Source organism: Vulpes lagopus, chromosome 7 (assembly GCF_018345385.1).
Source record: "Vulpes lagopus strain Blue_001 chromosome 7, ASM1834538v1, whole genome shotgun sequence".
NCBI lineage: Eukaryota > Metazoa > Chordata > Mammalia > Carnivora > Canidae > Vulpes > Vulpes lagopus.
Window position 1 is genome coordinate 88,453,104 of NC_054830.1, and position 144,179 is coordinate 88,597,282.

Genomic DNA, 144,179 nt, shown 5'->3' on the forward strand with positions numbered 1-144,179 from the left:
TTAACTATCTGTTTATATAAATTCTTTTTTCTTTTTTTATTGTTTTATTTTATTCATATATAATTTTACTTTTTAAAGTATATTGCAGCCATCGTAACACTTTCCTCCTAAATACTTCAGTGTATATCACCTAGGAACAACCTGAAAGGAGGCATCTCTTCTTGAAAGCTTGGTATTCTGGAAAGAGGAGAAAGAAAGAGTGTAAATTCAAGGGCCTATAGAAATGAATGAGAATCATAACAGAATGAATATCAAGCAAAATCCAAGGAAATTTCCTAGAACTAAGAGTGGAATCTAGATACTGAAATTGACAAAATGTCATATACTAGGGAAAACTGACATAGAAGTAACACCTCTGAGACATATCATAGTTAAACAATTACTATTATATTACAATTATATTTTTTAAAAATATTTATTTATTTTAGAGAGAGAGTGAGAGTGTGTTAGTTGGGGATGGGGCAGAGGAAAAAGGAAATAATCTCAAGCTGACTCTGTGCTAAGTTTGGAGCGCACTGTGGGGCTCAGTGTCACAACCCTGAGATCATGACCTGAGGCAAAATCAAATTCAGTTGCTTAGCCAACTGAGCCACTCAGGTGCTCCTACAATTTCACTTTAAAGATAAGGAAGAAAGCTTCAGGACTCCTGGTCAAAAGTACTAAATGCTTTCCAAAGTAAAGAAAATCTTGTCACTACCAGATTTTTCAACATCAGCTATGAGCAAATCAGTAGAACAATGTTTTGTTAATCAGAAAAAGAAAGTGGAGAAGAAGAATTTTTTTTTCTATCCATCAGGTATCAAAAATATAATGAAAAACCATTAGAAACATGCATACATTTGGAGTTCTATTAGTCATTTACTTTTAAATTTTCATGTTCTCTTATGGAGGAGGTTTTAAAAGCCTTGGATAGGAGGGGAAAAACAATAATATTTTTTGCTACTTATTATGACCTAGATATACATAACAACTTTGACTTAGGTCTAATAACCTTTATTTTATAATGGAGAAACTGATATAGACATCGTTTGATCAATGTGACTCAGTGAGTATTTGTCAAAGCCAGGACCCAAATCCTGTTTTCTTTCACTCTGAAATATTGATCTTCTGTATAATGCTCACTGTGGATTCTCCATACTCATCACCTACTCTATTAGTGCAACTATAGTTTTGTGTTATTGGTGGTGTTTTAATTAACAGAGAAAAATGATCTTCCTTACTATTTTATTTAATACTTTTTTTGTAACTGGCAAAGCTATTCATAATCCTCCTTAGCTGACAAGTAGTTTTACTATTTTTGCAGTAACTCGAGCTCAGAACACAATAAAAAGCATAGTGATTTAATTAAAGGCTTGAAAACAATCAATTCAAAAATATGATGGTTTTACATGCTCAAATTTCCTCTCTCAGAACTAATCATATCTGATAATAAAGACAAGAGCTGAAAATCCTAAAACTTAGCTTTAAAACATTCATTGAGTCTGTTTTTGAATACATGTAAAATAAGCAACACTTTCAATATAAGTACTATCCCCAATAGGAAATTAGCAGAGCATATTAGATTACAAATTTTAATAAACTGGTATTAGCATTATCACTTTCAAGCAGAGGACAAAGAGATCATTTGGTGCTATTTCTGAGTCTATAGTGTCTTATCAGCTTCTGTGACAAACCACTCTCAAGTATCTAGTGCCCATGCTAATTAGTTTATAGCCTACCAGCCATGTGTCTACACAAAAGACAACAGAACCATTCAAAAATGTTCCCTCTTTCTCATAAAAGTCAAATACAAGCAATTCTTATTCAGCATAGATACTAATGCAGGGGAATATAATGGTGTCTAGCTTCCAGAAGACAAGAGAAATATATCCTCTAATTAAAGCCCCTGCATTGTTTAAAAGTTGGCATGAGTCTTTGTGTCTGACTTCAGAGTTTCTAAAACACAGACTCACCTTACTAATCAAATAAACTGGGTAAAAAATCCCAAAGAAACAGAATTAGAATGCTGTAGCCTTTGTACCAGTGATGCCATAGTAGGACTTAGCATGGTCAATATATATTCTTAGCTGAACTGCCATTTCTATTATTGTAACAATTTTTTAAGCAATTTATAACTAGGACATATTAATTTTCACCATCCTGAAACTTGACAAATTGTTAGACCAAATGTACTTTGAAGAATACAATGGATCTACTTTGGTTCATATATAATTTTAAAATATAACAGTTTCTAGGTCTCTCACTAGATCTCTCTTCCTAAATAGAGTACAGGATTTTAGATGATTTGGATAATTCTTTTATTCTTTTAATCTTAATAATACTCTATTTTATCACCTTTTCCTTTGATTTTGATTACAACATCAAACCCTCCTTAAGATGGGAGAATTTGAAGGGGTTATGAGGTCAGCTTCATAATTTTGTTGTAAGAACTAGGGGGATGACACCTCAGGGCAGTACCCAGAACAGGGTCTGTGAATTGCAGGCACTGCATTTAGATGAGTTTTTATCTTTGCCTTTGAAAAAATTGGAATGTCATTGCTTAGGGTTTTAAAATAAGACTGAAAAAAGGCAATACAGCAAAGTAATATTTCAAAGGAATCTAAACTTAACTTGAAGTTTAGTGCCTGGTGAAATTACTGTCACATAGTTAAACCAGAAAAAAATAGAGATGCAATGAGGAGAAAAGGCAAATTCTAAGAGAGTGGACACTGACTTTTAGCCATTCCTTTAATAAAATTTCTAGTTTTATTTATTAATAAGTAATAAAATTACTAAAATTACTCAGTTTAGTTTGCTTCATATGAAATAGCAGCCACAAGTTCATGGATAGCTAACAAAAGCAATGACATGTAAAAAACAAGTACAATAATAAAAGAGCCATCATCTCCTAGGATGTAAATTTCTAGGCTAGTTTAGGAAAGTTGGACTAATTCTTTCACCTTGTTATCATCTAATTCCACTTGATACAGTAGCAAAATAATAGCATTCTGCATAGTCATGGTATATGCACCTCTGCCGACATGCCATCCTATAAGCAGTAATTAGCATAAGCTCTGGGAGACCCTGGTCCAGTGTTCTTAGGTTAATTCACAGAATGATTGATACTCATATTCATTTCCTTACTAGATAAAGAAGGGGTGATAGATTATTTTCTTGAGGCCTCTAACACCGAAGAAAGGTGAGGACAATATGACCTTCCTAGATTTGACAGCTACTGCTTAAATTCTGTCCCATAAGGGCAAAAGGCAAATTTACTTATTTTTTTTCTTTAGTGGAAAATCAGAAATGTAATAGTCTGCAATGAGTTACCCCATTACTAATGCAGAATTAGCCAGAGTTGACTCTATTCTCAGACCCCAAAGAGTGCCCAGCGTGAGCTCATTTTCAATAACTGTCACTTCATAAAGTGGAAAATTGAGACAACAAGTCATGAATATAAACTCATACATACCTGTTCCTGTCTCAGTTTATTTAGCTATTTTAAACCAGGAGATTGAAGTGTAAACACTGTGTAGTTATTAGTGATTCTTCCCATCTAATTAGAATATTGTAGTGTGCAGTGGGATGAATGAGAATATACCATGCCCCATCCTAATTCCATATAGTTAAAGAGATATTAAAATAATTCCCTAAAGAGTAAAAGTAAACAGATTGATTAATTTGATGTTTGGGGCTTATATGTCACCAAGTAAGTGATATGTTTAGTGATTTAATTGCTAGTTAAGTAGTAATGTTGGTAGCCTATGGCCATAGATCAACAGTGTAAGTATTGTAGAGATCAGAAAAATTAACTAGAAAACCTTTCAAACCTTTTATGTATCAGATCAACTTTATCCCAATCATGGAAGAAAGATCATGTAAAGGTGAAATATACCCAAATAAGTAGATTATGGTTGAGTGACAGAAGAGAAACAGGAGTCTCATAAATATACTTAAAGAATACATATTTCCTCTTTAAATCGCTGTTATGCCCTTGTATTTCAAAGAAAATATTAAGAGACTCTGTTGTACTGCAAACTTCCTGTGAAGATATTTCTATTCAAACATCATGAAATTTTTTAAGATGGTTCTAAATTTAAATAAAACCTACAGATATTGTTCATGAAATTATAGTGATGGTGAAGTTTTATCATTTTCTTTTTAGAAATTTAGATTAGCTATAAGAAGTTCTTAAAAGAGCATTGAAAAGACATTTAGACATTAAATAACTCATTTTGAATCTAGTATCCCTTTTAGCCCAGAAACCAACTTTGCTAGTTGAGAACATGAATTTTTTAATTTTCATGGCCTTGGGTTTGATTATTTTTCTTTGTTTAGTCTGTGAATATTTTAATAAGGATTCACTTTAAAAGTAATCCTGGTCCTTGTTTTTGCTTTGCAATGTTCAAAAAAATGACTAGAGGAGCTTTAATGCTGTCTTGTTCATCAGTGTGAATCAGATAAAAGATTAAAAACAATACCTAGAGCATAGCTCTCAATTTGGGTTTCTGTCTGTTGAATTTTAATTCCATGGTGAGATTCCTGTTCAGACAGAAGGTAAATAAATAAATAAGTTCATAAATTCCACTTATATCAGCAGGCTATGTCACTGGGGATGCATTATTTTTAAACCAAAATATCATCAGTGTTTTACATGATTGTGTTAGAGACTTCAGCCCTCCATGATTACTTTTCAAGACTAGCACCACCTGTTTACCATGTAGAGGCTTTGAACATTAATAAGGGAAGCAAATGAAAAGTTAGTGAGCAGCCTCAGCAGACAATTGGTTGGTAAGGATATGGCACATGACTTAGTACAGATTGCCTTCTCAGGACTTCCAGGCATTTGAGCAAGTACTACTGGTTTCCACTTCCCCCTCTCCTATTTTTGTCTTCTACTTTGAGAGACAAAATTTGGGTGTGGGATTGATATGCAGGCCATGGGGCATGGAAACCTATGCAACTTTTGGTTTGCCAATGCCAGTATTTTGCCTCTACAGTGTGTCAGGGTTCATGAAATAATGGTACTTACTCTTCACCTGGCTGGGAAGCAAAGGAGTATGGCACTAACACTTGTCAAGGCAGTTACAGGTGGAAGCAATCATTGAGTTGAGAGCATTAAAGAGAAACAATTATGCACATTTTCAGTCTAATGTCATGATAACCACAGGTTTCTGGACCCTGCCCAAGCCTATTGCTTGAGTTGTAAAAACTGAGGCACTTGGCTTTTAAAAGTTAAGACACTCTTGTTTTAAGCGTATTGATTGATTCACTGTGAAAGGAGTGCAGAATAAAGAATATGGCTTTTTAAAAAGCATGTTTCATAAATTTTATTACAAAAGCTTAATTTTTTTTAAATAGCACTATGGCAGATTTATAGCCTTTATTCTGGTTTCTGCTGTCAAAATATGTTTATATATTCAAGATTTATTTATTTAAACAGCCTTCAAATATTTCCTGGGTGGTAGATATCACAGAAACCACTATGAATAAGAGAAACAAGACCCCTTCTCTCATAGAGCTTGTGGTCTAGAAAGGTCTGTATCTATACACCAGTGATATATGTATGATAGAAGTCATGAACAGCACCATGGGATTATGCAGTTTGGTACATAATGCGGTTTGGGGGAGATATATCAGAAAAATGTTCCCTAAAGTAGTGGCTTTGAAGATGAAGATTAAGAGAGGAGTTGGTGGCAGCCCCGGTTGGCGCAGCGGTTTAGCGCGGCCTGCAGCCCGGGGTGTGATCCTGGAGACCGCGGATCTAGTCCCACGTCGGGCTCCCTGTGTGGAGCCTGCTTCTCCCTCTGCCAGTGTCTCTGCCTCTCTCTCTCTCTGAACAAATAAGTCTTTTTTAAAAAAAGAGATGAGTTGGCCAGATGAAGAGTAATAAAGAATGTTTTGAACATAGACAATACCATTTACAAAGGTGCTTAGATAAGGAGGAACTTGTCACACAAGGGGAAATGAAGAAAAGTCAGTTTGGAGTAAGTAAAAATGAGTGATGGAGAGGTTGCCTTACCAGGAAGCTAGAGATAAGAGCAGAGTTCAATTTGCCCAGAACTTCGTAATTCCTGGTAAGGAGCTAAGCTTGAATCTAAGATAGTGAGTTGGTACTGAGAGATGTAAGCATGAATGTTTTAAGAGCAGTTTGATGAATTAACAGATCTCAGCACCTACTAGGTATCAGTTACTATGCTGGTAATTGAGGTATAAGATCAAGGTAAGATTGTCCCTGTTTTCCAGGAGCTTACTACCTTAAGTGGGAAATAGGAAAATCTCCCATTGCAATAAATGGATTTAGGTTTGAATGGAGGCATGAACCATGTATTACTGGAGATATGAAGAAAGCAAAGAAAAAGGTCTTGAACTAAGCCTTCGAGTGGGTATCAGGATGTGTCCAGGAAAGATGGTATTTGATTAAGTCTGGAACAATTTAAAGGACTTAGCTACATGAACCAAGAGTCAGGAGAGCCTTCCAGATAGAGGAAAACATGCCCAGAGGCCTGTTTGGCATACTTTGAGAATTGCCTGTAGGTTTAAGAATAGTTAGAAAAAAGGATGTGAGTAGGAGGGAGGCAGGAAATGTGGCTGGAAAGGCTTATGTAGCATACCTTTGCCCTGTTAAGGAGTGAGAGCTATTAAGAGATCTGTATATTTTATCACCTTCTAATTTTTGTGACTATTCACCAAATAAAATTCCAAACTTTGCCTTTGAAAAAAAAAGAAAGAAAGAAAAAGAACCATTAAATGGCCAGTTCTCAGTAATACAGGTTACTCTTCTAACCATTTCTGTCACTTTTCCAAAGTCTATAAGAATTTATATGTATTCAACAAAATGTTAATTTATGCTTCAGGAAAAAGAACAGAGTAATATATACCTTAAGGTGATCTTTTTTGCATTTTGGATCTGAGGTTTGCATCAACCTGAAAAATGGAATACATTTTCAAAAAAGACATCAAATACTCAACAGAGAGGAAGGAAAAGGTCCCTATTTATCATGTTCCTGCAATCACTGCTGAGTGATGTATTGTGATTACAACTTTTTTTTTAATTGGCAGGCTTCTGGGAAGCTACGGGAATTGGTGACAAGATGATGGATCAGTTTCTCCATATTGGCTGGTTGATCCAACAAACCTAAAGCAGTTATTGACATTTGTCATTCAACATTGAAGCCATACAGACTCCTTTGCTGATTAGTCAAATAACTTCACATCCCTTTAATTAATGTTTTAGGAGAAGAGCCTCACAGAGATGCTCAGGGGAGCAAAGTTTTATAATATAATGGAAAGGAAAGGTTACACAGTACCAGTTGAATAAAAAGAAGTGAGCATGGGGGGGAAGGAAGAAATCAATGACAATGTTTGAACAGCTTAACCCTGTTGGCCCTTGCATGTTAATAGATTATTTATGCATCACTTTGCCAGTGAGGAGAAATTAGTATGATTAACATTTTCTGTTTATTGACTGCTCATCACAAATTGGAAAAAAAAGTGTTTACATGTATTTTTGTTTATTACCTTGAAAAATCATTGACTAGAAAGGTCAGGAGAAGAACTCATCTTCTCATCCAAACTCAAAGAATTTTATCCTAAAGAAAAAAATAGCAGTGTAAATGAACAGAAATGTGTTTTTCGTTGCTCTGTGAAGTAAAAGGGAAACTATGTTATTTCCAGAGAAAAGCCTTTTCAAATAGGTGGTTAGAAAAGAGCTTTGAAGTTTGACATGAATCTAATCTCATTCTTAGGTAATAGTCAAGGATTTTCAAACAACCCTTATGATGTCATAAAATTTTCACTCCTTCTATGCCTCCCCGTACCCTGATCATCTCTGTTTCCACCACCATACAACTCCAGTCATCCCCTGTGTTAGAAAAGAGCTGAAACCTAATTCTGTAACAGAGACAGTAAAACAGATACATAGGGAAGAGTCCAGAAACTAATGTGAGTTTGCTCCTTGGTAAATTATAGATAGAAACCACACCAGGTGCAGTTACACACAAAGGAAACTATATTTGCAGCAAATAAGGAGATAATGGAAAATAAATTATAGAGCCATGACTCCCTGAGCAAGGGTGAGTGGGTTTCTTGTATTTAGGATGAATATTTAAGTCTGGAAACAGTATCATATGCCAAAGGCTAGCATAAGGTCCTGCATATGCCTTAAGGAAACATGCCTATGCATATACTGCATGTTATGTAAATAAGATTTGTGCTCCTCCTTGGACAAGGATTTTAGTACTATCATGAGGTAAAGGTAACTTAGTCATTCCGTATTATTATATGGTCCATCTGCTCAGGCATGAGTTGGAGGTCATGCTCCAACTGGTCTGGGAGATCTGGGCTGACTGGAGCTCTTTCTTAGCGCAGTCATTATTAACGGGGAGTAGTTTAGGTTTCTGCCTTAGGATATTATGCCCACTGGGTCCTTTGCCTGAGTTAAGAGATAAACTGGACAGAAGAGCATAAGGAAAACTGTGAAACAAAGGTTGATTGGTATAAGCAGGTGGGCAGTAAATGTCAAGTCTTGGGATCTAGCTGGTGACAGGTTTAGATTTAATTTAAATACCTTTAGAATACTTTAAGTATCTTAAAAACTCACAAACATAGATTAGGTATTATTTAGGGAAAATGAATTTTGGAGTCTAAGTCTTATGAAAGACGAAACCACAGAGATCTCATCTGTATTAATAATCATAGGGACAGGGACCAAATGTATAATCCTAAACCTGGGATGGATTTCCAATTGTCCTGTCTTGATTTTTGGCAAACTGAGACAAACATAGACTCTGGATAAAGGCAGATTTAGATATGAATATTGTCTCTTACTTTCCAGTAAGTAACCTTGGGTAAGATTTAGAAAATTAAGGCACCCCAAAGTTTATGAGGTTGAGTAAAATCTCTCCTCTTTTTCTGTTTGTCTATCATCTACCTATCATCTATCTAAACACATATTAACTGTCCTCTTCACCTTACCATCTACCTGACCCTCCTACTGATCTCTGTCTCTATAAAGAAAACTAATTTTCATTTTATCAAAGAAATATACATATTTACATGTATTTCAAAAAGTCAAGTAAGAGTATAACACTTATAATAAAAATTACTACAAATCCCATTTGTGAGGGCATTCTTTTTTATTTTCATTATTTATACCCATATTACTAAATAACAGCCTAATAATGCTATTTCTTGATTTTCAGTTTTAGCCTTTATTTGTTGATTTTTCTATTATTGAGGATTAGAATTTAGATTTTTTTTTGTGTGTGTGCTTATACACATTTAAACACTTTCTGTTTCCCTATTCTGTCAAAACAAATGTATCACTATTCTGGGTGAATCGGTATTTAGTGTTAACCTTATTATAACTAGGGAAGTCTTACACGTGGAGGAGCTACATGATATATTATGATTACATAGTTTTTCTTGTACATTTTATTTTCCTTGAAATTAACTATTGTCTACACATACACACCACACACTTTTCTTTATCCTGGCTATTGATTCTGGTAACTCCACTTCTCACCTGTCTTTCAAGACCCATATTACATAGATTAAATAGCTCTTTATTGTATGAGACTTAGCAGGTGCAAATTTTTAAAAATATAAGGAAGGTTAGCTTAAAGACTATCTTAAAATATATTCTTAATTTAATCTCGTATTTCATAGTGGTGTCATCAAATTCAGAGTTGGGATAAGGTGAAGGCTTTCCCTAATCCTAATTCCTCCCTTCTTTAATATGGAAAACTAGTGTTGTTGTTATTTAATTCTTTTAGTATTGATGTAGAATCTTCAACACTGCAGTAATTCACCCTCTTAAACCAGATGACCACTCTTAAATCTCTACTATGTAGAAATTCTAGAACTCTCACGGATGCTTCATGGTTTGAATATAGACTATTTCCTTTTGTGATTCCTTTTGAAATTTAGACTTGAGAGTAAGATAGTGATTTTTGGTAGCAATTTAAAGACAAGTGAATGGAACAGGATCAGGATGTGACTTAGGGGAACTCAGAACTTTAGCAACAGTTGATGCAGAAGGAGTCAAAAGTAAGAGAAGAAAAGTCCAGGTTTTTTTGCTCAGAGATTTGGATCTCTTGTCTGTGTCTTCACTTTGCATGCAACCCATCACCTGGAAGTTTATGCAGTCTGGACCTACTGAATTAGACCTACCGAAATTTGAAAAGCACTGCTCCAGGGGGATAGTTGATGTTGAATTGATAGACAGCTAAATCTATTCAATTATGTCTCCTTATCCAGATTAGTCACAAAAAGTTTGAGACTTGGCATTAAGAAAAAGAAAGGAAAGCTATTAAAACAAAACTGGAAGTATCAGGCAAAGGGAAAGTAGATGTGTATTAAACCAGCATAGTTTTGGAAGGGCATGAAGCTCATTATGACTTAAGAGTAAAGTAGGGTAAGGCTTAAGGTATAAGCAAGGCAGAAATGATGGAAGATCTCAAATGCTTTACTAAGGACTTCTAATTTTATCTTGTAGGAAATTGGGTATCTGTTGTTGAGAGGCAAAATTATATAATTCATGTTTAATTTTAGGTAGATTAATCCATTTATACTGCAGAAGATATTTTGGATTTGGGATAGAGAATGGAGAAAGAGAGTAGTTGAGCAATGTTACCATTTTCCCAGACAGTTGATGAAGATTTGAATTAAAACAACAATAGGAATTGAGAAAATGTACATTGGGGCCAAATTTAAGGATATAAAATGTTGGACTTGTGTGGCTTAATGACAGAAGTAATTGGGCAATACATTTAATCTTAGGAAAAGTGAGTCATAGGATTCTAGTTTATTTCTTTGGTTAGTAGAGTAAGCTAATTTATTTTGTAGTATTATGGGCTTGATTGTATTCACCAAAAATATACATTCTGTAAGCATATTATAAAAATTGCCTGAACCATCAGGACCATTACAGAGATAAAGAAATGGCATAAAATGACATGGTTATGTAGGGAGCTATGTCAACTGGCTATCCAGTGACATATAAAAATAAGGTTTTTTTTCCTTCCTAAATAAAAATCTCAAAGAAGTTCTAACCAACTATTAAGCCTTCCTCTGTATAGCCCTGGTGACTCAGAGGGTGCTTATCCCCTACCAACCCTGGGTGTAAATTCTGATTAATTCAGTGAGTTCATGGCATTTCTCTGGTGATTCTTATTAGTCATGGTGTGGACATGTGGCCTAAATTGGCCAAATCAAATTAAATGGAAGAAATTAGACTCCACATTTGAGGGAGCTCTTTTGCCTTCCCTCCTTCATTCATCCATTAGCCTCTTTTTCTTCTAATGTGAAAGCAAAGCATAGGTTTTCCCATTTTCTTTTGGCAGCCATCTATTACTAGGAGGGGAACTAGTCTGAAGATGAAACAATGTATAAATGGTATATCACATATATGAACACAACCTTGCTCCTTATTGTTATTTCTGAGCTACTGAGTAAAGCAACTCTGAAGTTGGCCTTCATTATGTTCTTACTGTCCTAGAAGATGATAAATGTTTTGTTTGTTTAAGCCAAAGAGAAAAAAGAAAAAAAAGATCCGTTCAAGTCCTCACCACGGGTACCTGTGACCTTATTTGGAAATGGGGTTTTTTTTGAATGCAATTAGATGAAAGGAAGTCATACTAGATTAGGATAGGCCCTGATGCAATGACTGTGGCCCTCAAGAAAAGAGAACAGAAAGAATCAAAAGGAAAAGGCCATATAAAGACAGGGGCAGAAAATAGTTACATGGGTGTGAGGCAAGGAATAGCTGGAGCCACCAGAATTGGAAGATGGAAGAAAAAAAAAAAAAAGATCCTCCCTTTGAGCATTCAGAGGGCACATGGCTCTGCAACACCTTGATTTCAGACTTCTAGCCACCAGACCTGTGAGAATAAATTTCTGTTATGTTAAGCCACCTAACTTGTGGTAACTTTTTGTGGAAGCCCTAGAAACTACTACCCATAATTTTGAAAACATCTTTTTTTATAAATTTGTCTCATTAATGTAAGAATAAATTATCGAGAGCTTTTAATTCTTATCCCTTCTTTTCCCTCCTTTTGCCTAAAAAGGAGTAAGATGAGGATTTTCTATTTTCAATTATTGAACCTCTCATTGTGAGTGAGGAGGTATGTGAGTAATCTTAGTTTTCTACACTCAGGATAGAATGGTGGTATGTTTGGAGACCAAAACAACATGGTATTTTGAGGTACAGGGTCTAAACCAATAGGAAACATTTTGCTTTACCAAATATAACTTCCAGAAAGGTTAACAAAGAGAAAATAAATTAAAAAATAACCTCCTGCAATATGATAAGGTAAATAAGAGCTTTATCTTTAAGTTTAATTAAATAACTAGAAATATTAAAAGTTAGAAGATTAGCATTTTATAGTTTGCTTGATCTCTTAAACCTGTCAAAGAAATGAATTGTTCTTATTACCTTTTATAATCAGTTACTTCATACACAGTCTGCATTTATTCTTTTAAGATTGATTGATTGATTGATTGATTGATTGATTTTAGAGAGAGGGTACCAGCACCCAGAGGGGAGAGGGAGAGGGAGAGAAGCAGACTCCATGCTGAGCATGGAGCCAGACATGGGATTCAATCTCATGACCCTGAGATCATGACCTGAAGTGAAACCAAGAGGCAGATGCCTAACCACTGTACCACCCTGGTGTGCCTATTTGATTCTTCAAATTAAATATACCATGTCAATGAAGAGTGACCTCTAGAATATCTTTAAATTGCTGGAATTTGCTTAGGCTTATACTTTTACTCTCTGTTTGAAAGCCCCTATGGATTTCTTTTTTATCTCATCCTGTTTTTATTCATTGCTATCTCACATTTCTTTATTTGTTTACAATATGCAAACAGCCATTTTCTTGTCATTTTTATACAGAGGGGGAGTTGTGCCTCTTGAATACTCTTATTGATTTCTCTGTGAATCTGTACAACTCTATCTAGATGTAATTGTTTATTATTAAATTGGGGTTTGATTTTCTTGCTTTTGGGAAAAAAAGCCTAGAAGTGCTCCCTGGTTAGTGAAAATGCTTATATTGAAAGAATGAGATACTAGTACAAATGCATTGAATTTAGCATACTTTATATATGTATCTATAGGCATATAGACATTTGGATTTAGAGGTATATTTATGTGATAATGTAGGCTAAGTGTGAACAAATGCACATTTTCAGGTTAATGTAGTGATGTTAAATGTAGAGTTAGTATATACAAATTTTGATTTTTGCCAGGAGTATTAACTAGCAGGGATTGCTGACTATTGCTACTTATCCCATGAAAATAAACTTGGAAAAATTATAGATATGAACGCAAAACATGGATTGTAGGAACCAACTCCAAAACAGAAAACCATAGGGTTGGCTGAAGACCATCTTGAGTTGGTGTATGTTGGCGAGAGGTAGGTAAGCCTAGGAGGAAGGCAATATTTGGAACAGGTAGAAGGAAGAGGTTTAGAATTCTCTTCTTACCTTTCTTCTTTCAGGCACTGGAAAAATTATTGCCTGCCCCTTCACAGCAGAAAGCAGGAGCAACATTTGTAGCACTCATGCCCTTCTGGAGAGAAGCTTTGATGGAAATAGTACTAATGATGGGTTGTTCTCAGGCATTCACTCCTCTATCCTTACCTCTTCTGAGCTCCCCAGGGCTTCTGGATTATAATCTAGACAGTTTGCTGCTAAACTCCTAACACTGCTTCTTCTTAAGTGGTTAAAAGTAAATACTGTTTGGGTGAACTGCCAGATGTTGTGGTAATAGAATCTTTGGTCAGTAGTGGCTCTGTGCTACATTGGATACATGGCCTACAGATTTTCACTTCTCCTGTTCTTAAACTCATTAGGACAGGCAAGAGCAGGGGGCATCACAACAGGACACAGGTCCTTTCCCAACACAAAGTACTAAATAGGGTGTTATACTTCACAGAGAACAGGAGCTTACCAGCTAAAGCTAAAACCTGAACACTTTGAAAGAACAGTGTTCTCAAAAGATAATAAACTGAACAATATGTACAAATTTTAATGAAACTAATAATCATTTAAACTAAGGCAAATGAATATTATAAGGAGATGGAGAAGATATTAGGATTATAAAAGGATAAGGCCTATAAGAAAGCAAGTGTAATTATTAGAATGAAGATATAATAGTTGAATTAAAGGATACAACAGGGGCTGTGAAAGAATGGAATTAGCTGAAGAGTGAATTAATGAACTGGAAGATTATGTTAAAGAATTTATCCAGATGTAGCAAGAAAAGCTGGAATATATAAATGGGAGCTATGAAATATGGAAGACATAAGTGCCAAAGTTCAGAAAAATACAAAAGAAGAGAAGGAATATTTAAAGCAATGAAGATAAATTATCCAGAATTAAAGATGAAAGATCTCATACTGAAAATGCACATTGAATTACTTTAAAAAAGAAACAAAAAGCTGCAACTGGAAACATTATAGGGAATTCAAGAATATCAAAGATGAGCAAAAAATTCCAAAAGATTTTCACAGAGAAAAATCAGCCTTCCAAAGAGGAAAAAAAAGACAAAAGACAAAAATTATCTGCCTCCCAGCCCCCAAAAAGAAGATTAACATCAGTTTTCTTAAGAGCACTACTAGATACAAGAAGGCAACAGAGTACATTTTTTATTGTGGTAAATAAACACAGCATAACATTTATCAATTTAATCATTTTTTTTTTAATTTTTTTATTTATTTATGATAGTCACAGAGAGAGAGAGAGAGAGAGAGAGAGGCGCAGAGACACAGGCAGAGGGAGAAGCAGGCTCCATGCACCGGGAGCCCAACGTGGGACTCGATCCCGGGTCTCCAGGATCGCGCCCCGGGCCAAAGGCAGGCGCCAAACCGCTGCGCCACCCAGGGATCCCAATTTAATCATTTTTAAGTGTACAGTTCTAGGACATTGACTACATTCTCATGGCTGCTCAACACAAATAGAGAGTTCTGAAAATATGAAAGGAGAAAAGATTTTTAACCTAGAGTTTTATATCCTACCATACTTTCACTTAAATGTGAGGATGTAATAAAAATTATCCAACACTTCAGAAGTTTTACTGAAAAAGCAACTACATTAAAAAGTTTGTAAATAAATTTTCAAATAATTATAGAAACTAAGAAATGAGGTAAAGTTATAAAAAAATAAAGGTGGCCAAATACATGTAAATTGCTGAAGGTTATTGTGGTCTTTACATTATAAAACCAAACAATTAGTGAAAGAAAAACATGCTATTAAATCACCTCTTTATTTTTCATGAATCTTTCATTGTCTTAGCCCATGGTTTCCCTTACTTAGTCATTATTTTTTTCTTAAAAGGCTAAAACACCTAAACCTGTTTACTCTTCTCTCCATTTCCCTTCATCCACCAGTTTATATTGTACCCCCTTTCTTGTCCATTTCTCTCTATTAGATGGTAACATTTTTGGTAGAACTATACTTTTGCAGAGAATGTAAGAAAGATAGAAATCAATTGTTAAGTGTGTCCTTATTTTGGTTTGCTAGGGCTGCCATAACACAATATGATGGATGGGTAGTTTAAACAACAGAAATTTATTTTCTTGTGATAAAATAGCCTTCTGGAGGATATGAAGTCAATATTAAAGTATGAGCAGGTGCAGTTTCTCTTTAGATCTCTTTTGTCTTGCAGATGGCTGCCTTCCTGCCTCACATGGCCTTTTCTCTCTCTTCTTAGAAGGACACCAGTCATATTGGATTAGGGCCCCACCCTCATGAATTTATTTAACCTTGATTAACTTCTTAAAGACCTTATCTTCCATTGTGGTCACGTTCTGAATAATGGGGGATCAGTACTTCAACATATGAAATTTGAAGAAACATAAGCTGATAATAGTCCCTGTTTTATAAATCTTTGTATGAAGGAGTTAAATGCCAATGCTAGATAGCAATCCTGAGAGCCAACAGTCATTGAGTACCAGATAATGTTCTAAAGGCTTCACATATTAACTAATTTGATCCCTACAACAAGCCTAGGAAATTGGTAGTAGGTCTTTTAATTTTTTTTAATTTAAATTTTTGTTAACATACAGTGTAATTTAGGTTCTGCAGTAGAATTCAGTGATTCATCACTTACATGAATATTCATCACTTGTGGCCTTTTTCACACCAATATTCATCACAAGTGGCCTTTTTATTTTATTTTAATTTTTTAAAAAAAATTTCATCTATTTATTCATGAGAGATACAGAGAGAGAGGCAGAGACATAGACAGAGGGAGAAGCAGGCTCCTGACGGGAAGCCCAATATGGAACTCCATCCCAGCATCCCAGAATGGTGCCCTGAGCTGAAGGCAGACGCTCAACCACTGAGCCACTCAGGCCTCCTGACAAGTGCCCTTTTTAATACGCATCACCCAACCACTTTCTTCCCCACTCCCTCCATCTACTCTGTTTGTTTTCTATCATTAAGAGTCTCATAGTTTATTTCCCTCTCTCCTTTTTCCCCCTTCCCATATGTTTATCTTTTTTATTTCTTAAATTCCACATGAGTGAAATCTTATGGTATATTTCTTTTGCTGAATGACTTATTTTGCTTAGCATAATACACTCTATTTCTATCCATGTCATTGCAAATGGCAAGATTTCATTCTTTTTGATGGCTGAGTAATATTCCATTGTGCGTGTGTGTGTGTGTGTGTGTGTGTGTGTGTGTGTGTGTGTGCATCAGTCAATACACATTTGGGCTCTCTCCACAGTTTGGCTATTGTTGATAATGCTGCTATAAACATCAGGGTGCCTGTACCCTTCAAATCTGTATCTTCTATCCTTTGGGTAAATACCTAGTACTACAATTGCTAGATTGTAAAGTAGTTGCTTAGCATAATACACTCATAATACACATTTACCCTTTGGGTAAATACCTAGTACTACAATTGCTAGATTGTAAAGTAGTTGTATTTTAACTTTTTGAAGAACCTCCTTTTTTTTTTTTCTCCAGAGTGGGCTGCTCCCATTTGCACTCCCACCAACAGTGCAAGAGGGTTCTCCTTTCTCTGCATCCTTGCCTATACCTATTATTTCTTGTGTTGTCAATTTTAGTCATTCTGACAGGAGTTGGGTAGTATCTTATTGTAGTTTTGATTTGAAATGTTCTGAAAAAAAAATGTTCTGAAAATATCTTTTGAGTCCATCAGTCCAGTGTGTCTTTCAAAGCCTTTGTTTCCTTATTGATTTTCTGCTTAGATACTCTGTCCATTGCTGTAAGTGGGGTGTTAAAGTCCCCAACTATTATTGTAGTATTATCTATGAGTTTTCTTATGTTTGTTATTAATTGATTTATATAGTTGGGTACTACCAAATTGAGGCATAAATATTTACAACAAAAGGCATATCATAGTCAAATTCACAAAATACACATATATGGAAAGAATCCTAAAAGTAGCAAGGTAAAAAATCCTTAACCTACAAAGGAAGAGAGATCCGGTTTGCAACAGATCGGTCCATATAAACTTGGAGAGCCAGGAGAAAGTGGCAGGATATATTCTATGTGCTTAATGGGAAAATTATGCAGCCTAGAATACTTTATCCAGTAAGACTGTAATTGAAAATAGAAGGAGAGATAAAGATTTTCCCAGACAAACAAAAACTAAAGGAGTTCATGACCACTAAACCATTCCTGCAATAAATTCTAAAGCAGACTCTTTTGGAGAGAAAAAAAGACCAAAAGTAACAAAGACTAGAAAGGGCCAGAGAACATCACCAGAAAAACCAACTCTACAGGTAACACAATGGCACTAAATTCATATCTTTAGGTAATCACTCTGAATATGAATGAAATTAATGCTCGAATCAAAAGACAGAAGGTATGAGAATGGTTAAAAAAAACCAAGGTCTATCTATATGCTGGCTATAAGAGACTCATTTTAGATCTAAAGATACCTGCAGAATGAAAATGAGGGGATGGAGAACCATTTATTGTGCTAAAGGACGTCAAAAGAAAGCTTGAGTAGCCATACTTACATCAGATAAACTAGATCTTAACACACAGACTGTAACAAGAGTCATAGAAGGTCATTTTATCATAAGGCCTATACATCAAGAAGATCTAACAGTTGCAAATATTTATGCCTCCAACTTGGGAGCACCCAAATATATACATCAATTAATAACAACAACGCATAGCTTCCATCAGATCCCTGCCCTCTCCTTACCTGAGTCCAAGCTGTTTTATCACAGGTGTACTACTGGATTTCAAATGTCCAAAATTTAGAGACTGTCAGAGCAGGAACCTGTGCTGATCCTCTCAGGGAGGGTCTCACCTTTCTTTTGCCAGTTGCTAGCCTGTGCCAGGAACATATCACACAACTGCATGGTGGTTCACAGTTCATGGCAAGGTGGCACTCAGGCGTGCTGCCCTCATCTGGAGTCTCTGCCCTGCTCCTATGCCTGTGAATGGTGTAGCATGTTCACCCCACCCTTTCTTGCAACCCAGGAGATCCTTAGTCCATGCCGTCTACTCCTGGGTCTCTGCTAGTCATGGCCCCGGTGGTGGAGGCCTTCTAAAATTTCAGACTTTGCATTCCATTGCCTATAATACTTTGCAGTAGTCTTTGTAAGAATGGCTACCTTCCCCCTGTTGTTCCCACAGTTAATCTCACCCAAATCAACTCTTCATACCTCCTACCTTCCAGAAAGTGGTCACTTTTCTGCTTGTACACTTACAGCTTTGTTCTCTCAGACCTCAAACTGATTTCTTAGGTGTTCAGAAAGATTTGATAATTGTCTAATTGTATTCAAGTGACGGGGCAAGTTTAGAGTCCCCCTACTCCTCCACCATCTTAAATTAAGTCTGACTCTCAGTACTAGTTTTGTAATCCTAATTTTATACTTGAAAAAACACTGTATAGGCAAGATCAAAAGGTGGAAAACAAGAAAACCAGAATTCGAAAACAGATAGCTTGACTATAGTCCCTTTCCTCTAACTAACCCCTTGATCTTGCTATACTCCCTTTTGTAAGCTGAGGAACCAGACACATGTTTATTTGACTTCACACGCTATTTTGTTATGGATGTTCACTCTGAGAGTCAAGATGCTAGTTCAAAGAGCACTGACTGCAGGTTCTTTCTTCACCTGAGCCAAGGAGTTGTTTTTGAGAGACCTTAAAGATGAGCTTAATTGAGGAGCACAGCACTCTGTGCAAGATATTTTATACCAAGCAAAATAAACTTTCTTTGGAGTGTCAGTGGGAGAAGAACTGAGAGCAAGTTGCTTTTGTTGTGTTTTTTTTTTTCTTTTTTGTTCATTAAAGAAAATGGAACCTGTGCATCAGAACACCGGCTCAGAAGAAGATCAAGGATGAGTACTTTGAGAAACACAGGTAACTAGTTACTTCCTTACTCCTGCAGCTCCATTTGGTCTGTGAATTCAATATATATATATTTTGTAATATATAAAAACCACGAAGAATTCAACAAAGTGCAATGTTGTGGTATGTGTCTTGGGAGAAAAGATCTAAGATAATTAATTTGTTGTTTAGAAGTAAAGAGCAGTTCCTGTAGGATAGCTGTTCTATTTGGGGGCTTGGAAGGAGAAGTGATTAACATTTCTTTCTGTCCTAGCAGGCTGTGGAATAAGACTCAGTATAAACAGAAGGAACTATCACACTTCTTACGGGCAGAAATAAAAATCAAATGGAAGCTAACCAAAGTTCAGTAAAGACAATCTAGACATTATTTTGACCAGTTCAATAAAAAGATGTTGGGGTTTAATTCAGTTTAAATAGAGAAAACATATTTTGGGAAATGCTACTTCAGTTTTGAATTACTTAGCAAGAATTATCTAAATTGTTTAATGTAGGGACTCCTGGGTGTCTCAGTGGTTCAGTGTCTGCCTTTGGCTCAGGGCATGATCCTGGCGTACTGGGATCGAGTCCCACATTGAGCTTCTTGCATGGAGCCTGCTTCTCCCTCTGTGTCTCTGCCTCTCTCTCTCTGTGTTTTTCATGAATAAATAAATAAAACCTTAAAAAAATAAATTTTAATGTATTATATGAGGTATCTGAATTAGAATGCCAATAAGTATTTTCTCCTTGAAGTTAATCTCAAACTCCAAAATTAGGCCTTTGTAAATGTATGCGGTGTTCTATTCTCTAAATTTTTCAACTATTCTGTGCAAACAAAAGATAACTCCACTGAATTATCATCTTGCCTCATTTCTAAAGAAAGACCTCAATGAAATGATAGTATAAATGTCTTTAAATATATTTTTATCATCATAGTTTATTTATGAATGTATTTTATCTTAAACAGTTAACACGAGAGCAGCATATAATGGAAAATGTGGAATGTTCATTTCTTCTCTCTCCTATAATCCCACTCTTCTCCATAGGTATTTGTAATTACTAATTTCATGATTAATTTTCTATTTTTCCTATGCTTTTATATGTGTACACATATATCTACTTTTTTTGGATCAACTATATTAAGGAATAATTGGCTTGCAAAAACTGCATGTAAGTAATGTATACAATTTGTTGGGTTTGAACATAGACATACATCAGTGTTACTATCACCACAGTCAAGGTAATAAGCATATCCATCAACTCCAAAATCTGGTTTGTTTTTGTTTGTTTGTTTTGTGGTAAGAATGCTTGACAGGAGATCTCACCTCTTAAATTTTTAATGCATAATATCTTATGTTAACTACAGGCACTCTACTGTAATTGTAGCTTTATATCCATTGAATAGCAACTCTCCTTATTCTCCTTCTCCACCCACTGGCAACAACCTTTCTGTTATCTGCTTCTGGAAGTTTGACTTTGAGATATAAGAGTAATTAAGCAGTATTTATCCTTCTGTGATTGACTTATTTTACTTAGCATCTGGAAAATACTATCTTCCAGGCCCATCCATGCTGTTGTAAATGGTATGATTTCTTTTTTTTTTCCATAAGACTTATCAATGTTCAATTGTGTACATATACTACCCAAATTAATTTACAGATTTAATGTTGTTTCTGTTAAAATGCCCTATTTTACAAAAATAAAAAAAAAGTTATAACATTCACTTGGAATCACAAAGCACTCAAAATAGGCAAAGTTATCTTGAGATAAAAACACAAGTCTGGGGCCATATTTCCTGATTTCAAAAGATGTTACAAAGGTACAGTAATTAAAATGGTGTATAACTGGCATAAAGACAGGCAAATAGACCAATGGAACAGAATAGAGAGCCCAAAAGTAAATTCATGCGTAAACACTCAACTGATCTTCGATAAGGCTGCCAAGAACACACATAGGAAAAAGACAGTCTCTTCAACAAATGTTATAGGGCAAACTGGTCATCCAAATGGGGAAGAATTGGAACTGTTGGACCTCTTTCTTACAACATAAATAAAAATCAACTGAAAATTGATTAAAAACTAAAACATAGACCTGAAATTATTAAAACCTTAGAAGAAAACATGGGGGAAAAGCTTCATGACAATAGTTCTGGCAATGATGTCATAGATAGGAAGGCAAAAGCAAAAGTCAAGTAGAGAAGTGAGACTACATCAAACAAAACAGCTTTGCAGCAAAGGAAACAATCTGCAATGTAAAAAAACAACCTGTGGAATGGGAGAATATATTTGCAAAATATAAATATATAAAAGAGTCTTATCAGACTCTTTATGATGGGTTAATATCCAAAATAATACAAAGAATTCCTACAACTCAGTAGGAAAAACCAAAACAAAATGAAACAAAAATTTGATTAAAAATGGTCTTAGGACTTGAATAGCTGGTTCTCCAAAGAAAACATATAAATGCTTAGTAAGTGAATGGGAAGGAGTTCAAAATCACTAATTATCAGGAAAATGCACATCAAAACTACAATGAGATGTCACCCCATATCTCTTAGGATGGCCATCATTAAAAAAAAAAGAGTATTGGTAAAGCTGTGGAAATATTAGAGCTCTGCATACTGCTAGTAGAAATGTAAAAGGCTATTCAGTAGGTATGAGATCTTGGGAAGTTATTTAACCTCTCTGTGGTTTGATCTTATCATGTGCAAAATGGGGCTAGAAAAGAGTACTCACAAATCTGTTAAGAATATATATGTGTAGCCACTTTTATGTGAATATAAAAGCACATATATATCTAATATATATATATATATATATACACGTAGTACTTCCAAAGTGATTACCATGTACCAGATAATGCTGTGTGTGTGTATATTTATATTTCAACTATTTTATGCATAAATGCATTTATACACAAACACACAAACATTGCCTGGTATATAACAATCACTTTGGAAGTATTGTCTTTTAATGTTACTACTATAAAAAAAGGTGCTTTTTTTCTACATCTTGACCCAAACTAGATCAAGTTTTTTAACTTAAAAATTAAAAAAAATAATATGCTAACACATGGAAAATAAGATTTTATTTATTCATGAGAGACACAGAGAGGCAGAGACACAGGCAGAGGGAGAAGTAGGTTCCCCGCAGGGAGCCGAATGAAACTCGATTGCTGCATCAGGGATCACGACGGGAGCATAAGGCAGACACCAACTGCTGAGCCACCCAGGCGTCCCAGGGAGTAACTTTGTATCTATACTGGCTATCTATAGTTCTATAAATTATTTGCTTTTATTCTTACCTGTTTTTATTTTTGTTGTTTTATTTACATATTGTTATGTAAGAGTTTTTAAATATATACTTGACCTTAAACCTTTTTGTGCCATACATATTGCAGCAAGTTTCTTCTGTTACATATATTATCTTTTAAATTTACTTGCAATTTTTGTAGTCATATAGAAGTCTTCAGTTTTTATAAAACAAACTTGTCATCTTTTCCTCTTATGGTTCTGGAAGATGTGACTTGCCTGGGAAGGTCTTCCATAATCTCATATAAAGGTACATTGTATTTTCTTATAATGCTTTTTATTACTTTTATTATTAAAATAATAACTTTTTAATCCACATGGAACTTAATTTTATGTATGTAATAAATTTGGAATGTAACCATTTTTCCTTCAAATGGTTAGTAAATTGTTGTCAATCTGTTTACTGAATTTCAGTTTTCCTTATTGATATGAATACACACACACACACACACACACACACACACACACGAGCACATTTCTGGACTTGCTTGTCTTCCATGAAGCCATTTGTCTATTCTTAATATCATACTGTTCTAATTTTAGTGATTTTTGTTATGTTTTATAGAAAAAGCCTCCCATCTCATTTCTTCTTTAGATATTTGAAGTTTTTTTTTATTGGAACTACACTATTTTTGTTCACTTTAAATACAAGGACTTTTGTAACAAAGCACCTGAACTCCGGTTTCATAATCTTAGGGTGTTGTTGTTATTGTTACTGTTCTTGATGATTGTAGAAGGTTAGGAGCCAATATGGTAAGGGAAAGATTACATACTCCTACACACACATTCATATATACATACACATGCATGCATATACACATACATATATACATATACATAGAGACATGTATATACACATAAACACATACATATACATGTACACACACACTATTTTGGTACTATTGGAAGGTAATTAACTGACTGTCTTATGAAACAATAAAGTATATTTCCTGAACACATTACCAATCAGGCACTCTAAATACGTTATTTCATTTAATCCTCCTGACAGTGCTATGAACATTTCTACTTCTGTATTCTGGAAGAGAAAATGGGTACTTGCAAGTTAAGTAATTTACCCCAAATCTCAGAGCTCACAAACACTAGACTTCTGGATTCAAACTCAAAACTCTGTGAGTCCAGAGTTTTTTAATGCGATTATTGTCTACTTTTCATTTTTTTGTTGTTGTTCACCTCTGATCCCACCACCCCTTTGCTATGCCTATTTTCTAAAGACACATGAGTTTTATATTACAAGCCAGGCTAAAATTGGCATTGCTGGGCAGGTTTATACATGAAAAATTGTGGCTATTCTCTTAATTTCATAGTTCAGGCATACTCATTTGCTTGCTTTTCACTTTATAATGCTTTAGACATACTGTATTTCTTTTTTTTAACGAATGGAAGGTTTGTGGCAATCCTACACCGATAAAAGCCTATTGGTGCCATTTTTCCAATAGCATTTGCTTCCTTTGTCGCATTTTGGCAATTGTCACAATATTTCAAACTTTTTCATTATTATGAAAATATTTATATTTGTTATGGTGATCTATGAGCAGTGATTACTTCTCACTGAAAGCTCAGATGATGGTTAGCATTTTTTAGCAATACAGTGTTTTTTAATTAAGGTATGTACATTGCTTTTTAGAAAGAATACTATTACACTCTTAATATAGAGTATAGTAATATGATTATATATAATCATATATATAATAATATTGATGATATATATGATTATATAATCATATAATAACTTATTTGCATTGGGAAATAAAAAAATTCGTTTGCTCACTGTATTGCAACATTTGCTTTATTGCAATGGTGTGGTTTAAACCTGCAATGTCTCCGAACTTTACCTGTATAAGTTAATTTATAGGGCAGAAGTTGGCCCTATAAGGACTAGACAGTATTTTACTTAAAGGACCAGATAGTAAAGAACTGGCTAATAAATATTTTAGACTTCAGGCCACAGGGTAGTATTGAAACAGGCTTCGATCATATATGAATATGCATGACTATGTTCCAATAAAACTTTATTTACCAAAGGAATTGACAGGAGTTATCTGTAGACCCGTCATATAAAGGATCTACAGTGACTTGTGGGGTTGCTTACCTTTCTTCTGTGATTTCCAGTTTTGTTCAACAAACAGTTCAGTCCAATCAGCATTTATTGAACTTCTACTATGTGCCTTGCTGAACTTAGAATGGATATGAAGAAAATGCAATCTCTGCTCTCAAGGAGCTCAAAATTATTTTCTTTTCCTCTTTTTTCCACCTTAAGCTTGTTGCTCACATTCTTTTCCTTTGTAATTTGGATGCAAGGCTTTTGTTTAGTTGCATTAGTTTTTTTTTAATTAGTAATGAAGAAACATATCATGTTTCTAAGATAATAGTTATAGCTTTTATTTATTTGTATATAGTGCCTTTTATACAACATTTCAAATATTGCATTATCATGGAACATAAATGTATTTTAAATGAAGAAAATAACATTTTAATGAAGACAAAATAATTAACTGCTGAGATTACTTACCTTTGCTCTAGTTTTAATCTTGTGAATGATGATAAAAAAAAGACAGAATTCTTTCTATGCACGAATTCATCTACAGTTCCACCTGGTGGTTTGCTATTATCAAAATCTTTTAAAAAGTCTTAGTTAATACATATGTATGATCTCTCCAAGGACAATTTGATTTATCCTCCAGCCAGTTCCTATTGCATATGTAACTTCAATAAGCATCAGAGGATAATGAGGTGGTGTGGTCCAGTGTGTGGAGCAATTACTGGGCTTTATCAGGTTTCTAATCCTTTCTGAGGTTCCAGGAAAACTCTTCTTGGGTCCCTGGGCATGGGTGACAGTCTGTGCCACCTTCAAAGTAATCTAGAGGTTGGAATTCCACTGTGGTTCTCAACTATTAGCAAAAGCCTGGCTCAAAGCCTTAGCTGAATTCCAAAGGTAGTCTACTCAAATAGTCCTCAAAAGTCTTTGTTTTTAATGTGTCTCTCAAACTATTTCTGCAAGCAGAGACAAATAAAATGACATGCATTCTCATTTAGTATTTCAGTATTTGCTTTGCTTGTATGTTTGTCTTTTGATAAAACATAAAAACAACAAAGAATATTTTTTCCAAGAAGTGTACCTCTTACAGGATTCACAACAAAATACATCATCCAAATTATCTTCAGTCTCATAAATGATAGGGCTTTTGCCATGCGACAGGAAGTTTGTACTACTGACCAATGTCAAGGTGAATAATCTGCATTACTTTCGTCCATCCATGTAAAAGAGGCTTTTGAGAGGGGGGATTGGTAAAATTGCTCTGCACTTGATTTTTCAAGCATGCAATATTTAAACTGCCCAAATAGAAGAAAATTAAAGAAAATGGTTGGAAAAGAAAGACAGTGGAGTCAGTATTTATTGGATACCTTCTATGATGCAGGCACTGTAAAAATTTGGATTCTGTGAACAGAGAGATCTAAATTCAAATCTTTGCTTCAACACTAACTAGCTACATATTTTATGTAATTCCTTACTTCTCTGGCCCTCAGTGCTATCATCCATAAAATGGGAATAATAATAATAATAATAATAATGTCTTATAGAGAAGATGCATGGACTGTCTTTAAAACACACCTCATTCAGACGAAGGGTTAAATTCTTATAATCTTTTAGCATTAGCTATTGCTGTTCAGTTAATTTTGTTGTTAATAAAAGTCATCATAAACATACATATTCTTCATTCTATGCATATTGATAATTAATACTATTTGCTGAGAATCTGTGCAATAGTTTTCTTGCTACAATTGTTCCTGTCCTATAGAATTTTAAAGTCTACTGAGAGATATAGACAAATATGATATAGTAAACCTGCAAAAATGTCAATATATGAGTTTATACAGGTATTTATTTGTTATACAGGGTTTTAAATGTAGTACACAGGAATCATGTTTAATGTAGAAGTGGATAGGAGTTAGGAGAGAGTTGAAAAGAGTGGTGACACCTAAATTGAGAATAAAGTAAAAAGTATGTAGGTGATGGAGTAAGGGAAGAAGTATCTTGTAGGCAAGAAGAACTTTATATGTTGAGTGAACTTTGCTTATTCTGGAGACGCAAATATTTCAGCTTGACCAAGTTGTAGAGTAGGAGGAAGGGGCTGACACCAGTTGTATCCAGAGGGGATGAGGAAGCAGAGAGAAAAACATAAAGGTTCTAGACTCAGGACTATTGAATTTGATACTTATCCTGATAGTAGTGGAGGTTTCAATCAAGGGAGTTAATCCACTATAAGGCAGGTATTATACCCATGTTACAGGTGACATAACTGAAGTTTGGAGATGATATATATTACGAAATTAAGGTTCTGTTCTAGCACTCAAATGGTAATTAAGTTCCCTGTTTTCTGTTTTGAGATAATTTGGGAATAGCAGAATGTAGTTGCAAACTAGAATTGTATTTTTATTTTACAAATGTATATGCCCAGAAGAGTAGGTGGACCTAAAAGAATTATGATGAGGTCCTCTCCTGTCCTAACATCCTGCCTAGTCATTCTGCCTGTCTTAGCCTAGCAATGGTGTAGGTAAAATTAAAGGCTCAAATACCCTTGTGATACAACTCACTCACCCCAGCCCAAGAGTTACTGTTATGAAGAGCTGTTTGCGAGATTTTGGCATACTACTTCCACATTCTTAGAATATATTCTGAGGATGTTTTGTTTTTCTTTCATTTTGAGGAAGATAAAAAATGTAAAAATGTCTTAGATTTAATTAAAGTTTCTAATGAATAGAAAAAGAATCTGATCAACCAAACTATATACAATGGTTCTTCCTGACTTTATGGATAGAAAAGAAAAATAAATAATTCATGGAGGAAAACGATTTAGTGGCTACCATCTTTTTGGTTCTGTACTACGTATGTTATTCTCTAATTTAAACCTACCATTCACTTTACCATTTAAAAAGTGTTTACCAAAAAGTAAAAGAAAAAGCACACTCTTGTAGGAGTACCTCCTGGTGTGGCTTAGCAGACCAGGGAGATGGTATCTCAGCCTTCTGACAGGAAAATGGAGAAAGGAAGGTTGATTGATGGAGGTTTGCTGGCACACAGAGAGTAGTGCAGCTATCCTTTAAACTCACATTATAGAATTGAGTGACTGCAAATGATCTAGCTTCATTGGCATCAACATCAAGGATAATTCAACAAAGAATGGCTTTGGTACTTAGACATTTAGACATTAATTTTCATCCATAAATACAGCATATTACCCCTCTACCATATGGAAGATGAAATGAAAAGTGTTAGGGCATCGGACCCTCAAGTGTATACTCATAGGGATCCAAGAGAGTATATAAGAATACAAAAACCCATTTATGGTAACTTGGGGGATTTTATTGTTCATGTTTTCTCAAACTCACCTTCATATTACACTTATGGAGATTATAGAAATCTTATTGTGTTGAGGTGTCATTTTACAGGCTATCTCTTTGGTGACTTTTAAAATTTCCTTGTTTTTGATGTTCTCCAGTTCCAATCTGATATGTCTACATGTATTTATTTGCATTTATTCCACTTGGAATTTGCTATGCTAGTTGAGTCTGGAATTTCAGATCTGTTTCATCAGTTACAGAAAATTATTGGCTGCTATCTTTTCTCTCAGCTTTCCATTCTTTAATTCAAATTAGATATATGTTAGCCTCCTTATTCTTCCTTCATGTCTCTTTCATATTTTCCACCTCCTTGTCCCTTCAAAATACAGTTTTTGAACAACCTCTGTGTATATTGCAATCAGAATTTATTTCTTTAATTCTAATATAAATTCATTCCATTTTAATTGCATTTATATTTTATCCCTAAAATATCTAATTTTTCCCACATCAGCCAGATTTTCATTTTTAATATTTTATTCCTTTTGCCAATTTTGGTACCTTATGCTTACCCATACACCTTAAATACATGTTATGCTGTATCTGATGGTTATTTTATCTGGATTTCTGTGAAATTTAGTTGTGTGCTTTATTTTTCTCCTGACTCTACTTGGGATGGCTTGTTTCCTCGTGTGTTTGTTATATTGTGAGTTCATATCTGCTAAAGATTTATCTGTGGGATAAATGAGGCCTGAAATGAGGATAGGGTCTCCCCTAATCATTTGTTTCTTTCAGCTGCCTCCAAGATACTGCCAGCCAACAACTAATCCATGTTACTTTTTAATGTTGAGATTTAGAGAAATATTTAAGCCAAAGCTGCATGAGAGAAGTCCTCAAATATAAAATTATTGGGGTATACTTTACTATTTTAAGCAGATTGTGGCTAAGATAGATATGTTTTCTTGTCAACAAACCCTTTCCCTCCTGAACATTTCCTGGTCTACCTTTGAAGGCATAGCTGCTTAGTTCCCACCCTTTTGAAGCAAGCTCTTTGCTCACACATCAGTTTACTTGGGCTCAAGGTCATTTCTACTGTTTAGGGTACAGCCATTAAAACCTAAAATTCTTGGTTACTGAGATTGACAAGCTCCCCTAGGGCATCCATGGCTTTAACATCAGCTTGCCATTCTGATTGCTATCTCTCTTTTGAATTCTGGCCTCTGGAGACTATCCTTACTTTCTAGTGAGTTCAGTTATGCATTTAGAAGGGTATTTGTTGTATTTTATCTAGCATTTCTAGGTGCTTTGCATTGGGAAGACTTTAAGAATTTAGTTCCAAAACACTGCCAGAACCAAACTGGGTAGAGCTAGCATTTCTCTTTTTAATATTTCAGTTGATACAATTTTCACAGATCAGAGGAGCCACGGCAAAAATTTTGGGCATCAGCGAGGCTTGTTTTTTCACAATTACCTAGTTAACCAAAGTTAACCAAGCATAGTGAAATAAAGTCTAAAGGCAAAAGGTTGAGCATTTAAATTTTTTAGCCTTAACATAATTATTTCCTTAGAAAGAATAGGGGAGGGGGAGCACCTGGGTGACCCAGTCAGTTAAGCATCTGCCTTCAGCTTAAGTCTTTATTCCAGGGTCCTGGGATGGAGCCCTGTGGCCTCTCTGCTCAGCAGGGAGCCTGTTCCTCTCTCTCTCTCTCTCTGTCTCCCACTCCCACTCCCCTGCTTGTGCTCTCTAGCTCTCTTACTCTCAAATAAATAAATAAATAAAAATCTTTAAGGAAAAAAAAAAGAATGGGGAAGAATTTCTGCTTGTCTGCACCCCTTATCACATTCTATTTTAATATTAATTTGTAGATTAATGTTTATTAATACTGGAAATATTGATGGGTACTTTTGCATATGTAGAGAGGAAGGGAAGAGGAAGACGGGAAAACATTGCAGGGTATCAATGCATTAGAAGTTAGGGTTCTCACTCAGTGCCTCCTTTCAGTCATCGCTCACTAGCTGGAGTAGGGGTGTTGAGAATATAGCAGAATCAGCATGTTTTCCCTTAAATCAGAATACTAAACATTTTGGTAGTGACATAATATAAATAAACAACAAATGAAATGTTTTAAAATGAACGTGAAGATTGATAGCTAATGTAAATATGGGTTTTCATGTGGTTTAGTCAATAAACTAATATTGCATCCACAGCTACCTTACTGTTCACACTGACACCAAGCACAGTGCAAGTACAAGAAAGTCCAAGTAGACTGGACTATTCTTTGGAATTTCCCCTTCATCACAGTGAATACCTACAATTACGTTATACAATTCACTGAGTCTCTCCTTTGGTTCACCATTATAGGTCATATGGCTAGAAGTCAGGACTCCCTCTTTTCTTAGTTGACATACAATAAGGTAGAGATTCATTTAGGCAAATAGTAAATTTGGCTGACTCAAATTATATGAATCCCTATCAATGTGATTATAGGATACTCAAGGTTTTCTTTTTCTGCATCTAGATAAGATCAGTAAGATCAGCTTTGCCAATCTGGAATTGGCCTGGTATTGCACATTTGGAGGAGGGACATTTACATTTGCAACATCTGCACAATTGTCTTTTGATAGCCCTATCTGGACAAAAAGATAAGGTGATGTTTCTTATTCACACTTTGGTCACTACAGGAAAATCATTTTATCTGTCCCAGAATTTTTCCTCCCATTATTACCCCCAAAGCATCTGCCCCTTTCTTGCATCTGTCTCTTTTCTTTCTCTTCCTTCCTTCTTCTTCTTCTTCTTCTTCTTTTTTGTTTTTTTTTTTTTTTCCTGCTCAAGTCAGCCTGGACTGAATGCTTGTCCAGATGTTGTTAAACTCAAGCTTGCACACTGAAGACCAAAAGACTCCACCACCTCCACCTGAATGCTGATTATATGCTATCAGGATGGGGTGCTGCAGCCGAAGCATGAAGCAATTGCAGCCCAGAACCTCAGCAGCATGGCTGGCACCGTGATGCAATATAGCTCTTGCCCTCTTACTGCTGATTCTCCATAGCCTGGTCATGCAAACAGGCAAATCTTTGTTGCCCCTTCTGCCTTGTTCTGGGACTCAGGTGCCTCTTCTGAAATACAGGGATCCTTATATCACTCTGATCTGACATGTTTAAAGGACAGTCCTTTGCCAGTGCCTTATAGAGAGACACTGCGCAGCTGCTGCCACTGCTTTTAATTTAGTATTTGTACAATGTAATGCTGTTATTTTTTTCCTGCAGTAATTATCAGGGCACAATAAGATTGCTGTTCAATATCCAGCAGAGAAGCAAGAGAGGATCTTTCTTTCCATGTTATTATAGCTACTGTTGTCTCTTACCTTCATTAGAGGGGGATTCTATAAATGCATCTTTTCTTCTACACTCATGTGTATGGTCATTATTCCCAGAGCACTCCCATGGTGCTAGTGAGCATTGGTCAAAAGCAAAGTCTCATTTCTGCCACATTTTGAAATAAAAATGTATGTCCTCACTGTTCTCCCGATGAGTACCTTCATGAAGATACCTTTCCTTAGACATTATCTTTTTTCTTCAGAGATACTCTCACTACAAAAGAGAAGATGGACCTTTTTCCCCTTCCTTAAGGTAATCAGTACAACATAATGAACTTGTACCAATACCTTAATAAAAGTTAAAATAATGGCTCCCTTATATTTTTACTCAGAATATTAATAATTGCATTATAGTTTCATAAGAGACCACTTAAAATTCTCAAAAAAACAAAAACAAAAACAAAACAGAGGAAATCTGCACCAAAATGACTTGTAGACAGAACCACTTGGCATAGATGTGGCTGACTACATTTGAATAGCACATTCTCTGGGAAAGAAAAGAGAAAGACAGCAAAAACAGGAGGGGAAAAAAGAGACTTGCGCCTTACTAAATTTCTGTGGGAGGAAGCTGTTACAGCAGCTCTCCTGCTGTTTATCCATTCATTTTACCAGAGAGAAAGAACAGAGCAGGTGATTTGGTCTAATCTCACCAACTGGACCTCTGGGTAAATAAATGGATACCATTTGCTATGAAGACGGCTTCTTATCTGCAGAATGCCCTTAGCTGATGCTCATGGTTAAGGAATTACTTATAGTAAACAAGCCTCTAATCTATGAGTCATGGTTCCCTTGAGAATATCACTTACACTGTATAATTCTCTGGGTATAAAATAGAAATTTTTCATAACTTAAATGTTCCCTGCTGTAGGAGAAATCTCACAAAACCTTAGTAGAACTCAGCTATTATTCTGTGCCAGAAAGCATGTGCCAATATAGAAAGGAAGGGCCTGGAGAGCCATCCTCAAAATCCCCAGAACTCTCTCTGTTTTGTCTGTTCCTTTTGTTTGCCCATATCCTTGAATTCATTACTGAAGTTCATATTTGGTAAGATCTCTGGTTAACATGAACCTGGTTGGACAATGTGGATATTCCTTGTGTATGCAAGCTAGGCTATATCAAAATGTTAGAGTGACACTGTTTCCTTTTATATATTTGTATGCCCTGGTGTAATCTTTTATTATTCCAAACTTATACCATGCTACATGATCTGGAATTCAGGATAATTTGGTCATACATAAAAGAAATCAAACTTTGGAATTCTTATTTAAATTGACATTCACCTATGTGATGTTATTATTTTTTAATGACTAAAAGAAAATATAGCATTAACCTTGGTTAAAAAAAAAGACAGTAGAATGTATAAATATCTTGGGCAAAAATATATATATTTTTTTGGGCAAAAATATTTTGAATTAATTTGTAATGCTGTTCCAGTAGAACACAGAATATGCTAATACATGATGTAGAGTAGCTCAAAAACTTATTTTAGCACTTAGTTTTGATTAAGCTTCATGTGATGATTCTGAGAAAACATTTAATTAAAGGTAAGAAAGCTAGAGGAATGGAAACAACCTTCCATTAGTCAGACCCTTCACTGTGTGACTTCAAAAAGTTCATTCCGATTTCCATTCCGGGAATGGGTTCAAGATCTATGTAAATTTGGTTAAAAAGAAGAAATGAGCAGTACTTAAAAACAAGACTTTGGAGTTGAGCATCCTTGGATTCAAGTCCCAACTCTGGAGCTTATTAATTGGGCCCCTTTTGGAAAACAATTATTAAGCTCTCTTTATAGAATTTTCTACTTTGTAAAGTTGGAGAGGATAAAACCACCTTCTTAAAAAGAGGATTGAGTGAGATAATACAGGAAAATAATTTCCATGTGGCCTCTAAATTAATTTTAAAATTAAGAGCAAGAGAACATGTTTGATCTTAACTCACTGAAAACCTTTATAGTAACTGGATGGACACTTCTAACAACAAAAACAATGACAAAAGCCTATTGCTGGGTTGAATATAACCATTCATCTTCCCCCATCATCACCTCTTGGTCTCAGCATAGGATGTTTTCTCATTGCAGCACTCTTTCTAAGGTTAGATAAATCTTGCAATTGGGATGATATAATTTTCTAAAAGATTTTATTTTTATTTATTTGAGAGAGAAAGAGAGCACAAGCAGGGGGAGGGGCAGTTGGAAAGGGAGAAAAAGACTCCTCACTAAGCAAGGAGCCTGATGTGGGGTTTGATTGTAGGGCTCTGGGATTTCAACCTGAGCTGAAGGCAGATGAGACACCTAACCAAATGAGACTCCCGGGTACCCCCCGATGATGTCATTGACCTACCTGTGCAGTGAGATTCCTGGCAGTATCATTGGTTAACACTGTGTAGGTCAGGCATAACTCTAGGTTATGATATGAATGGAGCTCCTTAGGGTTAGCCACTGCATAATCTGTAGAACATTTATGGTAGCCTTGTTGCTAGTTCCCAAACCTAGTTTCCAAGGGAAGCCAAGACACCGAGTCACTTCTAAAGACATTTTCTTAACAAACAGGACTTCAGCACTACAGTGCCCCCCTATGAAGATGTCTTCTAGCACTTTTCCCCTCTATTCCTATCACTAGACAATAGATCTAATCCTTTCTAGCCAGCAAGGTTATACACCAGAAGCTTGAAAGTGGTATAATTGACTCATTTTCTCCCCTAGACACACTCATTAGATCTGGGGATCTATTTTTATTGGCTCCAATAATTGAGGATGCAAAGTTTTGTCAAACTAGAACTAAAACAGTTTTGTTTTCAATGTCTATTAATTAGGTTGTTACTTTTGCCTTCTTATAGTTCTTAGGGTTAGTGAACAAACTTGGTATTTATTCTTGTTTACTTATATTTTGAGGTAAAATTATCACAAATGAAACTTTTAGAAACCTTATAGTTCCTGACATGTAGAATGTGCTATCATTCTATTATTAGTATTAGGATGGTCAATGGTATAAAACAGAAATTAGACACACTAGGACAATGCTAAATGATTTGAGTAAGAAAGGATCTTGAGAGATTTCTGAGGAAATTAGGTGTTCTTCTGGGAGTTTGCTGGGGGTCACTGGGGGTATGGGGTGGAGGGAGTTTAAGTACCTTGAGCCAGGTTTGAATATTAGTATTCAGTAGGCATCCTCATCCTGGGTCTTGAAGGAAACCCGATAGCAAGCACATATCAGAAATATTTAAAGGAAAACTTAGCAGAATTCTAAAGTCTCTGAATACAAAGCTGGATGAATAAAAATACTTGGACTCCACTCGTCCATATTAATTCTTCTAATAACTTGTGAATTATAAGTGTAATGGGACAAGAAATGTTTTCTGATGCTATAAATTAATTATAAAAATATATGATTGATAAGAATAGAAACTGTCCTAATTAGGTGATTATGAGAATTGCATGAAGGATAATGCATGACAAGTGTACCATTCTAAAGTTATATGTCTGTTGAGGGATTTAAGTAATTCACACTTGTTATTTATAAGATATTAAAGAGCCCCAAGGTAGGAATACAGCTGTACATTCATGAATTTCCCCTGAATTATCTTCTATAGTATATTTCATGGAATTTCTAGCTGATTAATATGTATTATGTTGAAGTTAGTAGTGATTTGAATACTACATGATGAATTTTTCCAGATGCTATGACATACAAATAGGGATAACTCTTTCAAATCCTATTTAAAGGCTAACATGCAAAGAATACAAGCACTTTTTAGTAAACATCCCAAACCATTTTCCACTATGTAATGTTTGCCTGAATGCATAATTACATTAGCTAGTTATCCATCATAAGTGCTTTTTTCAAAATGAAGTATAGATTAAATAGATAATAGATAAATGAATATATGATTTATTCTTACATAGCACATTGATTTCAATGAAATCATAATGTTATAAATATAGCATTAAAGCATAATGAATAAAATAATGTTACATTTCAGAAAATCTGGGGGGTCTCAGTTGAAAACCATGTTATATTTTATAGGGTTTTAGGTTGTAGAGAATCTTAAATTACTAAAATCTTTATTATGGTGCTTAGTGTGAAATGCTCATGAAAGTCTAATGTTTCTAAAGTTTAATCAGATTCTTTTTTAGCTCAGAAAAGAGAACAATGTTTTTAGTGAGGAATGTCAGCTCACACCATGGGCTCCACATATTATTACTTTCATTCACCAAAGAAGTAAGTTGGAGCAAGATTTCAGGATTAGCCCAAAGATGATGTGTGAATAGTATACAGGACTAGAGATCAGAGCATCTGTACACTAATCCTCCTTGTGCTGCTGCTAAAGAGGGAGAGTTCTCTTCTGTGAAAGAAGGGATCATGGCAAAACTTAGTAGCCTGATTCATCAGTCTAACCCTAGATGGTCTGATGAGTGCAAGACAATGGAGGGAAAATTCCTCAAGGGTTGACATTAGGACAGACTGATCAGATTCTCCCACATTTTATCTTTTCATCATAAAAGGACAAAGGCAAGGTTTTCTCCTTGGTAATAAAAGCCATCAGACTCACCAAGTTATATATTATTAATCATTGATGGATCTGGGCAAGTAAGAACTTTGTAGGCAAAGACCAAATATAAAATAGGGCATTACAGCGACAATATATGAACTAAAGACACATGGTAGGAGTGGCTACTGTGGAATATTTGTCAGTGTAAAAGACATCTTAGGATGCTGTGACCTCTGACAGTCCCCCCCCCAGTTCTGTTATTCTAAGGATTTTATCCTTTCTTCCCATTTTAATACTCTCCTAGGTTTGCTTTTCTTTCCAGTTTATTTTCTTCTGCTTTCTTCATTTTCTTAGATGCATTTTGATCTCTATCTCTACTTTCTTGGGGAAATCAATAGCTTGTTAAAAAAAGGTAGTGACACCTGAATGGGCAGGGCTAATGTTTCTATTCTGAAAATCATTGTGCTGACTGGGTTTATAAACCAAATCTAGCCTCTTCTTTTCAGAAAGGGCCAAGGATCTAAATGAATGATGTTAAAGGAAATTATTATGGCTGGTGGGGAGAACAGGAGAGAAAAGAGAAAATAAGTCATCTTTTTCAACCGTGGAAGATATTTTTTTTTTCTTGGAGCTTAAGAAAAACTGGTCATTACTATTGTTTTTGGTTTTAAGATAAAAAAATAAGACATCTTAAAATATTAGTATTCAATGAAAGATCATAGTCCTTTAAAATAAGGAACATTGCATGGGAAGATGTTACTGAAAATGTCACTTTGGAACCAACGATGTTTCTAAGGAGATGTTGTTTTTGGAAATAGAGATATAAAATTAGATGACTTGAAAATAGTAGTAATAGGTTTTGGATTTATTACTAATAAAAATAGCAGGTTAAGGCTGAAGAAAATAATCAGAATAGCAGAAGCATCTTACTTCTCAGACATGACTGTTAGAATTATCATTTCAACTATTTTCCCTGGAAAAATAGCAAACCAGATAGACAGTTTGTTGACTACCATTACTTCATGGTAAATTTTTATTCTTTATTTAACAAAGACTGAATGTTTTTCCATATGTTAAATGCAAATCTATAGAATGTTGCTAATTGCTTCATAGTCTTACCGGTGTTACACCAACCTTTATTGTACCTATTTCTTCATGATCGCACAAGGGAGACAGAAGTAGGGAAAAAATGAGAGAAGGAGGTTAAATGAAATAGATGACATGGAGCACCTGTGTGGCTCAGTTGGTTAATCAGCACACTACTGATTTCAGCTCAAGTCATGATCTTGGGGATGTAAGATCAAGCCCCAAGTTGGGCTCCATGCTGGGCATGGAGCCTGCTTGGGATTCTCTCTCTCCCTCTGCCCCTCCCACTCTGCTTGCATGTTCTCTCTCTCTTTCTTAAAAAACAGAGAAAAGAAAAAGAAGATGAGGAGGAGATAGGAATAAAGGTAAGTGGATGGTAGAGAGCAGAAGCAGAGAGAATAATAAGGAAGCAAATCCTGTGAACTTGAGGATTGAGTCTTGGCTTATTAGCTCTCCTGATGCAAGCCATATTCTTTTTGTTACCTGATTTCAGAGTGATTGCTGTCTACTTGAACTGTTTGGTGTAGAGATTAAGAGACTTGTAAAATTCTCCAGTTTCGGAACCAAAGAGGAAGCTATTTATTTACTTAGTAACTTTCTGTCTTGTGGTTTGTCACCAAGCTCTTTGATCTTTGGTTTCCTCTCTGTAGAATGGAGATCTATCTTATGGGGTGCTTGCAAGTCTTAAATTAAATTAGATAGTATATCTAGAGTCTTACCCAGAACTGACAGGTCCCAGGTAAGCACTTAGCAAATATTAGATTAAACCATATGAAATTGCTCTTTTTATAGATTAAAAGATCAAATATTGGCAATTTTGTGTGGTTCAATCTAAAATTAATTTTCTCCTTTTCCTTTAAACATCTGGGAAGGCATAGGCCCACATCCCAGACACTTAACAGCTCAGACTATGCTCCTGCTCTGTTGCTCATGAGCAAGACCCAGCTTTTCACTGCCTGTTCATGGTGTGAATCCTTCATTGCCTGCTGTTCATTCTGGGCTTACACTTCACCTAGTTATATATTTCTTCCTATGGCCAAATAATTGGGCCTCTCACTGAACTTGGGGACCTGGGTGACATATATAGGACCCATTATGCCACTAATGGAGCTATGGTGATTTTTTTCCGCTTGATGGCTGTCTGTATTTCATTTCACTTGAACTTAAACTATCATGGGTTAGGAGCACTATGCTTTCAGGGAACAAAAAGTCTACCCTCCAAGTGGTAACAACCAGAAACTGACCATTGTTTAAATGGAGCCTGCGCTTATGTCATAACAAACATCTACAACTCAGCATGCTCTTTCTATGTTTTTGCATAGGCTTGCCCGTCTGCTGCCAACACCTTTTTTTCCCCTATTGATTTGACATACTCCTCCTCTTCTTGCTATAAGAGATGGCTCATATGTTATGTAGTCCATAAAGATTTCTCTGAATTCCCTAGGCAGACACACCTGCACTGCCCTCATGTACCCTTGTACCCCTTTTATATAGCAGTCTTTGCAATCTCCCCACTATATTTGAGTCTGTCTCCCTATTTAATCATGAGCTCCTTTGAGCAGAAGCAGTATCTTTACATTGAGGTATTCCTGAAGTTTGGCACAATAACTGAAATACCATAGGCATCCCTAAAATATACTTCCTGACTTTCTTTTCATAGATGAACCAACTACTTCTAAGAACAGATTGATTATTTACTTTGTTTGGTATTAGTTGTCTTTTTCTCCCTCCCCTTTTTATTCTTCCCTCCATTCCCACTATTCCTTTCTTTTCAATTCAGGGTTAAAAATTTGCAGTTTACTTCCTTGTTTAGAGCTTATGGGAATCTTGAAGGTGCTGATTTGTACAGGTACACAGAATGAAAAAATAATCACACACAAAAATAAATAGACTCTCTGGCATCTTTAAACTGACTGCTATATTATCTCCTTTAATAAGATGCCTTAGAGTCTGCACATTTTCCTGATAAGAATAACTGCTGTCATATTTTTTGTTTCAATTTGAACATTTTAAAGGCATTTGCTATTAGCACTAATTAGATGTATAAGAGCCTTCCTGAGCGAAGCAGATAGTCACAGCTAATTCATAAAGAATTAATGATAGTAGCTAAATTGCCACATAGATTTGCACTTTGGGTAGGGTTAAATTACCAAATAATGTGAATACTGTTTAAAATAAATTTAATATTTAATGTAAGTCATAGTTTTATTAAATTCATAATAACTTGAAATTTTCTCAATATTGTTCCAAATGAGCATCTGTATAAAATCTCTTTAAAGTAAATAAGCTAATAATATGATAATGCTAGCAGAGTGAATAATAATATTAGTCATTTATAGAACACATTATTATTTTTACTCTTATTATTATTATTACGTTATTTTATTTTCTGTTATTTGTCACACATGTAGTTCAAACCAACTCCCTCCAGTTTGGATAGGAGATATTTGGAATAATTTAACTTTTTTTGAGTCATTAGAGTATTGAAAGAGCAGAAGCAGTCATTTGTTAAATGATTTCTTAGTAAATTTAAAGTGGTTGGCTTATGTATGTATGTGTGTGCTCCCAAGTTATGCGTCTTTTTCCTCAAATTAGTTTATACACTGAGAATCTGTTTAATTATTACTTATCTCTTATTGAATCGAAATTAAGTTTCAGTCTCATTTACTTAAAGGAAAATCTGAGAGATAATATTAAAGCAGGGGTGACATCCAAAGTTAAGTTGTCAACTGAAACAGAATTCAAAGACAAAAGGACTTTTCTACTGAACTATCAAATTGGGGAATGGAATAGAATGGAATGGAATTCCCATTTTGTCTGCCTTGTGCAAGCCAGTTTTGTTCCACTGCTTTATGTATGTTACTGTGCTTATCTCAGAATTGGGTACCTATTTTGGGAAAAGGTTGGATTTCTAAGAGTATTCATATTTCCTTCTTTCATTTTGACAATTGTAGTAATAGTAGCTCTACATTCTACAGGTTGAAATTCTTAACAAATGGCTTTGGGATCAGATCATGCCCCCAGACAGAAGGACACAGGAAAACTGCTGGAGGGCAGTCCTTCTGGCCTCAGGATCACGTTATCTTCTGTATTCATTTTGCCAAGACACCAGGAAGTTTTGGAACATAATGGATTACACTTAATAATTGTTTATTGAGTGAGGGAGTAAATGAATAAAACGCCTTACAGAAATTTGCTTGCTATCATTGGATTGTACAGTCTGGATTCCTTTTTCTGTTTTTTGTTTGTTTGTTTGTTATATTAAGTTCTTGATACCTTGTCCTCCTTCATTACCTCTTCTTATAAATTTAACCTTTCCTGACAATAAGCAAACTACTTTCTAGTCTTGCTTCCTACACACTTTATTTTGCGTAAGAAAATGGATTCCTCAGCCCATCTAGCTGCCATCTTGGCCTCCTGACTTCTATACCACTGGTTTCCCTTCTTTGAGATCAGAAATACTTAAAGTCCAGCTGTGTCAATCCAAAATGTTATTCCCTCCCTATCCTCTCCCCATATTCCAAAAGACTAATGTGAAGATGTTGTCAAGCATGACCAATAATTTGAGGTTTGGGTTTTGTTTTGTTTTCCAGTTTTCAGCATTCCCAGAATATATTCCATTAGGAAGAATGATTTCAGTCTTCTTTAGCTTGAGTATATGATAGTAGTAGGGGGTAGGGGAAAAGATGAAGGCAAGTATTTATGTCTGTGTCTAAGAAAAATGCTCAGAAAAGACTCTTGCCTTTGCCGCTAATCTGCAATCCCAAACCACACTTCTTTATGACCTCACCACTTATAGCTATAGCTTTCAGCATGATACCTTTCTTTTTTTCTCTTTCCTCCAAAAACTCAGTAAATATTAGCTCTCACTACAATGATAGGCACTCCTTTAATAGAAATTATAAATTTCTAATAAAAAGTAAGCTCTTTTATTTGTTTTTAAATTTTAATAACTATTTCCAAATCTATCTCAGCTTTGAAGAAACTACATAAACTAGGGATAATTTTCCTGGGGAGTGGACACCCCCTTGATTAACCATCCACAAAATAGATAAGCATGGGTTTAAATGGAAAAGAATTGGAATGCATTATTCATTTTTTGCTGTACATCATCTTAAAACATTCACTGTTATTTAGAGTGTTCATTTTTACTACTACTTTATATTAGCTATGATAGAAGTGGGAGAAGAATGGGGGGAAACTGGCTTATTAGAGAATCTAAGACTAGAATTGACAGAAAAAGTAGTTTGATGAATTTCTTTTATGGCTCTCACTCAACCTCTCTTGATAATCACTTGATCACCTACTCTATAGAATGAATACTTTGTCACCCATGTGCATGATCTCCTGAAATTTCAAGAAATTCTAGCAAACCCTAAACCACATTTCCATTTAGAAATAATCATCTGGAAGAGAGTGGTGATTCCTCCAGGCTATCACAGTTTGCACCACTCCCTATTACACTCCCAGTATTGGAATGAAGTGACAATTGTTATATTAGAGCAAAGTAGTATATTTCATATACTAATGTTTCTATCAAAAGTAAATAGATATCTGTTCAGCATTACTGTCACTACTTTCTATGGTTTTCTTTGTATCTGTACTGCATTGATTGCTTGCAGTGACTTCTGTGATCTTGCTCCCCTTGGACCTTCTAATATATAAGATTCTCATTTTTCTGCATTAAAAAATCATTATAATGGAGAGCCATACAATATATTTTAGACCAAATTCTGACTAATATGTATGTATATTTGGAGCAGTTTTGGAGAACTGGAATATCAGATAGAAGAGTTTGAAACTGGTTCAAAAGATGTTAAGATAGTAATGATACGATTGCATTGCTGTTGGAAAAATGATACTCTAGTAGTCAGTAGCATGCAGTTGCAAAACAATTACTTATCTATAGTGCAATGAAGTGTTTGTGAAAGGAAAGACTGTCAAGAGCAACCTTTTTTTTTGCAATAAGATAGAGTGGAATTGATGAAGTGGAACACCTTTTACTAATTGTACTGTAAAGCTTATTGTGTATAGGCCTCAGATAATGACACAGAGAACTGAAGAGCTAACTTTTGACTATTCTAAAATGCATCTTTTTATAAATCTAACTTGGAAGGTTGAGGTTTTTGAGAATCAAATTCTAAATTTGATCTTATAAGTGGCTGAGTTACAATGTAAGTTGAATTCACAGCCTTATCTTTTCTCCTATTAAAAAATCAGGGCATTTATCAGACAAGAATAGAATTCTGGGAACTGGATAACATGTCCAATAAGTTTATATGACTACATAACATTTCTGCCCAGCAACTTTATATGAATATTTTTTATACTTGGTTTATTTGGGTTGGTATGATGTATTACATTCAAGTTCCTCCAACACTCTGGATCCTCTAGTGTGTATAAATGACTGAGGCTTTGTTAATTAAGGGATGTTTGTATGAATGTAGTGAATTTATGGCTTTAACTGAGGCCAGGTTTAAGTAGGTCTCAGGAAAGAACAAGATTTTGCAGTCAGTTCTGGTCGCTGTTAAAGTCTCCCATTTGGACAATATCACATAATAGATCCCATAGTGTTTGGAGTTCCATATACCTGGAACTGGTTTATGGATGGTGTATGGAGCATTTGGTAACTACTAATAAAATTACAGAACAGTGCAGCCCCCTAGAGTTCTGCTTCCTTATATAGAAAAATATTTTCCTATTGATAATTAGTTCCTGGCCTACTGCCAGGGTTACTAGTCCTAAACCCTCATATGGACTAAATTCCTTACAGCAGGATACATGCACCTTGAGCTGCTCATGATTTAGTGGATAGCTCTGAATCATAAAACAGGGCATGCACAGCAGCATTCAGTCATCATCTGGAAGTGACATAAATGAAAATTGACTCAAGTTGGACATGAAAACATAAGTATCATGAATGGCTTAGGCTTCCATGACACATATTCATATCTGCTATATTAACATCTCTCCTTTACCTGTACTGTATGGCCTCATGAGGAGTTCTCTATCACTAGTTGAATGTGAAAGGGAAAAAATTATCTGATTTACAGGTGATTGTAAGTGACATATTGATATAACCCTGAAGTGGATGACTGCATTATTGACGTTTCACTTAGGTGTGGCCCTGAAGAATGGGGGGGTGGAAGGAATTCCATCAAATGGACAGAGTTTTGTACCATACATCATTGATCATATTACATCAAAGCAGACATAGCTAGAAATATATATCTGGGTCAACTTGAGGGCACTGGTAAACACTTGGAAGAAACACCATTGGAAAAACTGGTGACTTACATAAATGGACCTCTGAAAATAGCATTGAATAAAGATCTATGCATTCTATAGAAATATTTACCATAAATATTCACTGATATTTGCCAAAAATTGACAAGCTATATGTATGTTCAATGGGTTTATGAACAATGTAACCATAGTGATTAGGGGTGGAGGTTTATGCATGAGATCAACATAGGTAACATAGGTTACCCCCAATAAGGTTTTTCTGGCTACCACAACAGCTGCATTCATTCCCAGCCTGCCAAGAGCAGGAACCAATGTACCCTTGGTACAACATTATTCCTCAGGGCAGGATAGAACCAGTCATTTGGGGACAAGATAATTATTTGGATTTCTTCAATTCTAGAAATAGCAACAAATGTGTCTTCACTGGAATAGATTCCTATTCTGGGTATATAGTTGCCTTTTCTATCCCAGACATTTCTGCTAGCACTTCCTGAATACTTTGTTTACAATCAGGATATCCCATATGAACACTGCTTTTAACTAGTGTACTCAGTTAACCACAAAACAAGGAAAGCAATGTGCTGATACCCCTGGAATTCACTCGTTGACTCTATCAGACCTAAACAAGTAATCTAGTGGAAATAGGTAAAATGTGTACTGAAAGCTCAGTTATGCCAATTCTTGAGAAATAGATTGAGTAGCTAAAGTGTTATGCTACAAGTGATATACAGTCTTTGATTCTCTGAATAATAAATGGTCCGTTCCTCCAATTATGATAAAAACACAATCTGGGAACAAAGGACGGAAGTAAGGATTGCTTTTCTTTTTTATTGCCCCTAATAATTCAAACAAAATTTTTGTTTTGCATACCCACAACTTTGAGTTTGCTTGTTTGGAAGGTTTAGTAACAGTAGTACTCCTATCAGGAGACACAACAACTATTCCTGTATAAGAAGCTGAGTTTACCACCTGATCATTGGATTTCTTCTAACACTGAACACACGGGCAAAATAGTGGATTACTTTACTGACCTGAATGATTGATCCGCTGAGGGCACGGAAGAGGTGGTCTGGAAGTCAGGGGATTCTTCAGGATACTTTGTGTGAAAAGTTAAACTACAACCAATTATAGGTAGGGCCAATAATACCTCAGATGTTTCACGAATGATTTTGTGTCACCCCAAAAAGTAAAGAATCCCAGTCAACTGGGGTGCAAGCTTAAGACAAAGAAATCACAGAATGGGCAGTGGAGACAGGAATTACAACCATGTGGCTACTTGCAGAAATGGAGATTGTAGAACATATTAATATTTTTCTTGTTTTGTAATTTTATTTTTTATATATTAACCATTTTCCTCCCCCTACTATTATAAGCTGTGTTAATATTAACAGCAATTCATGCTATACATTTAATCTTTAAGTTATGCGGTAACAAAGTGAGATTATGACTATATTGGAAAAATAATATTACCCAAAGATGAATACAGCGACATAATGGAATTTATATCTCAGTTATGGGGAAGAGGTGGGCTGGTATTTGGTTGATCAAGGAAGACTTGCATCACGCTAGATAGAAGAAGGATGTTGATTTTGTTATTTGTAAGTCTAATTATGTTTAAAATGGTAAATGTGGATGCTCAGTTGGCAAAGTGTAATGAGGAAGAGATGCAGCCCACTACATGGAATCCAGATATAATCCCTATTATAATCTCTATATCATCACAGATTCTGATCTGATTCATAGAGGCACCAGTGAGATTGAGAAGATAGAGGGAAGATGCAGAGGGAATAGGAGATAGATGCTTGGATCGGACTATAGGTTTGAGGTTCAGAGCAGCTATATTATACTCAGAATACATAGAATGCCTTCTGTTTTCCTTACTGAGGCCTGACTGGTTCAGGGGGAAAACAAAAATTCCTGTTCTCTGGGTTAAGAGTAAAATGATTATTCCTCATCAACTTTCTTCCAGTGTAAACCCTAGAGGGATTTAAATTTGTGACCCTGGAATACATGATAGTTTATGATGGGTGATAAAAATGGCTCTAAACTAGTTCTTTGCCCTCAAGCACCTTTGAAAACAGAATATATATATTAAGAGAAAATAAAAGTCTAAAGTGCCATGACCTAAGAATGAAATGAAGGTGCAGAAGAAATCTTTCCAAAATTTCAGAGGCAGCACCAAGTTTCTCTCTTGCTACAGAGTCTGTGCATGTGCACTCTCTACTGTCTGAAGACTTCCTTCAAAGGCCAGTCCTTTTGCATTTTTTAGGTCTCAGCTTAAATATCAGTTCTTCTAGGATTGGCCTTACTTATTCTCTTTCAGGGCACCCATTTTTTTTTTTTTTTTTGCCTTCACAGCACTAATTACTCTTTGAAATGATTTATCACCCTATCTATGTGCTTAGCACACATCTCCTCTGTCAGAATGTAAATTCCAAGAGATTTCAGGCCATGTCTGTTTTTTGTAAACTGCTTCCTATCCAGTGCCTGGAAAATAGTGAGTGTTGAATAAATATTTGTTGAATGAAAAAAAATGAATGAATGGATGGTTACTGAAAGCAGAGACAGTGGGTGATGGGTGAAAATCATCTTCTTGTAAAGAAAGACAGTGGTATTTGACTCAGGTATATCAGTCAATAATATGAAATAGTGATAAGGGTTTTGTTCTTTTGCTCCTTGTGTGGTAAGAAGGCAGGATGGTGACATTCCAATATTTACTAAAAAACAGTCTTTCCAGTGAATGAGAAATGAGGAAGTGAAATATCCTTGTCTTTCCCATACACTCTTAAATTTCTATAAAGTCTCAATTCCAATTAATTGGATGCATGGTCCTTCATTTTTATGTGGTATCTATAAAATGTGGAAGTACTTTATATGATATTTATTTTAAAAGTTCTTGGGTGCAATTAAAATAAACATATTTGATGACGATTTACATGGAATTATTTATCAGCAATTACTGTGTTGCGGCAGATTTCCAAAATAGATATTTTTGCTTAATGAACCAAAAAAGCAAGGTGAAACTGACAATGTTTTGATAATTTTGAGATATATTGTAAACACTGTGAAAAGACCTGCATTCTTGTTTGAAGCAGCACTGATCAATGCATTGACCTCTGTCTGGAACTGCATTAACCTCTTTCTACAGTGAAGAAATTTGAGAGCTCTGCTATTTTTCTTCTTTAGAAACTTTCACTAAGATACAAAGCATTTTTTGGCAGGTTGTGTTATTTTCATTCTCAGGGAAGACAGAGCCATGTCTGTATGTGCATGTGATATATAAAATTTCAACTTGTGTGTTCCACAATATAATGTAAAAGACTGAAGCATTTAGACTCAAAACAAATTTGCATAGTTCTCACAAGCAAGGCTTGTGCATGAATTATGTGCATCACTGCATTACTTGTGGTAAACTGCATGCATTTAATATTTAGAGAGAAATTTTACTTACTTTGTTCCCTAATGGACTCTCCCAAGAAAATGAATTTTTATTTTGATTAGATCAAGCTGAAGAATATGAATATTTAAGCAAGGCAGCCCTCTCTAATTACTGTATTGTAGTGGCCCTTTTTATTTAAATCTAGACATTTCTTTTAAAAGTATTGTGATAGTATGTCTATTACCTTAAAAAATGAAATGGTAATACAAATCCGTTAAATGAGCTATTACAGTTTTGGTTAACTTAGTTTTAAGTCTCAAAGAGTTTGTTTGTTTGTTTTAATCATTTTTATTTGCTAGCATACCCTGAGCCATAGGTTATCATTGCTGATGCTATTCTTGCCATATAAGAAGTTTTGATTTTCATGATTTGAATAGACAGCAACACCGACAAGATTATATCAGGAAGAAAATGGAGGTCATTTGAGATACCACCAACCACTTCTCCTTAACTCTCTACTAAAAGGCCATTTCCGGGGTATCAATTAATTACTGACAACATTTTTTTTTTATGTAAAAAGTGACTGTAGAGTATTCAAATCACATAAATAAGCATTCACTTCTCTCATATCTCATGTGCTGGGGCAGCAAGGGGTGGGTGAAAACTAATCTAGGCTGAATTTGGCTGCAGGGCCCTCTCTCTGGCCCTGGGGCTGGCTAGGCATGCTCGACTGGCTCTGCTCCTTGCATGGTTAGCCCATGCCCAAGCTGAAGTGGGAGCAGTCATCCAGAAGAAGCTGCTTTCATGGCAATAACAGGAGGCTGAGAGCAAACTGGGAACTGATGAGGCCTCTGAATGCCTAGCTGAGGAACCAGCACACTGTCACTGATGCCCACCTTGCTTTGGCCCCAACAAGTCTGCCTCTGAACTCAAAGGTCAAGGAAGTACAGTTTTTATTTTTGTGGGAGGAATTGCAAAGTTGCCCAGAAAAGAGGATGTGAGCTGGCAGTAATAGTTCAGTTTATCACTGCCAGCATCCACCAGCTTCATGATCTTCAGGCTGAGATAGGTAGAGTGTCCAAGGTGATTTTCTCTGTAAATATCGTAGCAATCCAAGGTTCTTTGGAGATGGTGGCAGGAATAGCGGCAGTGACGATATAAGACTCATTCTAAAAAAAAATAATAATAATAAAGGGAAGGAAAGAAGGAAGGAACTCAAAAGTTAAAATTCATGATTCAACTGAAAATTTAAAAGTCAGTTAATAAAATGTCTGGCATAGTATTAACTCTTGTGTCTCAATGGGTGTTTTTGTGTTCAATGGAGACAAAAGGTCCCCAAAGAAATAATGCTTATTTTCATTTCCTTGCTCAGCCTGAATTGTCCATTTACCAGCAAAGTCCTCTTACAGAAATATTTACTATTGGGCATTAAATACTGTTTTATTACATAGAAACCTCTAAACCACAAATATGCTTTAGTTATTTTATTTACAGGTATTTTAAAGTTACTTTTACCTGTTTTTTTGTCTTTTATTTACTGCTTCATAGCTATTCAAGTAGATAAAAAATGCTTTTGAAGATATTCCTACTGGTACATTAAATATAGTGAAGGTATTTTTTTTTTTAGGTTATTACTAATGATACAGAACTTTTTAATTGTGTTATTTAAGGAAATGCACCTACTCACTTTCTCAAATGGCTTGTTAATGGTGCTCATTTGCCTGACACTGTGGGTTAACTTTGAAGCTCTCCTCAGTGCCATCCTGGAATCTCCAGTCCTCTGGCATATTCTTCCACTCTTTTCCCTTTTCCCCTGTGGTTGTCAAATGAACACCACGCTACTATTTGGTCATCAGAGAATCATGACAAAAATGGCCAGACATTGGCTAAACCACTAAAGCACTAAAGCAGTAACTAAAATATTTATGCCTGAAGTATGAAACTGACTCTAAAAGTGCCAATTCTATTCATTTTTAAAATTTTCTTCAGTGAGCAGATTGCACACGTTATCTTTCAAAGTACAATATGAGAAACCAGTGAAGAAGATTGACTTATTTATAATTTTCTACTATTAAATGCAGAGGTTTTCAGCTCCAAGGGATCTAGGGTTATGCTGGTAAAACCACTAGGCATCTTAGGTGTATGGTATACTTAGGGCTGCTGTTACAAGTCCCTATGTGAGAGACTAAACATGTATTCTTACCCAATGAACAAACTCTTCTACATTTTTTCAGGTTGGAAGTCTAGAGCAAAACATTCCTTTGTAAGACCCGAGTTTTATCTTGCTATTAATTTGTTCAGCCAATCATTGCTGGTACTTAGCTGGTCTGTATCAGTATTACCACGCCTCCTATTGAAGTATTAAAAGGACTGCGTAACAGTTGGCAAGTAGGAGCTGTCCTGAGCTACTGAGCATCCTGATTCAATCTTCATAGTCCTTCCAGTAAGCTAAATGACCAACATCTCTCTGGCTCTCCAGGGGCCTACAGGATCCTTCCCTGCACTAACTATGTCAGACATCTCAGCTGACTCACCAACTCTCACACCATGCTGGTTATAAATATTTTTAATACTGTTCTTGTGGCCATGGGGAGAAAGGAAATAAGAAGGGAAGGACTCAAGCGCAGGGAGTGGTGAGGTGGCAGTGAGAAGAATCACAGAGGATATGAGTACAACCCCTGATGTCAGACTGACGTGAGTTCCTGTCCAGGTGCTGTCACTTAACAGTTACCTGTCCTTGGTAAGAATGGAACCACACACCAAGCCCTAACTTCTTCATCTTTAAAATGAGCATGATAATATCCATATTTTTGTATAAGATAATGTGTGAAACATACGATAAAACTTAAAAGTGTTTGACCCCATTGTAAGGAATTAAAAAATGATGCCATCTGTAATCATCACTGTGTTCAATATGAAGGGGCAAATAGAATTTGCATCCCCATATTCCTGATCTCTTTCCTTCAGTTGCTGACCTGAAAACAGCTGCTGTAACCAGCCCTGACAGCAGGAGGGGCTTCTACCTGGCCCTAAGGAATGTGGCATCTGAGGTGGGTGGTACACAAAGAAAATCATATTTATTTCTTCTAACTTGCTACAAGGTTATCAGCACTCTGGCTGTCTGTGGATAAACTTAATATCTTGATTAGCTCTCCTGAGAATGCCTCTAGAAACTCGTACATGAAGTGGGAGGTGGAAGAGTGGCTAATACTTAGAGTGGCTTCAAAATAGTCTGCAGAGGTCTGGTTGCTTGGAATTAAGGTGTTAGTTACCTTGACAACCACAGGCAGCACAAGGCTGGATTTTGACTCTAAATTCCTTTGTAATTCCATATGGGGATGAATGATTTGTATATCTAATCAATGAATGGCAAAGACATGTTATTTAATAAGATTAATGAAGCTCGCATAAAGCATTCTATAAACTAGGCCCAGTGGCCTGCCTTCCTTAGAAATGTAGTTAACATTCTAGAATGTTGGTCCCAAGAGAACCAAAACCTTCTTTAATACTACTAGCTAAATTCCAGATTGGGGTCATAACTGTATTTTCAGTTGCCTCTGCTATGTAGTCTCAGAATCTGGACTAGCCCTGAACACCATGAGGAAGACTTTTTTTTTTTTTTCTTTTTTCTTTTCTTCTCCGTAATTGTTGATGATCTGGATAACACTTGGGTGACTCTTATACCTAGTACCTCTCCTTAAGAAATCAGTCCTGACCCTATGCTTTTATAGCAGACTAGAAACAGTAAAAAACAAGTTTTTTGTTATCTTTGCACTGCTTGGGGAAATTCTGGACTATCATTTTCCCTTCCCTAATGTTCCTCATTTTCTACTCTCTTCCTGGCATGATCTTGATCTTATCTTCCCAACTCAGGCTCATGCTTATTCCTTTCAGTCTGATTGTAATGAACACAAATCTCAGTCTGTAAGCATGGAAATATACTCTCTTCATTTGTCTGTAATTGAACTCATTTTCCTGGAGGTTGTATTAGTTATTTATTGCTGTGTAGCAAAATACTCAAAGCAGCCAAACAACTGATGCTGATTATTTCACACAGTTTCTGAGGGTCAAGAGCCTAGGAGTGCCTGAGCTAGTGGTTCTGCCTCAGAGTATCATGAGCTTCTTGGACTTAATGTCTTTAAGACTTGACCAGGACTGCAAGATCCACTCCCAGGGTTATTCATGAGGCTGTTGGCAGGCATCAGTTCCTTGTCACGTAGGCCTGTGCAGAACACTGTTCTCTCATCATGGAAGCTGGGTTCCTCTAGAGTGGGCAGTAAGAGAGATAGCAAAAAAATCTCTTTTGTAACCTGATTTCAGCAATGATGTACCATCACTTATATTGTATTCTCTTGGTCACAGAGACCAACTCTGATACAATGTGGAAGAGGAGGCCACACATGTTTTTATGTGGAAAGTTAATTTCAGTCAAAGAAAGATTCCACCCTCCTCCCCACCCCCTGCATCCTCATTCCTGGAGTTGTGTGTGAATCCTTAAATAGTAACAGATCTAGGGTTATTGAGATTGTCATTGTTGTTTAAGAGGGTGGGCCTAAGCAGGAATATCTGGTCCTTGTTCCTATTATATATCTGCCCTACAAATTGATGACAAACTATACTAGATATTTATAACACATCTCCCACTTAACATCCAGCCACAGTGTGATCTGTTTGTCTCTGAAGATTTGTTGATCTAACTTTCAATATATTAGGACATTCCTAAGCACCCCCTATTCCAGATGGAGGGTGGAGAGGCTCTAGACTTGCTCTGTCCAGTATGGTAGCTTCTAGCAACCTACTGCTATTGAGCACTAAAACTGCAGTAGTCTGAATAGAAATGTGATATATGTGTAAAATACACATCTATTTTGAAGACTTTGGAAAAAAAGAATATAAAATATCCTAAGAGTTCTATGTTGATTACATGTTGAAATAATATTTTAGATATACTAGGTTAAAAATATAGTATTAAAATATCAAGTTTTTACTTAAAGTTACTGGAAAAGTTAAAATTACATATGTGGCTTGTATTTGTGACTCATATTTCTATTGGATAGTGCTATTTTTTTTAAGACTCTATTCATCCATTCATGAGAGAAAGAGTGAGAGAAGCAGAAACGTAGGCAGAGGGAGAAGCAGGCTCCCTGTGGAGAGCCTGATGTGTGTCTATGCCAGGACCCCAGGACCACACCCTGAGCTGAAGGCAGACGCTCAACCACTGAGCCACCCAGGCATCCCAGGATAGTGCTATTCTAGATACTTGGATAGAAGATGACCATAAAAAAGAAATGCCTTCTTGTCCTGTATAACAGCCTGAGGTGTTCCTCCACAGGAGGTATTTGATGAAGGGATAAGGATAAGAATATAAAGATCAGATTCAAGTAAGAAGAATCAGAAATAAACATCACAGAGTCTGGAGATAATGGTGTACATAGCAGATACTGTTAATATTGTGTCCGTGTGCCCTCTGCACTCATGATCCCACATTTACTGCTTCTTCCTGAAAATATTCAGACACTTCCTGAAGAGTATTGTAATAGTAGAGTTGTCCTTAGCAGGACTGTGGAAAGTGAAGGGTCCTGGACATTAGCATCCTTGAGAGCAGCCTTCAACTAAGATGAATGAAAATTGATGGATAAATGTTCCAGTTTATTTGCCCCTAATGGGGAATTACACAGAGATGGGTCTACATCTTCTCCCAGAGGTGTCCCAGTTATGAAGTCCCAGTTGCTTATAGCAATTTTCAGCTGGCTAACATAGCTTGTGCAAGCTTTCTTCTCTTCCTACTTTCCGACTCACAATTCCTGGGATTACTTTCTAGACAAACCTCTTTTATAAATCAGTCAATCTAATACCTAAGACAGCATATGTATATGTTATGTATGGGAATATACAAGCACAAAGACTGAGAGATAGCCCTCTGTATTTCCAGTTAGTGTAAGTGTTCCTGGCTAAACTTGACACAATAATTCTCTGTGACTGTTTTCTTAGTATACTTACTTTCTTGTCCTCTGGTTTTACATTGATGTCTCACCATTCCGTCCTACCTGCTTCCCTCAAAACTTTATCCTCTGGATGGCTCTGTTCACAAAGACTTGCAGTTGCCAAGTTGGGCCAGGTTCTAGAAATATGGGTCATATGTGACAGCCTAAAAGTTTTTCTTTTAACATCTGTTGAAAGGAAAATCAGTTTTCTTCCTCTGAAGATAGCATGAGAATGACACTTAACCTTCCAGCATCCTCATATTGTGACAAGTTGATAAGCGCTCTATTTTCACCCTCCTATTTTCTCCATCATAAATAGGTCTCAATTTGTAACCCATGTGTGCAGTTTCATCTAGAAGCAGGGAAAAAGGAACACTGCCCTATTTTAGCTCAGCAGGGCAAGAGCATTGGAGAAGATGAAAGGTCAGAGTTACCTACCACAAATGCATCAGAATGATGGCACTGACAATATCAGAATGTGTTTTTCTGGGGGAACATTGCCCTTGTGACATACTAGTTATGTTATCTCAGTGTCTGGGTTGCCTTAAAACAAGCACATTGATAATTACAATAGAGAATGACAACAGTAGAGAATTTACCACTTCTCATAGGTAAAGTACTTTCTGGACTGTGAAACACTTTTCCAAATATCTTCTCTTGATTCTCTCAATAGTGTTATGGGGGAAGCAGCAAAGTTATCATGGATGCATTGGTGACTTCTTAAGCACCTCAATGATACCCATTCAGATTTTGGCAATAGCTGTTTTGTAACACCCAGTTTTACGACTGAAAAGACACAGGCAGGTCCAGTGGGATGAATAAAACTGCTACAAGGAATCATCTGATGCTCCAGCACTCAGTATTTACAATATTAATTTCCAACGGGGACTTGACCAATTTAGGTCACTCCCTGATGCATCCCTAACCATTTTCTTATCTTCTTCCCAATAACAAATTATACAGATATATAGATTATACCTCTTGTTTAATTTCTCAATCAATACATTAATCCTTCCCACTAGCCTAGAGCTTGATTTTGAAAGCACTCTGGGTAATAGACTTCTTGGTTTGGAAGTTTTGGAACACAAAACTGCCTCTAGGTATTGCCAGTAATCGGCATACTTTGTGGGTGTGGCATACATTAGCAGTGTAAGCCAAAAACTGATACACAAATCTCTTGTTACCATGTTGTTGTTTCAACTACTACTTTGGAAACACTACAGAGAAATCAGAGGTTTTGGGAAAACAGCACGGTCAGAAGGCTAAGTTGTATTATAAGAAATGCTAAATATGGAGAAAGACAATTATCATATGGTTTCACTCATATGTGGAATATAAGAAATAGTGAAAGGGACCGTAAGGAAGGGGGGGGGGGAACTGAATGGGGAAAAATTGGAGAGGAAGACAAACCATGAGAGACTCCACTCTGGGAAACAACAGAGGGTTGCTGAAGGGGAGGTAGGTGGGAGGATGGAGTAACGGTGACAGGCACTGAGGAGGGCATGGGATGTGCTGAGTACTAGGTGTTATACTCTATGTTGGAAAGTTGAATTTAAATTAAAAAAGAAATGGTAAATGGTCAAAAAATAGAATAAATGCAAAAATGAAAAAATATTTTGATATATTGGGTAAGATGGGAATTAGTGTACCACAAAATGCCATGTTACCAATCAGAATGAGTTCATGACAGTTACCAGAAAATCAAAATATCGGTCAACATTCCTGGTGGAAGTATTTGGCTTACATTTATAGAGAGGACACAGTGTCATACTCCAATGTAAATTGCATAAAGACAGGACTTTGTGGATCTTGTTTCCCACTTTATCACCAGCTCCCATTATAGAGTTTGGCACATAGAGAGCATGCACACATTTTTTTTTTTCCATAAATGAGTACCTAAATGAACTTGGCATCTAGTCCACAGTAGTCATTTTTCCATTCTAAAGCTCTGATATCCTATGGTTCCCTAGAAAGAAAAATATAGGCATGTTTTAAGGAAGAAAGTTGAACAGCCCCTTTAAATTTTCTCAAGCTTCCATTAATGAAGCAAAGGAAAATTCAGTTACATTTTGTATTCCTCAGTCAGGAATGGTCTGGCCACAGGGCTGAATGATATTTTTAAAATGCAGGGAAAATAATCCACCAGTTTAATCTGCACAATGTTTAACACAAATATCCTCTCCATTAACAATATGGTGCAAGAGAGAGTCTGGGGGTCATTAGAGGACCTGAAAACGCCCTGCAATGTGTTTGTGCAAGATTAGCCCTTCATCGAAAAGATGTATTCATTCTCGAGATGGCCTTATGTCAGGGTTGCTGGCCTTAATGTGTGGAACTTTTCCAGTTCATCAAGGCAAGCATGCCCAGAGCTATTTTCTAGGTTTGAAATAAAAGAGCAAGCTGTGGTAAGCCCGAAACCTTTGTTACTATTTCTATTCCTCTCTTCTCTCTCTCTGTTTCCTGCTCTCTTTTTCACCCACCTGTTTTTTTCCTTGCTTAGTAAACAGAGCTGCCCATATGGCAAGTTGTGATAATCTTTCTCTCCCCACTGCTCACCCTTGAATTTGGCTTTGGTTTTAATACCAGAGAGTTTCAAATATTGAAACAGAGGCAGCCATTCTTCTCTGCTCACTACAGGCTCAACTCAGAGCCATTTCCTCAAAGATCTGAATGAATCCAAAATCTGTCTAGTACACCTCTAGTGTGGTTTTTGTACTGTTCCTCTTCTGTCCTGTCTCTGGCTACTCTTGAATGGATTTCCTATCAGTATATATCTTTGATTTGGTGTTTAAAAATCTTGTTTAAATTGAAATTTTTCACAGGTGTTTTGATTTTAATTTGACACTATATATTTTATAATGACATTCAGGATGTCTAGTCAGTATGGGATATGTTGTGCTGCAGAATGTAGCCACAACAGCATCTTAAAATACAAAGATTTAGCTCATGCTGTATGCTTATCACCAGTTGGCAGAGAGCTTTGCCCACTGGAGTTACTCAGAGCTCCAGGCTGACAAATGGGCCACCATTGCTACTCTAGCCAGCATCTCAAATATTGTTGGTCTCTGTGCCAGAAAATGCTACAACTAGAGCAGTGCTTTTCAAACTTGAATTTGCATAAGTTCACCTGGGGATCTTGTGAAACTACCAATTCTGATTCAGTACATCTGGGCAGGGTCTGAGACTGTGTGTCTAAGAAGAGTTCAGATGATGCTGATGGTAGTTTGGTAGTCACCATTTTTCTTTTCTTTTCTTTTCTTTTCTTTTTTCTTTTCTTTTCTTTTTTTTTTTTTTTTTTTCAGTAGTAGACATCTAACTAAACTGGTAATTAAATATTCTGGCCCAGAAGTACAATTTCATTAGGCACATGGCTTCTCCTGGCCACAAGGGAGCTGAGAAGTACAATCCAATCAGATACCCAGAAGAGAGAACTGAAATATTTGGTGAACATCCAGAAACATAATATGGTTATTTATATAGCACAGAAGCAAAGTAAATACTTTTTTGTGGTTTTTAAGCTCAACTGGTCAATGTGTTAAAATGTTAATCAAAAAAATTGGGCAGGGATTCTCAGTGCTTGGCTATATATCAGAATCAGTTATGGGACTTTTTAAAAACATAAACGCCTGATCATACTGTGGCGGGGCTTGGATATTTGTAATTTTTCTTTTTATAAAATGTTCAGGTAATTCTCTAGCCAGGATGGAAAAACATTGAAACAGGGATTCCTAAGCATCTTTTTAAAGGTGTAGAACATAATTTAAAGAATGCTTTTAATTATAGATATCCTCCACCACACATCAATGAAACACACCATAAAAGCTGTTTATTTTAATTACATAAATTTATGCCTGTGATGAAAGAAACATTTTTTCCCAACTAAAAAAAAAAAATCTTACTTTTTTTTCCCCCTTTTTAATTACCGTTAGTACCTAAGGGAAAGCCTCCCATTTAGGGAGGCTCCTAAATTATACATTACATTAATAAATATATAAGATTTAAATTGCTCAAATATGAAAGTCTGTTACCCAAAATGCTGATTTGTTCATTTATAAGAAAGTTGAATGATAGAAAGAAAAGCTGTCAAGGAAGGAAGGAAGGAGGGAAGGAAAGACCAGAGAAGGAAGAGAGGAAAGGAGGAAGAAGAAGCAGCTATGTATGGCCCAGAACCAGAGCAGTAGGAGAAAGCCATTGAGCTCAAACACTGGAATAAGCTAACATGGAATTAAATCTCAGATTCAAGTTTTAATGCTTTATGAATATTATTAAAGTGGATCTCTTTGTGCAAGTTGCTAAGCCTCCCTAAAACTCAATTTCCTAATTCTTAAAATAGAGGAAAGAAGTACCTCATGAGACTATAATTAAGGTCATTGAGAAAAGGTGTAAATCTCTTAGCACAGAAGCTAACATATTGTTATTCATCAAAATGGATAGTTACTGTTTTTGTTGACATGACGGAAAGGAGCTGCCGACAATATGGTTCTGATAGCACTGATACTAGAAAAATGCCAATCTGCCTCATTTACTTTGGAACTAAATAATATATACAAAGGATCTATATTTCCTTTGAATATTTTGTGTCATTGAACTGTGGTAATGGTTGAAATTAAAGGTTGCTACTAAAGGGTAAAAAATTAGTGAAATGTAGACTAGATTTTTCAGGTTTTCCCAACACACAGTGACTTTGATGAAAGCAGCACAATGTTAAACAAAAAGGGTGTAAAGGAGGGAAATGATGTCATGATAAGTTCTACTTCATCTCTGTAGCACAATGGTCAGGAAAATAGCTCCTGAATCTCAAGATAGAAGTTTCTCACTTCTTAGCTATGTGACCAAGGTCAGGTCACTTACCTTACCTAAGTAAGGGTTTCTTCTTCCATAAATTGGGTGTGGAAATAGAACTACCATAGAGATGTTATTATGTTCTTATTTCCATATTGACCAAGGAGTTTTGATATGATGTCATACAGGTTTTGAGTCAGCTTGTGACCAAGTCAGCTTTAAAGTTTTCCTCAGCTTGACTAAACTCTAGATAGGCTTCTTCCACTCTCTAGGCCCCTCACCTCCCTTTTCTTAGAGCATCAATGTTAGAACACTTCCCATTGTAAATTATTTTGTTGGAGTAGATCATGGGAGACCAATTTGACTCTGTCAGTACAATTATAAAAACTATGTATAGTTTTTAAAAATATGATTGGAAAGGTTTGATTGCCACTGAAGCAAATGGGAAAGAAGAGAGCTAAGAGAAGGGAACAGAAGACCCTATTCTCCTCAGGGTATCTAACAATTTTGATCCCTGAATCATGAGAATCTGAGAAAAAGGCAGAGAGCCAGAACTGAGGCAGCTAAGTGGATAAGATTTTCACAGCTGCATAGAACTAGTAAATAATTTTTGTTTGGGGATGGCCAAATAAGACCAGGGCACAAGACCTGGGAGAAGTTAGTACTGCAGCCCAAACATTTTCCCTTTGAGTCATATACTTAATATGGACAAGATAAGAAGCTAAGAAGTGAAAACAGCAGGATGATGCAAAAGAAAGTAGAATTTTCAGCATGCTCAGGTAGCTGAGGAAACAGTCATTCAAGTTCATATCCTGCCAAAAGGAGGGCCCCCATAAACACTTCAGGTTCTCAGTCAAAGATACTAGGGCTCTGTCTTATGAATGGAGAAAAACTAAAGGCATCTGAGCCTGAGGAAAACTGTAAACCAACTTTGAATCAGACTGTACTTGACTGCATTAAAGTGATTTGCCTCCCATTCATTCTACTTCCCAGAAGACAGGTAAATATCTACAGAGGAAAAGAATGTGGCCCAGAGATCACAGTTTTTAATGTTTAATTTCTAATGTCTAATTGAAAATTACCAGACACAGACACATGAAAAAGTGGGAGCAGACAAACAATAGAAACATTAAGGGACTGCATTGTGTCCCAAAATTCATATGTTGAAGTTCCAACCCCCAGTGTGATTGTATTTGGAGATTAAACCTATAAGAGGTTACTTATGATTAATTGAGATCTTAAGGATGGAGCCTTGACCCCATAGAATTAGTGTCCTTCTAGGAAGAGTCACTAAAGAGCTCATACTCTCTCAGCCAACTACAGGCCATGAAGAGAACTCTCACCAATAATCCAGTGGGCACCTTAATGTTCAGCTTTCCAGCCTCCAGAACTTCAAGGAGTACATTTTGTTGTTGTTGTTTAAGCCACCCATCCTGTGGCATTCTGCTATAATAGCTTGAGTAGACTAATATGAAAACATACCCAGAAAAAAAAATCCAGCTCCATTTTTAATGTGCATTTTAGTATCAACAGACTGGAAGGTACCCCTGTTCAGATTTCCAGAGCTCTCTGTCTCTGGTGTAGCATCTTACAAATTCTATCAGCGTTAGCCTAGCCAAACTCTGACATGTGACTCTTCACTTTGGTGTGACTGCTGTTTTTTTCCTTACATTTCTCTTCCTTGTATTGCAGTCTGGAAAGGCCTTCAAGATGAAAACTGGAACCCATAGGGACCACTTGATTTGTTTCCTTTTTCTCAGGAATCACAGCTCCACTTGTCTCAGTGTCTAAAAAACTCATATCATATATGTGACCAGTTTTTTTTTTAAGATTTTATTTATTTATTTATTCATGAGAGACACACAGAGCGAGCAGAGACATAGATAGAGGGAGAAGCAGGCTTCCCGCAGGGAGCCCAATGCAGGACTCAATCCCCGGATCTGGGATCACATCCTAAGCCAAAGGCAGATGCTCAACCACTGAGACACCCAGGCATCCCTATACCTTTTATTTAAATGGTAGTTATATAAAAGTATCCATGGTCCTAAAAATTCATCAACACCTATACTTGTGTTTTTTTATACTTTTCTGTATGTATAATTTCTCTGTGTATATATACTTTAATGAAGTTTATGCAAGCACAGATATTACTCCAAAGATGTTAGAGTAGAAAAGACTTGTATATTGAAACCTATAATATTGAGAAACATATGTCAGCTATTAGAAACAAATAAATGACCATGTTATAGTTCTGAATAGAAGAAAATTAGTTCTGTCTTGGTGAAAGATGAATGGAATTGGAGGCTTTTAGGAGGAGATGAAATTTGAGATGAAACTGAAAAGCAGGTGATTAATAGAAATGAAGAGCAGCAGGTCATCTACCAGGAGAAATAGCATCTCCTTCTCAGAATTAGTTAGGTATGTAAGAAAAATTGACAGCGGTTTTATTTACTTGGATTATAATTAATAACATGAAATTAGGTTGGAAAGGTATTAGGGCTAGCTTGTGAATGACTTCAAATAACAAAGTAAGGAATTTTGGATTTCAGTAGATGCTGAGGACCCATTTAGCATTAATGAATAGAAGAAAGTCCAGATCAAAATTATGCTTCATAAACGTAAATCCTTTGACCTCAATATTATTAGAAGGAGAATTGATGTAGCAAGAAAATATAAATGAATGTTATGAAAATCTAATTCATTTTCATTTATCAAACAGTTATTAAAGGTCCACTGACTTACTTGGGCAAAAATTAGTGAATACCTAAATTAGACCATTCAAATGGGAGTGTGACAAGTGACATACATGACATCTCCATTAAAGAACAATTTGAAAAATTCTTTTTTAAAAAAGATTTTATTTATTTATTTGACAGTAAGAGAGACAAGCTGGGGTAGCAGTAGGAGGAGAGGGAGAAGCAGGGTCTTCATTGAGCAGGGAGCCCAACGTGGAGCTCGATCCCAGGACCCCTGGATCAGGACCTGAGCCAAAAGCAGATGCTTAACTAACTGAGCCATCCAGGTATCCTGAAAAATTCTATGTTGAGTACTACTAAAAATTCATGGAAGTATATGAATTAAGAATATACTCAGGTGCCGTAAACAGAAATTACAATTAATAGTAGCCTAAACATATAGGACTTGATTTTTCTCACATGATATGAAGTCCATAGGTAGATATTGCTAATGTTGGTTCAGCTTCTGAAAAATATTGTCACACCCAGGATTTTTCACTTTCCTTTAATGTTTTGAGGCTATTGACTGCTATTCTTTCCTCTGATACTTCATGATCACAAAATATCTGTCACATTTTCAATCCAGATCTCTGGTCAAAGAAGGTAGGGGGAAGCACAATGGCAGGCAATTCTGTGAGATTTTCATGAGAAAGAAAAAGCTTTCTCAGAAACTCTCCCTCTGCATTTCCATTGGCTGTGACAGGGTCACATATCTAACCATACCTGAAATGGAGACCCTCAAAGTGGAAAATGAGAACAGGATATACAGAATACACTGCCCTGGGCTGGACACACTGCCCCTCACAAAATTCACACCACCAAATTATGATCCTCACAAACAACAAAAGCAAAAATTAATAGGTAAGGCTGTATCATACTGAAAAGCTTCTGCAATAAACATTCAACAAAATGAAAAGGAAAACTATGAGATGAGAGAAAAAATTTACAAGTCATATACCTGATAAAGAGGTAATATCCAAAAAAAAAATATAAAGAACTCCTACAACTCAATAGCAAAAAGACCCCTAACAATCAAATTTTAAAATGGGCTGAGGAACTGAATAGACATTTTTTTTTCCAAAGAATTCATACAAATGGCCAACAGATACATGAAAAGCTTCTCAACATCACTAATCAAGAGGGAAATGCAAATCAAACCACAGTACATTTTAGATTATATTATAAAGCTTTAGTAATTAAAATAGTATGTTATTGGCATAAAAACAAATATGTAGATCAGTAGAACAGAATAGGGATCCAAAAATTAACCCATGAATATATGGTCAATTAATTGATGAGAAAGGATAATAAATAAAAAAATCCATCACTAAATGATGTTGGAAGAACTGGATTATGACATTCAAAATTGGATCTCTGTCTCAGGCCATGCATGCAAATCGAGTCAAAATGGATTAAAGACTTGGTGTAAGAATGGAAAATGTAAAACTCCTAGAAGAAAATATAGGGGGTAAATGGCAATGATTTTCTGGATTTGACACCAAAAGTGAAGGCAGCAAAAGCAAAAAATAAACAAGTGGGACTACATCAGAGTAAAAGCTTTTGCTCAGCAAAGGAAATGATCAACAAAATGGAAAGGCAACCTGTGAATTGGAAGAGAATATTTGTAAACCACATATCTTATAAAGTAGTTAATATCCAAATTATATAAGGAACTAACACAAATCAGTAGCAAACTGCAACAACAAAAAACATACAACCCAATACAACCCAATTTACAAATGAGCAAAAGACCTAAATATTTTTCCAAAAGAGATATGCAAATGGATAACTGGTACATGAAAAGGTGCTCATCATCACTCATCATCAAGAAAATGCAAATCAAAACCACAATGAAATATCACCTCACACCTGTTTTCAGGGCTATTATCAAAAAGATAATAGATAACAACGTGTGGTGGGTGAAGATGTGGAGAGCGGTGCTGAGGGAAATGTTAATTGGTACAGTTACTATGGAAAACTATGGAAGTTCCTCAAAAAATTAAAAATATAATTATCATATGATCCAGCAATCTCATTTCTGGGGGTATATACAAAGGAAATGATAAGAGGATCTCAAAATGTATCTGTACTCTGATATTCACTGTAGCATTACTATTAGCTAAGATATGGCCAAACTAAGTATCTGTCGGTGGATGAATGGATAAAGTAAATGTGGTGTATATATATGCAATGGAATATGACTGAGCCATGAGAAAGAAGGAAATTCTTCCATTTGTTACAGTATGGATGAACCTGCAGAGCATTATGCTAAGTGAAGTAAGCCAAAGAAAAACAAATACTGTATGATATCACTTACATGTGGAATCTAAAAGATCAAAACTCATAGAAACAGAGTAATGTTGATAGTTACCAAGGGGCTGGATGGTGAGGGAAATGGGGAGATTGGTCAAAGGATACAAACCTTGATTATAAGAAGAAAGAATTCTGGGGATAGAGTGTACAACATGGTGATTATAGTTAATAGTTAATAATATTGAATTATATACTTGAAAGTTGCTAAGAGAGTAGACCATTAATGTTCTCATCACAAAATAAAATGGTATTTGTGTGACATGATGGAGATGTTAGCTAATTCTATGGTAATAACCATTTTGCAACATATATGTATATCAAATAAACATATTGTACACCATAGTGTTTTATGTCAATTATATCTCAAAAAAGCTGGAAAAATGTTATTCTGCTATCGAAGAGAAAGTAGAAAACTGATAACAATCCTAAGAGAATTTTTCACAGCCACTCCCACCATACACTCTATATACATATAAAAAAGATGGTGCTTGATCTCAAAGAATATATGTGATAGCTGTGAGAATATTATATATGCCCCTAAGAAATGATTTCTTTTAATATGCAATTGAGAACTTCCATCTAATGTGTGGAATATATTTTCCATTTGTTTGCATATTTTTAATTAAGTTGGCCATTCTTTGCTTCTCCCAAAAATTCTTTGATCACATACAATGAAAAATCTAATATAAGAATGGACAACAAAGTCATTACAGAAAATAGGAAAAAAAAAGAAAGAGATGTGATCCAATGAGATAATTATATGGCACACGTTCTGTATTTCATGGCAACTTAGCCAAAAGTGGAGTTAGTAAAGGATTTCTCATTATTTGACTTTCTTTAAGTAAACAGTTTTATTTTGAGGAATAAGCTTTCTGTCATGGAAAACATGAAGGATTAATATGAACATTTTAGACTTTATATGAAAAATATTAATAGCAGGAAGCTGAGATAAGTTATGACGTTAATAAGAGTGGCTTCCTATAGAGTAAGTTTTCAGGTATAATTGATTTATCATTCTTTCCCTTAGGCTTCACTACCTGAACCTGATCATTTTACCTTTATTTTAATGATCTTAAGGTTTTAGTATGACTACATCTTTAAATGCTATATTTCTGAGATTTCTTAGTGCATTTTTTCCTCAAAATAGGGACTAGATCTCCCTGGTTCCCTATCATATTTCCTTTGTATGTAGAAGGCAGGCAATACATATTTGTTGAATAAATAAGTAGGTGAGATAAAAATAAGAATAAGGGCTATTATGCTTTTTCCTCAGCAGTGATTCTAAAATTTAAATCAATATTCTACATATGGAAGCTTTTGCTATGAACCCTAACAGTTGCAGTCACAACATTCAGTCTTAAATGGCTCCTGCCTCCTTTTCATCTAATATTCCAAGGCATCCCACATGGTATCTGCTACATTGAGTCATTCAGTGGAATAATTAATGTTCTCCTGGACAGAGATATTCCTGATAAGAGTTAAAACAATATTATACTGGTATGTTATTTCTGATTCCTTCAGCATCAGGATAGAGTTTCTTGAACTAAAAAAAATAAAAGGTTAGCATATCCATTACACTACTCTTCCTCAGTATTAGATGCTCTAGGCAGCCTTTAGTAAATGCTGCATCATAGCTAATTCATAGTTCTGTTCTGAAAGTAGTGCCTCAGTACTCTGTCATCCATTCATGTGCTTCAGAAACAAGCTGAACAAGAAGTTAGGTGCATTTTGTTGTCAGTGTTGAGGAGGCTGACTTTCATTCTTGCTCAGACAGATGACATTCACCCTTTTTCACAAAGATAGCCCACAAGGATATTTGCAATCAAGCCAAAAGTTTTTCCACAAAAATTAATTTGAACAGAGTTTGAATCTGCTAAAGCATTTGGAAAAAAAAATCAAAACCCCAGATTTATATACACTAGCACTTTATGGAAAAGGCCATTTGGCATGAACAACTTTAATGGTAGATGGTAACTGCTCAACTGCTTTGACCACATGAGAGCCCATCGATGGTGCCTCAATAACATAAGTGTACATACATAAGTTGTATACACTCCTTAGTGTATTGTATTATATACTTAATATATTTCACCTAAAAATATTTTAAATGGAGTGAGAAAGGGAGGTGTGGTTAATGGAAAGAAAATTGCTAACAATAATTCTGAAATTCTGAGCCCCAATATTAGAAGAATCATGCTTTTCACAGAAAAAGGAAAGTAAACTGAGGAAAATGTATTCCATTTTGGGAGTGCTAATCTACAATGCAATATGGAACTCTTCTTGTTCAGGAATTGTTTGAAACCTGAATTAAACAGAAGTAGAAGAAAATGCGCACCAGTTCTTAAGCAAAGCATTTAGTGAAAAGCAGTCATCAAGACAGAGTTCAGCGGGGGGTGGGGAGGGGTGTTGTGGCAATAATCCAGTCAGTACACCTAATCCTGATTGTCTCCATTTGGTCCTGCTTATTCTTTATCTCACACTCATTTACTGTCTTTATTTGCCTTCACTCTTTTGGCTTTATATCCCATTTCCAGTCCTGAACTTGTATCCCTGTACCTGACAGCCAATTGAACTTTTCTGGCCTTCCAAATCTTGTCTCCATATTATGCTCTCCTTATGAGTATCTGATCCAGTCCATCTAAGAGAATTTGGACAGGTCATATCTCTTACCTTTTAGGAAGATGAAAGTATAGTGTTTAATAATAGCTTTATGGGCAGGCCAGATTTGTTCAAAGTAACACTTTATTAGAGTAATAAACAATGCATTTAATCATGTTCTACTTTTTATGTCATGCAAATGCATACACTTAATAGTAAGAGATTACTTAGAGCACTAGCCATGAATCACAATGCCCCTGTGACAGTCTTCAGAAGGTACTAGGAAAGAGAGTCAAAAGTGCTTTTGACATAATACAAATTATATTTGCTAATACCCATTGAATTCTTGCCATCTTTCTGGTACTGTATGGAAATCTGGTAGCAAATATTAAAATAGTAAAGATACCTGGAACATTTCTGATTGGTCCCTGCTCTCAAAATGATGAATATAGGAACATATGAATATGCAATTAGGAATTAAATAATGATTACTTTAATTTACACATTTCAAGATTATAAAACATTTTTTAAATTTAGGGTTTTATAATGTGTAGTTTTGGCTTTTTCTATTTACCTTGGATAAAATTGTAGGAGGAAAAGAATTTGCACCTGAATTTCCTGATTAGTAAGTAGCACTTGGTGATGCTCAGAATGGTTCTTTCAAGTAGTAAAGATAATATAAATATCTCAAAACACATAAAATAGTAAAGGGCTAGTATGAGTGCCATTTATATTTCAATTCTTTTTCAAATGTTTCTCCCCTCATGTGATACCTCCTTTCTTTATTCTCCATCTAGAAACTTCTGCCCATTCTTTGAGACCTGACAGCTATCTATTCTGTCTTAATGCTTAATAAGTGCCTTAAACTTAACATATCCCAAATTGAACTCATGTGTCATTCCTTTGGTTCTAGATCTTGCCTAAAATATCTTAAAAGCAAGGCCCAAAAGGATCATACACTTTTTAAAATAACTTCTATTATGGCTATATGTAGTAAAGATAATATAAATATCTCAAAATGTATCTTTACTACTTGAAAGAGCCATTCTGAGCACCACCAAGTGCTACTTATTAATCAGGAAATTCAGGTGAAAATGCTTTTCCTCCTACAAATAGCCAGGTCCAACAAAGTAAAATGCGTAATGCTTAGCATCCAGTCAAAAATTACCAGGGTTACAAAGTAGCAAGAAAATACAAAATATAATGATGAAAATAATCAGTCAAACCAACTCAGAACTGTCACAGGTGTTAGAATTAACAGACAAGATTTAAAACAGCACTATATCTCATATATTCCAAAAAATTAGAAATATGAAAGATATTTAAAAACCCAGTCAAACTTGTAGAAATGAAATTATAATGTATGAGAAATACACTGGGCAGAATTAACAGAAGACACTACATGGTAGAAGGAAAGAATAGTTAACTTGAAGATAGAGCAGTGAAAATTATTGAAAATGAAATGCAGAGAGAAAATAGACTGAAAAAAATGAACAGACATGAGTGAGCTGTAGGACAATATTACAGGCCTAATATACATATAATAGCATTCCCCAGGTAAGTGAAAGAGAGCAGAACATATTTGAGTAATGCTGTAGATAGAATTCTCACATAGCTCCAAGATTTCCCAACACCTGATGAGTCTACCCCTGAGTAAGCCTCAGGGAAATGTATGTGGTAAATTTTATTCTCTTGATTAGATTACATTATATGGCATAATTAACCTTAAGATGGAGTGATTATTCAGGTGGTCCTGGACCTAATCACATGAGGCTTTTTTTTTTAATTTTTTATTATTTATTTATGATAGTCACACAGAGAGAGAGAGAGGCAGAGACACAGACAGAGGAAGAAGCAGGCTCCATGCACCGGGAGCCTGATGTGGGATTCGATCCCGGGTCTCCAGGATCACACCCTGGGCCAAAGGCAGGCACTAAACCGCTGTGCCACCCAGGGATCCCTCACATGAGGCTTTTAAAGGAAACTGTTTTCTAGCTGCAGAAGAGAAAGTTAGAGATTTGAAGCACAAGAAAGATCTAACAAATCACTGCTGGCTTAAAGTGGAGTGGCCATGTGGCATGGAATACAGGTACCCTCTAGGAGCTGAAAGCATTCCCTGGCTGACAGCCAGCAAGTAAATGAGAACTCAGTCCTAAAACCACAAGGAACTAAATTCTGCCAACAAAAAGAATGATTTTGGAAGAAGTTGTTTGTACCCAGAGCCTCCAGAGAAGAACTCAGGCCAATAATTTAATTTCAAGGATGTGGAGGAATTGGAACTCTCATATACTGCTGGTGAGAATGTTAAATGATATGAATACTTTGAGAAAAGTATTCCAACTTTTAAAAAAGTTAAACATACACCTATCATATGACCTAGCCATTTCATTCCTAATTATTTACCCAAAATAATTGAAAGCATATGTTTTAACAAGATTTGGTGTGTTATGGAAAGTTTATGTGTATGGTAGTCCCCCTACTCATTATCCACAGACATGCATCCCAAGATCCCCAGTGGATGCCTGAAACCATGAATCATACCAAAGCTCATATATACTTTGTTCTTTCATATTCATATATACTTATGAAAAAAATTAACTTATAAGTTAGGCACAGTAAGAGATTAACAACAATCATAAAATAGATCAATTTTGTAATAATATACCATGACAGAAGTTATATGAATATAATCTCTCTTTCTAAATATAATCTTATTATACTAACTTACTATATCATTATATTTACCCTTCTTGTGATGGTATGATGATAAAATATGTAAGTAAGGAGATGAAATACGGCAAGTAATGTAGGTATTGTGTTGTAGCATTAGGCTATTATTTATCTTTTGACTGTATGTCAGAAGGAAGATCATCGGCTTCCATGCTACATTTGACCAAGGGTAACTGAAACTGTACAAAACAAAACAAAGGTAAAGTAGAGGGAACTACTGTAATAGTCATAAGGTATAAACAATAAAAATCCCATCAATTGGTGAATAGATAAATAACAAATCCTATTCTATATTTACAGTGGAGTACTACTCAGAATAAAAAGTAAGGAGTTATTGAGGTGAGGAGTTATGCTACAATATGGATCACTCTCAAAACAATAATGCTGTGTGAAAGAAGCCAGACACACACAGAAGTGAATATTGTATAATTACACTTATGTAAAACTCAAGAAAACATAATTCTAATCTATAATGACAGAAAGCAGATCAATAGTTGCTTGGGAATGGGGGTGGGACAGGTACTAGTGGAAGAAATTAGTTACAAATATGCATATGAAAATTTGGGGATGATAGATTATATTTATTTTCTAGATTTCTAGATCGTGATGATTATGTAACAGATGTAGATATGACATTAAAATATATTGAATTTTTAATGTTGAATATGTGCGACTTGTCTTCAATTATATCCCAATAAAGCTGGAATTTTTTAATTGAAGTATAATTAACATACAGTATTTTATTAGTTTCATGTATACAGTGTAATGATTCAGCAATTTAATGTTACTCTTCAGACCCTGGACTTTTAAACTAGGGCTGTGCAAAGGTGTACTTGGAGTACTTGAAATAGTGGGATGACCATGAGAGATTTTATTCCCCCTGGGACAAAATCTATTCAAAATTTGAGGAAATTTTTTATATGATAATAAACACCTATATTATAGTCTCAAATACAAAATATCCATGAATTTACCAAACAAAACATGAGGTGTTAAAGACATACTAAGATAATTTTAGACAGTTTCTTTTTTAAATTACCAGTATGCTTTTAGCAGAGCTCAAACCTGCTGAGACTTAGCTGACATATATCAGTGGGTAAAGAGAGAACACCAAGACTTGGTGAAAGCCAGAGAGAGAAGAGGTTGACTACCAACGTGAGGTTATCAATGGTACCATATGGTTCTGGGGACCATAGTGGCCATGGATTTGAACTGGACTGGCATCGCTCTTCTGTTGACTTCAGGTATAAATTAGTTGAAGACATGAAGGACAATGTTCATCCTTTTGAGGGTTGGACATACCATGGTTACAGCTAATCATGTTGGAGTTAATAACACAGCTCCCAGGGTAGCAAGAAGCTAAAGCTGGTACCTACTATGGAGACTGAGCCAATATAGGCAAACATTGTGGCTCATGTGGCCTCTGAATTCTTATCTCACCCAGCTAATTGGTTCTATTGCAGCAAAAGTAATTCTCCACTCTACTCACTTTGGGGCTGAAATTTTCTGCCTTGATCTGTCTTTGCTAAATAACTTAGAAAGCCTAAGTTTGGCCTCTGAATGAAGTAATCATGGCAAGAAGTGTAATGACTACCACCAGCTGGCAATTTGAAGAATGAGAATATAGGAGAAAAATATTCTTTTCCCGATCAGTTGTTCTTTAGTCTCCAGATATCTTTTTTCTGGAAACAAGGCAGAAGATATGGGAAAGGGAAGCTCTGAGAAAAGCCATAAATGTGTGAGGAAAACATTTCTTATTCTCACAATTCAAAAGAATGATGTACCATTTTGTCACTTTATCTTGAGAAAGACCATTAATAAAATTAATAAAATTGAGTTAACACTAAAGACTTAGTCATGAATTAGCCACTAGAAAGAGACATACTTAAATTGAAAATTACTTTTAAAGTCATTAACCACCCCAAACTTAAAAAAGTGAAATCTTCACACTGTTAAAGCGAGTAACAGATGTTGTTTTTAATGTTTAATGAAAAATATTTATCTGCTGCTATGATAAAATCCGGTTTCCCTGACCCTCTTTTTTACTCTGGCTAGGTTTGTTATGTTACATTAAAACGTTCTTTTGCAAGATGATCAGTACATTGTTGTTGTTGTTGTTTTTTTTTCAGTTATTCAGGCTCAATCTTAAATAAATGTTATTTTTTGGAGCTCTCCATAATGCATATTTGAAGGGCAAGAGCAAGTCTATAGAAATCTGTGAGAGTAAAATGGAGAAATGGCTCTTTTTTTTTCTTCAACCAACATGGCAGATGAAGATCTGTAACCACAGAAAAGCATGTCTAATTAGTGCAGCTTCAAGCTATGAGAGAGACTGAATTGGCAAAGAGCTTTCTCTTGGATGATCTTTTCTTTTTCTTGGATTATTTAAAGGAGACTAATTTCTTAAAGCCCTAGGCAACAGGGTCACAAGCAGTAAGCAAAACTTGTATCAAGAGAATAATGCTATTTCAATGTTGAGGAAAAATACCATCATAGCCAGGAGGGAAGCCATCAAAACTTAAGCTGCTGCAATCTGGAAGCTTCTCCTCAGGACCTGTTTATTGCTGGTTCACTGTTTTAAGCAGCATAAAGTGCCAAACGAGTGGCAGGTGGGAAGGTTATGTGAAAAACTATCTGCATGAGTTAAGGGACTGTAAAGGTACAAAAGGCAAACACAGAGGGAATGAAGCCCCCTGAAATAAAAGATGAAAATGTTAGTGAGTTCTTCTACTAAGAGATAAAACTAGCTTCTATCCATGCAGACCTGAAGTGAATCACCAAAGTAGGTTACCTCATTAGCCGGTGTAGATAGAGCTCCTTCTGATTTGAAAATGTGTTATACATTCTCAATTTTGTGTAATAACACAGAGAATACACCTTGATTTCACCTTCTAGTCTTAGAACTAGCTCCTCATCCTTTTCTTTCCAGCTCCAAGAAAGAAAAATAGCAATCAAGGGGGGGGGGCGGAGGGGGGAATGAGAGAAAAGCATAAAACATCAATTTAGCCTCCCTGAAACATCTGCTCCCATAAGAAAGGAACACTTTTTCCTTCTTTTAGATAGATCCTGGCAGATTGAAATATTAAACAATCAAAGTTTGCTCTTATCAGTTATATTGTGATGAAATGTCAAAAGTAATCTTATCCTTGACCACAGATGAATAGATCATTACCTTCTGAGGAACTGCAAAGATGACCTAGAAGGTTGTGTGGAATATAAAGATGTTATAGTTAAAAATGGACTATGACTAACAATTCACATCTACATATATTTACAGAATATAGTATCTATTATAGGCCAGGAACTATGTCAAGTACTTCAAGGAGGAAACACACAAAGATGGCTACAGCATAGCCCCTGACTCAAGGAAGTTTAAGGTTTAAAAGAAAGATTAGAAAAAGGACATAAGGGGACCCCTGGGTGGCTCAGCGATTTGGCACCTGCCTTTGGCCCAGGGCGCGATCCCGGAGTCCCGAGATCGAGTCCCGCATCGGACTCCTGGCATGGAGCCTACTTCTCCCTCTCCCTGTGTCTCTGCGCCTCTCTCTCTTTCTGTCTATCATGAATGAATATATAAAAAACCTTAAAAAAAAAAACAGGGATATAAACTGCAATAGGCAGAAAAAAAATCCTTTAGAATTGTTCAAAGATGTTTAGATGAGGAACTCTGAAGTTTAGAGAGAGACCAATTAGTCACTCACCATGATTTTGTGGATTGAATAAGGTTTCCCCACAACCCACCCCAGCCCTACAGAAAGGTCAAGGTTGGTGATTCAGGTTGGGAGAACAAATGAGCTAAAGCATCAAGTGTGAAGTATGAGGATACTTGGAGATGCCGGCTGGGATGTTGAATGTAAGAGTTGTTGATGAGAAAAATGTAATATCATGTATTTCTTCAGCATACCATATTCATGGCTGGTATATTTATTTTAAATTCTTTCAAAGAAGAATGGCATATATAACAAAAAAACGAAGAAGCCATATAGATACATGGAATTTCCCAGAGTGATTGCTTCTTTGTAACCAGCACCTTGTTCAGTAAGTGATATTACCAGCATCCAGAGAGGCCCCTCTCCATAACCTCTTTCATTCACACCCCCACTGATGATCATTATCCTTATTTCACCATCACTATAGATTAGTCAGTTTGAAACTTAATATAAATGAAATAATATAGTACATACTTGTGTTTGGATTCTTTACTCAATATTCTCCTCTGTGTCCTATGTAACTGTAGCTTGTTCTTATTGATTAGTATTCATTTGTATGGACTTGAAGGGTGATCTGTTGTTGATGTGACACTTGAACATGTGAAGTTTTTGTTTTTAATCTTTTCAATCAAATAAATGGATCAAAACCAACTCAGTTCCAAAATGGGTAAATAAATGCAGCCACTGATTAACTTAAACATGTACACAATCAAGTATTTGTTATATTCAAGTATGAATATTAATCAGTAATTTTCCAGGATGCCTGGGTGGCTTGGCAGTTGAGTGTCTGCCTCTGGCTCATGATGTGACCCTGGAGTCCCGTGATCAAGTCCCACATCGGGCTTTCCGTCAGGAGCCTGCTTCTCCCTCTGCCGATGTCTCTCTCTGTGTCTCTCAAGAACAAATAAAATCTTTTTAAAAATGATCAATAATTTTCCTTATTAAAGATGAGTATCCACTCTGATGAGAACACTGCAGGATGAATTGGGTCACTTCTGTGTTCTCTTTGATTGCTTCTACTTTGTTTCATACACTGGCCTGTTTTATACTTTTCTTTGAGTTCTGTACTATTGCCAGTGATGGGTCGAGTCCTCTGATGTACCACACATGTTATATTCTAGTGCAAATTTTTTGCTCCAACTGAAAAGCATTGAGACTTCTACTAACTGTGTCACGTTAAAAAAAAAAAAATTCTTGCACTTGTTTTGTTTCCCAATTCTAGAATAACTCTGTTGAAAACCCTTACTCTCTCCGATGAAAGGAAGTGTTATCTTCCTCTTGAGGAAGCTCTGTGTTTTGAGCAGGAAAAACTAACTTTCAAGGCTGCCATCTGGAAGGTTTCTCACTCAGGAAACTTATACAAATTCTCTCTCTATTGTCCTCAAAAGGATCGTCCATCCCTGAATCTGTGACTCTCACAGTGTCTTACACGGTTAATGTTTATCTGGGGGAAAATAGCAGTTCATAGGATCATAGGCAGAACTTCCCATCTCAGTTACCAATTCTAATCATTACCTCCTCCAATCCCTGATATCTGCTTCTATATGCTTTTGAGAGGAATAAAAAGAAAGAACCAAGAAAATGGGGACCAAGGAAGATGGCACTTTCATACTGGATTGTGTTTATGTTCGGAAATTCAGTAAGAAATTTGAAGACTGCAGGGCATAGTACTCCATGGGAGCTCCAAATACTACTTGTCCCAATAGACTGAGGTTATTTAATTTTTTCCTTTTTTCAATTTTGGAGAACAGAAAAAGTAAAAGTTAGCAGTGTGAGAAATGTTCCCATTTTAATCTTTCTTGCTACTGTGAAGCTGTAAATTTTTGGGAAGCATTGAAGTTCATTTCCTACTGTCCATTCAAGCTACAATTCCATTGTATGTAAACACACAGTGGATTCTATCATTACTGTATAAAGAAATGTATTAATCAATTGGGTAGAACTAATAGATATTTTGGAAGTTAAATACCACCAACAATATCTCCATAAGGATATGAATATAGGCCAAGCATCTTAAGGAGAAATACTGTTATAATTTTCAACATGTGGCAGGACTTTTTTGAAATTATGTTTTATTGTAATATTCAGTTTATTCCAGGAGAGCACTTACCCTGAATGCAATATCTTACATGATAACACTTGATATAATAATACCACTGTTAGAGAGGGTATTTTAAAAATTATTTCTAAACAATAGAGCAAGTGTTGAATTTTAATATTATAAGTGAGAATTAGAATAGAATGTTTATATATTTAGCATCAATTGAAAGCCCATCAATCATCTACTTATATTGATTCCACAAAGGTTTATTGAGTGGTAGCTAACGTTTGTGAGATGTTGGGAATATAAAGTTAATTAAATCACTTGTCCTCTATTTCAAGGAGTTAATGGTATAACCTAGGAGGCAGTGAACAAATAATCATTGTGAGATATATTTCACTATGGAACTATCTAGCACCTTTGGGAAGTCAGAGGAAAGATATTTTTGTTGTTTGTTTTTGTCAAACTTTTATATGTAAAGCTTCCCAAAAGTTTGAGCTGGATGGATTTGGAAGACAGGATGTTTTAGAAGTGGAGGTTGGGAGGCAAATGCGGTCCAGAGATAAACTTTATCTCATTCATCTTCACAGCACTCCTAAGAGGTATTATTAACCGTAGTTCACAAAAGACATATATAGATCTCAGTACTGATTTCTGGCTAAAATCCATTGTATATAAAAGCCTGTTCACTCTTCCACTCTATAAAAACTGAGGCGTTAATCTGGAGGCGACTTTTTTAATACCATAATTTTTCTTGTGTAATAATTCACAATTTCAAACCATCTTCACATTAGTCATCTTATGCTATATGTTATAAAGTACAGGGTAGGCATCTTTTTTGCCCCTTTTCCTATGGGAGAATAGCTTAGAGTGATAAAGAAACGGACTCAAGATACTCCAGATTTAGAAAGTAAAACCTAAGTTGTTCTAACTCCCATGTTGTATTATTTTTGTGCATTCTCTTATTTCTGAGTCTCACAGTTACTATGACAAAATGGAAAATTACTACGGTGTTTTTATTCTGATAAGGAGTTTATTATATTTTAAAAAGTATAGTTAATAAAATTTGAGAAAACAGTTTTAATGGGATTAATTCAAAGAAGAATGGAGGGCATGAATTTAAAAATGTTAGCATGCATGAAAAGATACAGGGATCTTGGAAGGATATCTAAAAAGTTTATCACATAGAGCTTCACTCTTTTAAACAGGGAAACAACTTTTTCAAGTAGCTTCGTGACCCATTTGCTACATACAGGCTGAACAAAATATGCTCACATGTTTCTAAGAAACAGATGTTGTTTGAGCCCTCATAGCATGCTGTTACTTGGTGCCTCTACCCGTTTAGGTAGGATTTAGCCATAAATCATAACTGAAGAAAAAAAAATCAAAGGATCCATGGGAGCTTATATTTAAAAGAGGGTTGCAAAGAAATAAAAAAATAAAAAATAAATAAAAGAGGGTTACTTTCAGAGAATATGTCACCAACTAGTCAAAATTAATCCACAGGACCACGTTGTATGCATGAGAAGTGATTTTATATATTCTGCACTTCTGTCAGCTATATCTCAGGGATTATGAAGAATACTATAAAGTTGAATCAGTCATGTATATTGAGACTGATAGTGAACAGTGGGTACTAATGAGTTGATCCTAAAGATGTTCAGAAACCCTAGTTAAGTTAGTGTAGATGAGGTCGTAGTTTTCATTTTTATCATGGATTTTATTTTCCTCTGTCAAAGATGTAATAATACTGAATAGACTTTAAATGATATAAAGCTCCATAATACCTTCATTCTTTATATCTCATTAATTACCTAACATAATGAATGCCAATCCATAAATGGAAATGCAAAAACAGGTTACAATGATGGACTATAAACCTTGCCTTTTGCTGACATAAATTTGAAGACAGTGCATATTTAAGATGCTTCAATAGTTAACGTCTCTAAGGGAAAGAAAATTTTGCAAAAACCAAATTTAATGCTTCCTACATGGATGAGGTAATAAGTTTGTAAAGCATCAGACAATCTTTTTCTCTCAGATTGGCAACTTTTCTGGCACATCTTCCAATTGTGTTTTTTCATGTGGGTGCCAATTGTCTTTTTTTTAGAGACATGTACATGAATATATGAGAAGAAAGAGAAAGTACAAATGGGTCCTGTGTTTTTACTACAAAGTTATATTAAGTTTCCGTACTGGAACACCTGTGGACCTCTAATTCCCAAACCTAATTAGGTATCAGAACAGTCTTAGTAATGGTCAGAATATAAGTCTGGGGCTGCCATCTTTTCCTACTGAATTGGAACAAGTGTTGGGTTGCTCATGAATCTATATTTTTAATCTTCTCCATGATGATTTTCATGCACAGCTAGCTTTGAGAAACACTATAAGATACGCTTAACAAATACTAAGTCTGTGTACATATTTGACCCTGAAGATATTTGTAAATATTCATAAAGTTTCTTTTATGTTATAAAGTATATAAAAGAATAATTTTATAAGTATCCCCCAACCCAATATCAACCTCTTAGTTAAATGCTGTAAAGTGTTACACACCTAGCATAGCGCCTCTGGGTAGCTAGTTGTGTTGGTTTAGCTCCTGGATAGTAGTGAGCATGAGAGTTTCCAAATGTAAACTTGATATCAACACCGCCTCACTGTACTGAAATGGGAAGCATTAACTTCCAAGGGGGGCAGGGGGAGCATGTGATATCAACTCAGCAGTAGCCCTTAAGAGCACCTTTCAGCCTTGCACATAGCTACATATAATTATAGTAATCACCACTGATTACACTCTTAAAGTTTTTCTAGGTACTTTTAAATATTTGCAAAATTATTCAATATAATTTTCCCCAAAGAACCATGAGGTATGTGTTATTTAATCTACTTTCCAGCTAGGAAACTGAAGATTGCACAGAGGTATCCAACTCTATTAACAGTATTTTTAAACCAGCAAGATAATAAAACTACCACATAAATGTAGTCATTTGGCAGGTAACAATGATAACAAAATGTTTTCTTCATAAATATAGATAAAATTACTAAGAACAAAATATGTCAGACCCACCTTCCTGACTACCGAGGCCAAGGGACCCTTCCCCCACACTCTCTCTATCCTCTGACATGCTTGGTTCAATGAGGGGAGCCTGCTGAGTTTGGGACTACATCAATCAGGAACTGTAGGGCCAGTGGGCATTAGAGACCTTCTATTAAGTTTTCTTATGAGTCACTAGTGAAGCATAGTAGTTTCCTGCCTCTGGCACTCTGTAGGAAAAAACAGAAACAACAGGCAATTTGCCCCTGTCACATAGATTAATCAAGAAAGGCATAACCTTTGTATCTTTGGCTGGTCTCTGATAAGGGGAAAAGGGCATTGTGATAGATACGGGCAGGAATCTCTTCAATCATCTTTAACAGTCCTGGGACATAAGGCAAGAAGCTTAAAACTTTCATTTAAAACATGTTGTTGTTTTTTTTTCTATTGAAGTTTCTGTAATTATTACCTGTGCTCCTTCTATCATGCCCTATTGTGAACAACTTCAAAGAAAAGAAGCAAGTTCTTTAGATCAAAGAAAAAAATTGACTGGGGGAAAATGGATTGTCTTTCTACTAAACACACACACACATATTCTGTTGTTATGGCAACATAAGATCTAAGAATGACACACCAAATAATATGGTACCCAAGCGCATTACTACCGTCAAATGTCACAGTAAATGTGCTTCAGCTTCTGAATATGACATACCAGGTTGTTTCCTGTTCCTTTCAGTTCTTTTACTTAGGCCAAAGCAACTTACTCTAATGGGAACCAAATATCACCCGTCACCTTTCTTAGTGGATGTTTCTTGCATGAAGAAATCCACTAACTCCACTAAAGAGATATGCCACAGGATGAAATCTGAGCTCGTTCTTAACAAAACAGCTGCTTATCCTTTAAAACCCATTACATCGTATCTATATAGCAGTTTGTCCAACTCGGGAATTCATTTGTAGATATGTTATTTGTGTTGGTGTGTATAACCTTGGATTGGCTAAATATGTGTAGACAAAGTAAATCATACTTATGTGATAAAGTAGTGGATGGAATTTTACCATTTTTTGGATGCTGCTACATGTTTGTATAATAGCTTTATTCTTTATATTATCTCTAATATGCTTACATATGTTAATGTTTCATTCTTGGTGCTGACTTAAAACTATACTGTGTGACTTTGCCAATGAAAAGACCAAAAAAGGGGGGGTAGGATAGGTTATAAGTCAACAGCAATTTTCTGTAAAAGAATATCGAGACATCACAAGTGAAAGGTCAGACATCTAGGAGATCTTAGAGATGATGGAAAAAGATCACACATCTTAAAGAAGCATGTGAAGTACCAAGCTCTAAACTGCGAGACTGAAATTGGCTTCAGGGACTGTTCCCTCTTTCATGTGGGAGCAGAAGCAGAATAAAAAGGAACAGCTATTGGAGAGTGGAACCTGAGGCTTCAAAGACATGTCCTTGAGTGTGTGTCATCCTCACACCCTACTACCCTTCCTTCTCTGATATTTTACCTTCACTCTGCACATGATGGGGAGGAGTTTAAACTAAGAATTTGTCTCCAAGATGTGTAAATATAGATTTCTGAATCATGCCAGTCCATTTCCAAAGAGTCTTCTACATTTATCCTTAGGAGCTCATTTAAAGAGGAATAAAAAAATCCATAAAATAGCTATTCAGTACCGTCAGCTAATTCTACTGCTCTGGTCCCTATTTATTTGAAAAATGTGCCATCACACAGTATATTTGTGATAGGACTGAATTAAGGGTGATAATACTGAACATACTAATTTAAAATATATGCTAGAGCTCTTAGCTTAGTCAAATACACTTAATGTTTCTCTTCTCAGTATTATTCTCACCAACTAACCATTTCAAGAAATAATTTAACACTGAGTGCCGAGCTCTACACTGATAAAGGAAGTCTATCGTCCCCAAAGCATTTGCTATCAGTTTACTTCGAGTATCTTAAAATGCCAAAGAAAATGAAATTCCAACCCAGTAATTTAGCCATTGTGCTAAATGTATTTTCTGATGAGATCGCAGCATATTACTGAAGACTAAATTAAAAAGTCGGTGAAAATGGATTGGAAAATAGAAAGATAGTATGAGGAAGACAAAGATAATAGCACAGTGGACACAGACGTCTGTGCCTGTTGAAATAATACTCTATACGTTATTTTTATTTAGAAGTCCATGTTGCTGTGTGGCACAGAGCATGCAGGACTTGCCCATAGCAGACAGGAAGGCATAAAGCCATCCTGAGAACACCTACAAATACCTGCTCCAAATGGAATTTACCTATCACTGATACAAATGAAACGTTGATTCAGGAAAGTTCCTGGGCACCTAGCTGGAGAGAATGTTGATTTCCAAAACACATATAGGGGACTTGAGCTTCCTACAGATGCTGAAATCCCCACCAACTTTTGAAAGGTTTTCCCCTCATGTGGGAAGACAAAGGAGGAAAAGACAACACTCTTCTCATTTTTCATTTTTAGGTAGGACTGGCACAGGTGTGCTGCTGTTCCCTATAATTGTTACTGTTCAGCAATCATGAAGAACCTTAGATTTCAAAACACCCTCCCTCATTAATCATCAGTTCCTCACACTATAAGATCAGTTCTACAAGAAGTTCCCCTAACAGAGCTAGAAAGACAGCATTACACACACACACACACACACACACACACACACACACAGAGGATTGATTTTGTTATTCCTTACATTTATTGGTCTACTCTATATGTTGAATAATTGACTAAATATAAAGAGAATCAACACTAATATGTACTTAATATGTAAAAGTAATTATAAAAGGGGTTGATCATTTTGAGTGATTTATATCCTTGAGTTTTTTTTTTTTTTTACCATGTGAGCACCTATTACCTCTAGCAGGAAAAAGAATCATAAGAACATTGATTTGCTTCCATAATAATTGCTTAGAAATATCAACCCACGTATAGTCATATATTCTCCTACTGTCTTTTGCACTCATTCACTTTCATATTTGTTTGTCATTTCACTTTCCTTCTCTCTGAAAACTGCTTGTTCTATCTGGACCTACTTGCCCTGTCTTTCTCCTTCTTTCTTGCTGCTGTCTGTGTATATTTTTCTCCCCTTTCTATACTCTAATTTTCTCCTGGCTCCATTCTACTTTCTGTGCCCTTCAGTTACTCTCCTTCTTGATTATCACTTCTCCTTTGTCCTTATATTCATCCTTATCATCTCATTCATCTTTTCTTCTCTGATCTTTTTATCCCTCTATGACAAATTTATGTTCCTCATAAAATGGATGTTTTTCCCTTTTTTCATATTTTACGATTTCCTTTCTACTTCTTTCCATGATTATTCATCTCCTTTATTTTTCTCAGCTAGTTTATTTTTGTTTTGACTCCCTCTTCTTCTCCCTTTTGTCCTCACTTTCTTTGTTCTCTCTTCTTATGAGGAAATACCCAACTTATACATTATATCTTGTTTTTGTCGATTTGTTTTAAAGATTTAATTTATTTATTCATGAGAGACACACAGAGAGAGAGGCAGAGACACAGGCAGAGGGAGAAGCAGGCTCCATACAAGGAGCCGGATGTGGGACTCTATCTTGGGACTCCAGGATCACGCCCTGAGCCAAAAGAGACGCTCAGCCACTGAGCCACCCAGGCGTCCCTTGTAGATGTTTTATAAGAACTTTTCCCATTCATTAGTTCTGCCCTCTGCATAGTCTCCTGCATAAATACTGAAGTGATGTTACTGATCTCTCAGTCCTTACAAAGAACATTCTCTCTCTCTCTCTCTCTCTTTTTAAGTTTATTTAAGTAATCTGTACACCCCACGTGGGGTTCAAACTCACAACCCTGAGATCAAGGTTCACCTTTTCTTTCAACTGAGTCAGATGCCCCAGGACATTTTCTTTAATAAAGTAGCCTAGGGATCCCCGGGTTGCGCAGCAGTTTAGCACCTGCCTTTGACCCAGGGCGTGATCCTGGAGACCCGGGATCGAATCCCACGTCGGGCTCCCGGTGCATGGAGCCTGCTTCTCCCTCTGCCTGCGTCTCTGCCTCTCTCTCTCTCTCTCTCTCTCTCTGTCTCTTATGAATAAATAAATAAAAATTTTAAAAAAATAAAATAAAGTAGCCTAGGGGCAGTCCCGGTGGCTCAGCGGTTTAGTGCCACCTTCAGCCCAGGGCATGATCCTGGGGACCCAGGATCCAGTCCTACATCAGGCTCCCTGCATGGAGCCAGCTTCTCCCTCTGCCTGTGTCTCTGCCTCTCTCTCTCTCTCTCTCTCTCTCTCTCTCTCGATTAAATAAATAAAATCTTAAAAAAAAAAGAAGTAGCCTAGGCATGAGTTTTTCTATATATGTCATTAGAATCATTATTACCCTACATTTCATATTCCAGCTTATATTTGAATGACTTGCTCCAAAAATATGTAAAGATTGAGTTCAATTTAACTTCAAGGAAAGTTTCCTTGATCAAATAGAAATTGGAGGGTTATAGGAAGAGTGAGTGCTACTAATTGAGGAACTATCTCATGCATTTTTAAAAATACAGACCTAGCATATTTTTAATTTAGCTTAAATTAGGTTTTAAAAATTATTTTATCACTTCCAAGAATTGGGCCTTTTTCCTAACATTACTTTTCATATATATAAATAAACATATTAGTTCAAGTAAGTTTCACTTGATTATCACAGAATTTTTCTTAGATAATTGTACTATTTTTATTTTTATGTTATATCACCATGATAATATTATGCACTCTATTTTAGTCTTCCATTTCTGCATAACAAATTACCATAAAATAGTAGCCTAAAAGGGAGACATTCACCCTTTCACAGTTGTAGTAGGTCCTACTGACTAAGCCCACCTGGATAATCCCCCTTCTTAATAGATTAGTAATCTAATCAGGGAATTGATACCCATTGTATTCACAGGCACTACCTGCATTCAGTGAGAGGAGATTATCCAAGGTGTGTACACCAGGGGGCAGGAAATGTGGAAGCCACTTTAGAATTCTCTTCTCACAGATCTTCAACTCATTCAAGTTTTAATGGGAGAGCCCAGTAAGTAGAATGTGAGTTCTTGGTAAAATCAATATCCCTCATTATATGGGGAAATGCTCACGTTATATCCATCTTTACATAAAGGCTTTTTAAAAAAAATATTTATTTATTCATAAGAGACAGAGAGAGAGAGGCAGAGACATAGGCAGAGGGAGAAGCAGGCTCCTCTCAAGGAGCCTGATGAGGGACTCCATCCGGGAATCCTGGAATCACACCCTGAGCCAAAGACAGTCAACCACTGAGCCACCCAGGCGTCCTATAAAGGCTTTTGTAAAACAAAAATATATTTGCATTTTATTAAATGTTTTGGCATCTTTTGAGATCACAACAGTTTTTCCTTCTTTGACCACAATATTTTGTTACAGATTTAAAAAACACTAATTACTGGGTCAGTTGGCTGACTCAGTAGGTAGAACATGTGACTCTCGATCTCAGGGTCATGAGTTCAAGCACCACATTCAGCGTGGAGCCTACTTAAGAAATATAAATACAAAAAAGTAATTATTATATCTTGCTCTATTATTTTGATAATTATGTTAAAGTTGCTATGATTTTTAGGAATTTGAATAGATACGTATAGATATAATACTATAATTTCTGAGTTTTGTTCTATTTTATGCTCTTGGTTACTATTATTTGATAAAATTTATTGAGAAGCCTCCCATTTTTCTCACAGATTATATAATACTTTTATACGTATACATGGTCTCTTCAAGTTTCAAATAAATTCTTTTGTTAGACCTTTTCTAATTTTTTATTTTGGCTATGTATGTTTTATTTCCTTTACATAAATTTCTTAACATGTGCATCACTTACCTAGTACCATATAATGTTCTGTAACAAACCAAAAATATCAGGGGCATGAACAATAAACCTTTGTTTAGCCCACAAATCTGTAACGTTTAGCTGACCTGGGTTTGGCCCAGATGATTCCATGTGGACTTGGTCATGTGCCTGTGTTTAGCCGTGGGTCACTGAGACAGGTTTTCTGACTTTGGCTGGATTTGTACACATGTCTAGAGATTGGTTTGCTGTTGGCTGATCTAGTACAGTGTCAACTGGGACAATTAGAGCAATTAAATTCTGTTCCACATATGATTTTTTGTAATAGGCTAGACCAAGTATGTTTTCACGACCATGGCAGAGATTAAGAGTAAGAAGCTGAAATCATGCAAGCACATCATCATGCATCCACATGCATTACACTGATTCTCATTGGCCAAAAGGAAACACAAGATACACCTAAAAAGAGTGGTAAGCCCTGGTAGTTCACATGGTAAAAGGCTCAGATATGAGCAGGGTAAAATTTGACATCCTTAATACAATTAATCTTCCACAGCAGACAAATTTAATGATAACAATAGAAGCTCAACTTCAAACATGCATAGTTAAGAGCCAAACTGCTTACTGATTGTAACTTACAACTTAAGGATCACAAGCCTATCTAGCCCTATTAAAATTAGAAGTAAACTCAAGATAAAAGGAATTATTCTTGAGCTTTCATTCCCCTACTCAAAATTCTCACTGGTGCCTCATCTCCCTCAGGGTTAAAGTGAAAGTTGTCTCAGTGGCCTAAGATTTTTATACTATTCCTCTGTCATTGAGCTTAACTTTTACTTCTCATCCCTACCCACACTCTACTTTTGTCAAACTAGTCTTCTTTTAATTTCTCAATAATGCAAAATATGTACAGTTTATTCTTGAACAGTGGGGGGACCTGGGGTGCAACCCCCCATGCAGTCAAAAATCCATGTATAACTCTTGTCTTCCCAAAAACAACTACTTAGAGCCTACTGTTGACTGGAAACCTTACCCATATTAATACATACACATTTTGTATATGTATTATATACTGTATTCTTACGATTAAGTAAGCTAGAGAAAAGAAAATATTAAAATAATAAGGAAGAGAAAATACACTTACAGTTCTGTAATATATTCGTTGAAAAAAATCCGCATATAAATAGAACAGTGTAGTTTAAACCTTTGTTGTTCAAGGTTCAACTATAGCACTTCATGGTTTTTACATTGTGGTTGGCTCTTTTGAGAACACCCTCCCCTCATGATCAACAAATTCAAGTTTTATTCAAAATACCTTTTCAGGGACACTTTCCATCACTACATTTCCTGCTTTATTTTTCTGCATAACTTTTATGACAAACCAATATGCTATATGTTTCAATGATTTTTTTATAATGTACCTACAATGACTACCTTATAATCTCCATTAGGAAAGAGATTTAAGAAACAAGAAAGAAAGAAAAAGGGGAGGGGGAGGATGAAAGGGTAGAAAGGATTTGCCCCTATTTTGTTCACCATGGTATAGCTAAAACACAAAGGAATGCTGGGAGCCAGTTACTCACTATCTACATTTTTAATGAATTCATGTGCCTATAATAACAGAAATCAATATGAGTTCTTTTAGCTTGGTTCAAGGTTTTATAAAATCTTCATACTTCCTTTATGTAAAATAAGTGACCCTACCTTAAATCCTGGCTGTAACAATAACAGAAAGGCAAGTTTTAAGCAGTATGAGAAGCAAAATAAAATATTTTGCAAATAAAAGACTCGTGGAAACATCATCATATTTCCCTGGGCATGGGGTCCTTTCCCAAATATAGTTTGTGTTGTATTTTAATGAACTGCCTAAATAACTCTGCAGATTCCAGGTTCCTATTCCACAAATTTTCTGAATTAAAATTACTAAATTGGTATTATGACCCTCAATTATATTAAATCAAATCAAGAAGGCATTAAGGCCTTCAAGCAACAGCAATTGAATTATGTTCCAGGCACTCTGCTGGCAGTGGAGGAAAAAAAGAAAAAAGGAACAAAACTGTTTTCTACCCTCAGGTCTAGATCATATTACAGGATTTTTTAAAAGTAGCTTTATCATGTGAAAAAAAACCCTTACAAGAGCTCATTAAGATTATTATTAAGATATTATTTTATTTATTGAATCACATTTCTCATCTTCCATATTAATTATAATTTGTTGGTTACTCTCATCCACTATGTCCGGTCGATTATCTTAAGGAACTCTGCTCTTTATCCCCCCCAATTTATATTCATTCTTTTTCTTCTTGTTCTTTGTTCATTGTCATTGTTCTCAAGTGTCATGTTAAGTCTCGGGGTTGGTTTGAACACAATTATAGCACGCTATTCCCTTTTCTTCCAGAGCATGTCACATTCGTCAACATCATGCACTCTCCTTTTATACTTTTTAAGCCTTTACATTTTGACTTCTAGTCACACATGCTTATCTCTGTTTCCTCCCAGATGGCTACTAAGATGATACTGAGGATACAAAATGGTATAAACCCACAAGGACAAAGATTATGGGAAAGAGTGGCAGATACATTGGGAAGCAAAGGGAGGAACGATAATGAATTCAGCTGGGTGCAAAACCTAAAACCTCAGATGCAGAAAGGAGAATATTGAAAATGAAGCCAGTTGTTCCATGACAAGGGATTTTTAAAAGGTTTGGGGCTTAGAAATATCAATTCCTGGAGTAGTGAGAGAAGTGAGTACAAGGCTTTTTAAAAACTGCTATCTGCAGTTCCATGGATGATCATTCCATAACCCCATCTAGCTAGATGAATGCCCCCATGCAGAAGACCAAATGTTTACACTTTGGAAAGATTTAATAGTACAGAACTAGCAGTCATTGACTCAAGTGTGTTGGGAAACAGAGCTGGAGTATGTGGCTGAAAATGGAGATTTCATAGAAGACCTTGCACTCTTGATCCTTTTTGTTCTTAGAATGGCTGCCTCCAGGTTAAATATCCCCAAGCAGAAGTCTGTTTATTCTTTCCTAAAGAAACTGGAAAACCACCAGCAAAAATACCATGACCTACAAACCTGTGGGTTACCCTTGTCAAATAAGTGCCCCCTCCTCCCTGCCCCAATCAGTTGCTAGACAGTGAGACTCATCCATAACAATGCTGAATGTGCCTGCAGAGCTAGTAATAACTCTTCCATAAGAACAGACACCAAGGGTAGTAGAGGGTATTATTGCCAAAATATTCACTGGCCCTTCCCATGGGACATATTCCTTTGGAGGATAATTTTTTCTTCCCATTGACATAAACCTTGTTCATGTGATTTGCTTTGGCTAATGAAATATGAACAGAAGGGATGATTGCTTCCTCTGATCTGAAGTTCTAAGCTATCATGTGATTTCATTATTTGTATTTACTTTCTGCATTCACACCAACAATACATAGGGAAGTGGCAAAATAGAGGAGAAAGATGGTGTAAGAAAATGTTGGTAATAGAAGTACATGAAATATCATGCTGAAAATGCCTCTCAAGTGCCCAGGACAATAGATAAAAGTAGACTCACACAAAGACATATCAAAACACCATCAATTATAAGATAATCCTATAAGATTCTGGATTAAAACAAATCATGACCACCATCACCACAGGCCACTTAATAGATAGCATTGGGAAGCAGGCTAAAATTAGACTTCTCTACAGCAATGCTGAAAGCAAGAAGACCATGATGAAGTACCCTCAAAGTCCATAGGGAAAATCTACTTTAAAATTCTGTACACAGCCAAAATCTTAATCAAGTATGATGGCAAAATATACATTTTTCAGGCCTGCAGGCACTTAGAAAATAGACCATTTGTATACTTTTTTAATTTTTTAATTTTTTTTAGAAAATTTGTTAGGGATGTCCTGCAAAAAGAGTCTAAATCAAAACAGGCGATTCAATAAGCAGTACATCTAAAGTAGGAGGAAGGTGAGTGAAAATCTAGGTGCTAAATGAACAATAGACTTATAGGATCATCACACTGAGTTGGTATAAGTGGATAGAGGGCTTTAGGAAGGTTTCCATGAAAATGAGAACATTGAGATTCTTTATTTTTAGAGAACATTTAGATGATATTGCTAAAGATATTGATAAAACCGTTGGAAAAAATAGCCATTCACTGAAATCTAGCAAGTAAAAAACAAACATAAATACATATTTAATATATTTACATATAATATATACAAAATTACTAAAAATGATCAGAAATAATAGTAAAAGAATCTATATAATATGTGGCTATTTGGCTTTATAGTATAAATGATATATATATATATAGCTCATGATAATGAACACTGATTTTTTTTAAACCAAAACCCTCATGTAATTATGTAGGAAAGGTAGAGATAGATAAATTCTATCTATAGCTAATTAATTCATAATATGTAAAATTTGTAAGTCAATTAGAGTATAAATATTTTACTTAGATACTTAAATACTTAAGAAAGTGGGCTAAGCAGTTAAAAATGATTATCTTTAGAGAGTAGAGGTAAGGAGTTATAATAGAGATGGCTTCATTTTATAGGCCTTTCAGTATTATTTAATTTTTAAGCCATGTACATTTATTATTTAGTAAAAATATCCAGTAAAAGACAAAATACCTTTTAAAACTGATAATATGAAAGATCAATGCTTCTCCAAAGACTTATATGCACATATTAAGTGCAAAATAGTTGACATATATTTAACATTATGTAATGTAGGAAGTCCAGATTTACTTTTATTAATAATAAGCAATAAATGCTTCAAAATGCGTACAATTCTCAAACATTACTCGAGACAAGCGTTACTTGTCAATGGTCAATGAATTCATTTATAATTGACCAAGAAGGTGTTTGCTAGAGCACTGTTTTGATAGCAGAAAAAACATACTTACCTGAAATATGAGGAAATATGCCTAAGCTTTATTTAGACATATAATTTAAGCTTTAATAAAGTGAGATGTACTGTATAAGATAAATACCAGGAAAAAGGGTGACACAACGAAAAGCCAATATTTCAAATATATTTTGAACTATACAATGATGCAGTACGCATTTTACCAGAAACTAACAAAAATAGAAGCATACATGATATATGACTAGCAAGCATAGTACTCCCAGTGAAAGCAATTATGAAAGAAGTCCCTACTGACTGTTTGTAATAAGAACACAAAGGAATTTACGATTGAGAAGAGACTAGTTGTGGAATATGTTACTATTCTAGCAATGATGCATACTGAGGATTAAAATAAAAAAGGAGCTGTGTTATATCTGAACATAATACCCAATCTGAAAACATAGCCGTCTATATTCAGATAATATGGACTTTAGGCTAGTGTTAAGAGCTATTTAAAGAGCACTGGCAGGCCCAGTCACAGGCTGTGCTTTCTCCTTACTGATGACATTTAGCTCCCATTACGTTTGTGACTTCTCACCACACAGTGAGCCTGCAGGACAGCATAGGGCTGAATATCAGTTCCTCCTTTCTTGGCATCTAACACAAAACCAATAACGAGCAACAAATCTGAATGGCCAAGGGAACATTTCAACTTTACGACAATCCACGAAATAGGCTAGTGAAAGTAGAATTTCCGAAAACTGAAAAACCAAATAAAACATCCGTGAAACAAAAACAAAGACTACCTGCCTTTGTTAGAAATCTTAGTGCATAGGCCTTTAAGCAAATTCAGACCAAGCCAGTGATTTCTTTGTCCAACTTAGATCTGATTAACTGAGTCTTGGGTCAAAGTCCTGGCACTACCTTCCTCTCCATCTGCTTGCGGGTTTGCTTGTAAAGCATGGAGATGGTGGATGGGGGATAAAGGTGTCGCTGTTATCTACATACCACCTGCTTCTAAGTCCTACTCTGTGTAGCTCCCATCATCCTTCATGTCGTTCGCACAACACATAGAGCACCCAGTGTTGGTTTTGATAGATGTCACTTTCAGCTCTGTGACACGAGAGATCTTGACCATACAGCTGGTCCCTGAATTCCCAGGAGGGGTCCACATACTCTATTGCAACCACTCTTTCCTACCAGTCCTTCTTTTCAAGATAGCATATTAGTTCAAGCCTCTCATAACCTTCCTGTACCAAGCTGGGCTCACAAGCATGGCAAGGTAAGCTCCATCTTCCCCTCAAAATTTTCATCCAGCATTACAATTCAAGTTACGGGGTAAAAATACTATTTGCTCAGCACCTGCTATGTAATCTGTAAAAAGTGACTGAATTACCTTTCATACCTCAGTGGTATTCACTGCTATGAATGGACTACTATTTGTTTAACCATTCATCTGTGGAATCATATCTGGGTTGTTTACAGTTTTTGGCTATTAGAAATAGACTGTTATGAACAGTGGGGTACAAGTTTTTGCATGAATCTAACTTTTCATTTCTGATGGGATAAATGCCCAGAGGTGCAATTTCTGGATTATAGGGTAGTTTCAAGGACTGTTAAAATTATTCTTAATGAGAGTTTTTACACTAGTTTCTAGAGTGCTATACAATTTTATATTTCCATACTCTCCCTGAATGAGAGATCCAGGTTTTCTGCATCCTCTGCAATATTTGTTCTTGTGACTATATTTTATTTTAGCCCTTCTGAAAGGTATGTAGTGGTGTTTCACTGTGGATATAATTTGCATTTCCTTAATGGCTAATGATGTTGAAAACCTTTTCATATGCTTAGTTGACATCTGTATATCTGCTTTAGTGACCAGTTGTTCATAGCATTTCGTTTTCCTTTTGACATCTCTAAGAACTGTAGAGATAGAACTGTTTCATTCCTGATATTTATAATTTGTGCCTTCTCTCTTTTTTCTGTCAGTCTTGTTATTTTTGTTAATTTTATTTCTATTTTCAAAGAACAGGTTTTTATTGATTTTATCTTTTAAATTTTATCTTTTAATGGAAGTTTGTAAGATACATCTTTTTCCATGTTTTTACTTTTACCATATCTATAGCATTATATTTGAAATGAGATTCTTGAATTTGGGTCATGCTCATTAATCTAATCTCTTAATGTCTCCCTTTTAAATCATGCATTTAAATCATATACATTTAATTATTGGTATGTTAAAGTTTAACTCTTCCATTTTATTTTTTGTTTCTTCTTTGTTCTCTGTGCCTAGTATTTTTCTTTTCCTTTTTCTTGTCTTCCTGAGGTTTACTTGGATAGCTTTTAGAATTCTCTTGAGATTTATCTACAGTGGTTTTGAGTGTATCTCCTTGTATACTTTATTATTATTATTTTGGGTGTCCTAGGTATTATAGATGTAACTTATCACGGTTTATGGATGCCAATATTTTACCAGTTCTGATAAAGTATATAAATTTGCTTCCCTTTAAACTCATTTTCCCCTTTCTTGATAATTGTTTTAAATATATCCACTATCCACATTTAGGACCACATCAGTGTTAGAATTTTTTGCTTCAGTGAACACCCATAATTTAGAAAAATCCGAAGAAGTAAACTGTCTTGTTTTTACTCATTCTTTACTCTTTTATTGTTCTTTCTTTATTGCAAATGCTCCAAAAATCCTTCTTTATCATTTCTTTAATATTTAAAAAACTTCCTTTGGCCATTCTAATAAAGTAGATTGGCTGGTGGCAAGTTTCTTTTTTAAAAAGATCTTAATGTTTCCTTTATTTCACTGCATATGGAATTCTGGGTTGGCAATTCTTTTTTTTTTTTTCAGTACTTGAAAAATATCATGCCACTTCCTGTGACCTCCATGATTTTTGAACAGAAGTACACTTTTGTTAAAATTGTCTTCTCCTGTGGTAAAGTATCATTTATCTCCTGAGGCTTTCAAGATTTTTTTTCTTTAGTTTTCAGAAGTTTGACTATGACATACCTTTGTGTGAATTTCTCTCATTTTTTCTTGTTTAGAGTTCACTCACCTTCTTGAATCTGTAAGTTTATGCCCCTGGACAAATTTGGAAAGTTTTTAGCCATTATTTCTCCAAGTAATTTTTCAAGCCTATTCTTTATCTTCTTCTTCCAGTCTGGCAACTTGAATGTTTGCTCTTTTGTTATAGTCCTGCTAGTCCCTTGTGGGTCTGTTTATTTATTTTACCAGGCTATTTTTACTCTGTTGTCCAGATTGGATGATTTCTGTTGCTCTGTCTTTGGGCTCACTGATTCTTTCCTTTGCACCCTCCCTTCCACAGTTGGGCCTTTCTATTGAGGGTTTTTTTTTTTCAGTTGTGTTTTTAGGTCCGAAATTTTCATTTGGTTTCTTTTTTTACATTTTTTACTTCTGTTCTAAGGCATTTTATTTTTTCATTGTTTTTCAACTCTTCTAACTGATCTTTGAAGTACTTTCATGACAGTTGCTTTAAAAATATCTCTCAGTTCTGAAATCTCTATATTCTTGGTGTTGGCGCTCATTTGTTGTCTTTTTTTCTATTGACATTTCCAATAATTAGTGATTTTTTATTATTAAAATCCTGATGTAGCTTATGAAATAATTCTCATCAATTACTATGCTTCCCCTTTCTGGACCTTTGGCTAGAAAGAATAGACATTTGTTGGGGTTCATTTACCCTCACCCACTGGTATTTCTGCATTGCCAGTTTCATGATACAGTTTTTTGGATTCCAAGCTTCCTAGCCAGTCTACCTTCTCCTCTCCACCTTTCACAATGTGTTTGTCTGCTAGGACAGCCATATAAAATACCACAGGCTGGCTTAAACAATAAAAATGTATTTCCTCATAGTTCTGGAAGTTGGAAGCCCAAGATCAAGGTGTTGGCAGGTTTGGTTTCTCTAGTAACTTCTCCATTTGGCTTACAAATGACTGCTTTCTTATTTCTTCACTTGGCTTTTTCTGTATGTGTGTGCAGTGCATTCCTGGTGTCAAATTAGGGCCTTACCCTTAAAGTCTCATTTAATCTTAATTATGTCTTTAAAGTTTCTGTATCCAAAAAATAAAAAAAAATAAAAAAATAAAGTTTCTGTATACAGTTGTTGTCAAATTATGGGGTTAGAGCTTCAATACAAATTGTGGGGATGCAATTCAGCCCATAACACTCTGCCTTCTAACCCCAAATTCATGTTCTTCCCACATGCAGAAAATATTTGCTCCCATTCTAACAGCCACAAGTCTTATTTCATTCCACCATCAATTCTAAGCTCAGAGTCTCATCTAAATATCATCTAAATCAGTTATGCGTGAGACCTGAAGTATGATTCATCATGAGACCTGAGGTATGATTTATCATCTCCACTTGTGAACTTTTGAAACCAAATTATGCTTCCAAATTACAAAGGTGGAACAGGCATTTGATACACATTCCAATTCTAAAAAGTGCAATCAGAAGAAAATGGTCACAGATCCCAACCAAGTCCAAAACCTAACCAGGAAAATTCTATTAGATTTGAAGGGTACAGAATTGTCCTCTTTGGCTCAATGTCCTTTCCTTTGAACTCACTTTGGTAGCCCTGCTTTCTCTATGTCCTATAATTGAATACAAATGAGTACTCAGTAAAAATGTGTTGGAAGGATGCTACATGCACATTCTTTAGAATATCTCACATCCTACTATGAAGAAGCTTGAAAATACAGTTTGTCATGGGTTATGTGCTACTCTTCTTCCAGATGTTTGTCAAAGAGGGAAAGAAGTGATTGCCTTTATTTCCCTCCTGAAGTTTGTTACTATTGAAATATATATCTGTCAGACTTAATAGAGGAAAATCATGTGACATCTTTCCAAATGATATTTCAATTTCAAAAAGTTCTTAATGACATTTTGCAGGATGTTGCATTTAGGAAAAGAAAGGAAGAAAGTAAGTAGGAAGGGAAGAAGGGAGAGAAGGAAAGAATAAAGGAAGAAAGAGAGAGAAAAAAATAAAGTTAGAGAAGCTATTGCAGAGTCTAAAGTCTCTTTTATGATATAAAGGGAAACCAGCATGAACCAAGCTATAATCTTGGCTCATGCGGCAAACAGCCTGAAAAAGTTTTATAATCCTGCATGTCAACATTAGGATCTGTCCTGAATTCTTGGTAGAAAATCTGTTAATACTTAAAGAGTAAGGAAACAAACTAGTGATTTAAACCTTAGTCATTTTTCTTCAGCTAGTCGAAGACCATGTTTGAGACTGTGTTGTTTTCTTTAAGAGACAATTTACAAAGCTTAATTATTCAGTATGGTGGAGCATTGCTAAATATTACTTTTTAAGTGTGAGAGATTAAATACTTCTGGATTACAGATACTATAATATTTCTCAATGAAATATTTTCCAAATGGGCTCGAACTATAGAATTCTCTCCAGCTTCCTGAAAAATATGCCTGTATAATATCCCCTGTGATTGTTTCCTCTTCCATAAATATTTTGTTTCCATGGCCCTGCTGGAAGACTTCTTCCTCACTTCCAGTAGGAAATTTTCTTCTGCAACCTAGAATCTGATATGTCTTATAAAAGGACATAGGTGGGGGTTTCTGCCATGACATTAGGAAGACAGTTTTACAAAATATGACACCTTACCTGCCACGTTAGACATGACTAGCTCCTTGTTTGTTTAAAAATTGATTGGTATTGATTCCAAAAACACTGTGCCTCAGACCCTGATGCCACTTCACTTAGTAAACATATTTTCATACCTCTTCTCTTAGACCCTGATGGGGAGGTAAAATTTCTCCTCTAACCCCTAGGTTCTTTTGGCTGGAGTAATAATGAAATTAACATAGGATAGATTCATATAGAAAAACAAATTTAATTATATACATATGGGGAGCCCATAAGACGATGAGACCTAAAGTGACCAAAGCAGACAACTTTGTACCTTTTAGACAAAGAAACAATAAATTAGTGAAGAGCTATTGAGACAAAGAAACAGGTGTGGGTACTGATTAGTGAAGAAACTAAGCAGAGTGTGTTTACACAGGTTTCATGGTCCCAAATTCCCCATCTCTGGCGGTCGGACATCTCTCCACCTCCTGGTGCAGGGAGGGTATCTTTGCATGGGAGATTTATTTCCCGCCTTCAGGGTAGTGAGAGGAAGGTCAAAATGTCCTTCTTGCACCAGCTCTTTTTTAAGTAACTTTAATTCAAAGTAATCAATATGCCCAAATGGCATATTCTGGCATGGCCTGTCCTGGACCCCATCAACGCACACCCTTGGCTACAGCTGTAGGAATATTTGATTGTTAAATAGACTCACAGCAATTGGTACTGATGAAGCTCTCTGATTTAACTGTATTGTCATACTTGGGTCAGTTTTTCCTATTATATCCCAAATAGGTATTGTGCAATTTTAACCTTCATCTTTCATTTAAAGAGTAGGAATGGGGAAAATGTCTAAAATTCTGCTGATTTTTTCACTTGCATAGTAACAGCCACCTGTTTAGTTTTTCTGGCAGTTGATTTCTTGACCTGTCATTTTGGTAAAATTGTCCCACTTTCAGTTCAATATTAAAATCCCAAGGAGTCCAGAAACCCACTTTCATCAATGTCATTATTTTGTTTAGTCTTTAAGGAAAATTGTAATTCTTGGGGCTATGTCGATCTCTACTATCTCAATTTTATTAATTTTTTTCTAGGCCCTTGAAAAGGACAAATGTGTGCTGTGAAAATGTTAAACATGATTTATACATGCATACCTGCTATAATTATACCCCAGTAAAGACATTAGTTATTCTAGCCCTCCTTCAGTTCTATGATTCCTCTATTCCTAGCCCAGTCTAGATTTCAGCAAGGCAGACAGAGCCAGGGATACTTATGATAATAGCTGGGGTTCATCAGCATAAATTGCTTTTGGGGTACTCCTCAGCGTGCACGATGCTATATTTGATGTTATGATTTGTAGCAAACAACAGAGGTACTCAACGATTTAGCAGCTAGTACTTGGTTATTGCCGCAAGGGAGCTGAGGGGCTTTTAAATAAACTATGTATGATTTCCTCACATGAGCTGCTATTTAAGTGCTGCACATGACAGGCAAGTACATTTAAAGGAAGCCCAAATGCATCAGTTGAGATTTCCAGAGCCAATCTAAGAATCAATTCCTGAGAGTGGCCTGCTGAAGCAAAGATGGACTCAGAGAAGCCACTAAATGAATGAGGGTGCAGAGGAGGGCAGGGAGACAAAGAAAAAATATATGACAGATACAAAGATTTGCAGAGATTTTGGTACTAGACATAGGATGAGATAAGGGGAAAGTAAGAAGCTTATAAGGGAGAATTCAAATATTATATGATACGAAGTGATATACATATGGCCAAAGCACAATGAGATATACCCTTCACTGTGTGTAGTCCATATCAGAGTTAGAACATAATTAAAACTGGACAATGGGAAAAAATTCCTATAAGTGGCTATGAAGGATAATGATTTTATCAAGAAAAAAAGCACACACCCTTGTTTTCATGGCCCATTATTTTATTTGCATATGCATGTGTGTTCAATACATGGTAGTTGCTCAATAAAAGCTTTAAGTGTATATCCCTATAATGGTCCTTAAAATTGGAATATCTGAGTAAAAATGGAAATATGCATTATTTTTGCTGTTTCTTGTTACCTTATTAAAATTTGGCATTTCTATTATCAAACTGCCACATAAACATAGATGTCTTACAATCTTAAGTATATCTAAGTTTTTCTGGCCGTATAGTCCAACTTTGTGATTTTATTTGTTCTTAATATTTTCAGTCAAGAGCTAATAGTAGGCAGACATTCAGATTTATTCATTTATTCAATATCTTCAGTTTTGATAGAATATCCCCCCATCCTGACACACACACATACACATGATGGCTTTCTTTTGTTCCTTCATCATTTATCTCTTTTTATAAGCATGTCCTTTTTTGCTCTTAAAAAACATTCTTTCATACTAGACCTTGAAAACTGGAGTCTGAAGCAACACTCTCCAGAAAGTTCATTATTGGATATTCCGACATCTTACGTACCATTTCAGACAGAGTGTGTTGGAGTTCGTTGGCTTGTTATGGGAGTAGCACCACCTCATCATAGAAAACCCAGTCGCATTGACTTTATGTTGAAAGATATTTGTGTGTCTTAAAATTCATCTTTTTCCGTTCTCTCAAATGTGTCTCTTACAGAACCTACCCTGAGAAAGGAATTGTCACCGCAGATAAGTCCTCATTAGCAAGGACTCTGCTCAGATCTACTCCCAGTGTGACCCTTGGATGTAAGGGCCAAGTCATTACATGTCAGATTCCATTTTTCTGCCTTAAGAATGAATGTCCTACGTAGAATATTGGGTGCAGCATATAAATTATCCAAGGCAGTGACTTCAGCTTTATAGAGATTGTTAGTTTTAAAGTCACCTACTTTTATTTCAACTTCTAGATTGGATTGTTTGCTATTGCCCTTTATAAAGATACATATCTTTGAGAAAAGTACATTTTTAACTTTAAAAAAAAAAAAAAACATTCTGTTGAATATCCAATGAATAAGATTTCAAATAATAAAGCCATTCAGTTTTTGTGTCTATACTCTAGCACTTGACATAATACTCTGTAAATATCTATCTATATCCCCATATATCTATTGATTTGTCATTTCTTTTCAGTATAAAGTGGATCATTTGGGTCACAGACCTATGTTGCCCCCAACTTTAGCCCAGTGCCTGATACATAATAGCTACTCAATAAAAGGAAGGGTTTCATTCTAAAATTTGTGGCTTTGTATCTTCATATTTCAAATTAAAATTCTAACTCAATTCCTATTGTATGTAAGGTGCCATGCATCTATGAACTTGGGATCCAAGAATATGTGACAAGCTTAAATTAGAAATACCTCCTGCATTTCAGAGTTGGGAGATCGAAAAGGAAGGGAGGAAGAGAGGTAATGATGTTTTATGGTATTTATTTCTGTCCAGTGTGAGAAACTCCTTTCAGCCTGGAACCCAGTGAAAAGTACTTTCCATCAGAGAGAGTTTTCAATTCTCCTGGTTGCCCCATGCTTCATTAGATGACACTGAAGACATTCAGAGATCAGGATACAGAGTGCTCAGAAAAAAGATAAGAGCACAGAATTGGGAAAAAAAGAAAAAAAGCGGGGGGAGGAATGGGGGGCCATTCCATAGTATGCAAAGCAAGCATCCAACATTTTCCACAGAAAGTTGAAAGGAAAAATATTTCTTTTTTTAAAAAATATTTTATTTATTTATTCATGAGACACACACACAGAGAGAGAGAGAGAGACAGAGACAGAGACAGAGACAGAGACAGAGAAAGGCAGAGACATAGGCAGAGAGAGAAGCAGGCTCTTTGCAGGGAGCCTGAAGTGGGACTTGATCCTGCGACTCCAGGACCAAGCCCTGGGCCAAAGGCAAATGCTTAACTGCTGAGCCATCCAGGAATCCCCAGGAAAAAATATTTCTATATAAGTTTATTGAGGACGTTTGAAAGTAAACTTTGAGCAATCATAGAAACAAATACAACAATATGACCTGTAGCTACGAGGGAACATCCACAAACTAATGAATTATATAAACAGCACAAGGCATCCACAATAGGATGGAAAGAGGTTAGAAAATGAAGCCTATTTAACCAGAGAAGGGTTTTACCAATTTTTAGATGGGAGTTGCCCCACCGAATATAATTTTTATAAATGTATTTTCTTATAACTGCATCTGCTTGCTTACGGGAAGTCCTTGCTAAAAGACTAATTCTCATTTCAGGATGTTGACTAATCATTATCATCATATCCTTTTCGTTATCTTTCTAAGGACCCACTTTAAACAAGCATCCTTAAGAACTATTAGAGAAACACTATCTAGACCATTTTGGCCATAATTCAGAGCACACAGTAGACAAAACAGGGTAATAGCCTTACCCATGAAGAAAGTTGCTTCAACAAACTTAGTAGTAGATTGATGCTCAACATACTTTACACTCAGGACATCTCCCAGGGACTGTGTGAAGCCCTACATTCCCACCTCTTTTCTTTTATACCTCCTGGGAGGTATTGTGCCCGGCACACACTTTATTGGCCAATGAACTGCAGGATTAAAAAAAAAAATACAACTCCTGCCAAGCTGCTGCAAACACAAGGCACTGTAGTTTAAGGGATCTCTTGAGGAAATACAAATCATTGCACTTAATGGCCTGACTATACAAACAGTCACCGAATGGTGTTTATTTCTGGATCCAAGGCCATAAAATTTGTCAGTAGCCTTCCGTGCAGGAATAGCCTGCTAGGACATTTCATCGTGTGATCTAACTCCCTCAATTTTTAGGGCTTCATAAGAAAATGAGCCCAGTATTTTGTCAAAGGAAAAAGCAGCCTGAATCTGACATCCAACAAAGTCTTTATTTTCTACATTTACATTTTTAAGAAATAGCAGAGCTCTGGGGTATGTTCATTTTATGATAATCAGCCACAAAAGAGAGAAGGACAAAGTGGCAGAGGAAAAGAGAAGCGGAAGAGGAAATATATGTGGACTATAGTTAGCAAGTATATTAAGATTTAGCAAATTGGCAAAGCCACTGGTATCACTCAACTGAGCATAAAACCATAGCACTTATCTGATTTGGCTCTTAAATGAATTTTTTCTTTCTGAGATTTCAAAGGCAGTTTTATAGTGCAATATGTTTTTTAACTTCTAGAAATCAAGCATCCTAGGATATTTTTTCCTCTCTGAAATATTGTGATTAGAGTTGGATACACATGGATCAATTTATGCTTGGCTCCTGGAGAATATTATGAAGCTGCCAGTGTGGCATATTAAAAACATGCCGTGGTGAATTGCTCAGATATTTAAACGTTTGTGATCAATCTTATCCATTCACTATTATGACTCTAGCGAAGCTTACAATCAGTGGCCCCTAATTATATAACTTGAGTGCCAAGAATCCTACACTGCTGTCCCTATATGGACAACTGAGGCCTTTTAAAACCAATCAACAGGGCAGCCCACTTGGCCCAGCAGTTTAGCGAGGGCTTCAGTCCAGGGCGTGATCCTGGAGACCCGGGATCAAATCCCACGTCAGGCTCCTTGCATGGAGCCTGCTTCTCCCTTTCTCTCTCTGCCTGTGTCTCTGCCTCTCTCTCTCTGTGTCTCTCATGAGTAAATAAAGAAAATCTTAAAAAAAAAAAAAAACATTATCATGACACTTTCATCATTAACATTTGATTACTGACCTCATCCTGCTTGCTTTGTTTCTAAGTACTTTGCTACTGCCTACTTGCCTGACCCTAGTTTCTATCTATAAAATAGGTGTAAAAATATCTATTTCACGGGAGTATTATGAAGATCAAGTGAATTAATACAGAGTCCTATATGTAATAGAAACTGAGTAAGTGTTCGCTTTCTTTCCTTCTTGTCCACCTATATAAGTGTCCTTTTTCTTCTTAATTGTACTTTTATTGCTCTTATGAGTCCTTCTGTTTGAATAGAGAGACATGTGTGATCTGAACACATTGAACTGACAGTGAAACCCTGGAGAAACTGGAATTTAGTTATGACTTGTTAATGGAATCCGGCATCTTTTTTAGATCAGGAACCCACAGATGGGGATCCCTGGGTGGCGCAGCGGTTTGGCGCCTGCCTTTGGCCCAGGGCGTGATCCTGGAGACCCGGGATCGAATCCCACGTCGGGCTCCTGGTGCATGGAGCCTGCTTCTCCCTCTGCCTGTGTCTCTGTCTCTCTCTCTCTGTGTGTGACTATCATAAAAAAAAAAAAAAAAAAAAAAAAAAAAGAAGGAACCCACAGATGTTTGTTTCAGGACACTGTTTTAGAGCTGAATTACAAAGTCAATTTTATTTGCTACTTAAATAATTTGTTACATGATAGTTATTAATAATACTATGGTGTTTATGTTTATATGCAAACCCTTTATAAGCAAATTCTTTCTATTGAATTGTTTTCCAATCATATCTGGAAGAAATTCTGGCTTTGTAAAACACAGAAAGCACAACAATATGTTTCTTGAGAAAAATATTGATGAGATTAACCACACAATTGTATTTGCAGAACCATGGGTGTCTTCAGCAGGGTTCTATGCCTGGAAACTAAACTATTTTGTTTTATAATTTTCCTGATATATTTGAGAACACTCCAGTAAACAATCTACAGACCCACCCTTACTTTTGCTTGCAGCATAATTTAATTTCTCTTGCAACAATTAAATACTCTCTAGTGATTATAACTTCATATCCACTAAGTACCCCTGCCTTCTATTTTCTTTTTTTAATTTATTTTTATTTACTTATGATAGTCACAGAGAGAGAGAGGCAGAGACACAGGCAGAGGGAGAAGCAGGCTCCATGCACCGGGAGCCGGACGTGGGATTCGATCCCGGGTCTCCAGGATCGTGCCCTGGGCCAAAGGCAGGCGCTAAACCACTGCGCCACCCGGGGATCCCCCTGCCTTCTATTTTCTATGTCTTGTGCCATCCTGACATCCACTTCAGTGTTTCTAAGTGTCTTTGGATCCTAAAACCATATGAAAAAATCTGTAAGTATAAATAAACATTTTCTTTCCTTAGATTGAGGGTCTATGCTTTCAGTTAGGTTCTCAATGGAGTTCTGACACATTTTTCTGCACCTACCACACATGAGGAACTGCAATCCAATTAAGTATCTAATATATGCCAGGAAGACTGCTAGAAGCTTTCATGCTGTTCTCTGATTTCATCCTTATAACAGTCATGTGATATGGATATTATTAATATTTTAATTTGCACAGCTTGTGAATGATCTCTCTGAACTCAGAGTTTCTTTCTGCTGTATTTGATACATTGGGCCTTCTTACCTCAATTCTCAATTAAGGCATGTTGGGCGTTTGTATGTCCCCATAGTGATAAAAATATAGGTACTAAGGAAAAATGGCAGTGCTTCTCCTGCTGCAGAGATCGCAACTACTACAATAAGAAGGGTAGAACATGAATGATACAGGGTCCCAAACTCAAATCCCCACAGTTCCAGCCCACAGTGTAATGAGCAGAATAGGCCAAATATAGAAACAGAAGGACATCACCGGGCCTAAGGTGAATTGTTGGGTGGGCAACTGCTATTCAGTTCTAGCCAACTGTTGTCATGAAGGAATACAGAATCACAGTTTCTGGACTTTCAGATCCTAATCTCTTTCTAAAAGCACCATATGAGCCAAATAAAAGTACCCTGTGCCCAGGATTTGCCTTTGTACTTCTGTTTCTTGGTTCAGTGCCAGATGATTCCTTCTTACATTAATTGTATCCTATGTAGAGGGATGACTGTCATCTTATTTTTTTTAAAGCATATAATTAAAAACTAGTTAAAAAAACTAATTTTAATAATTATTAAAGCAGTTAGTTGCTAGAGCTTTGGCCTGGTATTTGGCAGGCAGGCTGGTCTAATATAGAATTTGTTTCATTTACAAAGTAAGAATGGCTGGTTAATTATAAAATAATCATAGAGGGCTTTAGAAAGAGAGAAATAGGATTCAATTTGCATATTAGGAAAATAATATTTGCAGTGTGAAGGTAGTATGGAAGAACTGGTATGTTAGGATCCCTTCCAGGTTGGAGAGGACATGGCAATGCCAATGGGAAGGGAGCAAAACAGGCTGACTTGACAGGTATTAAGACAGTGCAGTCAGGATCTGGCAAGCTATTGGATATGGGAATTGAGTGAGAGAGAAGTGAGGAATCATGGGATATAAATTCTGTTATCAGGTTATCTGTATTCAAATCCCAGCTCTGTTACCAAACAGCTATATAAACATTAAAGGGGATCCCTGGGTGGCTCAGTGGTTTAATGCCTGCTCTGGCCCATAGCGTGATCCTGGAGTCCCGGGATCAAGTCCCACATCAGGCTCCCTGCATGGAACCTGCTTCTCCCTCTGCTTGTGTCTCTGCCTCTCTCTCACGAATAAATAAATAAAATATTTCCAAAAAAAAATTAAAAATTAAAAATAAGACAACAGATCCAAAAGGGAGTCACTTAGGCGAAGCCCCACATTACCAAACTAAGGCTTAACATTATTATACTTTTGCCCTCTCCCAGAAATGGCATCTTACACCCATCAATCAGGGATTGACCAACACTAGTAAGGTAATTGCCTGATAGACCCCTGCCGTCCAGAGAAGGAAAGTGATCTTGCCACAGCAATCCAACTTGTGCTAGTGTAACTTCCTGTCCCACTCCTTTCTGCCTGTAAATTCTTTGATTTTGTATAGCTCTTTGGTACTCCTCTCATCTACTGCTAGACCAGATGATTCCCAAACCATGAATCATTGAGTAAAGCCAATAAGTTCTTTAAAATTAACTTAGTTCAATTTTGTTTTTTAACAACTTGGATATTTAACACCTCCATGCTTCTTCATCAGTTTAGGAGGATTAAATGACCTAATGCAGAAAATATGCTGAGCAAATGAGCCTAGCACTTTGTGAGCTTCCAAATTAACATGCACTCTGAGGTGGGGGTTGCAGGAATAACTCCCAGGCTCCTGACTTCAGTGATGTGGTGGCTAGCAGTTTCTCTTTAGTGGGAATCAATGCTGGTGCAATTCTCTTGATCTTTCCCTCAAGACAACAAGATGGCTACTGTATTTTTTCCATTACATCAGTATTCAAGATGAAAAAAAGAGACCATCACTTCTTTTTTCAGGAAAGAGAATGTTTTCCTAGAAGTCTCTATGAGATTTCTGCATGTATTTTTTTTCTTTTTTTAATGACACTGAATCAAATGGCCTACACAGGTGGCTGAGATAGTGAAGATTCCATTAGGCATCTTTGCAACCCTGACCAAAATCAAGATTCTGTGAGTGAGGAAGTCAGGGTTTGGGTCTTGGGTAGAGAGGGTTTGCCTCAGACAAAATGCACAGGCATCTCTAGGTAATAATTTAAAAGGAATTTTGCTACTGGGAGGCTTATGAGTGACTAGATGATCTCTGAGGTAATTCTTCAGTCATCAGATTCTTGCATTTAATCTAGCTAATCTTCAAGAGCATCATTATGTAGTTAATTCAAAATTGTCATTGGGCAATAACATTTTATTAGCAAACAAATCAGCAAAATAATAAATGCAAAGTAATTGCATGTCAGACCTCTGCTGGTTAAATGTTATAAGAGTCTTAGCATACATGTAAGCAGTTATTAATGCAAGTCTCTATTCCAATTCCTCTCCCCTTTACCACATGTCTCCCAACCCCAAGTAACATAAATACCTGTGGCTGGTCATTTTTGTAATTTTTTTTGGTTCATTTACTTGCAAATTATTCAGAGGCATTAATGCATTACGATTCATTTTCTAAGCAAATTGCAATTGTAGCTACTTCACAATACTGTTTTCCTCCAGTATAATAGCCATGTGTTAGAATGTTTTTTTGTTAAGATGTCAGCCTATTTTGTAATATGTGCTATTATCACTTATTATACTGTACCATATAATTTATGTATATAGAAGTAATTATTACAAATTAAATTTGTATTAACTCAGTAGATAGCTATGCACAATAACTAGGAACTAAGAGTCTTAACTTTTTATTGTATTTTAAAATAATAATTAATATTTATCATTTAATAAAAATTACAAACACTGCACAAAATTCAATATAATCTATTTCTTACTTCCTTCAGCATGATTCTGGAAGAAAATTAAAAGGGGTGAGGAGGGGAGAGAGAGGAGAACCTTTTTATACAAATCCTTTTAGAAATGGATAGTAAGTAGTTGAAGTCCAGCTGAGAACTTCCAACAGAAGAATAATTACTCCAAACTTGAGTTTGACAAGAATCAATGTGTAGAATAAATTGATATTAATGTGATTTTAAACAATGTATTTGGGCCATATTTTGCTATTCCATGTTGTTTGGAAACATATGCTGTATGGAAAGCAAATACATTTCTGGTGCTTGCTGTCAGTTTATGTGTTGCAAACTTGATCACACAATAAAGGGGATGGTTATCTAATATAAGTGTTACAAGGATCTTGTCTCTCAGAGTGGAAGAATGAAGCTCATGGACATAAAAGGGTGAAGTGATAGTTTATTAGGCGAAGGTGAGAACAGAAAGAAAGCTCTCCAGAGTAAGAAGGGTCCCTTCATGGTCACTAAATGATGTAGTTGTAGAATGTGAGTGAGGTCCAGAAGCAATGGCCAAGAAATAATTCTTAAGACATTTTTGGTGCAAAAAAGATGATCCTATTAAAGCACAGGGATAGGGCCCCTGATCAGAAAGAGCTGCACTGGGGCCCTGAGCAGTGGCCCATTATATACTTTCAAGTTGGGAGGGTGTTAGGGATAGTGTAAGTCTGAGGAATTTTGGAAGCAAGGTTCCCAGGACATTGAGGGGGCTAGCAGTTGTTGGAAAAAGGTCATTTATAACCGTCTAATAAAACCTTAGTCCTGAGACCCTTCAGGTGTATATCAGTGGGTCAGATGCTTGGGGGATGATTGCCAATGCATATCTTGAGGGGTGGAGATAAAGGAAGTTTCCAAAGGAATTTTTACACATTAAAGAAGACTTACAGGCTCTTGGGGATCAGGCTAAGACTGTTTTTTGTCCTTAGCAAAATGTCAACATCAAGGCAGCTGAGTCCCTAGAGGAAGGTCCCTCTGTTTTAAGGATTTGTCAATTGGCTGTAAGTAGTAAGGAAATTTAACAATTTTTTCTTCTGCTTTTATTTCCCTCATCATAAGCAATGCATTATAATGCCCTACGAATGCACTATAAAGTAGTATAGCACACTGACTTTATCACTTTCTCCATTTTCATTGAGCAAGTGCCCATCCTCACATACCTGGGGAGAAGAAAATAACTTTCTTCTCCTACATACTTTATGCCAATAGAGATCTTTAAAAAAAATAGAAGAGAGTAAAACCTAAGTAGGAGATCAGCAGGGAACCGAAGAAAAACCAAAAAGAAACTGGAGGATAGGCTTATTTTTTTTTTTTTTTAGAGAACTGGAAAAATACAAATAAATACCATTTAAATAAAACAAATTTACACATAGATGAGAAAAACTGGAAAGTGGAGAGTATAAATTATCAGCAAATATGTGAAGTGATGGATGGGGAACAGAATCAGAAGGAAATGTAAATAAAATTAAATGTCCTTATGACCTGCAGCCCTTTGACAAGTACTTGAGGCCAGCAGAGTATAACATTCCTCCAGGAAATCCCAATTGTCTTAACGTTAATGCCTTGCTAGGGGGAAAAACAACCTTAGCTTGATAATAGCCAGGCCTCCAGTATCATGTGAGTCTTCTTTAGCGTCTGAAAATCCTTTTGGACACTTCCTTTGTCTTTACCTCCCCCAACTCCGTAGTGTATAATCAGTTACCCCTCACAATCCTGGGGTAGCTCTCTCTCCCCGCAGGTCCTATCCCCATGCTTTAATAAAACCACCTTTTTGCACTGAAGATGTCTCAGAAATTCCTTCTGGACTATCAGGCTCTGAACCCCAACATTTTCTACATCAGTGGGACTCTCATATCATGCTGAAGGCTGTGCTCTTTCCCCTAGTCTCTGCATTATCTCATACAGTGTTTGGTGCATATTCCTTATGGTTAAGCAACTCCTCCTACATATTTTAGGAAGATCCTTAAATATATGTGCACGTGGAGATAAATAGTAGGTAGGAACATTATTTTAAATAGTGAAAACTTGGAAAACAATCTATCAATAGAATAGATAAATTAAAAAAAAAAGAATAGATAAATTATATATATATATATATATATATATATATATATATATATATATACTGAGATACTATTAAAGGGGTGAATGATTAGACTAGAATTTCATGTATTCAGTACAGCTGAATATTGCCTATAATACTGACACATTTAATTTGTAGGATGATGCCACGGGAAAACAGAATTTGCAACCCCAAGATGTGTCTTTTTGGCATATTGATTATTTGGGGCTGATTATTCTTAAGAAACTGCAGGTGAAGCTTTGAAAACTCAGGTCCCATCTGGTCTGATCTCTTAAGCTAAACAGGATCTGGCCTGGTTAGTACTTTGATGGGAGAAATTAATTCTTGGTAAAAGAAGTTTAATTTATAAGGGAAATCATATTTGTAAAGGTGCCTTCCCTTTTCTGTACCAGGAAGAGAAGGATGACTCTAATATCCAGGAACTCTTATCAAGAAAGAAAGCAATGCCTTAAAAATGTATAACAACCTTACACTTTGATGTGGGAAACAAAGGCAGAAAAAAATTATTGAATTTCCATACTAGGTTCGGCCCATTAACAAGTCCTTGCAACAGTCAGAGGGACCTTCCTCTAGGAACTCAGCTGTCTTGATGTTGCAAAGGACGTTGCAAAGGACAAAAAACAATCTTAGCCTGATCCCCAAGACCCCGTAAGTCTTCTTTAATGTGTAAAAATTCCTTTGGAAACTTTATCTCCATCCCCCCCAAATATATGTGGGCAATCATTTCCCAAGCATATGACCCACTGGTATACATCTGAAGGGTCTCATGACTAAGGTTTTATTAGACATAAATGACCTCTTCCCAACAACTTCTAGCCCCCTCTAGGTCCTGGGAATCTTGCTTCCAAAATTGCACAGAGATTTACAATACTCCTAACTCCCTCCCAACTTGAAAGTATATAATGGGCCACTGCTCAGAGCCTAGTGCAGCTCTTTCTGGTCAGGGGTCCTATCCCTGTGCTATTATAAAATCACCTTTTTGTACCAAAAATGTTTCAAGAATTCTTTCTTGGCCATAGGCTTCAAACCCTAGCATCTTTCGTACATCCCTCTTGTTTACTCTGCTTTTCCTGGTTAACCTGCCATAACTGGCCTCCCCTCTACCCTAATATTTTTCTTTTGTCTTCAGTTGAAGATGGTTTTTAAGATGAAGGCATGGGCCAGTTTGGGGAGTTAATTTTCCTGAGCACTTTCCATGTATATTGGAGATATATATATATGTCATACATTTTGTTAGTTTTTCTCCTGTTAATCTGTCTTATCACAGTGGAGGTTTCAGCCAAGAACCTAGAAGGTTAGAAGGAAAATTAATTTTTCTCCCCTACAATACATAGAGTATGACTTTATGTAATGTTAAAAGTAGTCCAAACAATATAATATACTGTTCATGGATATATATATATCTGCAGTAAAATATATATATAAATATATATATTTGTATATATAAATATATATTTATATATATTTATATATATATAATTTACAAAATGTGAACATCAAATTCAGTATAATCATTTGCTCTGGTAGGGAGAGTAAGCAAATGAGGTAAGGGGGTTTAACTTCATTTAAATGTTCATACTTGGTGATGGGGAAATAGGTCCTTTAATTTTTAATTTTTTAAAAGACTTTATTTATTTATTCATGAGAGACAGAGAGAGAGAGAGGCAGAGACATAGGCAGAGGGAGAAGCAGGCTCCATGCAGGGAGCTCAATGTGGAACTCAATCCCAGGACTCCAGGATCACACCCTGGGCCAAAGGCAGATGCTTAACTGCTGAACCCCCCAGGCATCCCTAAATGGGTTCTTTAATGTTATATTTATGTAGTCTGAAATATTTCATATTGAAGAAAAACATCCGTATTGAAAAACCAAACAGAGAACTTAAATAAAATGGAAAATGAATCAGCTCATAAAACAACAAAAAACAACAAAACAAAACAAAACAACAACAATAAAACTTGAGTTGTTTCTGAAAAGTAAGAGAACAATATGAATAAAACTAGAGAAAGATAAGTAAGGAAAGACAATAAAATATATCAGAACCTATTTCAGAATCTATTCACAGAAATAAGTGTTATTAGAAATGTGGGCAGCAAACAAAAACAGCAACAGAATCAAAGGGCACTTAATAGGAGAGAGCGATTGGGAGAATGTAGGCAGAGAATATCTGAAATAGTAGGAACTCATTGGATTGTAAATCAAAGCTACCAATTGAGCTGATCATTTACCTTGAATTATGTTTTGTTGGGAGGATCTGAACATACTTGCACTTTATGGCGGCTTTTGGCAATATCCTTTTCCCTTTTCCTAGAGTTTCAAGTGGGTAATAATTTGCCCAGTTTATCTTGGATTGTGTCCAATTTTTGTGCCAAAAATCCCACTTTTCAAGAAATCCCTCAGTCCCAGACAAACTGGGATGGTCAATCACATTTTTTTTTTAAGATTCTATTTATTTATTCGTGAGAGAGAGGCATAGACACAGGCAGAGGGAGAAGCAGGCTCCATGCAAGGAGCCCGATGTGGGACTCAATCCCAAAACTCTGGGATCATGCCCTGGGCTGAAGGCAGCACTAAACTGCTGAGCCACCCAGGCTGCCCCAATCATTTTTTTAAGGTGGACTTGAACAACATAGTATTGTTTACAGAAATGAACCTGCTATTCCTAGGGTAACTTCATACTATTTCCAGATATACAAATTCTAGCATCTTTCAGCAATTTCCAGTACTACTGACTATTTATGAATTCCCTTTAAATGACTTATGTGATGTGTGGAGAGACCAGAAGTCTAATCATTTCATTTCTAAGGTTGCGGTAAGCAGGCTTCTTAACATAGTTTCAGCCTTACTTTCTTGTGGGCATTTTGCCTTTAAATTGACTAGCATCATGCCACCTTCCAAATATGGACTCTGTTGAGCTTTCTCCTTAGCTACAGAAATAACTGCCTACCCCAAAAGTATGGAAGTGGCTTTCAGATACTGGGATTTAAAAGTAGCCGTAATTCTAATGTGCCAAGGAATGAACTGCAGGCTGAGAGGATAAAGGAAGAATGTTAATAAATGATGAGATCTTGAAGGTTTCTTTAGGTTCTTTATTCATGTTTATTAGGTGAAAATAGCTTTTTCCATCCTAGAAATATCTTTACACATTGATTTGGTAATAACAGTTACTGTGTATGTGTGTATGTATACGACCTCATCAGAATTAGAGTATCATAAATTATTTAAGTATTTAATCTAAGCATTTTATATTTGATTTCTAGAATTAGAATTTTGCAATGTTGGATTATATGAATGATTAACTGGCAATGTTATTTGATTATAAGCCTCTCGGGCCCTTCTAAAGCAAAGGAAAGTTTTGATTAACGTCGATTTAATATCTATTTTACCAGAATTACATCAAAGGGAGAAAATATATAAGAATTTATTATTTTCATTTAACAAAATCAATGATGTACAGAAATCTCATCCCTTATCCACTTTTGTATATTCTATGTTACCCAATAAAACTAGCTATGCTAAATGATTAATTCCTAAATTTAAAATGGAATGTCTGCTACAAAACTAAATCATGGCCAGTAGACTGCATGGCATAAATCCTTCACAGGGTGCTATAACCTTTATCGTTTTTGAAATGTGCCCCCATCAAGGAGCCCTCAGGCAAATGTACAAGGGACCCATATGACATTTACATAGCCATTGTGTCAGATTAGACTTTGTGATCCTCCCACATCATTAGGCAAAGCCCGAACAGAGCAGATGCATGACAGATTGCCCAATGCCTGATGCATAGCAAATAAGTAGAGAAACAATAGGGCTTTATTCACATTTGGGCCCCATGTCCAAAGGGTTCCTTGACAGAAGGCGATCTTCAAGTTCAAGCCTTTCAAACTAGAAGGTGCAGGACATGCATTCAGTACCAATTCTTTTCAGTAGCATGTAATTATCCAGTAGGCAGCATGATCTTCCTCTACTCCCAAGGGCTAAATAGCAGGCAGCAAATATTTTGCAGCTGGCCTATTTCTGGGTGTCTAAAAGAGCCCAGTGATGTTTGTTTGATTACTGATTGATTTCCTTCTCGTGGAAGAAACTATGTTTCCCTTACCCTAGCAGCTGAATTTTACTCACTTATACTTTTAAAAAAAGGTTTTGATATTGTCAGCATATTATCCTAAAAATCTCATGTATGAAAGAATAATACATAGCAGCGTAGAAGGAGGTAAGTTGGAAATGTTTAGTTTCTTTGAGGTGGGAGGTGGTTAATGTTGTAGGAAAATTTGTCTACTGTTTTGGGTTGAGATTTGGACTTCCCATCTATATTTAAAAATTCATGAATTGCAATGACTAGGAGATAAAGTGGCAAAGTCACAGGAAACAGTGACTAGAACTTCAGGGAGAGTCAGTTGGTCTGAGTTCTGGCCCTAAAGACAGAGGTAAATAATTATTCACATTTGACTTTCTATGTTTTATTTTCCATGCATACAGGATGTCTGTAATTTATTATCCAAGCCAGGACATGTTTGAGAGTGAACAAGGGTCTAACAATAATTACACCAGGATGACAGGTCTGAACCTGGACTGTCCTAGGTAAACCAGGGTTTGTGGTCACCTTGATCTACAAAATGAAATCTGTTATTAAATGATCTCTACTATTTAGATTAAAAAGCTATGATTTTAGGTCAATCTTTCTTTAATAATATAATGTAATGAAGGACAGAACCTAATGGTCAAAAAGAATAAACAAGGCAGTGAGGTAAGTAATGAGAAGTCAGGAAAATTAGCCTTCCTGTTGCACTCCTATACCATCCATCTGTTTATCATTAGAGGAGAGAAGGTAGGTTTCTCATTAGCCTTTTGAAAAAAAAAATGTCCTATTTTATTCTTGAGATCTTGCAGATTCATTCAAAGTGTTGAATTTCCTAATAATCATTTTAATTCTCCATTTTCCCCTCATGTATCACACTTTTAATACACTATCTTCATAATAATTGTCCCCCCTTTCCCTGCATGGGCACACACCACACATACCATGCACAAAGATCCAGTAGTGGTTAAAAATACAAATGGCAAAGTACTTGTTATCTCCAAAAGAGTTGTTCCCAAGATGGGGAAAATTCAGGAAATAGCAGAAAGATTTTTAAATATTAAACATAAGTCAAGGAAATAAGAGGGAAGTAAACTTGAAAGCCTAGAATATTTGTTTCCCAATTCTAGGTATTTCCATCTCACAGTAGAGAAGTTGGCATTAGACTAGCCTTCCAAAAAGTGCATGAAGTAATTAAGTTGAGGCAGAAAAAAAAATCTCATCCTGCTGCTAACAATCTATCTATCATAGACACTAACACAGGAAAGTAAGTGGTGAGCCCTGGCAGTGTCTTCTCCTTCCTGGGGAATCCTAAGGGAGATGGACAAATGGAAAACAGCTCCTAGATAGTTTTGCTGAACAAACTCAGATAAGCTGGTGCAAGTGAGGCCAGTAACTTGAGAGGAAGTTTTGAAAAGAAAAGGGGAAAAATGTATTTCCAATGCAGGATGGGAGAGGGTGAGTAGGTAGCAGGCTCAAGCCATAAAAACCAACTTGTCCACCACAAGATGGACACCAAGAGTTTTATAGAAGAGGTTCAGGAGAGTATGTGCAATAGAGCAGGCAGGGAATTCATAATCATGGATAGGGGTCAGTAGGTGTTCAGCCCATGATTGTGGGCAGGGAAAGGCTGGAAAGGGATCTTCTGGGTGCCCTGTTGCTTTCAGGGCTTTTCTGGCTTGGTGGTTGGAATGTTCTGGTCACTGTAAAACATCTTTGTCAATGCTCAAGAAAGTGCAGTAACAAATAAGAACAATGAGTTTCATTTAGATCAAGGGTTAGGTAGTCTTATCTATTTCTGGTTTTAACTGTTGAGGTCTATAGTCCAGGAAGAGGCTTACTGGCGTTAAGGCTTACTGGCAACTGCCTCAAGGCTTACTGGAAACATATGTAACCTTGAAGAAAGCAATTTTATAATAGTATAAGTTGCATTTTTTTTACATACACGAATTGTGTTTTATAACTTACAGAGCACTTTCACACATAACTATTTTCCTTACAGGCACAACTTTGTGAAAATTTATTATTCTTTTTAGATTTAAGAAAACTGAATCTAGGTGAAGTTAAGTGACTTACCCCAGCATATGTAATAAATAAATGGCACCTCTGTATTTGATCCCTTATCTTTTTATTCCAGTAAACGTAGGATTACTGGAGACCTTGGAAAAGTGTGTGTGTGTGTGTGTGTGCGCGCGCGCACGCGCGCGTGTGTGTGTGTGTGTGTGTCACTCAAGAGGATAAGTGCAATCTTGTATGAATTTTGGGTAGCAAGATGACTCTAGAAAGTTACTAAAGAAACTTAAAGTGTTGTATTTTAAGATCACAAATTTTCCCCTAAGTCAAATAGTTTTATTCTGAATAGGAAGAATTGCAGTTTCACTAACATATTCCAAAATGCCTAAGGCTCAATTCAGGTATGGAGAACTCAGCCCTTCCAAAATGGCAATTACTTTAGCAAAAGATTACAGAAGACTCTATACTCATGGAGAAGAATATACTTCCCTCTCCTCTCTGCTCTGGTGCAACCAAGCCTTCCTGACCATCTTTGTGCAATTATCTCAGAAACATCTCTAATGAGGATTTGGTTTGCTGAGAAGACTCACTGAACTCCAACTACTATAAAATAGACAGACCTCTTCTGGGAGTGAAAACATTTGCAAAGAGGTACAGGTAATATGAAATAGAATCAGAAAGTCATTCACATATCATCTACATTTGACAGATACCACAGTTGTTTTTTTTAAAACAATATGGTGAAATCCTAATTAAGAAATATGAATTAAATTTTTTAATTCCTTTAAAATAATTTTATGCCTCCATTCTTAGAAATACTCCTAAAATGTGATTCATACAATTTTCTGAAATAGTAAGTAGCACGTCTAGAAAACCACTGTATTTTTTCCTTGATCACTGCAGAATTTATCATGCCTCGGGGTCATCTTTCAGAACTTTGTTTCCATTGTATAAGGCCCTTGATGTAGACATTTTAAACAATTGGCCTCAGTATAGAGTCTGAAAGTTTCTTGTAGCAAAGAAAGCCTAAATATTAGCTTGTCAAATGCTAACATTTCCCTTGATTTTTTTTTAAGATTTTATTTATTTGAGATAGAGTGAGAGAGAGGGGGTGAGCACGACCTGGGGCAGGGGCAGGGGACAGAGGGAGAGGGAAAAGCAGACTCCCCACTGAGGAGGGAGCCCAGTGTGGGCCTCCATCCCAAGACACCAGGATCATGACCTGAGCAGAAGGCAGATGCTAACCTGACTGAACCACCCAGGTGCTCTCATTTTCCTTGCTTCTAAAAAATAAATTGAGTAACTCCATATTCCTAATACTGGGATCTTATTAGGTCTTACTTTATCAAATTCCCGAGATTACTTCTCTTGGAAGGACCACTAACAGAGATCATGAATCTGCTATTGGCTTTGATCACTCATTGCTTCCATATCTAAAATTTTTATCATCTGCTATACCAGAAACTTAGAGAGCTGTTACCAGTTGACCAAGATGACTTTAACACATCCCTCAGATGGGCCCAAAAGATTTCTTCTAGGCTCAAGACCCTGATCTCCTTTTTCTCAGAGGATTTACTTTAGAGGGCTTGTAATGGTGAATTCTTTCTCTACCCCTGTGAGATGTGAAGTGTTTTGTTTTGTTTTGTTTTTTGTTTGTTTTGTTTTGTTTTTGTTTTTGTTTTTAAGCTTCTTGCAAATTTTACAAACAGGAATGCCTTTCTCAAGGACCTGGGAAACTTCTCTTTGAAATGTTATCATCAAGGAAGATAAAGCCCATATGTTCCAGTCTCTAGTGGTTTGGGGAGGAGGGGAGGATCTTACCTTCAGTGGGCTCCTTGCTCTAAGTTGTGCATGGATCATGGTGTATGTACACCCTGGGCCACAGTTCTGCTCATGGTGTTAGCTACTTTAAATCTATCTACTAATCGTCAGTTTTGATAGAAATAGGTTCAGGTAATCTTCTCCCAAAATGGTTTATAACTTATGCTAAACAGAATAAGAAAAAAATAGTTGCAATGCCCTGAACAAAGATCCCCAGGTCTCTTGATCATTGATCTGCAAAGCTGAAATATACCCCAGGCACACATGTCATAGAAGCAACTTCATTTCTATTCTGTAGTTGTTAAAAGTAAATTAACAGCCAACTGGGTCATTCTCTTGTATTTTATCTGTTTGCCAAATGGTGTAATGTAAGTTGGAGGTGGTAGATCTGTGGAGGAGAATGAAAAATTGAAAATAATTGTTTTCAACAGTGTAAATGGTCACTATTGTTACTTACTTCCTTATGTTAAAGAGAGCTAGAAAAATACATTTTAAGCAGGTGGTGGAGCTGTACAAAGGGAACATAAAGAAACTAATGTTGCCTCTTCTTCTAAAGAAGAGTCAATGTAATCCAGTCCTCCACTTTACATCTGGCTCTACACTTCCTCTGAGAGTAATAAAAACAAAACAGTATCTCCAAGTAGACAAAAACAAGTGCTGGGATTCCTTACCCTCATGCAACATGCAGGTTACTAGAAATAATTTGTACAATATTCAACCCAACATGGTTAAAGGCCATTACCTACTGTTTTCAGGGATGTTTGATAAATTATATAGGAAATTTCTTGGTATTTCAAGGCAGGAAGGGACTGACTCTGCCAAAGAATTTTTAAAACAGCCCTTCTGTCACTATAATGCACAAAAGAAAATATAAACAGAGATGGCTCAGATTTATATATAGAAGAATACAGAGACATGTGTCATTTTGCAGCTATTTTTCTCAATAAATAATGTAATGACCTTTACATTTATTGACTCAAACATAATATTTATTTAAAGAGTACATCTCCAGAAAAGAATAGTAACAAAAACTAAAATTACCTTGATTAAAAATATGAAAAGCAAACATCTTTGTACCAACAGTAGAGGAGAACAGAATGGGACAAACACAAAGAATCCTGATTTATCTGAATTTTTCCTCATGATAAATTGATAGAAGGAAGTATTTCTCAAAGCCAGGTCTTCATACTGCAGCAATATCAGAAGAGCTACTTCTTATAAATCGTGTCACTCCCCTAAAAAACCTATTAAAATATGATCTTGGGAGACAGAGCTAAAAACCACCAATGAACCTTATTTACATCACAATGTGGCTGTGCTAGGAATTTTGTCTTCCAAGCAAATATATACTTACTTCCCATATATTCATTTCCATCCAACTTTTGTAATGAAAAGATAGAAAATTGTCTTTCTCTGCTTTTTCTTTTTTTTTTCTCCTTCCCTGTTCTTTTTTTCTCCCCGTCTTCTTTTCATCTTGTTCTAACAATATGTATGAAAGATTTTTATCACCATATGTGAACCAATGAAAATATGCACTGTATAAGTTCTGTAGTTTGTTTTTCAACAACTGTAGCTTCCAAAGTTATTTAATACATGCTCCAGATATAAATTACGGATTTTATTGTTTATCTCTGGGAAAAGATCCCTCCTCAGATAAAGAAGCCATTTATGATATGAGAAAACTGAGTTCTATTATCTGCCACGTGGCAGAGAACTACACAGGTAATTCTGAAATAGTGTTTTATTTATAAGAGGAAGTTAATGTACATGTCTTATTTTGATTTACATTGGAATTCAGTGTATAGGCTGGTCTCACAAGTTTGTAGGGATAGGGCATCAGTAGTAGTATGACTCATTGGAATGATTGATTTCTTAGGGTGAATAAAGAAGAGCAAAATATGCCTTCCAAAAATGTGTCACCTTGGCAAATTGATTTTTTTGAGTTAAAGTTACCTAAGACACAGCTGGAGCAGAAAGACTCTGTGACACTTTGTTGTCCCTTTAAAAGCAGAAAATTAATCTCCCATGTGATAGGTATCTTTCCTGTATGAAGAACGTAGAAGGTATATTTATCACCACAGACAGGGAATTAAGAGACAAAAAGACTGTATAAACAAACCATGAAATTTGTTCACTAATTTACTACCTCAAGCCCAAAATTCCTTGTCTGTTAATTCTTCACAGATTTATTGTTTGTCTATCAAGAGAAGTTTTTCTTTGATAGCTCTTCAAGTAGATTGAGCATCCATGTTTCAGATCATATAAAAGTTGTTTGGGACAAGGTTGAGGAATGACCTCCTATAACTTTTGATGATAATACTATCTATATGCCATGAGTCCTCTACTTTATTTCATCAGAGTTACTTGCAAAAGGGCAAGGTCTCTAGAATTAGAGATGATATTCTTAGGTACACGAGTCTACTATTCCTAACTTATAAAAGCAAATCAAGGAACCTCCAAAAGAGATTTTCTTACTGTTATAAAGTGAAAAGAAAGAAACTTAGGGTAAGGAAGTTTATGTCTTTCTCAAAGTTTTGGCTAACTAATTTGAGAATCTAAATTATCCTTTCTTCTTTGCCTAAAGATCAGTTTGCATGCACAGCAGAGTTTCTGAGCAAGCTCTAATACCTTGCAGAGCTCTGTAATGACATTTCTAGGAAAACGAGCATCTCTATTAATAGAAAGATAGATTGGGATTTCCCAAGTAGAAAACATGAAATTAAGTACTTTTTCAGCCACTTCAAAGGTATAGCTCTTCTAAAAGGGCACTGAACACAAATACGCATCAACCAGAACATTCTCATACTCTATTGCAGGGGATAATTATATAAAGTCCATTTAGAGTTATTCAAGTAGGTCTGAGGATTTTGCTGCATTTATGACTCTCCTTGAAAGTTTTCTCAGGATTATTTTTTTTTGGCAGGGGAGAAATATACTAAAAAGCAATGTGTCCTTGTGGTTTGGGGTGATCTTATCTGGATTACAGCATTGAGATCTTTTGGCATTACCAGGTGCCGTCCTAGGAAGCCTGAGATTATCTACATGTAATTTATATCCAGGGCTTTCCTAACATTTTTTTCTCTGATGTTAGGATAAAATTTGGTTAAATAACGGCCCTTATAAACCCATTGCAGAGACATGACAATATTACACTGGCAAAAAATTTTGTAAGGACCGTCTTGGTATATAATGGTTATCCAGAACATTTCACTTCCCTTAGTTTCTAAACCAGACCTTTATTTTAGTGAATGTTTGCCTACACAATAGCTACTTCCATTAGCAGCATTAAGGCATCTAGAATTTTCCCAACCTAGTGTTTGGGAGTTCCTATTCAGATTAAGAATCCTTGCTTTGTCCAAAGAATCCCATATTAGAGTTAGACCTACTGTTTTATAAGTTTTAACTATCTTATCTCTGTCCAGTTAGCAAGTTTTTATAAAAGCAATTAGTTGTGCCAATTTGCCTTCCCACCCCTCACAATAAGGGATTATATTCCAAAGGTGAACTGAGGTCCTTCATGGCATAGCCAGGCAATTATTACTCATTTCTGATGACCCTTCAACAAATAAGTACAAGGCTGAATTATCTAAAACATTTTTAATACCTCATCATAAAACATTGGCAGTCTTTAGGCAGATGCTAAATAGCTATGTCTGTCTGTCTTTCCTTTCTTCCTTTTTTTTTTTTTTTTTGGTAAGGAAAGAAATGTGACAAGGTTGACAAATGTCATACTAATGGATAGTAATAGGAGAAGGAGAAAGAAACAATAATAATACCTCATAGTATATAAGCCAGCTCATCAAGAAAATTGTATATTTCCAGTAAATAATGAAGGTTTTATAGCTTTGATACTCTATGAATCAACAAAGACCTCAAGACCTTCAGCAGAAGCTTCTACAAGTTTGGTGGTTTCCCTGTAGTTGTTTAAGCACATGGACCTCACTAGATTATTTACCACAAAAAGCCAAAAACAACAACAACAAAAAAACAAGTAGATAGACCTATGTAGGAGATAGTTTAGGAGATAACTTCAGTTTATAAAGTCTTTGTTTATGTTTAAGTTCCCTAACCAAGAGGTTCTATCATGAAGGTTTCTTAGGTCAGGCCTTAAAGAGAAGCAGTAGTTTCAAAGAAGATGGGAACTCACCGTCTATAATAGTAAGACCTAGAAATCTCCTGAATTGTCCTTTAGAATTTGCCAAGCTTAGACTGGATGGCTGGCTTATTTTCAATGCAAGGTAAGTTATTTGCCTCCATGAGAAAAATCATGAATGAATGAATAAATGAATGAATGACCGGTGATATGCTGACAAAATTGCAGCTTTCCCTTTAATACATTTTTATCCTTTGGGCGATCGTAATGAATGTCCTTAGCAAAAAGATCCTGTGGATCTTAGTAAAAAGTCATCATAAGATCATGGAACAATTATAAAGTAACTAGAAGTCCTTGAGATTCTAATTAAGGATTTGTGGAAAGAAAAATCACTGAATCATTGGGATATGCCAATCCATGTATACCATCCATGCTAGTTTTACTAAATAATGATGAACAAATATTAAATACTTGAATCCAAGGATATCCTGAGGAAGAAAATAACATAATTTCACATTTGTAGATGGCTGGGGTTGAGGAAAGAAAAGAATTTGGATTCTTTTCATTATGAAAACCTGGACATAATTATCATGTAGTCCTACAATGTTAATAAATAAATAAAAGCCTATTGACTTTATTAGGTCAAAATATTTGTAGAATAGGAGTACTTGGACTGCTTTTTCTATTATTAGTCCTTATAGTTGGACTCTGTTCTTCTTTGGCTTCAAGTTTCAAGTGGTACTGTGCAAAAATGGGTAAGGTTAGCATCAGTCACTCTGAACCGTCATGGACTCTGATCCTTTGACCAATAATGGTGGAATCTTTTGCCCATATATAGTCAAGTTCCTCAGAGATCTTTAAGTTGTGCCTTACTTAGGGTAAGAATGCAATTAAGCCTAATTCTAAATTTGACATGACATGATTATAAATAAGGGAATCCTTAGGAATTTTAAGAAAAAAGAACTGTGAAGAACATTGAATCTAGAAATCCAAATGACATAATAAATTTCTCCATTTAAAGTGGCTGAAATGGTATCAGAAAGGAGAAAAGTATACTTTTCAGTCACAACACCACAAGTAAGAGCTACTGACTGGGTGACAGAGTGACTGAATGCTGCTCATTGGTTCATTTGATGCTTCCACAGAGGTGGGAATGGTGGTGGAGTTTATTGTTGAAAATATAGTGTCTGTGACTGTAATTTTGGTCGATGGTAGGTAAAGACCATTCTTAACAAATTAAGGGAAGAATTGTAAATATGTCTTTACATTCTCCCTTGAAGCCCCTTGTCCACCAGATTTGTCCTTGCCTTTTCATTTTTTTGGACAAAGCAGAAGGGTTATTATTTCAGGGTTCATGTTGTTAGTTGGACTCTAATAGATGTATGTAATAATAAGCACTATTATAACTGATGCTCTTCTAAGCACTTCCCATATACATTTAGTTCTCACAGCAACCTTCGTGGTAGCTCCTATTTTTATAGCAATTTTACAGGTGAAAATTAATGAAGTATAGAAAAGTACTGTATCTTGTTCAAGGGCATATAGCGAGAAGGAAGAGGATCTAGGACTCGAACTCAGGCAACTTTGAAATGTCTAGTCTTGGCTTTTACCTCTATGATTGATATTCTAAGTTTTCACCCAAAAATGTTTTCTTTGTACAAATCCATCTATTTTCTCTCTCTTATGAGAATCATCACATTTATGGTCCATCAAGAATTCCTTCTCTTATTTTTATCATAACTACATTATTATTTTTTTCTTTTTAAGATGTCCACTTAATTGTATCTACAATGTCCAAAATCAGACTCTAAGGGGGAGATTTCAGTACTTCTACCAGATAGCTCTTCTTTTCAGATTTATGCTTATTTTTCCCTCTCAATTATTTTGCATATAACTATCACTTTACCCCAGTTAATCTATTTGATAATTCATAGTGCTCTGTTTTACAAGTGACATTCAATGGCTAGGTTTCAAGTAGCTACCAGAAAGTACAACTTTAACCCTACTAATTTTCAAAGATTGGTTGAGGTAAGCATTATTTTTGCAACATTTTTGAAGCATATGTGACCTATCCATTCATCTTCATTCTCAAAACAGAATTTGAAAACTACTGAACAAAACTGATCTTTATCTCTGGACCTGCTTTGGTGGGTCTACAGTTTGTTCTTTCTTAATAGCATTTAAATCCTTTTAGTTTGGACATCTTCTTACAGATCTTCCATTCTACTTGTCTTACCCTAGTTCTCCTTATTTGCTTGTCTTTGACTGCATTCTATGCATTTTGTTTTGTAGTCTCTGCTATAAAATTCTTGTGTGAAGATAAACACAGGAAGATATTACATATAGAGACCATATTCAATTGATATCTCTACTGAAGTGATTTTGACTTTGGTATGAGAATATCCAACTAAATTGAAATACATATTAAAAGCAGTTCCCATTCAACATTGTCTTTATGGATGGTGTTAATATTATTTTTTATCACATAGCAGTCTTTCTAGAAAAACCAGAGCTTTGAGATGCTGTGACTTGTATAAGTGAATTTATTTTCTTCTGCTGCTCCTAGAAAACTTATATATATATTTTTTGTCTTCTTTGAGCAAGTATGCAGGACCTCATTGCCTAGATTTTAATTTTCAATGTATCACTGCCTCTATGTTGGTTCTTTCTTAGTTTTGGTCTCGTTTTCCTTATTATAAATGCATTTCATTCTACAATATTTATTTAATTATGTAATTCTCTACAAATAATGTTTATATAAAGAAAAATGCCTATATAAATCAACAAATAAATATTTTTCTAATTGCATATTATGAGTTTGAACTTTGTATGCTTTTGAGTTAATATTCTATTGCTATATATTTATATCCTGGAAATAGATATTTCTTTTCAATCAGAATCAGTAATCTGCTACCCAGATTAGGCAAAATCTATAAACCACGTACCTATCAAATTTGATTTTGAAAACTTATTTATGTTTGAATATGATACATATGATAATAAGGGAACTCACGTCAAGTAAATAGCTTTTTTTTCTAAACTGAATTTATTTTTTAGATCCCTGCTTCTTTTAAGATCTGGGGTATCTGAATGTGACAGCATAGAAGAAAATACACATGATTATTTAGCTCTAGCTTTCTTCCTTCAAAGATAAACTGTTTGTCTTAATGCTCTCGACTACTATGTAAAATATGTACACATAATACCAAGAGTTTTGAGTAGATAGTTCATCAAATAGTAAGTGAAGAATGAGTTTTTAGTGAAATTATTACTAACTTGAAACGTTCTTCAAGTTCTGGGTTTCCCCCCCACCAAACTGGCCTATATTTTCACTTAATTGGCTAATCCCACCAGTTATTTGTGTATCAGATTGACAGCCTAATGTACATCTCAATCAGTTGAAATTCTCTTTATATATATTTTACTTCTGTCTGCCTTGTCTGTCAGTGAACATGTATAAACTCAGTTATGCATACCCATGCATATACAGAACAGCAATAAAATTAATCAATACCTATGTGTCCTAAAGAAATAAAATTTAACCCAGGTGTGCCATATTTCAGGCCCTAGAATAGTTGCACATTCTAAGAATGTGTACAGTACTTTACACAAATACACAGAAGTCATAATCACAGTGTCACAGAATGGATCTGAGTGATCATGTAGGCCCAAATTCTCATTTTAGAAACAAGAAAAATCAGTGACTTTCTCTGTATTTAAGGGTATTAAAAAACAGAACTGAGGCTCTCTCAAATTCTAGACACTCTTCACAGTGCAGGTGGCACAAAGGTGAGACACACACAATGCTTAAGTAGAATTTAGAATGAGTGGTACCTGGGTGACTCAGTCAGTTGAGCATCCAACTCTTGGTTTCAGCTTGGGTCATGATCTCAGGGTCCTGGGATCCAGCGCAAACATTAGGCTTCCTGCTCAGTGGTGAGCCTGCTTTTCCCTCTTCCTCTGCTCCACCTCTCCTGCTCATGCTTGCTCTGTCTGTCTCTGTCTCTGTCTCTGTCTCTGTCTCTCTCATAAATAAACAAACAAACAAACTCAATCTTAGGGGGAAAAAGGATAATTTAGCACAGGCAGTAAACTGAGGGTCATAGTAAAGACAGAATAAATGCTAAAACCGGGAGATGTTTAAATGTTATGGAAGTAGGAAGAAACACAAGGGCAGTGTGTTATATCATCATTGGGAACTTAGGGAGTGATTCAGAGGAGAAGTCACACTGCAGCTATCTCTTGAAGGCAGTGAAATGAATGTGTGAGGAAGACTATTCCAGCAAGAGGAAGGCTTTGTTTAAGTGACAGAAGTACATGAGAGCACCACACCTTTGAAGTCTTGCCAGTAAGTTGGCATGGCTGGTGCAAAGAATGTGTGCATCCTCCTAGGATGGGAGGAGCGTCTCCCAATTGTGTAACTGGACAAGTAACCTACCCAATGATAGTGGGCCTTTATTTTCTCATCTTAAGTTTGAGATAATGTGGCAAAGTATGTGTTATCTTCCCAGAAAGAGAAGAAGCTGGAAGGCAGGCAAGATACAAAAAGAACCTGGTCTAATCAGATCAGGAAATCACAAATTATCCCAAATGTAATTGAGGGCAGTTGGTGAATTTTGAAACCAAAAATGTTTATGTTTTTAAAAATAATTCCAATGGCAGTGTGAAGTTGACTTAGGGGAGGAAGAAGATAATGGCCAATGCCATCACAGCTGTTGACCCAAAATAGTAAGGGACCTAAGTAGTCATCCAAAATGGGAGGAGTTCAGGATAATGCTTTGACATTACTTACTCTGTAGATTGTACCATTAACTAAGATAAGGGAATAGGAAGAAGAACAAGTTTGAAAGGAAGAGGGGCATTGAGATGGTGATACACAAGAGCCATTTTAAAATTATGGTTTGGAGCTTAGGAGAGAGGTCTGACAGAGTATAAGGGGGAATACCCATGTTAGATGAAGGAATAAGTGAGGACAAGATCATTTAGAAGTTTGTGTAAAGTAAGAACAAGAGACTGTCAAGGATCCCAATACCCAAAAGTTAGGGGCAAAAATAGGAAGGAGGTTGAAAAGAATGGCAATTTTAAGAAAGAAAGAAAAAAAAACAGAAAGATGCATCATAGTTACAAAGATAAGTCTTTCAAAGACCCTTTCAAAGGGTCATAACCAGGTCCAGAAGAAATAGGATTTGAAATATGCTCTTAGTATTTAGCATTATTTAAGTTACTAGATTTTTCTAGGGCAATTTCAGTGGAGTAACAGGAGCAGACTCCAGTTTCAGAGTGAGTATGATTTGACTAAGTAAAAAGACTACTGTAGTGTAAAAGAATCTTTTGGTGATCTTCACAGAGGGAAAAAAGGAGGGAAAATAAGTTAGGGATGTCATATGGTCATATTTATGTGACACAGATTTGATCTAGTGTATATAATGAAGACCAAGAGCAAGGAGTGAGACAGGTTAAAGATGCAGAGAACTGGAGAGACAATTGATGGAACAAAGACCAAGAGGAAATTTAGAGGATAAGATTCAGGACACAAGTTGAAAGATTAACTGTAGACAAGAGAAATGACATCCTGACAAACAGGAATGGAAGAAGTAAGGAAGGGGATAATTTCAGATGAGCTTACAGGTGACATGCAAGAAATTGAAGTGTCTAATATCAGGATATAAGCTGTAAAGAATTATAGGAGAAAAAAATAATTAATATTTATGTTTCATTTTGCCTTAAAATAGCATCCATCAAACACTAAAGCATTGTTACTCAACTTTATAGCTCTCACAATTTCAAAATACTGTGAGGCAATTCCCACGTACCTCCCTCATCCTCTTCAAGACTTATCCACATAAAAGCCTCACTCCTTTTAATTGGTTTTGGAGACATTTAGCAAAAAATTCAAATGCAGCTCTTTCCTTCCACATTTATTGTGGTAATTAAAAAGATACAATCTGTTATATTTCAAAATTAAAAGTAAATTTTATATTTCACTGAAAATTGGAAGGCAATGTCATATGGTAGAATTATGAGTTATATTCTTTTGATTATCCTTTCTCAGGATCTATTACATTTCAAGATAATTTCACAATTTAAACTTAGATCTTTTTTTTATAAACATGTTGATCAATTACAGAAAGATGAGCAATGGTCTTAAACACAGAAAGAAAACAAATAAGCTACTGTAAATAGAAAGCATTTGTATTTTTTTTTATTTTTTATTTATGATAGTCACACAGAGAGAGAGAGAGAGAGAGAGAGAGGCAGAGACACAGGCAGAGGGAGAAGCAGGCTCCATGCACCGGGAGCCTGACGTGGGATTCGATCCCAGGTCTCCAGGATCGCGCCCTGGGCCAAAGGCAGGCGCCAAACCGCTGCGCCACCCAGGGATCCCTGCATTTGTATTTTTATAAAACTCAGCTCAGTTCTATAGAGTGGGATATAAAAAGTGAAAACATTTTAATACCTCAATTATATTCAGTACAATTTAAGGAGGGTGAGGATGAGAAAGTATGGTCACATTTGGATTAGTTTATACCACTGATCAACAGAAAGAATCTGGAAAAAGCAAATTGCTTTTTAGACTTCCATGTGATATAGGATAGATATTAACTATACTTCTTAAATTCACAAATGAGAATTGGTTTTAATCCCTTCCACCTTCCAGGTAGGATTCATCTGTTGGTTTATCACAATACAGTCCTTAAAAGATCCAGCTGGGGAAGAGTAGTACTCTCATTAGAGAGGAGATCCCAAATTTGGAGGCCGCAGATCTGTGTAATTTTGGATAAGTTATCTGATCATTCTGGGTCTTTATTTTATCTGAAATTACAGATACTATTTAATGCCTACCTTGCAGCATTATTAATATTCAAAAAAATGAATATATAGTGTCCAACACAGATAGGCTACATTTAAAAAAGGGACCCCCAGACACTGAGCACCCCTAGACACTGAGGGGTGCTCAGTGAATATTTCCTAATAATTACAGTTTTAGAAAAATGATACAGATCCATGGGCTTAGAGGGAATTATGCCAGAAAGGGATTAAGTTCCCAGAGAATTTGCTTGTGGTTAATTGCTGCCCCTTTAAGTGATTGCAGAGTTCCAGAGACTGCTGAATAGGTCATAGGCCTGCTGGAGTAACACATCCCTTTGCTAAAGATTTATAATTATGCTTGTATAAGTTATAGATGTTATACATATTTCTAGTAAATTATACAAAATTATAGGAACAGTTTTTCAATTTCTAAATCTTAAAATATATTTTTATTGTGCAAATATATAGATCTAGCTGTGGTGATCATGAAGAACAAAACAGCACACACATAAAAAATCTTGTATTGTTTAGATTTCATGGTTTCTTTTATTTTTGCATTCTTAGTCCAGTATTTTATTTTTTTACATTTTTTAAATTTGAATTCAGTTTGCCAACAGATAGTATAACACCTAGTGCTCATCCTATCAAATGCCTTCCTCAGTGCCCGTTACCCAGCTACCCCATCCCCCCACCCACCTCCCCTTCCACAACTCTTTATTTGTTTCACATGGTTTGTCTCCCTCTCTAATTTTTCCTACTCGGTTCCCCTCCTTTCCCTTATAATCCCTTTCATGATTTCATAGTTTCAATATGGGCACATTTCCATTACTATGGTTTAGTTCAATAATACAGTTCTTCAAAGAATGTGGTCCAAATTTTAGTTACCATGGTATATTAACTGTGAATAACTATATAAAGCACACTGCGGCTAGCTCTTCTATCCACAGATCACTGCATAATAGATGGTCATCATGATCAGTTATGATTCCCATCACTTCTTTAAAGATCTGATGGTGATTGGTCAGGCCACTTCTGTTAGTTCATGCACAGACAGAAAAATGTGTAGTTGTGTTGCCTATTGGTCTCAAAGTGATGAATTCATATGATAGTTTACAAAAGTGGATAATTGAAGTGGAAAATTGACCAAACAGATAAAAAAGCAGTATAGAAACAAAGTGATCAATGTGAATGTGAAATCTGAATTGAATATAAGTGGAGTTATAGAAAAAATAGCTGCCATTCATGGCTCTAAGTGGGCCGCCAGAGAACTTGGTTAAAATGACCTTTTTTTGGACACAAATGAAGAAGGTGGTAGTGATAGAAAGGATGAAGATGTCCAAGAGAAAGTGATGCCACCCGAAACTCACATTAAAGGAAATCTTGGAGATATTTCACAATATTGAAAGTATGAAAAATAAAATGTTGGAAACTGATCCAAACTTAGAAAGTACTATGGCAATTTTCCAAGGCATAGAAGAGATTTTCATGCCATATTGTCAATTATATGATAAGAAGGCAAGCACTGTTCAAACTACTATTCATAGTTTTTTTAACAAAACACTTTAATTATCAATGTTTCAAGTGTTTTAAGTACTAGTGTACTAAGGAAATAATACTTTTGCTATTTTTTTTCATTGTCCTATACATTTTAAAAAGTGCTGTTGACAAAATATTTTTAAAGCTCAGAAAAAAAAATAGATTTTCCCATTGCTTAAAATTTCTTTGTATCTTTTCAGCTTCCTCTCTTATTTTTACAGACTTGCACTACTGTGCAAAGCAAGAACAACTTATTAAACACTAAATGGGATGACTCACAATTTTGTATCATCTTAGCATTTTGTGAGGTATTTCCATACATAAGGAAATGTATAAAACATTTGTTACCATTCGTCTAAAAGGTAGGATTTAAGTGATAAGCATAGTTCTTAGTACATAACACTTGATAAATGTTAGTAATTGGCTGCCTTCTGTCTAGTTATAATTCATTCAAAATGTTGAATTCAATCAACTTATTGTTACTTCATACTTATTACTGTGTAATAGAAGAAATGTACACATTTAAGAAGAATGAGTGATATGGTAGTCTAAGTACAGAAAACTCAGTGACCATGTTCTAGGTCACTATTTCCGTTGAATAAAAATCACCAGTGCTCAAAAGAGGGAAATTTGTGTGTAGAGACTCAAACCATTGTCAAAAAGGCAATTTCAAAATGGACCAGAAAAGTAGCATGAGCATGATATAGAGATATATTTAATACACCCGAGCTACTGGGCTTAGAAACTGTGATTCCTGGGGGAACTAAAGGAGAGAGATACATAATTAATATGAAATGTATCAATAGGATTATAGCAGTGCTAGAAGATAAAGATAATGCAGGCCCATTTCTAGAGAAGATGATAAACCTTTAACAGAAAGTTGTAGCTACACAAATTCAGTTGTAATTTAATAAATGTAGCTCTAAATAAACCTCAAAAATAAGTTATTATGCGTCCAAAAATATAATGCTATTTTGAAATTTTTAAAAGAAATGCAGTTATTCAGATGCCTGGGTGGCTCAGCAGTTAAGTGTCTGCCTTCCACTCGGCATGATCCTAGAGTCCTGGGATCCAGTCCCAAATCGGGCTCCCTGCATGGAGCCTGCTTCTCCCTCTGCTATGTCTCTCCCTCTTTCTCTGTGTGTCTCTCTCATGAATAAATAAATAAAATCTTAAAAAAAAAAAAAGAAAAGAAATGCAGTTATTTATCAAAAGGTGGCAAAAATTACTTCAAAGTATGTTAGTTGATGTAATTTCTAAACATTATGCTTAGTTCTTACAATTTCCTTCCTTCTTTTGTTTTTGTTAAGTTTTTCTTTCCTTCTTTTAAATGAAAACTGAATAGCTTAAAAGTAGTTAGAATTGCATTGGGGTTTCAATAAAACCACTAATGCTAAATTATAAATTATATATGTTATATCAGGTTTTTATTACATGTAACTTTTATGTCTTAGGTGGTATATTTCAACCATGATATACTCAAATATGTATAAAAAACAATTTAATTGAGGGATCCCTGGGTGGTGCAGCAGTTTGGCGCCTGCCTTTGGCCCAGGGTGCGATCCTGGAGACCCGGGATCGAATCCCACGTCGGGCTCCCGGTGCATGGAGCCTGCTTCTCCCTCTGCCTGTGTCTCTGAGCCTCTCTCTCCCTCTGTGACTATCATAAATAAATAAAAATTTAAAAAAAAAAAACAATTTAATTGAGATGCACTTAAATTCATTTTTCTTTTTCTTTTTTCCTTTTAAGAAATTCTCAAACAGGCCATAAGAATGCAAGTTATGTTATCATAGAGGGGAAAAAATCATATGATTATGCAACATACAGTATAAAACCTTTGAAATTAAAGCATAAAAAGGCAACAGACACAGAATAATAAATAATTCCATAAGAGTCTTGGAGAAAGCCCCTAAGATTTTTTTTAGTAAATGGAAGGGAAAACAAAGGGGAATAATATTTAACTACCTATAGAAAGCCAAATATTTTTTAAGCTTTAATTCACACCAGGTGTGGGTATTATTATTCCCACTTCACAAATGAATCAGAAAAGATATTTCCCTCGTCCAAGGTCCCCCAGTGAGTAAGTAGGAATCCACGTCCCAATTAAAAATCAGGATTCCATATCTACGTTCTTTCTACTGATTCCTATTGTCTACTAATATATATATAAACAATGAAGGGTGACAATTGGTAACATTATTCATAATCTAAAAATAAGGCAGCTTGAAAAGATGGAGATGAAAAACATATATTTGGACAAGTTGACAAGTATAAAATATGTAATTGTTGGTGACAGATGTATTTGCTAAGTTAGGCAGAGGTAGGTAGAAGCTATTTTCAGAGTTTGGTCAAAGATCTGTAGCTTGTTTTTCCCCAAATGATTCAAAATTGTCAGTAAGACAGTGCTGTGACTTTTCCTTCCAAATATTTTGAAACTGAATGTATGCCAAAACTTTTGAGTAATCCCTTCCTCACCTGTATATCATCTTTATCCCAGTACAGTTTTATGAAACTTAATTCATGACTCCAAATTTTATGTCTTTTTTATTCCTTTCTTCAAAGCCATTTTTTCTTGGAACAATGGGTCTTGACTACATAATTCCTGCACTACATATCACTGTGGCTAGTGGAATCTTAAGTTAGGTTTTATTGGAAGAAAAAATGCAATTGCATGTCTCCTCATTAGGAGATAGTGGTGAAGAAAAAAGGAAATTATAACAGCACAACAAAAACTCAAGACAAATGAATCACTTGTCTTAATAAAAATAATACTAATGATTCAGTAGTACTGAAAATACTTTTTTAAAATTTATTTTATCTTTTTGCCAGCCAACTATTAGCTGAAGGAAGCTGAAAGTAAGTTATAAGAATTAATTGCAATAATACGGGGACACCATGAAAAATAGTCATGTGTACTAGGGCTGGTGACCTTCCAAATGCTTTCCCTATCAAAGCTGTCCCAAAGGAATAAATAGTATCATTAATAGAGTTAAATTTCTGTGTCTCTTTGTATGATTTTCACTCTCTCTTCATTTCATTGTTCAGCAAGGATCTGTGAAGCCAAAAGTATGGAGAAGATGTGCAATCATACATATAATGCTGTTCATGTTTCATTTGTAAAAGTGTCAAAGAATAACAAATCCAGGATTTCTTTTTGAGTAAGAAAAAGCTAATGGGGCAAAATAGTACTGAGTCCCAGATTACATAACATCGTGAGGATTCTAGCTGTCACTAGTGTAATGTCCTAATTAGTTTTTCTGTAGGAGGTGCAGCGTGAGAGAGCTGGTTCTTTATTGAAGACTGTAGCCAACTTACTTCAAGTGTAAAATTTATATTGTCTTAGGTAATAGCATCAGGCAGCAATATGAATACTGGATGTAATTTATGTCACCATTTAGAGGCTACGTGTATTGTGCTAAAGTCATATTAACAACATTCTAGTCATTCTTTACATGACAGCTCCTGTATATATTAAAAACAACATTCTAGACATATTATTTTGCCTCTAAACCCCTCCCCAGCTGCATCTTTCAAAAATTCAGTAAATAAAAATAAAGTTTACAGACTTAGGAGAATATTGGCTTTTAGCATTAAATGACAGGAAAATCAAAGGATACAGAAATTGAGATGTCTACTCAAGCAAATAGGCTTTCCCTGCATTGCAGGGGGGGGGGAGGATGTTGTGTTATTTTAGTTAACTGATGCCTTGATCAAATATAACAGGAAACAAAACATAAAAATACTTAAGTATATTATAAATATTAAAAAAGTATATTATAAATATTTATTTCCCATATATGCACAGCACACATTATAACTATATAGGTATATGCATGCAAATTTCTAGATATCTGACATATCCCTGCAAATTCATTCAGAAAAATGAGGGGGAGAGAGTTATGAGAACCAAATTAAATTTTAATAGATTTTCAAGCAAAAGATCAGTTTCCTTAGGAATCCAATTGGTTTTATTTTTATTTTAAATTTTAGGTCAACAGATTTCTTCTCAGTGTCTACCTACTATGTTAAGTATTAGGGATAATAAACTGAATGAGTCAGGTTCTTAATCCTTAAAACCATAGTATGTAATGAAGAGAAATGCTATGAAAACAGCCTCAGATGATTTCACGGTATTCATAGAGGCAAAATAGACGTGTGTGTGTGTGTGTGTTTGTGTGTGTGTGTGTGTGTGTGTTTTAGTGTACTTCTCTAACTTGATTATATACCTAATTCTTATTACCTCATTGTATTTTATCTAATAAAGTCATCCTTAGGATCTAACTTTCCTTTCTCCTCCATTTACTCATCAGAAGAATTCATGTGGGGGTGCCTAGGTGGCTCAGTCGGTTAGGTGTCCATCCAACTCTTGATCTAGGTCTTGATCTCAGGGTTGTGAGTTCAAGCCCTGCTTTGAGCTCTGTGCTGGGTGTGGAGCCTACTTAAAAAAGAAGAAGAAGGAGGAGGAAGGAGAAGGAGAAGAATTATTATTAACGTGTAGCCAGAATGGAACAACTAGAAAAAAGAGTGGCCACTGCGTTTGAAGATATGTGGGTGAGGTTGGGAGGCTGAGTGAACAGAAGGGCAGCTGATGGCTGCCTGTGAAGTAAAAGCTGAGAGAGGGATGGAAGCAGCATAAAGGAGAGGGATATGTTCTTTCTCCTCTTCTCTTTCTTCTCTCTTGCATTTTTTTATTCTCTTGGTAGTTAGATCAGGTACTACTTCACATTAACTTCTATTAAGTATGCAGCATCCAATTTCTTAACAATAGAATGACTTCCAAATGGAATTCTCATTTTTTTTTTCTTTAACTGGTAGTTTGTGTGAAAGAGAGTAAAGACTGATGTGACTTGACTCTCCCTTTTTGGCTGATAGCATCACTGTCCATCTGAGTAGCATTCTTTCAAAAGCATGGCAGCTCTAGAGTACCACCAAGTCCCAGGTCACATATTCCTTTTATATCTCAGTGCTGTTTTTTTTTTGGGGGGGGGAACTAGACCTATATACTAATCATACATAACTAAAAAAGGAGTATTTATCATCCAAAATAGTCCAAATTGTGTTGCAGTAAAACTGAATACATTGGTGGCTTTCAACAGCAAAGGCTGATTTCTTACTTTATGTGTCCATTTTGGATTTGATGAAGTTAAGTTCCCACATCACCTGTTTTTCTGATAACCAAACTCATAGAACTGATCATCCTGGAAAAGTGAAAGAAAAATTGTTGAACTATGTGGTTCTATCTAAAAGGGCTTATATTATTACATATGCTCACATTTGACCAACTGGAACATGTCACATTGCCCCATGTGATCTTAAGGAGAGAGTAAGATTTTCCTCCAAGGAGAAGTAGCAGATACTGATGAACAATAATGTAATCTGTTGCAGTGGAGATCTTCTTACAAGGCCCTGTGTGCACAGATCCTCCAGTATTTCTCCAACCCTATTTCCTACTGCTTGTTCATACTGTTCCTGCCACTGTACTTTTCTCATTTTTCCTCTTCTGCAAAAGGTCCTTTGTACAGTTTGTTCCTGTGACCTGGAATATTCCCCCAAATATCTGCTTCAGGCCTTTTTATCAATATCATCTTCTCCATGAGGACATTTCTGACAGTCCTAAAGGGAAATGCAATCACTTCTTTGCTTTATTTCTATGTATGTTATTTATATTACTTATGGTCTGTCTCCCTCACTAGAATGTTAACTGCATGAAAGCAGGGATTTTTATTCAACTCTGAGCCATCATCATCTAAAATAGTGCCTGGAATGAGGTAGACATCCAATAATTGGTTGTTGAATGAATAAGTTCATAAATGCATGAGATGTCCAGTTCTCTCAGTTTAGCTGTTGCCCCATCAGCTTAGCTGCCTCTTGTTGAAAATGAGCTTTGGGATCCTCCTGCTTTCCCAGCCTAGACTTCTCTCTTCTCTCAAACTTGATTTCTCCTTGTCTACATGAGACATTTTTGAGTCAGAGCAATATAAAGAGATTAATTGGATGATGTTTTTCAAAGTCTTTGCTGGTGAAATAGTATGTGATGCTAGGAGAGTTATTTCAATCATTTGGGCCTCAGGAAATGTGGCATAATGAAAAAAGCATGACATTTACAATCAAGATATAGAATGTAAATCCCAGCCTTACCTCTTACCGGTTTTGTTATCTTAGCAAGATATTTTGGCTTGGTTATATTCTCTAAGCCTTATCTCCCACCCACCCCCTTTTCTTTTAAATTCAAAATTAGGCAAAGAAAATTATCTGTTGCCGTTACTAAGTTCTTGGCCTTAACCTCCAAACTCTCTTCTGCGTGTATTGGGCTAGGATCTGCGTATCAGGGGCATCTTTGCTGGCTGGCTACCTATTAGGTTCTGACAAGAGAGAGCACTAGAGGGAGACCACAAGCTGGAGGGAGAGGAAGGACTGGCTCCCTCCCTCTACTTCCGGTGGGCTTCCAGTCTGCTAGCAGTTCCTCTGAGTCATGCCCATAGGGCTTCTTCACCCTGACAGTAGCAGTTCCTTTCAGTAACAGCCTTTGAATCCTGTTTGCATTTTCCCAGCATTTGCAGAACCAGCATGTGCTGCCTCTTCCCACTCCAGACACAAGCACCAGCCAGAGATCCCACCTCAGAGATCTGGGTCACAGCCCCAAAGGGTCCCTCTTCCCAGCTGGGATCCAGCAGCCTCCATAGAGAAAGAATTTCATCTCCACAGGTCTCCTCCTCTAGGCTCCTGAATTGTCACAGTTGCTACCTATTCTCTTTGTTCCCTCAGTCCTAAGGGCTTTGTAAAGTAGCTCCCTTGTAAAACCTTGAGTTCTCTTTTACACTTTCCAGTACTTAACAGCTTTACACCTGGTTAAATCTTCACATTAAATTCTCTCCTGTTTTCTGTCCCCTGACATGATCCTGACTGATACACCTCCTGTGCTATCAAAGTCATAGGGTTATTGTGAGATAAGATGAGATCATGTCTAGGAAAACACCATGTACAACTCAGTATTGTCTGAAAAATGAAGTGACTGTATCAGAGTCCATCATGTGGCATAGGTGTCATGCACCTCTGACAGATTCCCCAAAATGACATATAATCAAATAAGTCCAAGAGTCAAAAATACTTAAGTTATCAAATAATAATCCCACTCACTCATCTGTGTGAAGCAAAGGAAACAAAAAGAGACTGGCTGTTGCTGTTGCTCCCGCACCCATGGGGCAAGGAGGTAGGTGTGCCGTCCCAAGCAGAGGGCATGTTGTTTAACAGAACACATTAATCAGTGTCTGGAGCTTAGAAAGGTAAAAATAGATCTGTGGCTACATTTCAGGCAGGAGCTACAGGGAGCTGGAGTGTGGAGTGAATAATTCTGGAGTTGCAGTGCTGGGACTGAGATGAGGCATTGAACTAAGTGACATAACAGGAAGGGAAAGTGACGGTGGTGTTGGAATGAATTGGAGAAAATTATTACAAAAGCAAGGCAGTCTCATATTCTAGTTTAAATAAGTTGTATTGCTGCCGCTGCCCAATAAAAAAAAAGAAAAAAAACAAGAAAATAAAAGACCCTGCAACACTATGTTTGGTAAAGTCAATTGTATGCATATACCTTGTATGAATGGTTCTAAGTGTTGATATGTCTGTTTGGGAATCAAGATAAAGTGGCTGAAGATCAGTACAAAGAAGACAGTCCTACCCCTAAGAGGTAGAAGCTCAGACAATGAGAATCCAAAAGGAGGCAGGAACTGTGGACTGAAAAGGACCAGCTAGAATTTAAGGTTAGTGAAAAGAGAGTAGAAACTGCTACCACTCCAGAGCTGAGGTATGGAAAAAAGCTGCCATCAGGGATGAGGCATCTGGCACAAGAGGCCTGCATAAGGGAAAGTTGTAGAAAATCCATGACATTTTATTAGTCAAATATGGAGCAGCCTCCTCTGACTTCCCAACCCTGCCTCTACCCTAATCATCTCTTGGGGAAGTCCTCGTAAAGAATTGAGCTTACAAAAAAAAAAAAAAAAGAGAGAGAGAGAGAGAGACAGAGGGAGAGAAGATAAGAGAAGAAAGAAAGGAGAAAGAAGAGAAGAGAAGAGAAGAGAAGAGAAGAGAAGAGAAGAGAAGAGAAGAGAAGAGACAAAAGAATTCAACTTTCAAATAACTATCAGTTGCAAGTAGAAAATGGATTTGTGGGCTATCACTGGCTTTTGACAACTGCCCAAACAAACTCTGTTCTAGATACCTTCAGGGAAACTTCAGAACATATAAATGCCAACCAGACACAGAACTATAATAATATTATAGGGTTCTTTTCCATGATCCTAAGTCACACATGGTAACATGGAATATGAGATTATTTTAACAATAACAATAAGCATTTTATATCCCTATGACACTGTGTATTTTGCCAAGTTCATGATCAGTACCATGTATGGAAAACAGACCAGGTAATAACTTCTGTGATCTCTGGTGAAAATAAAGATTCAGGGAAGGTAAGTGAGTGGCCTGACATTCTCTATATACTTACTAGCAAAACCAAAATTATGAGCAATAGGAAAAATACTCAGAATTTGGGATCAGAAAAACCCTATTTTTATATTAATGATCTTCATAATCTTGAGAATGTTTCTAAAGTTACATGTCCTGAATTTCTTCATTAGTCAGGTGATAAACTCTGCTAATAGCAGAGTTAGTATAACGTAGTGGTTGACTTACAGACATTAGAACAAAACAGCTAGATTTTTTTCTCTTGCCCCTTCCATTTATTATCATGTGAGCTTGAGTAAGTTACATAGGCTTTGAACCTCATTTTTCTCAGCTGCAAAGTACAGAGATGAAAATCATACCTACTGCCTTAGTTTTGTTGTTAAGAATTAATGTCAGTATATATAGATCCTTACCATAGTGCCTGGAACATAGCATAAAATAAATGAGTAGCTATTGTCAGATTTAATATTACCTGATAAGATCGTTGTCCAGAGTAAATATGGTCATGTACATGAAACACTTCATGTATGCCTAGTGCTCTTTCACTAAATGAGATATAATTAGGCTTCTGGGGTACTTGGAAATATTAGCAGTTATTCCACCATGAGAGGGGGTTCATTTGGGTTTCACTATTTCTGAGTAAGAGATAACCTTTCAAATCAGCTCGGATTTTTGTCTTCTGGCCTTACTAGATCAGAGAAACAGAAGGAAAAGAGCACTTCACTAGGCATCATGAAATCAGTGTTCAAAAACCAATAGTGTCACTTTTTTCGCTGTGACGGGAGAGTAAGTGAAATTATTCCTCTGCATTGGTAGGGGTCCCCAAGACAACACACTTTCACTGGGTCTCGATCTTCTCTGTTTTCCACAAGCAAGTACCAGTTTGTAATTTATTTCAATAAATACATTTATTGAATTTCACCAGATTGTCTATTAGAATAATTAAAGTGTATAGAACTTAACTTTGAGCAGGATAAGATAATTTTGTAATAGTGGAATACACTGAATTTAGGTGCTAATACGGAGGTTGAAAAATACATTTGTGGTTGGGTTTAAGGGCTAGAGTTTGACGGGATTCCTGGTTTATTTGTGTATGTATGGCCTGGCGCAGGGCTGCCTGGATACACTGAAGGAGAGCCAAGAGGATTGGCATCCAGAGTATCCCAAGAGATGGTTCTGTGACCTTCAGAGGAGCCCTGGGGGAGAGGACATGCACTGCAGCCCCCGCTGCTTGCTGCTTGCGTTGTGCCGTGGACCCTCGGGCGGGAGCGCGGTGCCCCGGAGGTCACCTGCAGCGCTGTGAGCCCGAGGCTGCTCGCCGGCGCCGGCCTCGGCCTGGGGAGACCCGGGGCGCTCTACCCCTTTGCCTCTTTTCGTTCTACTGCAGCTTCTCAGCAGCGTCTGCCTCCATGGCCAATTGGCCTGTGTGTGTCCAGTGAGAAGTTTCTCGACGCGTTGCAGGTAGCGGGAGATGGGGGTACGTGCCGACGGCCAGGCGGAGTCATCAGCGCTTGGGCAGGGCCGGTGGTACCCGCGCCCCCAGGCGGGCCAGCGCGCAGCCGAGCGGCCTCCGGCCTCCGCGTTAGTGCCCGGGGCACCGCCTCTCGGCCGAGTTAGGGCCGCGCAGTCGGGCCGGTCCCAGCTGCGGCCCCCGGGAATTTCCCAAACCTCGGTTTGCTCAGGTATAAAGAGGAATGGCAGTGGAGTAGAATGAGAGGCTGCCTTTAGAGAGGTCACTTTATTGACTTAAAGAAAGATTCTGATGAGAAAGAGATACCAGGCCAGTGGAACCTACTAAGGCGGATTTGGGTTTTGTGGTGTCAGAAGATTATATTGGAAAAAAAAAAAAAAAAGATTATACTGAGAGAGGTGTCCTCCTCCTTAAGAAAAAAGTTCAAAACGTCAAATACAAGTACAAAAATTGTATTCTAATGAGAGAATATTTACAAAATTACAAATTGAGAAGCTCAAATACTAAATGATCATGAAATCCAGAAAACAATAAACACGTTGTGATTGTTTTCATGTTTTCTACTTTTTTCCCTATGATTTTTTTTTTGCTGCCTTCTCTTTGCCTCCTAACAATGATTTCATTATATCACTTTCTATAGAGAAAATAGAGATGATTCAGTCATTCCCTAACATGATTGACCACAATCTAATTATTAATTATTGATAGTACAAGTACATAAAACATGGGACATTACACACAAACTGTAGGTTGGTTTTAGTGATGCTCTAAGTTTGTGTCCTACAAACACAGGAATCCTGATAAATTCTACTTTGATTCCCATAAAAAATTATGCTGCTTTCATAATTACATATTATTCTGCCTTGGCAATTTCTGACAAGTGAGAACTTTCATTTTGATGAGACACCAAAAGTAAATAAATCCTTCACTTAGAATTTTAGATATGTATTCACTGGAAAATCTTCTCATGGAATAGTTTTTTATCTGTATGTTCAAACTGTGTTTCTCCTCCACTAGCCTCATAGGTCCAGCGCTGAGGGTCGCAGACACTTTCTTTTCTAATAGGATCTCCAGTCCCGATACATCATCTCATGTTGGGCCCTCAGAGAATTCCTGGAGGTCATTCCTATATAAAGACAGTAACCAATCATGTAACTGTATGTAAAAGTGACTGCAAACTATGTCAGTCTTTCCTATTTCATAAAAAAAACAGTGTATCCAACTCAACTTCCTTTTATCTGGGTCCGCAAGACATCCTCAACCACTCCAGTGACGTGGAGGGAATAGAAAGAGAAGTCAGAGTTGAAAGAGAGAGTAATTAAGCCAAAAGATGTTACTTCTATAAATTTTTCAAATACATAATTCAATTTAAACACATTCCTACATCCCTCCCAGGCATATCCTCCTCTGGGCACTTAGAATAATTGCTTTTTAATGTAAAATTTTTATTGAAGATAATTTTCCTCCCCCACCCCCAATCACAAGTACATGTATTGATGAATTTTCATGTGTACACACTCCTATTATTAGTACTCAGATAAAAACCAGAACATAACCAGGCACCCCAAAAGACTGCTTGTGCCTCTTCCCATCAATATCCCTGATAAGGTTAACAACTCTTCTAACTTCTAATATCACAGATAAAGTTTTACAGTTTTTGAACTTTATATAAATAGGTCTATGCAAAATGCACTCATGTGTCTGATTTCTTTAGCTCCATATCATCTTTTTTTTGAGATTCACTTTTTCCATGCATACTGTATTTTCTTCATTTTATTTGTTGTGTAACTTTTCGTTGTGTGCATATGCTACAATTTATATACCCATTCTGTGATTGCTCGACATTTTGGCAGATTCCAGTTGAGTCTATGACTAATAGTGCTGCTCTGCATATTATTTGCTATGTCTCTGGGTGTAGAATAAAATTCGATCGTTACGTGTGTACAGTGATAACTGCTGGCCTACAAAGTATTGTTGTTCCACTTTAGAAGATACTGCAAGATATTTTCCCAAACTGCTCAACTAATTTGCATGTCTTGGCTGAATCTTGGTGATGCCTTTTTCATTCTAGTCATTCTGGAGTGTTTATTTATAGAAATACCAAAATACGGTCATTGGCATTTCCATCCTGACCATTTCCATCCTTTAACACTTTAAGACATTCTCTTCTGTAAAGTGTTTGTATGTTTTCATTTTCTCAGCCCTTGAACACTTTGAAAGGAACTTACAATGGACACACTGTTATTTTTCTTAAGACAGGGGAGGATTGCTTTTTTTTTTTTTTTTTAATTATGGTCTTTTCATTCCACCCACATTTCTTAATGAGTTTATTTGGTCAGATCTGAAAGAGAATTTCAGTGTGACATGTGCTATTATGTTTGCAAGTTTGACAAAATTCTAAAACTAAAATAAGTTCCAGATTTCATTATGATTTTTTTCTTCATGTTCTCTAGGAGAGTTATAATAGTTGTCCAGAATATTAGAATGTTTTCTGGCATCATGCTAAAAAAACAAATTTCTCCAAAATGCTAATATTCCCCAGGTTTACCACTTTTATCATGTTTCTTCTTTCTTCTGAATCTTATTCTACACTGCTCAAAAATACTCACTGTAGCAATTAAGTCACTAAGCATAATCAAAAGTGAAAGAGATATTTTAAACATATTTCTCTCAGGGTAGAATAATTCAAACAGCCTCTCTTCGAAAGCAGAGCATGAGCAGAATATGGGAGAAGATACACTTGTTTACAGTTCTGGTCTCTGAAAAATTACAAAAGGCAAAAATTGTCAAGATTTTGCCATAAATGATAAGGCATCAACAATATTGTTATTTTATTTTCACGAATTTAAAATTCACACACATTCGTCATATCCAAGGATCTCAAAGATAATTTTCAGCTAGATCTAATGGGCATGCTGAGAGTATTAATCAAACAAAAGCCAAGATTTGGGGAATGATCACTTTTATGCAGGAAGTGGCATTGTTGGTTTCTCTCTTCATACTATAAAGCAGAAATTAAACACACACACACACACACACACACACGCACGCACAAAGACTATAAAAGATGTAAAGATATCCATGATTGCAATTAATTTCTGTCTTATTCTGAGCAATGGAACAAAAACACCTTCTAAAACTAAATGTTAAAATTTAGATTCTATATTCCTTTTTTTTTAAGCTTGTTTGTGAGAAGGTCAAAAGCAAAAGGCTTTTGTGAACTGTACAGGTTGGATTGTCCTAGGCTTTGAAAATGTGGTTTAAATAGAGAATGAATCATTATGGATGAGCATATTGGTTTTGCAAGTATTTGACTGTTTTGGAACTTCATGCCTGAATGTTTTCCAACTTTCTGTACCATAGATGCTTCCCACACATTGAAATGTCTTGCAGTTGTATTCAGAGTAAAGGAAACCAGGCAAGGAAGTCTATCTTCCAAAGAGAGTTCTCTATATATAACATTCAGTTGGCTGTCAAAACAGAAAAAGACTGCCTGACAAATGTCTAAATATCACAGTGTTTATGTAGGCTCATTGTCTAAGGTTTGTGTTTTACATTTACATTTAAACATGTTTATTATATTTATTGCTCATATAAAGATTTTCTCATTTTAGTTTTAAATGATGTGTATACTTTTTTGCGGTTATGAAAAGTCACATTTTATGCGGTAAAGATGAATTAGCTGTCTTTAGTGAAACAGAGTTTTATGTATTCAGGAGGCAGAAAAATAGATGAAAATAAGAGTTTTTATATTATTTGACTCATAGCCTTTAGTAAGACTTGATAGAAACATACAAGTCTGGCAAAATAGTGTTTGTCTTTTCCAGATTATTATCACAAATAGAACTGTTAAAGGTCTGTCTTCCACGGCTCCAAATAAAATTAAGTATTGTACTTTTTAAGCCTATAAACTTTTGCTTCGAGTAGAATTGGGGCTTAAAAGATATGCTGGAATCTTCTAAAGGCTTCAGGTACATTCAAATTCTGCACATATTCAAACTCTGAGGAAAACATATGAGATAAGCAAAGTTAGGTTGTGGAGTACTATTATCTCTCTTTCCGTGCTCTTTCCATTTCTTTTCTGGGGCCCTTTACTTCTTGGATGCCCAGGGATCTATTCCCATGTTAGTCCCTTTCTTCCTTGAAGGAAAACTTTATGATTGATCAGTTTTTTCAGATAAAGAAACTAATGGTTCTTCCCACCACCCCCATCTTCAAGACTTCTTGTGCTATTTTTCTTTTAAGATTTTATTTATTTATTCATGAGAGACACAGTGAGAAGCAGAGACATAGACAGGAGAAGCAGGCTCCCTGCAGGGAGCCTCAGGCGGGACTTGATCCCAGAAACCCTGGACCATGACCTGAGCCCAAGGCAGACACTCAACCACTGAGCCAGCCAGTCACCCCTCCTTGTGCTGTTTGTATTTAAACAAAAAATTCTGGGAGATTGTCCTGCTTAACCCAAAGAAATACAATTTTGGGCAGCCCGGGTGGCTCAGCGGTTTAGTGCTGCCTTCAGCCCAGGGCCTGATCCTGGAGACCTGGGATCGAGTCCCACATCAGGCTCCTTGCATGGGGCCTGCTTCTTCCTCTGCCTGTGTCTCTGCCTCTCTCTCTCACGCTCTCTCTCTCTCTCTCTGTGTGTGTCTTTCATGAATAAATAAATAAAATATTTTAAAAACAACAACAAAGAAATACAATTTTGATGTCTTATTCCTTCTTTTCTTCCTTTCTCCCTCCCTCCCTTCCTTGCACCACAGCATATTGTGCTCTTGTGTGGGCTAGGAGTCTAGACTGTAGGTTGAAGGATCTTAGTGAAAGCTAACTTGAAAGCATTAAACACATTTTAATGCAGTAACTTGAAAGCATTAAACACAAGGAAGGCTTGATTTGGTGATGATGGTTGAGGCTCTGAACAAGACAGTAATGCAAGAGGGAGAGGCTTGGAGCTTGTGTGAAGTTCCTAAGAAGACTTCAAACACTGGAATCAAAGAATGAACAGTGTAGATAAAGTTCTCTTGTCCCTATGCTAGTAGCATCCAGAAAGAATCCATTGCTATGTTGTCCTAAACAAATGCTTTAGCGATGGACAGAATTAAAACATGCCCATGATTCTCAGTCCAGACATATATAGTGTGAATGGCTTCTCTTTCTAGTGTTTAAAGATCCTGACTATATTTAGTTATTTTAGAAATGGCACCTATTCTGGGCCTAGAGGAACATTGAGGAGATTCTGAAAAGTTGTCTTGATTCTTCTGTATAGGTCATGTCTGCTGGGGATGGTCAGGGACCTAATCAAAGACCCTTGAAAATCTCAGGTACCTTTCAATTTAAAAGAAGTATTTATTTTGTAATACAAAGGTTTTCCTGGTGCAACTTGCTTTAGTTTTTTGTTCATTCATTTATACATTGAAGTAATATTTACTTCACTCACATCCTAAATGATGAGATGAGATGTTGAATAGACAAGGTCCCATTCTCATAGAAGGATCTCGACAATGAGCAAATAAATAATTTATACCACTCAGTTCTAACTTTTAAAGAAAAATCCTTGGTATTTCAAGAGATCTGTTTATTGATAACTGAGAACCTAATCTCTATGAAAGAGCATATCCAAAATAGTATATTCACAAATATTCAATATTTTATGATTGGCAATACCAGGCATGTAAAAAATTAGAGTTCAGTAAATGCATGTTGTTTTAAAAAGGATCAAAGGAAATCATCTTTAGATTACTTATCCTTTCTTTAATGCAATCAGATATAATACTTAGGAATTTATATCTGTATGTAGATAGCTGAGTTAATAATTCAAGATTAAAGGAGACAATTTGAGGGTTTTTTTAATTCATGTTTTTGTAAAGACTACCAAATACCTGGAGATTTTATCTTTTCATGTTATTACATCTAACAATAAAAGACCATTATAAAATCTGATATAATAAGGTATATATCAAAGTCTCTTCAAAGGAATTCCAAGTCATTTGTGAATCAAATCAGGATTTTTCATAAGTATGGTGGCAACTTGTGGCAATATTGAATTTTAATGCAGTATACTTTTATATATTATCAGAAAGATAGAATTCTTCAAGAAAGCTACTCTAAATATCAGTATGTGACATGATTATATGATTAGGCATTAGACCTTGCTATCTTTGAACTGTTTTAAAAAGTCTGCTATATAGGGATGCCTGGGTGGCTCAGTGGTTGAACATTTGCCTTTGGCTCAGGTTGTGATCCCAGGGTCCTGGGATTGAGTCCCACATCGGGCTCCCTGCAGGGAGCCTGCTTCTTCCTCTGCCTGTGTCTCTGCCTCTCTCTCTGTGTCCCTCATGTATAAAGAAATAAAATCTTAAAAAAAAAAGTCTGCTATATAGAATATCTCTGTGTCCATTGCCTTCAGGATTTAGCTCAGACTTCATTTTTGACCACAGTAATATGAACAGTGTAAGTTTTTAAGAAACACATTTAACACTAGACTTATCAGTCCTCAAATGGAAATGTTAAAATTCCCTAATAACTTTAGGAGTTTCTCAGGGTTTTTTTTTTTTTTTTCCTATTTTTTTTCTATTTTTTTCCTATATACTTTGTAAAGCCTTGTTGGCAGGTATAAACAGAATCAGTATTGTTATGGTAATTAGTAAGATTTTTATTTTATCATTAAGTAACAACCTTCTTAAAGTCAATAAAGATCTTCTTCCTTTAATTATATTTTGTATGATAATAATGATACCATAGGGTTCTTTGGTTAAGTATTTTACTGAAGTGTGTGTATGTGTGTGCATGTGTGTATATGGATGTGTGTGTTAATCCCTTTGCTTTCAACCTTTCTGTGTCAACATTTAGCATTATGTGACGACTATGTTCTAAAAATAAGCTGGATTATCTTTTCTAACCCATTTCAGAATCTTTGTCTAACAGGGAGAGTAACCTATTTCTTTATATTGTGATAACTGATAGATGCTGACCAAAATCTACTCCTCTCTTTTAAAATGTTTTCTATTTAGTGTTCATTATATTTGATTTTCTTTCTTCATTTGATCTTTTTAAAGGAATTGACTTGAGTGTACTTTTTATTTTTCTTCCTTTACAGCTGTGGAATTTATAAGGATAAAATATATGGATTCTGCTTTGTATTTTTATCATATAAGTTAGTTAACAGAGTCTAAAACTACTTTATGTTTCTAAATTCCTCCTGAATAATAAAAATCACTTTAAACTTCTATTTACCGTTATCTTTCCTACTGATATTTTCTAGTGTTTCATTTGTTTTGTTGTTGTTGTCGTTGTTGTTAATGTTAGCAGAAGTAGAGGTCCCTATCAGTGTTTATTTGGCCTGACATGTTACCAGAATTTCCAATCTTTATTTCAAATAACTTAATCATTTATGATCAAGTATTATTGCTCCTGTTGTTTCTGACTGTATTATTGGAGCCATGTCCCAGCTAAGTGAAGGTGAAGTTATTTACTGAGTACACACTATGATCACTGGGTGGTGAAGGAATGCACAGATGGACAAGGTATGAATCATACACTTCAGAAGGCTTTAACAAAGTATACATTGGCCTTGTTCATCCTGGATAAATTGACATAAGTATTCCTACCTGCTATATTATAATATCTGTCATGGTGCCCTGCTTATATGATCTTGCTTAGCTGGTATTTTTGATTGAGTGGAAAGTAAGTGTAGGCAGTGATGACAGAGTCATAACTTAACGGTCTAGTTCTTCCTCAGGAGAGAGATATTCTTATATACTCTTGGAGACAGATGGAGATGATATACTATACCCTCAAGCCCTCAACATTTCAGCCAAGTTTTCATCTTTCAAGGAAGAATTCCAGGATAAGCCTAACAGCCTGAATGGTCTCCCAGCAGGTTACTGGAGAAAGTGCTCATCACATAGGCTCTAATGATTTTCCTGCAAAGGCACCTCCCCAGCATCACTGCCAGATGGAAAGTTTACTAGTGCCTCCTCTCTGGTTTGAGCCAGGCCTTGCTTCCTCCGAGAGCTATACAGCTTAGGCTAGTTGGTTAATTAACAAGCACTTAATCAATACCTACTGTGTGTGGAACATTCTGTGTGATTCTGTTGTCTACCTATGCAAAATCTATTCACACATCAAAGCCCAGCTTCAGTCTCTGCTCCCTGCAGATTCTAATCCTTCTTGATATTCTCTATGGAAATGATCATTTGAACCATTTTAGTATTTTATTATATGATTCTTTATTGATATCTAAGTGTAAGCCTTAACTTCCCAGTGTAACTGTAAGCATAAAAGCTTTAATTTTCTATGGTTATTTATTATAGTTGAAGATTACTGGATGATAAATTTATTTCTCAACTATTTCTCAAAATGTGTTCCAGAGAATACTAATCCTTTTTTATTTTACCAATTGAATATTTTTTGTTTTTATTTAAGTGATAGTTAACATCTAGTGTAATATTAATTTGAGGTAAACAATTTAGTGACTCAGCACTTAGATAACAACACCCAGTGCTTATCACAACAAATGCCCTCCTTAATCCCTATCACCTATTAACCTATCCTCCATCTGCTTCCCCTTTGGTAACTACCAGATGGTTATCTATATAGTTAAGAGTTGGTTTCTTGGTTTGCCTCTCTCATTTTTCCCCTCTGATCATTTGTTTTGTTTTGTAAATTCTATATATGAGTTAAATAACATGGTAGTTCTCTTTCTTTGACTTATTACACTTGGAATAATACTCTCTAGCTCTATCCACATTGTTGCAAATGGCAAGATTTCATTCTTTTTTATGGCTGAGTGATATTCCATTTATGTGTGTGTGTGTGTGTGTGTGTGTGTGTGTGTACAGTACATTTTCTTTATCCGTTCATCAGTCAATAGACATTTGGGCTCTTCCCATAACCCTTAAGAGATTCTTGGAAAAAAAGGTAGTGGAGGTGGTTGATATGAT